We start from the raw sequence: 121251 nt of genomic DNA, 5'->3' as shown, positions 1-121251 counted from the left end.
TCCAGAAAATGTTAATAGTTAATTTTAGTTACATATTCTGCACTTTTTCTAAAAGCACCCTTCAATAAAGCCTCTTAAAAATTAGAACATGTTTTCCCACTAAGTTAGTCCAAGAGTGAAATTTTTTTATTGTTTATATAAAGTACATCACAAGAATTAATTAGTTAAAATTAATTTTAGGAAATACACTTGTAATTATGGAATAATGTTTAGATTCTTTAAAAACATTTGAATTGTAGTTTTAGGGTCTCCTTCAAATATGGAATTATGCTCTTTATTCCGCCGTGGCAAGCGACTTTTATGTAATCAATTGATTTCAGCATAGAAAGCAGTAAATTTAGTTTCAGACATTTGACTCAGTTTAATATAATGAAGTCAAGGTACACCAGTAAGACCTAGATAAAGTTTTATAATAGGAAGCCATTAATTGAAGAGGGTGATTTCAAAGTAAAAGAATATCTTATTTGCGGAATTGGATACCATCATGAAAACAGTCAGGTACAAGCCCTGTTGAAAATTAGAAGTTCAACTTACAAATGTAACAGCAAATGCATTAGTGTCTTATGTGATAATAAATAATGGTTATCCTCATGTTAAATAATTAGATACAGAATTATGTGATTTGCTTTCATATGTTGGGATGCTCTCAGATACTCATAGCAGGGGCTCTCCATTCTGCATACATTTTCAGATGCTAGAAAGATTTCTGAGAGGCTTATGTGTGCAGAGCAATGTTTAACATAGGCATTCTCTGCAGTGATCTGTGATAACAAATAGCCTAAAGAATGGATAACTGAACTTGCCTGCCACTCCACCAAATCCCCCAATCTCACTGTCCCCCTATGCTTTATGGTTTTTCCTTACACCATAAGAGGAGGTCTATTCACAGTTGTTGAAAGCTTAGCTTCTCGCTTTATGACTTGGGGCGAATTCTTTGACTACTGTAAACCCCGGTTTCCACATCTAAAAGATGAGCATATTACTAGTACTTTAATAGGGTTAAATAGTACTTTATAGGGTTGAGAGGATTAACCGAGATAGGGAATGTTCTCATTACATTGTCTGGCGAACTATAATAACCCAATGAATACTAAGTATTTTAATTGTACCCTATAGAGAAACAGGTAGCTTAAAGCATTGTTTAAATTTTCCTGTTTTATTCTTTTCTGTGTTCTACTTACCCTCTGGGAATAATAATTTAAATCATGCATTTGTGAAAAGTAAAATACAAAATCTTCAGATTACCTCAGACCATAATTTTTCATCAAGTAGTATTATGTCCAGAAGTGAGTAATCTACTGAATATACAGATTAAAGTTGAAGTATATAAGTATTCATTCATCAGGCATTGGAGTGTCCCTCTTATGAGTTCTCATAGAACCCTAACTATAGCACTTTTTTAAGACTTTCATTATGTGTTTACTTTTCTGAGTTCCCCATTAATCTTTAAATTCCTTAAAGAAAGGCCGGAGGATATCTTGTTTAACAATGTATCTGTATCTTCTTCTGTCAATCCTACAGAAACTTACAATACTTATAATTCTAAAAATATTATCATATAAATAATTTCTTTCAAGTCATACCATGATAATCTTTATGAAGAAGAATTTATAACCAAGTAGTTGACTCTAATATTCTTAAATATGAAAATATTTTACATACATTTATATTTATCTTTGTATTAGAATTTATAGAGTGAACAATGCTCAGATAAGCTGAAAAGTATTACTTATTTGAGTTTAGAATGCATTTTGTATCTAATATTTGAATGCATTTTGTATCTAATATTTGAATATGAATACGCCTGATATTTTGGAAAGTTGCAACACTTTGTATAAATAATGAAGGCGTGTACAAAAGGCTCCATGTAGAAGGAAAATTATTGAGTATGTAATTTAATTTAATAGTTTACTAAGGGTGTACACATTTTTATAAAGTTCAAGTCTATGGTATTTAATAGGCATTGCAGCAAATTATGCTAATGAAACATTGGTAGTTCTACACTGTGTGATTAAACGTTATGCTATTAAAATTATATTGTAATTCTCATTGCTTCTAATGGTTTTTGGTATTAAGACCCATGTAGCTTTTGTGTCCTTATAAAAAGTTATGAAGGGCTTCCTTGGTGGCGCAGTGGTTGAGAGTCTGCCTGCCAATGCAGGGGACGCGGGTTCGAGCCCTGGTCTGGGAAGATCCCACATGCCGTGGAGCAACTATGCCCGTGAGCCACAATTACTGAGCCTGCGCGTCTGGAGCCTGTGCTCCACAACAAGAGAGGCCGGGATGGTGAGAGGCCCGCGCACCACAATGAAGAGTGGCCCCCACTTGCTGCAACTAGAGAAGACCCTCGCACAGAAACGAAGACCCAACACAGCTATAAATAAATAAATAAATAAATAAATAAATAAATAAACCCAAAGTTTAAAAAAAAAAAAAGTTATGAAGTTAACTTTACATATAGATTAAAATTAAATGGATGGAGAAAAATATACCATGCTAACATTAATCAAAAGAAAGTAGAAGTACTTATATTCATTTCAGACAGACCAGACTTCAAAGTAAGGAAATTTTTCGAGGGTTAAGAAAGGCATCATTACATAATAATAAGAGTCAATTCTCCAAGGAGACATAATCCTTAATGTGTATACACCTACCAACAGAGCATCAAACCACATAAGGCAAAAACTGATAGAAATGTAGAGAAATAGATGAAACCACTATTATAGTTGGAAATTTCAACATCCCTCTCTCAGAAATGGACAGCTCCAGCAGTCAGAAAATCAGTAAAGACATAGTTGAACTCAATGACACTATCGATCAACTGGATGTAATTGACATCTACAGTCTACTTCATCTGACAAAAGCAGAATACGCATTCTTCTCAAGCTCACAAGGAACATTTACCAAAGTAAACCACATTCTGGGGCATAACAGAAACTAACAAATTTAAAAGAATAGAAATAATATAATGTCTGTTCCCATAATGGAATTAAATTAAAAATCAGTAACAGACAGATAATAGAAAAATCTCCAATTATGTGGATATTAAACGTTTCTAAATAACACATGGGTCAAAGAAGAAATCTCAAGAGAAGTTAAAATATATTTTAGAGTAAATAAGAATGAAAACAAAACATCAAAATGTGTAGAATGTAGCATAAGCAGTGCTTAGATGGAAACTTATAATATTGAATGCACATATGAGAAAAGAAAGATCTACAGTCAATAAATTAAGTTTCCACCTTGGGAAACTAGAAAAAGGAGAGCAAATGAAATGCCATGTAAGGGGAGGAAAAGAAATAATAAGAATTAGAGCAGAAATCGGTGAAATTGAAAACAGAAAATCAATAGAGAAATCAATAAAACTACAACCTGGCTCTTTGAAAAGATTGATAAAATTGTTATGCCTCTAGCCATGCAAACTAAGAAAAAAAGAGAAGACACAAATTAGCAACATCAGAAATTAAAGAGGGGACATCACTACAGATCTGACTGAAATTAAAAGGATAACAAAAGAATGCTCTGAACAATTCTATGTCCACAAATTAGATGACCTAGATAAAATGGATCAACTCCTTGAAAGAAGCAATCTGTGAAAACTCACACAGGAAGAAATAGATGATCTGAATAGGCCTATACCAATTAAAGAAATTGAATCAATAATTAATATCCTTCCAAAACAGAAAGCACCAGGTACAGCTGGGTTCACTGGTGAATTCTACTTAACTTTTAAGGAAGAAATTATACCAATTCTCTGCAATCTCTTTTAAGAGGACGGAAGAGGAAGGATATTTCCTAACTCATTCCACGCAGCCAGCATTATCCTAATACTAAAACCAGACAAAAATATTACAAGAAAACTACAGAACAATATCTCTCATGAACATTGAGGCAAAAATCCTCAATGAAATATTAGCAAATCAAATACAAAAAGATATAAAAAGAGGGAGGCGGAGTCAAGATGGCTGCATGGAAAGACGCAGAGTTCCTGTCTCCCCACAAGTAGGGCAACTGCCGGTTGCTGGTGGGGGACCTCAGCACCCAAGGAGATGGGAGGAACCCCCGAGAGACTGGGTAGGACATGGGGGGAAGTGAGCGAGGATGAGAAGTGGAGGCTGTACAGGACTGGTGCCCCGAGGGGTGGCTGGGAGAAGGAAGGGGTTCCCATGTCTGGAGGGACCCTGGGGGGGCTCGGAGGATAAGGGGGGAGTGTGCCTAGTATGTCCCCTGCCCAATCAGCTCTGGGAAGCCTGCTGGGCTCCTGGGCCAGGTCCTCCACCCTCTGAGGGCCCCCTCCGGGCTGCCTGGGTCCTTGGGGCCTAGGAGGGAGATGGGGGTGCGGGAGCAGAGGAGAGGCGGTTGGAGAGGGGCCCTCCAGGATCGGAGGATCAGGGGAGGTGCAGAGGGCGTCTCCCCTGCCCACTCGGGCCCAGGGAGCCTGCTGGGGTCCCGGACCTGGTCCTTCACCCTCCAAGGCCAGAGGCACTCCTGGGCCCTTCCTGCACGTTGAGACTAATCCCCACCCCCGCCCCCCGAGCCCCCAGGGCCTTTTCTGGCCCTGTGGGTCCTAAACATAGGCCCCGCCCACTGCCTAAACCTCGCCCCTGCCTAAGCCCCGCCCCCCACAGCCAAGGCCTTATTCGGCTTTTTTTTTTTTTCCTCTTTTTTCCTATTGTGATTCTGTTTTACCTTCCGGTTGTTGTTTAATCTATATTTTTATTTTTTCTAACATATCTGTTAGTTTTCTAATTTTGTTTTTTCCCCTTGTTATTGTTTTGCTCCTTTTTTTTTTTTTTTTTGCTGCCCTGTACTATTTGCAGATCTTGGTCCACAAGCAAGGGGTCGGACCTGAGCTCCTCTGGTGCAACCTCCAAGTCAGGACCACTGGACTAGCAGAGAACCTCAGACCCCAGGGAATATTCATTGGAGTGAGGTCTCATGGAGGTCCTCATCTCAGCACCAAGACCGAGCTCTACCCAACAGCCTACAAACTCCAGTGCTGGAAGCCTCAGGCCAAACAACCAGTAAGACAGGAACACAAACCCACCCATCAAAAAAAAAAAAAAAAAAAGAGAGACCACAAAAAAAAGGGTCACAGATGAAGGAACAAGGTAAAAACCTATAAGACCAAATAAATGAAGAGGAAATAAGCAATCTACCTGAAAAAGAATTTAGAGTAATGACAGTAAAGATGATCCAGAATCTCAGAAACAGAATAGGGGCACGGCTCGAGAAAGTACAAAAAATGTTTTTAAAAGGTCTAGAAGAACTAAAGAACAAACAAACAGAGATGAACAACACAATAACTGAAATGAAAAATACACTAGAAGGAATCAATAACAAAATACCTGAGGCAGAAGAACGAATAAGTGAACTGGAAGACAGAATGGTGGAAATAACTGCTGAGGAGCAGAAAAAGAAAAAAGAATGAAAAAAATTGAAGACAATCTCAGAGACCTCTGGGACAACCCTAAACGTACCAACATTCAAATTATAGGGGTCCCAGAAGAAGAAGAGAAAAAGAAAGGGTCTGAGAAATTTTTCAAAGAGTAGTAGAAAACTTCCCTAACATGGGAAAGGAAATAGTCACCCAAGTCCAGGAAGCACAGAGAGTCTCATACAGGATATACCCTAGGAGGAACATACCAAGACACATATTAATCAAACTAACAAATATTAAATTCAAAGAAAAAAAATTAAAAGTAGCAAGGGAAAAGCAAAAAATAACATACAATGGAATCCCTGTAAGGTTATCAGCTGATTTTTCAGCAGAAATTCTGCAGGCCAGAAGGGAGTGGCAGGACATACTTAAAGTGATGAAAAAGAAAAACCTACAACCAAGATTACTCTACCCAGCAAGGATCTCATTCAGATTCAATGGAGAAATCAGAAGCTTTACAGACAAGCAAAAGCTAAGAGAATGGAGCACCACCAAACCAGCTTTACAACAAATGCTAAAGGAACTTCTCTAGGTGGGAAACACAAGAGAAGAAAAAGACGCACAAAAACAAAGCCAAAACAATTAAGAAAATGGTAATAGGAACATACATATCAATAATAACCTTGAATGTAAATGGATTAAATGCTCCAACCAAAAGACACAGACTGGCTGAATGGATACATAAACAAGACCTGTATATATGCTGTCTACAAGAGACCCACTTCAGACCTAGAGACACATACAGACTGAAAGTGAGGGGATGGAAAAACATATTCCATGCAAATGGAAATCAAAAGAAGGCTGGAGTAGCAATTGTCATATCAGACAAAATAGACATTAAAATAAAGACTATTACAAGAGACAAAGGAGGACACTACATAATGATCAAGGGATCAATCCAAGAAGAAGATATAACAATTGTAAATATGCACCCAACATAGGAGCACCTCAATACATAAGGCAAATGCTAACAACCATGAAAGGGGAAATTGACAGTAACACAATTATAGTAGGGGACTTTAACACCCCACTTACACCAATGGACAGATCATCCAAACAGAAAATAAATAAGGACACATAAGCTTTAAATGACACAATAGACCAGATAGATTTAATTGATGTTTATAGAACATTCCACTCAAAAGTGGCAGAATACACTTTCTTCTCAAGTGCACATGGAACATTCTCTAGGATAGATAACATCTTGGGCCACAAATGAAGCATCAGAAAATTTAAGAAAATTAAAATCGTATCAAGCATCTTTTCTGACCACAACGCTATGAGATTAGAAATTGATTACAGGGAAAAAAATGTAAAAAACACAAATATATGGAGGCTAAACAGTGCACTACTAAATAACCAAGAGATCACTGAAGAAGTCAAAGAAGAAATTAAAAAATACCTAAAAAAAACAAATGGCAATGAAAACACAATGACCCAAAACCTATGGGATGCAGCAAAAGCAGTTCTAAGAGGGAAGTTTATAGCAATTCAATCCTACCTCAAGAAACAAGAAAAATCTCAAATAAACAATCTATCCTTACACCTAAAGCAACTAGAGAAAGAAGAACAAAGAAAACACAAAGTCAGTAGAAGGAAAGAAATCATAAAGATCAGAGCAGAAATAATGAAATAGAAACGAAGAAAACAATAGCAAAGATCAATAAAACTAAAAGTTGGTTCTTTGAGAAGATAAACAAAATTGATTGATAAACCTTTAGCCAGACTCATCAAGAAAAAAAGGGAGAGGACTCAATCAATAAAATTAGAAATGAAAAAGGAGAAATCACAACTGACACAGCAGAAATAGAAAGGATTTTAAGAGACTGTTACAAACAACTGTATGCCGATAAAATGGACAACCGGGAAGAAATGGACAAATTCTTGGAAAGGTACAATTTTCCAAGACTGAACCAGGAAGAATTAGAAAATATAAACTGACCTACCACAAGTAATGACATTGAAACTGTAATTAAAAATCTTCCAAGAAACAGATGTCCTCGAACAGATGGCTTCACAGGAGAATTCTATCAAACATTTAGAGAAGAGCTAACACCCATCCTTCTCAAACTCTTCCAAAAAATTGCAGAGGGAGGAACACTCCCAAATTTGTTCTATGAGGCTACCATCACTGTGATACCAAAACCAGACAAAGATATCACAAAAAAAGAAAATTATAGACTAGTATCACTGATGAACATAGATGCAAAAGTCCTCAACAAAATACTAGCAAACAGAATCCAACAACACATTAGAAGGATCATACACCATGATCAAGGGGGGTTTATCCCAGGAATGCAAGAATTCTTCAATATATTCAAATCAATCAGTGTGATAAACCATATTAACAAATTAAGGAATAAAAACCATATGATCATCTCAATAGATGCAGAAAAATCTTTTGACAAAATTCAACACCGATTTATGATAAAAACTTTCCAGAAAAAGGGCATAGAGGTAACCTACCTCAACATAGTAAAGGCCATATATGACAAACCCACAGCAAACATTAATCTCAATGGTGAAAAACTGAAAGCATATCAACTCAGATCAGGAACAAGACAAGGATGTCCACTCTCACCACTCTTATTCAACATAGTTTTGGAAGTCCTAGCCATGGCAATCAGAGAAGAAAAAGAAATAAAAGGAATACAAATTGGAAAAGAAGAAGTAAAACTGTCACTGTTTGCAGATGACATGATACTATACGTAGAAAATCCTAAAGATGCCACGAGAAAACTACTAGAACTAATCAATGAAATTGGTAAGGTTGCAGGTTACAAAATTAATGCACAGAAATCTCTTGCATTCCTATACACTAACAATGAAAAATCAGAAAGAGAAATTAAGGAAACAATACTATTTACCACTGCAACAAAAATAATAAAATACCTAGGAATAAACCTACCTAAGGAGGCAAAAGACTTGTACTCAGAAAACTATAAAACACTGATGAAAGAAATCAAAGATGACATAAACAGATGGAGAAATATACCATGTTCTTGGATTGCAAAATAAATATTGTGAAAATGACCATACTACCCAAAGCAATCTACAGATTCAATGCAATCCCTATCAAACTACCAATGGCATTCTTCACAGAATTAGAACAAAAAATTTTACAATTCGTATGGAAACACAAAAGACCACGAATAGTCAAAGAAATCTTGAGAATGAAAAACGGAGCTGGAGGAATCAGGCTCCCCAACTTCAAACTATACTACAAAGCTACAGTAATCAAGACAGTATGGTACTGGCACAAAAACAGAAATATAGATCAATGGAACAGGATAGAAAGCCCAGAGATAAACCCACGCACCTATGGTCAACTAATCTATGACAAAGGAGGCAAAGATATACAATGGAGAAAAGACAGTCTCTTCAATAAGTGGTGCTGGGAAAACTGGACAGCTACATGTAAAAGAATGAAATTAGAACACTCCCTAACACCATACACAAAAATAAACTCAAAGTGGATTAAAGACCTAAATGTAAGACCGGACACTATAAAACTCTTAGAGGAAAACATAGGACAAACACTCTTTGACATAAACCACAGCAAGATCTTTTTTGACCCACCTCCTAGAGTAATGGAAATAAAAACAAAAATAAACAAATGGGACCTAATGAAACTTAACAGCTTTTGCACAGCAAAGGAAACCATAAACAAGACAAAAGGACGACCCTCAGAATGAGAGAAAATATTTGCAAATGAAGCAACGAACAAAGGGTTAATCTCTAAAATATACAAAGAGCTCATGGAGCTCATTATCAAAAAAACAACCCAATCAAAAAATGGGCGGAAGACCTAAAAAGACATTTCACCAAAGAAGACATACAGATGGCCAAGAGGCACATGAAAAGATGCTCAACATCACTAATTATTAGAGAAATGCAAATCAAAACTACAGTGAGGTATTACCTCAAAGCGGTCAGAATGGCCATCATCAAAAAATCTACAAACAGTAAATGTTGGAGAGGGTGTGGATAAAAGGGAACCCTTTTGCACTGTTGGTGGCAATGTAAATTGATACAGCCACTATGGAGAGCAGTATGGAGGTTCCTTAAAAAACTAAAAATAGAACTACCATATGACCTAGCAATCCCACTACTGGACATATACCCTGAGAAAACCATAATTCAAAAGGACACATGTACCCCAATGTTCATTGCACCACTATTTACAATAGCCAGGATATGGAAAAAACCTAAATATCCAACGGCAGATGAATTGATACAGAAGATGTGATACATATATAGAATGGAATATTACTCAGCCATAAAAGGAACGAAATTGGGTAATTTGTAGAGATGTGGATAGACCTAGCATCTGTCATACAGAGTGAAGTAAGCCAGAAAGAGAAAAACTAATATCGTATATTAATGCATATATGTGGAATCTAGATAAATGGTACAGACGAACCTATTTGCAGGACAGGAATAGAGACGTAGCTGTAGAGAATGGACATGTGGACACGGGGGGGAAGGGGAGAGTGAGACCAACTGGGAGATTAAGTTTGACATAAATTCACTACCATGTGTGAAATAGATAGCTAGTGGGAACATGCTGTATAGCATGGGGAGCTCAGCTCAGTGCTCGGTGATGACCTAGATTGGTGGGATGGGAGTGGGTGGGAGGGAGGTCCAAGAGGGAGGGGATATAGTTATACATATAGCTGATTCACTTCATTGTACAGCAGAAACTAACACAACATTTTAAAGCAATTATACTCCAATAAAAAAAAAAGTTATAAAAAGAATTACACACCATAATTTAGTGGGATTTATCCCAGGTGTGCAAGCCTGGTGGAAAACACAAAACTATAGAACTTCTAGAAGAAAACATAGGAGAAAACCTAGTAACCTTGGGTATAGTGACGCCTTTTAAAATATAACACCAAAGATATGATCCATGAAAGGCATAATCGATAAGCTGGACTTCATTAATATTAAAAACCATCTGCTCAGTGAAAAACAATATCAAAAGAAGTAGAAAACAAACCACAGACTGGGAGAAAATATTTACAGAAGACAAATCAATAAAGACTGTTATCCAAAGTATACAAATAACACTTGAATTTCAACAATAAGAAAACAAGCAATCCAATTTAAAATGGAAAAAAGACCTGAACGGACACCTCATCAAAGAAGATATACAGATGGGAAATTAGCATATGAAAAGATGCTCCAAATCATATGTCATCAGGGAAATGCAAATTAAACCAACAATGAGATGCCACTACATACCAATTAGAATGGCCAAAATCAAAGTACTGACAACACCAAATGCCAGTAAGGATGTGGAGCAACAGGAACTTTCATTCATTGTTGGTGGGAATGCAAAATGGTGCAGCTACTTTGGAAGACAATTTGATGGTTTCTTACAAAACTAAACATACTGTTACCATCTGATCCAGCAGTCATGCTCCTTAAACATTTACCCAAAGCAGTTGGGAGCTTATGTCCATGCAAAAACCTGAACGTGGATGTTTTTAGCTGCTTTATTCTTCATTCTCCAAACTTAGAAACAACCAAGATGTCCTTTGGTAGGGGAATAGATAAATCAACTTTGGTACATCCAGACAATGGAATATCATTCAGTTCTAGAAAAGAATCAGCTATAAGGCCTTGAAAAAACATGGAGGAAGTTCAACTGTATACTAGTAAGTGAAAGAAGCCAATTGGAGAAGGCTACCTACTATATGGTTCAAAACTATGTGACATTCTGGAAAAGGTGAAACTGTAGAGACAATAAAAAAATCAGTAGTTGGGGTGGGGTGGGGAGGGAAAAGAGATGAATAGGAAGAGTACAGAGGATGTTGAAAATGAGGGAGGCTGTCATGTGTTGGAGCAGGGGAGGAGATGGGAAGTCTTGTAACTTCCTGTCAATTTTATTGTAAACCTAAAACTGCTCTAAAAAAATAGTCTTTTTTTAAAAAGTAGTCAAACGTAAAATAGATAGCTAGTGGGAAGCAGCCGCATAGCACAGGGAGATCAGCTCGGTGCCTTGTGACCACCTAGAGGGGTGGGATAGGGAGGGTGGGAGGGAGACGCAAGAGGGAGGGGATACGGGGATATATGTATATGTATAGCTGATTCACTTTGCTATACAGCAGAAACTAACACAACAATGTAAAGCGATTATACTTCAATAAAGTTTTTTTAAAAAGTAGTGTAGTCGTAAATATATAAAAAATGATTTTATATGTTTTAGGTATAATTACTAAAGTACTATTTGCTGTGAAAATTTGCATTTACACATTCACAAATCTTAATTTTCCAGAATGAGCCTATTAAAAATCTCATAATTTTCCTTGCATTGAAATTGGAATATTAATGGATTTTTCAGAAAAGCCTTCTTTCTCTACAACGCATTTCTTTATTTTTCTTTTTAAAGATGTAGATACCTGAGGGAATAGTTTTCCAGAATATTTTAATGAATAAATAAAAAATATTACCTTCTAAATAGCTAAAAATTATAGGTAGTGTTACATATTTGGTGAAATTCTGAAGAAGATGCCTACTATTATTGGTCTTGATTTCCATCTATAAAATTTGGGTCATTTTTAGATCATAAAAATACATTTTTTGTCTTATTCTTAAATTTTTTTCAAATATTAAATGGGTCACATAGTCTTATACTTAAATTTTTTTGTAATGTTAAATAAGTATTGGGTGGACCAAAATGTTCATTCGGTTTTTTCTGTAAGATGGCTCTGGTAGCACTTAGTTGTCTTTAACTTCATTGGAAACAATTTTGTTAGCGTGCATTTAAAAAGAGACTTATCAAAATTGGTGAATTTTTGTGTAGCCATTTTAATATTGAAGATGGAAGATAAAAAGCAACGTTTTTGGCATATTAGGCTTTATTATTTCAAGAAAGGTAAAAACGCAACTGAAACGCACAAAAAGATTTGTGCAGTGTGTGGAGAAGGTGCTGTGACTGATCGAACGTGTCAAAAGTGGTTTGCGAAGTTTCGTGCTGGAGATTTCTCGCTGGATGATGCTCCGCTGTCGGGTTGACCAGTTGAAGTTGATAGAGATCAATCGAAACAATAATTGCGGACAATCAACGTTATACCACGCGGGAGATAGCCGACATACTCAAAATATCCAAATCAAACGTTGAAGATCATTTGCACCAGCTTGGTTATGTGAATTGCTTTGATGTTTGGATTCCACAGAAGTTAAGTGAAAAAAACCTTCTTGACCATATTTCCACATGCGATTCTCTACTTAAATGTAATGAAAATGTTCTGTTTTTAAAACAAATTGTGACGGGCAATGGAAAGTGGATACTGTACAACAGTGTGGAACGGAAGTGATCGTGGGGCAAGCGAAATGAACCACCACCAACCACACCAAAGGCCGGTCTTCATCCAAAGAAGGTGATGTTGTGTATATGGTGGGATTGGAAGGGAGTTATCTATTATGAGCTCCTTCCAGAAAACCAAACATTAATTCCAACAAGTACGGCTCCCAATTAGACCAAATGAGAGTGGCACTCGACGAAAAGCATCCAGAATTAGTCAAGAGAAAACGCATAATCTTCCATCAGGATAACGCAAGACTGCATGTTTCTTTGATGACCAGGCAAAAACTGTTACACCTTGGCTGGGAAGTTATGATTCATCTGCTGTACTCACCAGACATTGTGCCTTCAGATTTCCATTTATTTCAGTCTTTACAAAATTCTCTTAGTGGAAAAAATTTCAATTCCCTGGAAGACTGTAAAAGGTAGCTGGAACAGTTCTTTGCTCAAAAAGATAAAAAGTTTTGGGAAGATGGAATTATGAAGTTGCCTGAAAAATGGCAGAAAGTAGTGGAACAAAAGGATGAATACGTTGTTCAATAAAGTTCGTGGTGAAAATGAAAAATGTGTCTTTTATTTTTATTTAAAAAACTGAAGGCTTTTTGGCCCACCCAATATATTATAAAGATGTATGCCATGCCAAACAATACAAAACCACACATTGATTGCAAAACTATAAAACTCACAGGCTCTTCAAATAGTCTGCATATACTGTAGATTACAGTGAATCTAAATATACCATCTGAAGAGAATTACAAATTAAAGTCAAATTTTAGATAAATAATCCAATACAAAGATTTTTTGATTGCTATAAGGTACTTATTTTCTATTAAATTGCAGATGCATTATTGGTGTTTTGATGTATTTTGATAGGATTGGAAAATCGAGGAATAAGAACATAAAAAACCAGTTTTCTGTCTTTACATTTTTAAAGTTTTTACTTAACTGCGTCATTGTATCTTCTTTTTTCCTTCTGAGTTGAAATTATCTTGTTATCATTTGAGCAAATTTGCCCATTAAAAGATAGAGATGGTTAAACAAAACAAACTTCTGCATCAATCACCAGTTTTAACTAGGAGAAATGGTAGAACAGGTTACCAAATAATTTGTGGAGCTAATTTTCTTGAAATTGTTTCAGAAGAAAGGAGTCACTAAGTCCATCTTATATGGAATTGAGTGGGTGTGAAGAGAAAGTCTAAGAGGAAATGAAATAGTTCAGCAATCGTCTTACCAATTAGAAAAAATGAGGATTTCCTTTATTTTATAGAAATCCTTCTTTAGCTCGAAGGAAGTACTAGTTGAAAACAACCACTGTCATCAATAGCAAACCAAAAACCAGAACCAAAACTTAGTAGAAGGGTATAAAGAGGATGGTAAGAGTTGGATTTCATTTTAATGTGGTAAAATATACATAACATAAAATTTATCATTTTTCATGTACAATTCAGTGGTTGCAAGTATATTCACAATGTTGTGCAACTATCACCACTATTTTCAGAACTTTTCATCATCCCAAAGAGAACCTCTGAACCCATTAAACAATAGCACTCATTCTCCCCTCCCACACCAGTCCCCAGTAACCTCTATTTTTCCTGTCTCTATGAATTTGCCTATTCTACGTTCATCATAGAAGTGGAATCATGCAATATCGGTCCTCTTGTGTCTGTATTACTTCAAGATTGTACATGCTGTAGCACGTATCAGAATTCCTTTTTATGGCTGAATAATATTCCATTGTATATATATACCACATTTTGTTTATTCATTCGTCTACTGATAGACACTTGTATTGCTTTCACCTTTTGGCTACTATGAATAATGCTGCAATAAACATTGGTGTACAAATATTTGTTTGAGTCTGTGGTTTTAATTCTTTTGTGTATATACCTAGAAGTGGAATTGCTGGATGATAGGGCAATTCCACATTTAACTTTTTAAGGACCTGCCAAACTGTTTTCCACAGTGGCTATACCATTTTACATTCCCACCAGCAATACACAAGGGTTCCAATTTCTCCACATCTTCATCAATGCTTGTTATTTTCTGTTTTTGTTTTTTGATAATAGCTATCCTAATGGATGCGAAGCGTTATACCATTGTGCTTTTGTTTGCACTTTTCTGATGACTAATGATATTGAGCATCTGTTCACACGCTTATTGGCTACTTGTATATTTTCTTTGGAGGAATGTCTATTCAAGTCCATTGCCCGTTTTAAGAATAAGTTGCTTTGCTGTTGCTGTTGAGTTGTATTTCTTTATATATTCTGGATCTTAATCCCTTATTAGGCGTATGATTTGCAAATATTTTCTCTCATTCTGTGAGTCGGCTTTTCACTCTTTTGATAGTATCCTTTGATACACAAGTTTTTAATTTTGATGAAGCCCAATTTATCTACTTTTTTCTTTTGTTGCTCTGCTTTTGGTGTCGTGTCCAAAAAGAAAAAATCATTTGCCAAATCTAATGTCATGAAGTTTTTTTCCTGATGTTTTCTTATAAAAATTTTATAGTTTAGCTCTTAACTTTAGGTTTTGATCCATTTTGAATCCTTTCTGCATTGAATTGTCTTGGTACCTTTGTAAAAAAATCAATTGAATGCATATATGAGGGTTTATTTCTGGCCTCTCTTTTCTATTCTATTAGTCGTTATGACTCATTTATGCCAGTACTACACTATTCGATTACTGTAGCTTTGTAGTAAGTTTTGAAATCAGGAAGTGTGAAATCTCCAATTTTGTTCTTTCTCAAAACTGTTTTGGCTAAATGGGATTTCTTATGAATTTTAAGATGGGTTTTTCTATTTCTGCAAAAAAATCATTGGGATTTTGATAGGGATTGCATTGAACCTGTAGATCTCTTAGGGTAGTATTCTAAGAGATAGTATTGTAAGAGATAGTATTCTAAGAGATAGGGTAGTATTGTCATCTTAACAGTACTTTGTTTACCATTCTATGAACATGGGATAGCTTTCCATTTATTTAGGTCTTCTTTAATTTCTTTCAGCAATGTTTTGTAGTTTTCATTGTATAAGTCTTTTGTCTCCTTGGTGAAATTTATTCCTGAGTACTTTATTCTTTTTGATGCTATTGTAAATAGCATTGTTTTCTTAATTTCCTTTTCAGATTTTTCATTAATAGTGTATAGAAACATAACTGATTTTTGTGTTTTGATTTTATATTCTTCAACTTTGTTGTATTTGATTATTAGCTTTAGCGGGTTTTTTTTGTTTTTGTTTTTTGTAGAAGCTTTAGGGTTTTCCACACATAAAATAATGCCATCTGTGAAGAGAGATACTTTTTCTCCTTTCTTTCCAATTTGGATGCTTTTATTTATTTTTTTTATTTTTAACATCTTTATTGGAGTATAATTGCTTTACAATGGTGTGTTAGTTTCTGCTGTATAACAAGGTGAATCAGTTATATGCATATGCATATCCCCATATCCCCTCTCTCTTGCTTTCCCTTCCACCCTCCCTATCCCACCAATCTAGGTGGTCACAAAGCACCGAGCTGATCTCCCTGTGCTATGTGGCTGCTTCCCACGGGCTATCTATTTTACATTTGGTAGTATATATATGTCCATGCCACTCTCTCACTTCATCCCAGCTTACCCTTCCCCCTCCCTGCATCCTTAAGTCCATTCCCTACATCTGCATCTTTATTCCTGTCCTGCCCCTAGGTTCTTTAGAACCATTTTCTTTTTTAGACTCCATATATATGTGTTAGCATACAGTATTTGTTTTTCTCTTTCTGACTTACTTCACTCTGTATGACAGACTCTAGGTCCATCCACCTCACTACAAATAACTCAATTCCGTTCCTTTTTATGGCTGAGTAATATTCCATTGTACATATGTGCCACATCTTCTTGGATGCTTTTATTTATTTATTTTTTCTTGCTTAATTGCTCTGGCTGGAACTTTCAGTACTATGTTGAACAGAAGTGGTGAAAGCAATGAAGAGCACAGTCAGCCTTCAGAACACACAAGTCTGATATTTGGAGGACAAGTTCCTGACAGTCTGTCCTGGTTCCAGCAAGCTGCACCAAACAGTCTGCCACCCTCACTGTCACCTGCCACAAAGATGGGGGAGTGGAGGATGGTGGCCACTACCACAGAGGAGAGGTTGAAACTCACTGATGTTTAGCAGCCTCTCCACCAAGCTCTCCACTGGATGCTCCCAGGTTTCCACTAGAGTCTAGAGTTCCAAGATAGTTCCTCCAGACACTTTCTGCCAATTCAGTAGCTGTCGAGGTAGAAGGATGGATTTCTAGAGCTTCCAATTCCACCTTCACTCCCCCAAGAGCTGGATTTCTTTTTCTTTTAGCCTGTTAAATCTTTGTTTCAGTAAGGTCAATGTCATGGGGTAAATTCTTTGTGGGACAATTGGCCTTCTTTTGTTTCAAAGTCACAGATTCTACCACTGATCCTGGTTGGCCATATGACACACTTGTGTAATTTAAAAAACCCTGAATGTGAGTGTAGAGAGAATTCAGTTAAGTTTTATTTGCTTCTAAAATTAATAGAAATCCAAATTAGGCCAAACATTTTTAATTTATAGAATTGATTTACATTTAAAAACCATGAATGCCTCATTTAAAATATTTGTTTTTCTCATGATAAATCAGTGAAGTACTGTTTTAGAAAACAACATTTTGTTTCATCTGCTCTGTTTTGTAACCAACTTTTTTGTCAGTGTAGCATTAGCTTAGCCAGAAAAGAAACATTTTTCTTGTGCCCTACATTTTTACCATCTTTTTCATCCTGTCAGAATAATCTTAAATTTAGAATGCTAAAAAAAAAATCAGTAAGAGGACGATGTCACATTTTTCATTAGGAAGCAAAGTTTATAACATTATCACAGAGGTGTGAATCTTGGAGCTTTCCACTTGAAGACAAACTATTCTTTTAAAATTTCAAAGAATACAATGTTTCCAGTAGCTTATTTCTGACTGGCTAACATTTCCCACACGCCAGTTGTGGGTTGGCTATCTAATTACTAATATCTGCTTCAAAATGTTCTTAATTCATATTTTACTTCTGAAAAAATAACAAAATAGATGTTTAGGGTTAATATGGTGCTTAATGAAATACCTGTTTCCATTTTTTTAAAAGAAAGTATTCTGCCTATCTTGTAATGAATATACATATTTTTGACCAAATGAGCAGGTTTTCTCCCAGCAAGAGGACCCTTGTGAACCTGAAGAAGATCACTATGGTCGAGGATGGGCAGCGAGGCTTTACTGCAAATCCTGTCACTGTTTTCTCTGGCTCTCTAGAGAAGTTTCTAGAAAAAGACTTCTAGAACTTTCTCCCTCCTGTTATGACTGAGATTCTTTCCTAGGCTTAGTCTCTATTTCACTTTTCTTCTAGCCAAAAGGAAGAAAGCTCCACGTGAAATTTCTTTTGAAGATTTCTAAGGAAAAAGGAGGCTCTAAGCACCGAATATGGAGAAAGAGGTGGGTCCGTTTCAGCTCTTAAGAGGATGTTTCCCCCAGAAAACTGTCCTTTTTAGTGCCTGCCCTCTCTACCATGTTCCGGTGGGACCTGTCTGCCGAGGGTCCCCTGATTCAGCGGCTTCCCAGAGGAAACCTGACTTTTCCAGGCCAGGTAGTGGCCTCCAGCTTGCCCTCCCCATGGCCCCATCCTCCAAGGAGGGCCAGGAGGTCCGGAGCTGTTTCACTTCCCACTTCCCTGCAGGCCGGCCCGGCTCCTCACTTCTCACCGGCCCCCTCTCGCCTCCCCCCTCTTCCTCATCCCTCTCCCCCCACGTGTCCCTCTCTCCCCTTCCCCTGTGTCTGCTCTTCTCAGAAGTTAGCTTACAAAGCAAAGCTGTAACTTTGAATTCCTGTTTTTCCAACCGCCCTCATGTGACAGGATATCTCCTTATTGGAGGTTTTCCCTAATTTCAGAAGCCCTTTAAAAGCGGGCCCTCCCTCCAAACGTCTTTTCAGCCGGGCGTTCAGAGCGGGGAGGAGGGGCAGGGCGAGCCGGCGCCCTCACTGTCTTGGTTCTCCCGGCTCTCTCCTCTCCATCCTTGCAAGAAGAGGATCAACTCTGGGCCATGAAGCTGTCCGCGCTCCTGGCTTTCCTCTCTCTCCTTCCGGTTGCCGTGCAGCTCCTGGGTAAGTCGGCTCTGACCTGGAAGCTTTCTGACTTGGGGCCTGGGGTACCCCCTCCCCTCTGGGTCAGGGTTGAGGGATTTCTTCCACACCTGCGGGGAAGAGAAAACAGGACCTCCGCATCACCAGCTCTGTGGCAAACCTCCGCCTGGTCCCTAGGCCTGGAAGCCGGGCACCCGGAGGAGGCGGCCGCCTGGCAGGTCAGGGGGCCGCCTGACCTGAGCGCCACAGAGCCCCATCTTCCTCTTACCTCTTCTCTCACCTGCCGTCGCCTCTTCCCTGCTTTATTCTTAGAGCGATTTCCTCTGTGGTTGGCCGATTCTAGTTTTCAGTTTCTACCTAACCCCCAACCAACAACTTCTGAGTGTTTTTGGCCAAAAGGAAGGCGGCACTGGTGTCTCTCTTCATGGTAGGTCTAAGGATGGATCGCAGATCGTTCCCCTGCCCAAAGATTCCATGGGAGTTTTATAACTCACCTTTTTTTCTGTGAATGAGCCATTAAATTTTTTTTAAATTGGATTATAGTTGATTTACAATGTTGTGTTAGTTTCAGGTGTACAGCAAAGTGAATCAGTTTTACATCTACATATATCCACTCTCCTTTAGATTCTTTTCCCATATAGGTCATTACAGAGTAGAGTTCCCTGTGCTATCCAGTAGGTCCTTATTAGTTATCTCTCCTATATACAGCAGTGCGCTTATGTCAGTCCCAGTATCCCAATTTATCCCTTCCCCCCCCTTTACCCCCTGGTAACCATACTTTTGTTTTCTACATCTGTAACTCTATTTCTGTTTTGTAGATAAGTTCATTTGTACCCTGTTTTTAGAGTCCATATATAAGCGAGGTCATTTGATATTTGTCTTTCTCTGACTTACTTCCCTCAGTAGTGAATGAACCTTTTGCTCTAGCTTTTACTGCTAGAGAGTTCATCCTTATCTATGTTCTACGTTGATCCTTATCTCTGTTCTAAGTTGTTCAAACTGATTTATTCCTCTCCACCCTCACCCTTTTTTTTTTTCCTGGAGATTGATGATTACTCATGAGGCATAGATTCAGAGCTTTTCAGAAGCCCAAAGACATTACGGAGTCTCTCTCTTCTATTTCTTCAGTCTCAACCTGCTTTACCCTTGGAATGAGAGTGCCTGTAGGAATTTTTATTTCCAGGTCTCTTTTGACATGAGATGAATGGGATTTCAACTTTGAAATGCTGGCTCCCCGATCCCCCGTCATTCCTCTCAAATCAGCAAACGCTGTCTGCGCCCAGCCTGTGCGAAAGGGCGCTCCATGCCTTGTTGAGTTGGAGGCGGGTGGGAGTAGGGGCCACGGAGGAGCCGGAAACTCCCCGCCCCCAGGAAGCCTCCCAGGGAGAGTGTTCCAGCACAGAAAGCATTAACTCACCATGAGCCTGAAGTAGTGGGGATTATAAACACACAAGCAAAGGCAGTATGGTTTGCACCTGGCCCCTGCCAGGAAGCTGCTTAATTTCTTGGTGCTTTAATTTTTCTGTGCGTAAAGTAAGGAGCATTGTATTACTTGCCTCATCAGTTGTTGCAATGATTCAATAAGTTGAACTGTGTAAAATATTTAGAACATAATATGACCCAGAGTAGTTGCGTCCTAAGTGTCAGCTATCCATAGCAGTGACTTTTTTTTTTTCCCATGATAGCAATCAGTTGTTCAATACAAGCAGTAGAGTTAGCATTTAAAGGAGAGGTTTCCCAAAAAACAATGCCGAGGAAAGAGTCCTGGAGTCCGAGGAGACATTGTACCTGAGTCCTGGCTACAGAGGGCATCCCTCAGAGAGTAAGGAGGGGTGTGACAGGATGGCAGGGTGAGCCCCACATCACCCCAGTCTTCATCTTGAAAAACTGTCTTGTGCAAGAGGATTAATATACTCTTTGTGATCCCAAAGGTTAAAACTAAGAGCAGTGAACATCTTCTAACGGTTACACTGTCTCAGAATGTTCTGCTTAGGGGTAAGTTCTGTGTCACTAAACGTCTTCAGACAGACACTGGATGGGACCTGGACCCTAACCCAGCACCATCCAATAGGTGCATCATCGGCCACATTATGCAGCCACCTTTAAAAAAGTAAAAAGAAACATTGATTTTATGAATATGTTTTATTTAACCCAATGTATCTAAAATATTATTAGTCAACATTCATCAATATAAAACTTACTGGGATATTTTTACGTTCATTTTTTAAAATTAAAATTTCAACATCCAATGTGCACCTTATACTTACAGGGCATCTCAATTCAGACTGGCTTCATTTCAAGTGTACAATAGACCCTTGGGGCTGATAGCTACCATACTGGGCAGCACAGATACCACAGATACAGCCCCTAAATTTATTTTTTTCTTCTTCTTCTTCTTCTTTTTTTTTTTGACCACACTGCGTGGGTTGTGGGATCTCAGTTCCCAGACCAGGGGTTGAACCAGGGCCCTCGGCAGTGAGAGTGCAGAGTCCTAACCACTGGACCGCCAGGGAATTCCCTAAGTTTCTTTAAACTTGCTCTTAATGTTTTGGGGGCAAAAATTCTTTCTCACTTTGCTTAGGAAGTTTTCCCTCCTGGAGACAGCAGGATGCCTTGCTCTGATGAATGTCTTCCTCTTCATAGACATAACTATGGGAGAAGCAGGAGGGTGCTGAAGAATCTTTACTTAAAGAATAAAAGCAAAACAAAAACAAAAACGTGTATAAGGGAGCTCTTTCCAGAAAATTTTTTATTAACTTGAGAGCCTTTAATTCTTATTTGACCTTTTCTTGGGCCAAGTGGCACATGAACAGAGGTGTCTGGATAAAGACAGAGCACCTACTTAGTTAGCAGTAGAATAAAGAACATGCGAACTCTCCGTACCCCCTCCTCTGGACTCCCTTCCCATTTATATAACCCACAAAAAAGATCTCCCTGCTTCCTGTGGTTTCTTTCCAACCCAGACCCCTTTCTCCCACTTCCCTGAGAACATCCCGCATCATCAACACCACGAGACCCCTCGTTGTACCTGGATGGGGCCGGGGTGGCCAAGCACAGCAGAGGGAGAGTGACTTCTTGCTCTTGCCCTGCTATCTCTTTAGCAGGAAGAACTGCATTCAGTGCCAACGTTCAGACCTCAATGGGCATATAACCGTGGTAGAGATACAGTGAGAGTCGCTCAGGCACAGAGGTTTAGCTTGAAATTGGGGCGGTTTGGCTCACAGGCAGTGCAGTGGCGGTAAACTTAACCGTTGGTTCTCAGAAGAGAAAAAGCACTGATTTGTGGCATGGAGTGATTTCCATGGTGGGAGACTCCCACCATGGTTGATTTCAAACTACCAGCGTGATGCCACTGGAAGCAGAGCTGGGAAGAGGTGTCAGTAAGAGGCTCTCACTGGCCCGTGAGGGTGAAAAAAAGCAAAACCAAACAGAGCGAATGTGACCTCTAGCACGCTGCTGTGCTGCGTCCAACCTCCTCGTTTGTGGGTAAGAAAACTGAGGTCCTGACAGGTTAAGTGATCTTTCCAGGGTCTCACTGGTTAGTGGCACAACCTGCTGAATGCTCAGGACGGCTGACTCCCAGGGCCGTGTTCTTTCTATTAAACAGAAGCAATGCGTTTTTGCTCAGCAAATGATTGGTTTAACACCAATCTTGGACGTCTTCAAGGAACAGTTGCCCACTGCCTGTTCCCTTACTAGTTTTTATTTTTCATAAAATTTTCCTTATAATATTTCTACTTTTCTTCTTGTCTTTCTCCCTTCCTTCCTTCCTTTTTTTTCTTTCTTTCTTTCTTTTTCTTTCTTTCTTTCTTTCCTTCTTTCTTTCCTTCTTTCTTTCTTTCTTTCTTTCTTTCTTTCTTTCTTTCTTTTTTCCTTCCTTCCTTCCTTCCTTCCTTCCTTTCTTTCTTTTCTTTCTTTTTAACTTTTCTTTATTTCTAGTCTCTCATTTCTTCCTTCATACATGTGACTTGTTTTGGATATCAGATTGAAGACATACTTTCTGACATTGTTGACCAAAACCAAGTTTTTGTCATCTTTCTTTTTTCAATTGCTCTTATAGTTGTCTGTTTTTCATGTTGTTGTCCCAAATGACCTCTGATTTTTCTATAATTCAGAGATGAAGATCTGTGGATGTAGGATATTCCAGATATAGGTAAAGAAGACAATTGCTTTGTTGAGTGACATTTCAGTGCCTTCTGAGGGTGTTGGACCTAATTTCTAGGTAGGAAGAGTCACCACTGGTTAAATGTGAGCTTTAAAGAATCAAATACGCTTGAAATAAGTCAGAAAGAGAAAGACAAATACCATATGATATCACTTATGTGTGGAATCTAAAACATGACACAAATGAACCTATCTACAAAACAGACTCACAGACATAGAGAACAGACTTGTGGTGGCCAAGGGGGAGGGGGGTGGGGGAGGGATGGAGTGGGAGTTTGGGATTAGCAGATGCAAACTAGTACATAGAATGGATAAACAACAAGGTCCTACTTAGGGAACTATATTCAATATCCTGTGATAAACCATAGTGGAAAAGAATATGAAAAAGAATATATATATATGTATATATATGTATAACTGAATCACTGTGTGCAGCAGAAATTAGCACAACATTGCAAATCAACTAGACTTCAATAAGTTTTAAAAAAAGAAAATACAGAAGGTAACCTGTCAAAAAAAAAAAAAAAAAAGAATCAGATATACTCAACCTCAGTTAAAGACAAAGACCCTTGTCTTCAAAGGGACCTGGAGATTACAGTGATGACACTGATCCTGAAACCTGGTCTGAGACTGAATCTTGAGCATCTAAGGGAGAACCAGGAGATCACAGATCACAAGGGGAGTTGCACAGGAAAGTAGCTTCTGAAGTGGTTTGTTATCTGCATGGCAGAGAGAGGGAAACTGATGTCGATGTGAGAACGGCAGTGTCCTCTTGCCTCTTGGCGACCATCAAGCATTGTTGAATGGAAATACCATATGGTTACATTGGTCCATAGAGGGAACTTGTGGAAATCAGGAAGAGTAAAAGTGAAAGTAGAAGGAGATAGGAAGGCAAGTGCCCTTTCAAAAAGAATTGAAAATGACAGAGAAGTAAGCACTGTTGGACAGATTCTTCTAATTACAGACCAAGTTAAGGTCACAGAGCCCTTTCAGATCTTTAATCACTTTAAGTAATTGCTTTCAGATCCTTAATCAGATCCTTAAAACAACCCAGTGAGATGGGTTGGGTGGGTGTTACAATCCACATTTTACTACAGGAGGAAACGGAGGCTTGGAAGTCAGCTAGCCATTAAGGACCAGAGCTAATTCTTGACCATGGTCTTCTGGCTCTGAGGCTAAGAAGTAGGTGTAATTTACCAGCTGGAGTGTGTCCATCAGGAAAGACAAAAATGTGCTTCAAGACAACAGTATGTCAAAGAAGGACTTAGTCCCTCTCTTTGTATCAATTGTTTAGACTTTTCACTTGGAGATGGGAAAGAGGACACTAACATTTGAAGGTTTACTCTCTGCAAAATGATATGTTGGGTGCTTTGCTTAAATTATCTCATTTAGAAAGTTCACAGCAGCTCTATCAGAGAGCATTATTATCCTCATTTTACAGATCAGGAGTTGAGACTAGAATGATTAACTAAGGCAACAGAGCTAGTGAATGGTGGAACCAGCATTTGCCTGCAAGTTTGCTGACCCGGAAGAATATACCTCTCTCCACCACATCACCTGGAAACTCCGGGGGTCTCCATTGTCTCTGTCCTTCTGTCCTTCTCTTTGGGCTGCTGCAACGGTTCTCTGTTTCTCCAGTTTCATCCTGTTCTGGACCGTTTCACATTGCCTTTAAGACTGATTTTCCCAAGTTAGTGATAAGAATACACTTACATGTATCAAGCAATTTCTGTGTCAGGAACTGTTCTCAGCGCTTTATTTAGATGATCTCATTTAATTCTCACAACAACTAGCCGGTCCTGTGCTTTCCTCCTTATTCTTTGGTGGGGGGGAAAGGCAGCACAGAGTAGTTTAGAAACTTGACCAAGGTCACACAGCCAGTGAGCAGTAGAGCTTTGATTATGTCACAATCAGGTGGACATGATACATAAAGATTAATTAGTGTGGTTATGCATGGAAGAAGAAAAAGTTGTGTAGTGTCAACGTCTTACCTACAGGTTTTGTTTGTTTGTCTTGAAATTGGGGGAGAGGCTGGCATTCTGAGGTAGAGGATATAGGGGAGAAAGGGAAGGACAGTGAGTAGAGCCTCAGGAGGGGATGGAATCCAGGACACAGGTAAAGGGATCAGCAGGTTGAGGGAGAGCTACTGAGATGGGAGTAAACGAACCCAGGGAGGGTGTAGATACTCCTGTCTTTAGGAGGGGAGGCAGGAAGTTGGCAGAGTTCCTTATCCCAGCCTCTATTCTTTCCTTGAGGTCACAACCCATATTGGATTCATACTTGGACCTCCCCAGATAGCCAAATGCAGTGACTTAAATTAGTAGGTTCTCTGGAGATTTGATGAATGAATGAAGGATTGAAGTGGTAAATAAAATCATTCTCAATTTTTCCTTTATCCTTTTGTTCAACATCGCTAAACCTAATAGTGTGATCCTTAGTTTTTTCCTCTGCCCCCAGCACTTGTTGTAGTTTTTTTTTTTTTTTGCATATACTAGGTGCATAATAAATATTTATTTTTAACTTATAAACATTATAACTTTATAAAAATAAATATTTATTTATTAACTTAATTTCAGTTCTTTGGAGACACATCTGTGGGTATACATTCACTTATAGGGGCTAATGGATAGATTCTTAGTTTGGATGGCTCAAGGTGGTGACCTCTGACAATGATTTGAGTGAAGTAGTTTATTTGGGAGCCAGTCCTGGGAAAGACTAGCTGAAGGGTGCAGACGTGAGACCAGAAGAAAGGCTGCTGGTCCATGGTGGGTCCAAGAGCCAGTGACCCCTGTGGACAGCTGTAGCTCAGCCTTGCTAGGTGCCCTGGGTGACAATGTAGGATGTGCGCCCCAGAATCATCCTGCCCACGGTGCAAAGATTGGGGCTGTTAATTCGTCTATAGCCATTGGTCACTGGTAAAGGGCTACTCCTAGGAGGCGTTCGTTCTCTGACCCTACTGGTCTTCGCAGTGTGTGAAGCGTTCTCTGATGGCCAGAAAATGCCCCCGGGCCCAGAGGTGTGGTGATGCCATTGGGGAGCGGGGCTGGTGCTCACTGAAATGGCAAAAGGCAGGAAGAAATGGTTCTGGTAGCATCTGCTACAGAATACCCACTTATTTTCCTCTTATCCAGCTTCTCTTTCTTCCAGAAGTTATTAGCTTTTATGCTTTCATGTCAGCATTTTATGTATTGATGGTGGGGAAAGCCTAAAAATATATAAGGAATTACAGCATATAATAGTTAATATCTCTAACTTGTCACCTTTAGTAACCTAACTTTCTTTGCCAGTAAGTTTGGAAATTTAATGACTTGCTCAGTGTTATCATTTTAAAATGGTTAAAATGTGCTTAAAAGAAAATTTGTACCTGTGATATTGGATATCTAGGTTTCAGCCATTTTTAACCTGAGGCATTGTGTGGAAACTTCTTGCTTCTTTCCTAAATGTATTTTGACCTTTGATATTTCTCCCTTTGAAGTGTGGGCTCCTTGTGGCAGGGAATTTGTGTCTGGTTTGTCTTTGCATTGTCGCTAGCATGGTGCCTGGCACCTATTTGTTGAAAAATAAATGTGAGGTTAGTAAGGTTGAGTTAAGATGGATGGCGGGTCTCTTCAATTCTGTAAATACATTTCTGATGTGTAAGTATCATCTGTTATCATTTGTTCAGCTTTGCAATATTTCTGTTACAAAAACATAATTAGTATAGAAAACAAAAATTGAATGTTTATCCAAATGAAACATTGGTCTGGTTAATAGTGACAAAAATGCCACAAGCTGTCTTTTTGGTCAAGGTCTTGAATCACTTTCAGAGGAAGAAGTATGACATTTTAACTCAGAGACATTGCACAGAGACAGTGATAAAAGCCAAACTTACATGTTGACTAGTTGAGGAGAAGAATAATGTATGAATGCAGGATCATAAAGCGATGATTTTACATTTCCTTGTATTCTCTGGCAAAGGCAATATCAAACTTGCACTGCTTCCTAATGTCAAAGATAAATAAAGGAAACAAGAAGAGATAAGTTTGTATTGAAATAGAAGCTTTTCATTTCCAAGTACTCCTTTTTTTTAAAAAAAAAAATTTTATTTATTTATTTATTTATTTGGTTGCACCGGGCTCCTTAGTTGCGGCTTGCGGGCTCCTTAGTTGTGCCTCTCCAGCTCCTTAGTTGCGGCACCAGGGAAGTCCCCAAGTACTCCTTTTATAAGTATAAACATTTATAAATCACTCTTTGGTAAAAATAAAATTTCAAGGGAAAAAGTCATATGAAATAGACCTATCATCATTAATCAACTATTAAATAAAAGAATGTAACTGGGTTAACAGTCAGGAGATGCTTCAGATTTAATAACTATTCTTTTATTCATTCAACTAATATTTGTTGAGGGACTCTTATGCTCCATAAAGAGAGAATACAGCACTGGATTGGAAAGGTAAGTCTTTCTACTCAGCGAATTTACATTCCAGTAGGGGCACAGACAAAACACAAGTAAACAAATTTTTAAAAATATATATTTTAAGATGGTTATGAATAGTATATAGAAAATAAAAGAGTAAAATTTGGATTGTTAGCTCACTAAGGATTTGGCACTTGAGTTGGAACCTTAATGAGTATTTCAAGAAGAGGGAACTTGAAATACAAAGTCTCTACAGTGAAACTGAGCTTAAAGTTCTTGAGGAGCAGAAAGGCTTTGTGGCTGAAAGGTGGTGAGTGAGAACAAGGGTGGGAGGAGGTGAGAGCAGAGGGTCAGCAGGGCTGGATCGAGCCCCATCTAGTAAGCTGTGACATGGAGACTGGACGGTTTTGTTCCCACGTGTGCAGTGGTCCTCTTGAAGGGTTTAAATTTGGGAAGAGGTATGGTAAAAAGCAAAATCTCTTCCAACCTAGAAAACCTCTCCCTGAAAGTAGAAGAAAAAGAAAATAATTTTATTATTGAATAACTATTCAAGCAGACTGTGATATGCACCATCGATCTGCTAAAGAGATGGCAAAACAGAGAGAAATCTGACTCTTTTATATGGCTAAGTAGAGACATTCCATGACATTAGGTAGGGTTTACAATTTGGAGTCAGGTGACATGTTAAGCCCATCTCAACCAGGAAACTGGGAGATCAGGCATTATCTCTGATGATTCCGTTTCAAAGCGAGGAAGATCAGAGGAAGAACATGGTGGCTTAGTCTGGGGTGTGGCAGTGGAGATGAAGAGAAAAGAATGGATTAGGGTATTTGTATTAGTCAGATTTCTCCAGAGAAACAGAACCAGTAGGGGGTGTGTGTGTGTGTGTGTGTGTGTGTGTATCTCTCTGTCTCTCTCTCTCTACCTATCATCTACCTATTATCTATCTATCTATCTATCATCTATCTATCTATCATCTATCTGTCTATCTGTCATCTATCATCTATCTGTCATCTATCTATCAATATCTTTTTGGAGAGATTTATTTTAAGGAATTGCCTCGTGCAGTGGTGGAGGCTGGCAGGCTGGTAACTCAAGAAAGAGTTGATACTGCACTTCAGGTCCAAAGACAATCTAGAGATAGAATTTCCTCTTCTTGAGGGGACCTCAGTCTGTTTCCTCTGAAGGCCTTCAACTGATTGGATAAGGCCCACCTACATTATGGACTGTAATCTGCTTTACTAAAAGTCTACTGCTTTAAATGTTAACCTTATCTAGAACAAGAACAAAAAACAAAAAACCTCCCAAAACAACCTCACAGCAACATCCAGACTGGTATTTGACCAAATGTTTGCATTCCATGTCCTAGCCAATTTGACACATAAAAGGAACCATCATAGTATGTGTTGGGGTAGAGCCAACAGATTTTACTTTTGTCCTAGAAAGTGAAGGAAAGCTGGAAATCTAGATGACTCCTAGGTTTTTGGCTTATGGATCTAGGTAGATGATGGTGCCATTAACGAAAAAGAGAATATTGGATGTTTGCTCATTAAATACCATCATATTTAGAGTGAAATTAAGATGGAACTACAGACAAAAATTAAGTACATGAAATAAAAGTCAGGTAAGTATAAAAATTCTGAAAGAGGAACACTATTCATGCAATAAGACTTCCAAGCACTTTACCTTAAATGGTTGGTTACCAACTGGTTGGTTGACTGAATTTAGACAGTTACTAAGTGTTGGCCACTCAACAGTAAAATCAAATGGCTGAAGTAGGAGGTGGAAGATAGATTTATTGTTGGGATGGTACTGAGAAAAACTGTGAAATGTGGAAGGTAAGTCTAGACAGGAAAATAACAGGTGGAATAGCCAACACAAATGAAATGTAAAGGGCAATATAGCTGAGTCTACAGATACCTATGGTAACATTTTCAGAGTTCAGTACCTTTTTAGATTAGCAGATTTACATTTGTGTATGGTAAATTATCCTATAACTGTTTCTAAAGAACATTTTATCTTCTTATTTCCTGGGTTTTACTGTGAACAAAACAAAATATTATTAACATTTTAATTTTATTACCAACGCACAGAGTTACTCATTTTGCCTCACAAAGATCAAACTGGGGAAGGCCTTCAGTTAGATGGGAGGAGATTGGGTCGACACTGCATGTTCTGTTGACAGGCATCAATTCCAAAGATGCCAGCAGAAGCAGATGTTCTGAATTCAGGCTCTAGTGAGTCCCGATTCCAAGAAATCAAACCAGCAGACATGAGGAACCCAGCCAAGGAATCTAGGCAGAGGTTCGAAGTAGCACTGAATTAGGAACCCAGGCAAGACAGAGGCAAGAGGTCTCTAACAAGTGTAGACAAGAGCAGATACAGCCGGAGAACATATTCTTTTGAGGCAAAGATCCATTATGACCTTGAAGTTGATAGTCCAAGACTGATCTCCGAGTGTAAGTGGAGCCAACCGCACTGGGTGCTGAGGACAGTAGATAGAATTTGGCTTGTGGAAGCAAAGGCCTCTCTTAGTGGCACTGTGATTACTTTGATAATTTCACTGGGATGACCTGACTGAAATGGGGATTAGCAGATGCAAACTATTCTATATAGGATGGATAAACAACAAGGTCCTACTGTATAGCACAGGGAACCATATTCAATATCCTGTGATAAACCATCATGGAAAAGAATATGAAAAAGAATGTATATATATGTATAACTGAGTCACTTTGCTGTACAACAGAAAGTAGCACAACATTGTAAATCAATTTATACTTCCATAAAATCAATTTAAAAAAAATAAATCGAAGTTGAAATCAAGTGTAAAAAAAATACCAAGCTCATTCAGCCAGACACTCAAACATCTGTAATACTATACCAGCTCATTTCGAAAGAACCTCTTAAGTAGAAAGAATTTAGTCAAACTTCACAAAAAGTGTTTAATTTATATTTGTGCCACAATAATAGTCAGTTCCTTTCATTTGTCTATTAAAAAATAGACAAAAAAGAAAAAAACTTTACATGATGAAACATGAATTCAATTTTGATTTAAAGGACAAAAATATGCTTACCAGATCTTTTTATTCCTTTTTTCTTTTTGTCAAGAGGAAGTTGAGTTTTGCCAGCTAGCAGCTATGTACCATAAGCATAAATTATCTATACATACTTAAAGTACCAGCCCCAAATTACAAGTATAAAAAAACTGTTATTTATAAAGTTACTCTCATAAATACTACCTTAAATGATATAAAACCTACATTTATTCAACCTTTACTGCAAACTTCACAAATTATAACACTATCAAATGCATTTTTGTATCTCTTTGTTATGCAGAGGTTAGGTTGAATATGCCAATGAAATGAAGGACACTAGATCCCCAAGTTACCTATTGTTGGATGGGAAAGAAAACAAAAAAACTTCTCTAGTTGTCCAGACCTCTGGGCTTCCCAGAAGACACTTAGCTCACAAATTTGCTGGACAATAAATGAATGTAAAATTTCCTAAAATAAAGTTGTTTTTTAAGTACAAAAAACCTTCCTAATGTTATAGTTAGAATCATTGTATATAGGTTTCATCTATCTCAAAAAGGGTAGGGATAGTCGGACTTCAAAATTCTATTCCAGGATACACAAGTATTTAATTTTATAGCTTATTGTATTCATCCCCAAATTTGCTTTTCTCAGATGAGTATTATTTCTTCCTCTGTTACCTACCTTTTATGTTTACTCCACTACAATTTGTGTGCATTTAAGGCATTTAAGTCTTTTCATAAGGTTCCTTGTCTGAACTAGGACATCTTAAAGATTTCTAGCCACATGCTCCCAAGAGGCCCCTCGATCCAGTCTCTCTCCAGCTTCAGGGACCCACGACGGAGGGAGCAGAGCTGGCCCAGGCTGAGTCAATTTCAACCCTTTTCCTGTGATCACAGGTCTTTTGGGAAATGGAAACATTGAGAAATTTTGACCTAAAATATTGTCTTTGTCCTATGTATCCACTTAAGCATCCTTTCTTTCTTTCTTTCTTTTTTTAACAGACACTAGGCAATTTTTAATATACAATGAAGATCACAAGCGCTGCGTGGAAGCATTAACTCCCAGTGCAATTCAAACTGCAGTTTGCAACCAAGACAATGAAGCTCAGAAATTCCGATGGGTGTCTGAATCACAGATCATGAGTGTTGCCTTTAAGTTATGCTTAGGGGTGCCATCAAAAACTGACTGGGTTTCTGTCACTCTGTATGCCTGTGACGCCAAGAGTGAATTTCAGAAATGGGAGTGCAAAAACGACACGCTTTTGGGAATCAAGGGAGAAGATTTATTTTTTAACTATGGCAACAGACAAGAAAAGAACATTATGCTTTACAAGGGATCAGGTTTATGGAGCAGATGGAAAGTTTATGGAACCACAGATGATTTATGCTCTAGAGGTTATGAAGGTAAGAAGCTTGGAATTTTTTTTTTTTCCTTTCTGTCAAGTCTTTCTCATCCTCTTAGTTGGAAACTAATTCAAGAAAATAAGCATATTCTTGTTTAGTCTGTACTAGAAGTATTAATTGATTACTTTTGTGTTTGGAACTATTCTGTGTTCTGTGAATGAGTAAATGTGGTACAAAGTCCTAAATGATACTTTAGCTATCTGTAATTAATGGGAAGACATTTCTTGTAACTTTTGCTAAGATTTTTTTTAACAGTGGGTTACCGTTTTTAGAAATTACTTTTCACTGTAGTCTTTGACCCAGTGTCTTCCATTTTACATTGTATGATTGTCGTGATAAAAGAATTTAACGAAATGTTTCTTTTCCTTTGGTTTACATTACCTCTGAACAAGTGACCTGTGGAACAATATTCTTTACCAATTCAGACTGTGTAAAATGAAATCTTGACAATTTTGGTGTCTAAATGTTTCTAATTTATTTGTTACCTTATGGGTATTTAGAGATATTATGTAATAATCAGCAAGTTAGAAAAGCTAAGGAATTAGCTCATAATCTAACCTTCAGCGTCTTTAGTCTGCTGTTTTAGAAAGTGGTAGCACCTGTGGGGCAGGAAATAATTGTATATGTAGTTGGTTCCTTCAGCTCTTGAAGGTTAAATAAAATCAGAGTATTTAGTCTTCTCTCATCTTGGTCAAATTTCATTCTCTAGTGGCTGCACAGAAAAAAGATAAAACAAAAAACAAAAAAAGAACTTGAAGTCCTTTACAAAGGCTTCTTGAGTCAGATGATGTTGTAACCACTTTCCAGGTTTGGACACTTGATTTCTGTGAAGCGTTATCTAGAACGACCTCAAGGTCAGAGAAAGAGCCTGCCTCTTGGGGCAAGAGATTAAGCTGTTTGCAAAATTACTATGTTACTGAGGCTGCAAAGGTTGGTTGAACTTAGCTAGCTGTTTGCAAAATTACTATGTTACTGAGGCTGCAAAGGTTGGTTGAACTTAGCTAGCTGTTTGCAAAATTACTATGTTACTGAGGCTGCAAAGGTTGGTTGAATTTAGCTTATGGCAGGTACGCAGATCATTGGAGTTCAGCTCTTTGCAAGGTGATGATTTGTCAGCTTTCCATTTTCCTTCTATGTTCTATAAACAGCAGAAGAGAGTAGGAACTGAAGAAGAGAAGGAGGGCTCAGAAAGAAGTTATCCCAAGGCTTTTATTGAACATAATGTAGGTTTAGAAATTACCTAAGAGGCAACCTAAGTAGCACAGCATTTCAGGAGAAACTTGTCGGAAAATTATAGGGCAGGACAAGGGTGAACCAAACTTGACTGAGTCAAATTCCACAGGTGGGACAATAGTTCTAATTGAGGAATCCAACACAGGGAAGTTTGGTGCTAAGAGATCAGAATTCTCATTTTATTTTAAAAGATATCGCTGACGTTCTGTAGTCCTCTCTCCACCCCCTGCCCCTACTTTCTGGTCTTCTGTTTGCTTTGAGAAAAATATGCATAGGATTTAGGATAGTGGTTCTCAAACTTTAATATGCTTAATAATCGTCTGGAGAGCTTGTTAAAAATACAGATCCCAAGGTCCCCCCTCACCTAGATTCTAAATTAGCATATTAGGGGAAGGGCCTAAGGATCTATTGAATTATTTTTATCAATACTGTGTGGTTGGATGCAGATGGTCCATTGACCACACTTTGCATAATCCCTAACTCTCTCCCAATACTTAAGATATTCCTGCTAGAAGATCTAGCCCTTCAGAGTGATCTTGGAATTGATTCATTGGAATATGCATTAGAAGTAAAGACAATGCAGAGAGGATGTATGCAGAGTCTTTGTCTCTCTAAAGAAAACTTGGGGAAGAAAACTGTCTGAGGCCAAGGATTTAATTTTGAGTGATCAACTCAGATTTTGTAGACTTGGACGGATCTGAGGATTGTCTGGAAGTGTGGCCCACAAGAGGAAGAATCAGTTGAGTGCAGTGACATGATTTGTTAGTCAAGTTGGCCTCATCAGTGCTTTGTTTAATAAATCAAGTTAGTCCTTAAAAAGCCATTTCTGATTGACATCTGTAAATCGAGCACTGAGAATTCCTTGGCTAGCTGAATGAACAGTACCACTAGCCCTAGGTGGTCTTATCACGTTTTCTTCATATGAAGGAACAATGGTGTAATTATTACAAATCCAGCATGTTCTTTATACAATCTGTGATTCGGAAAACTAGTCCTGTAACTTAGTGCAACAAAAACTAGAATCACATTTTAAAGTTACTAACAGCTAGGCAATTGGCAAAAGAGTCATTTTGAGGGAATTGAGAATAAACCTAGCTCTTAAGGTGGACAAAATAAGTACGAGCAAAGGAAAAGGAAAGGAGGTAAGTGTGCTCTTTACATACGTTAGATGCTGTGCTATGTGTATTACAAATGTTATATTATCTTAATGACTTTCAAGCTGTCTTTATAGAACTTTTTAAAGTCATAGAATCTATGAAACTTAATTAGGAAAAGAGTATTCCTACCTAGAAAAAATTCTGAATATAAACTTGTCACAAGAGACTGAATATTTCAATATAGAGGATTATTATCTCCCAAAAAGGCTCCCCTAAAAAGGTAGACTGAACATACTGGAGCATTTAGCTACTTGAGCGGTTTGGTTGTCAATGGAGAAATGAGCTTCCTTTTGACTTAAGCCAAACCGTGATCCATAACGATTCTCTCTCTTTCTTTTTAAATTAATTAATTAATTAATTTGGGCTGCGTTGGGTCTTCATTGCTGCGTGCGGGCTTTCTCCAGTTGCGGCGAGCAGGGGCTGCTCTTGCCTGTTGCTGTGCACAGGCTTCTCATTGTGAGGGCTTCCCTTGTTGCGGAGCACAGGCTCTAGGCGCGAGGGCTTCAGTAGTTGTGGCTCGCAGGCTCAGTAGTTGTGGCGCATGGGCTTAGTTGCTCCATGGCATGTGGGATCTTCCCGGACCAGTGCTCGAACCCATGTCTCCTGCATTGGCAGGTGGATTCTTAACCATTGCGCCACCAGGGAAGTCCACAATTCTATATTCGTCTCAACTTTCCTTTCTAGGTGAACCTAGAGCTTCACATTTTGATCTGTTTGGACTCATTTTTTAAAAAAAGACAAATACTGATTATAGATAGTATCTAAGGGTTTTAAGTGATTTCTTTCTATGATGTGAATGAGAGATTTATGCTAAAGTTCCTACCCTTTCTCGTAGCCATTGTTGAGGGACTCAAGTGGAGTCTGGCTTGACAGGAGTGGTTGGAGGGGATTGAAGTTTTGACTGTGTGTTTGGGTTACACAGCTATAAGGTTATTTTTCAATCTAGAGCTTCAGTAATTCTCTGATTCCAACCAAGGGGAAGGATGGCCTTTTCTCTATTTGGAGGAAATGCAGAAGTCAAAGTTGTTGTCAGTAGAGCTGACTGCTTTTGGCTCGTGAGAGCAAAGAGGAAAATCTATTGCAAAAGACAGCAGAACAGAAGTGGTGCTAGAGTTTTTCCCGAGGACACATGTATCCAGCAAAAGACAGGGGTTGCCAGAGAAGGGAAATACAAAGGAATTCCCTGTGTTAGTGTAAGAGGTGTGATCAGAAGCGTAAGACCGATCCTTGCAGTAACCTTCTGATTGGAAAGTAATCGTTCAGGAGATTCACATCCATTCTAAGCACAAGTCAATGTGTCTCTTCTAGCCATGTACACGCTCCTGGGCAATGCCAACGGGGCAACCTGTGCATTTCCATTCAAGTTTGAAAACAAGTGGTATGCGGATTGCACAACTGCTGGGCGATCAGACGGCTGGCTCTGGTGTGGAACCACTACAGATTATGACATGGATAGGCTATTTGGATATTGTCCATTGAAATGTAAGTAACTTTATCATCAAGACAATTTCGGCACGTTTAGTATGGCAACCTAGTGATAAGACTTTGTGTTTATCGAGAACATTTCTTCCTCCAAGTGATTTCTCATTTACTATCTCATCGTACTCCACCACAACCCTCTACAGATGTCATTGTCCCCATTTTATAATGGAGGGAGTGATCCATATTGGCTAAAGACAAGAACACAGATCTTCTTACTCTCAGCCCTAGGCTGCATCAAATGACCCCTTTATTTTCACTAACTACTACTTCTCCTCAAATTCCACTGTTACTGGCAGTTATTTTCTAAGACTTTAGGGCAAATTATACTGTATATGATGCAATATATACTTAATGCCACAGGTGGGCATCCCATTTTCCAACCCCCCCAATGATTTACCTTTATTAAACTATAGATCAAAAACAGAATTTAAGCAATGCCACAGCATTGGTTTTGATGGAGAGAGAGGGAGAGAGAGAGAGAGAGAGAGAGAGAGAGAGATGTGAGTGGCTCCTGAATTTTGTGTCAATGTAATGAAAAGGGTTCCTCACTGTGAAAATGATAGTAATGCTACTCTTCTTAAATTAAGTTTACGAAGAGTATTATTTAATTTAACATAGCTTCAATGGAAGTGAGTTATGTCTATGCTTGAAGGGGTTTTAAAATGAAAATGTAAGTCTTATTGCAATGATGCAAAATAAGTGGCATTGCATTGTATTGAAGTGAGGGGGGCCATAAAAATTCTTGGTGTCCTTTCCATGCTCAAGAATTTATAAAGAAGCAGGGCAGCAGGTTTTGGGTGGGGTGGAGGAGGGCATTCGTGTTGGAAGGCAGGGATGGGGCTGAAGAAAACAGAGAAGGAAGAGTTCTTTGCTTCCCCCTCCCCATCATCCCACATCCTCCTCTTGCTGCCAGCACCTGCCTTCCTTTTCTTCCCCTGAACTTCTTACCCCCAACCTCTTGCTACTTCAGACTCTGTGGATCAGGGCTCCTGTTTCCTGCTGTGCTGCCAAGGGGCGGGCACTGGGGCAGAGCCTCAGATACAGTCTGGGCTGATTGTGAGACCACCTGCATTGCAATAGTGCTGCTTACCCCACTAAACTTTCAGGATCACACATCCACATACCATCACGGTATTCCAAGCGTTATTGTAAAAAACAGTCCAATTTACAAACATATCTTAGTTTGTCAAGTTAAAGACAGAATTCCAAGAATTGTGCTTATTTATCTCTTTTGATTTTTAATCCCTAAACATCTTACTAAAAATTGATTTGATTTCTCAGCCCCATAGATTATTGTAAGTCCCCTCTGGGTCCAGTCCCTCAGTTCTGGGTGAATACCCACAAAAACTGAGTCTTCCTGTGTTCATGGTGGAACCGCTCTCCCATTCTTGGGTGAGGTAAATGCATTTCTGTTTAATAACAACTTATAAAGGTTTGATTCCCATGAAAGGTTGATTGATGTCTGATCTCTATATTAGAAGGCTTTTTGTCTGAAAACAAAACTGAACTTTTTCCTCATAAGATAAAGCAAGACTTGTTTTTCAGTGATTGAGAAGCATCTTCCTCTGGACTTTGTAGGAATGGTATTTTCTAAATCCGTTATCATGCAGTGTCTTGGGGCTACAGATCTTATGGGTCCAGCTATAACATCCTGCACTTACATGGTGTTGACAGGGACCTTGTTGGCTGCATGTATGATTTAATGAATCATTAAATGGAGGACAAATGGCCAGCCACTAATCATAAAAAAAAACAACACCTTGGCTAGACATGTGTTTTAGGGATAAACTGGGTAGGCTCTAGAATAAGCTTTCAGTCTCATTGGTTGCAATTTATGTCTTCCAAAACAAATTATATATTTTGCCCAGTTAATTGTAAAAGTAAAATAACTGGAAATTTAAAACACTTTTGATTTCAATATGCATTACAATTTTAAAGCACATTTTATACATTCCATGCCTTTCTTGAAGGACTTTGCAGTTTCCCAAACTCTTTCATTGTCTTTGCTTTGTGTTTTTTTCAAAAGAACATTTTACTTTATGTTAGCCTTAAACTAGCAGATTCAATACAGGAAGATGAGGTCCCAGCCATTGACCTAGTGACACTTAGTATATACTCCTCATTGTGCTTTGTATTGTTTATTGTAATGTTTTCCTTCTATTTAGACATTTATTTTCAAGTATTAGGAGAACAGGAAAAGGAAAAGACTCCTTTCTCTCAATTCCCCATAGCTTGCAATTTTAGCTTTCAGCGTCAGTTGTGCTGGTTTACTGTGGGAATTTGAACAATTTGGGGGAGATATAGAGTCAGCAAACCTATGCATGCATTGAGAAACAGGTCTTAATTCCTTGATTTAAAATGCAAAATATACTTTGTTTAAATGAAGAGAAGCATCAAATTGCATTTCTTTCTTTGGTCATTTGTAGCCCTTTCCTTCATTTCTGGATGAGAAAATCATCCCCCCCTTCTTTTTGTATCTCACACTTTCTACCACACTACAAGCAAAACCTCCAAATTTCTAAAACTATTTATTTAAAATAGCTCCGTCTTCAAATAAACCTCAAACCAGTCTCATTTGAGTGATCTCACTTACATGGTGAAGAATCCATTTGCACATTAAACTAGTAAGACCTCAGATTGTGGTAATTTAAATTTAACATTACTAATTCAAATATATTTTTTATGTGAATATATAATAATTTTATAGTTAAAACATCTTAGAAATGTCTATGCTGTTGCCCAGATGAAATGTTGACATATTTTTCTTCCTCTTTGGTGTTTCATGAACCACAAATTTCATATCATAGTGTGTGGTAAGTATATGAAAAAGGTCACTTCCTTGTCAGATACAAAGAATCACAATTACATGCATATATAAAGTGTGGGCTATCTGTGTATATATAATGTTGGCTGTATGCATATATATGGTGTAGGCTGTATACACACGGACAACTGTCCAATTTGGTAGCAAGTTGAATACTCCTCAGAAAATTTGAGAATTTACGTAATCTTTTCTCTTCCTTATAAATAAATGAAAGGATTATGACTTCACTATTAAAAAGACAAAAGAGAAGTTTTTATATCATGAAGCACACAAAAATATTTCATTTGTTGACTCATTTCTCAAACATCTTATGTGTAAAATGCAATCAATAATATTTATCCATCTATATTATTGGCCTTTCATAGACTATAGCCAAGTTTATAGAGTATATTGGGAATCATAAAATAGCAAAGGAAAAAATAAGGTAAAAATTTTAAAAATTAAAAAAAAAATTTAAATTAAAAAGTGTTTTACTCTGAGGGAAGAAAAACTAACAATCAGCTATTGCCAGGAGCTACCTATGTTTAATACATGCTAGAGATAAGAACATGAGACTCCAGAGGTGGTTAACAATTTAACTAAGGTTGAATCACCAGTGAGTGACAGAGTCTGGAGGCAGGTCCTGGTCAGTCTGTCTGTGGAATCTATGACCTTCCCCTCTAATGCCTGTGTCTTTGGTCTAAGAAGACCAAACTAGAATGTGCAGGTGAAATATCCATTGCTGAGAGAAGACATATTTATTTTCTCTTCTCCCTTTATTATTGGTTTTCTAGATTAAGGAAGTTGGGCTGGCATCTCTATTCTTAGTCTATGTATTTGCCTCACTTCCCAACTCATCTGATCTCAAATGTCCTAATGGAAAAATAGAGATGGTGAGTCCCTGTCTTTCTGGAGGCACATGAAGGAGATGGAATGCGGTCGATCTTTGAAAACTCCCCCTCTTCATTTCAGGAGTAAAGAAAATCTCATAGTCACTTTAAAACTGATTAAAAGAAAGAAAAAAAGGAAAAGATAATGCTTTAGGCAATAATGCTACCAAGATTGTTTAAAAAATATTGTTCACTGAAAATTCTTTCCATGCATAATGTAGTCAATTCCTTTTGACTTCTTTTACAGTTGAGGGCAGTGAAAGCTTATGGAATAAAGATCCGTTGACCAGCATTTCCTACCAGATAAATTCCAAATCTGCTTTAACTTGGCACCAGGCGAGGAAGAGCTGCCAACAACAGAATGCTGAACTCCTGAGCGTCACAGAGATACATGAGCAGACATACCTGACAGGTAAAGATGTGAAAAGAAAACAAAGCTGTGAAATCATGATTATTTTATTTCTGTATAGTTTAACTTAAAAGCATACAACACGAATAATTCTAGATAGAATTATCTATCTAGATAATCTATCTAACTCTATCTAACATCATGATAGAGTCAGTCCTAAACAAATGGTGCGGAGGGTTTGACAAATGTGCATCCTGAAAAAGACACCTGGGATGGCGAATAGGTTTCACCTCATGAGCCAACTTTCTTTTATCAGTTGTGTCAGTGTCTAGAACTAGTGCTGAGAATGATTCGGAGGATTTATTTGGACTCAGAGTAGAAGATGCTACAATCAATTAGCGATGCCGTTCTTGGACACAAGACACGGGTGCCATACTGGTCAAATATTCTAGGTCTAGCTTGAAGTCATTGGTTTTCCATTAGCATGGGAGAATTTAACGCGATAAACTGAAGAGCTGCCACCACAAACAGGGACAAGTGAAGGGCTGTCCTTTTGCCTCCTGTCTTTCAAATCCCCAGACTCTAATGGTTTTCAGGTCTTATTGATACTCTTTCTACAATGTTTGTTTTTTTAGCATTTGTTCTTATAAGGCTGTGACGATGAAAAGAGCTAATGTTTGCTTGAGATGAGAGGGTCTGTTTTAGCGTCTGCAGTCCACACTTGAGGAACAGAGAGATCAAGACCAGAAACGAGTGTGGGAGAAAGAGCATCCTCAGTTCCCTGCTCTAATCCCTCCCTGCAGTTCACCCCGACCCTGCTACTAGCTGAAAGTATCTCTGATCCAGCGACCACCATGTTTCAAGACTCTTAGTGGCTTCTCACTTCCTATCAAATAATTAACAGCACACCTTTGCCTGACATGCAAGGGCTCTCACCTGTCCACTGACTGCTCTTCCCCTTTGTGCATTTCGCAGTCTTGACAAAAGAAAACTTTTGGGTTCCTCATCTATGTCTCATACTTTCTCTCCTCCACATCTGTCCCCGTGGCATTTCTTGTACCTGGAATTCCCCACATTTTATACAGTTGAAATGCAGTCTTCTCTCTTTCCACCTGCCTTTCTCTTATTTGTTTACCACTTTTACAGTGGTTACTTACATATGTCCCACTTCCCCTACAAGACTGTAAATACATTCGTTTTTTATTCGTTCATTCTACAAGATGGGTGGTTTCTCTGTGTGAGGCATCGTGCTAGCTCCTGGGGACACAGCAGTGACCAAAGCCTGCCATGTCCTGTCCACGTGGAGCTTAAAGTCCAGTGGTGAAAACACATAGACAAGAAAACGAGCAAATAAATACAAATTATAGTTAAGTGCCATGAGAAAAGCAAATTGAAGGCTGTGTGGAGAATGGATTTGAGGGCAGATGGCTGAAAGTGAGGAATGTCTTGTGAATATGTATGTCCTCCCCACCCCTAACGAGATTCACACAGAACCTTCCAGGAAGACAGTCTCAAAGAATGTTTGCTGACTGACAAATGAGGATGCAACACAAGAAAAACCATTATTTAGAAATTCAGCCTCACGTTTGGACCAGTGGTCAGTTTATGGCGAGAAGACAGTGGTTCTTAAGTGTGAAGTTGCTTATCAATCACCAGGGAACTTTGTTAAAGTAAAGCTGCCTGGGTGCAAACCCCAGAGACTGTAGATCAGTAGGTATGATGTGGGGTCCTGGAATCTGCATGTTATCAAGTTTCCAGGTGATTCTAGGGCAAGTGGATGGGGACCACACTTGGCAAAGCACTGTGTACAGTACCTGCTGTATCAGCAATGCCTACAGATTGCATCTGCCTGGACAGCAGGCAGCATAGCTCAGGAGTAAGGAGCATAGACTCAGGAGCCTGACTGCCTAGGCCCCAGCTCTGTGAAGCCGGGGGACCTTGGGGGCGATTACCCGAGGCTGCTATGCTGCAGTGGGAGAGTGTGTGTGAACTGGTACAAGGGACAGAGCCGCCCCCAGCCTTGTCTCATCACCTGGGATTCCCTTTCTCCAGCTCTTTTCGGATGGTCCTCTCCATCAATTGGAACACACTTCTCCTATAAGTTATTATTTTTTCATTGAATTTGAAGATGTTGATTGCATTCTATTTTGGGCAGAAAAAAATGTAACATGAATTTTTTTTAGCACCACCTTGTGAAATACACAAAGCATTATTAGGTAAGAAAGATTTTTCTACTTCTAGGCCGTTTCTGAGGACTAAATCATGAATACTAGCTCCACTGTAATGAAATCTTTCTTGTACCAAGTATAACATTCAAAAATTTTCTGCTTTCAGTATAGGCTGCAAGCCACCATTTTCTTTCGGCCATCATTAAAGAGGTTGACAATAGAGAAGCAATGCGACCTCACTATGGGCATTCGTGAACTCAGAGATGGGATTATGCCCCCATCTGCGCAGTGATTCTGTTTTGTGTTGGTCCTTGGGGCCTTTGTATGCAGTACTGGGGCAAAGTACAGAGGGACCAATATTTGCAACCATGTGTAAAAATAAGGAGAAAAAGAGGAAAACAGAGACAGAGATAAGACAAAATTTATGTAGGTGATTAAGGAAGAGAGAGAATGAGTTGAGACAATCCTGGTGTGGTTTGTGCTGGCTTGCACGGGTTAGAGAAAACTCAGTTGAAATGGTTTCACTTGGCTTTTTTTTTTTTTTTTTAAGGAATCTGTTTGTGGGTTGTGTTGTCTTGACTCTTCTGAGTTTTGCTTGTTTTCTGGCTTTCTGGAAGCCAAGGGACAGATCACAGGTTACTTTTGAACTCTTCCCCAGTTGCTAGGGGAAAGGGGCTATGTGAGCAGGACAGCGTCTCTGGGCCCTCCACTCACTTCCTCATTCCAGGCTCCACTATCAGGCTTCTGGCTGCAGGAAATGCTTCTCTAATCAGCAAGGGCTATTACTGTGTCCTCAGGAGAGCAAACAAGCCCTAAGAGATTGGGAGGCTGAGTTCACCTCAGATACTTACTTGAATCTTATCCAAGCCTCCGGAATTTCAGTCAGCAAATTTTAACTGAAATCCGGGTAGGAATGACTTCTCGAATGAGATTTGTAATATTTCCTGCTTTTCTTTAAGTCAAAAATGCCATGCATTAGGGGACAAAAAAAGTCTGACGGGGAATTTAAAAAATAAACCAGACTTTTGTTTTCTAGAGGGAAGATATTCATGACATTTGGGATTTATCGGCGTATATTGGGGAAGACTAGAAAATCCTGGTGTGAGTGAGGGATTGTCATCTACTCCATTCTGGAAAACAGGGCGCTAACATTTTTTAAAAACCACACATAGTTACCCTTTTAAAATATGATTTCTTTTATGTGAGAATTTTGAGTAGTAAATTTCATTTTTCAAAAAGGTATAACCCTCTTATGACTCTGAGATCAAATTAGCTGTTATTTATTAAACAGCTGTTGTGTGTCAGACACTGAACTTTATTTCTAAAGCTGACACCAACCTTGTAAATGAGTAATATTGTCCCCACTTTATAGATAACAGATTAGGAGGGAGAAGTTAGGAATTTTGCCTAATGCCGCATGTTCAGAAAAGAACTGAATTGGAATTCAGCACTGTCTTTCCATTATACTCTGCCTGGGTCTCACTTAAAAATAAGCAAGGATCTGGTGGCCCCCAAAGCACTAAAGAGAACCTTTAATTTAGATGTCAGCAGCTCCTTGCTCCAGTAAATTTATTCTAAACTGGCAATCTGATTTCACATTATCTGCTGGGTTAATGGCTTCTGCCCAGCGGCCAATTCTTGTTTCACCCAGAGTCATTTCATCATCTCTTCTTCTACCCTCAAAAATGTTGCGACACCCTATTGAATCCTCAGTTCCTGAATCAGATTTATAACTATGTATGCGCAGGATTAGGATTCATAGAACTGAAATGAGATATAGGAAGTGAAATTGGCTAGTTAACTTTGATTGTTTTTGCCAGTTTCCGTATGGTGCTGGCTGGAGAACGAATTGGACCATAGTATAGAAAAGAACAATACAGTGTACTATTGGACAGTAATAGGTCTTCTATTACAACTAAGTTCAAAAGTAGGTATAAACTGTTTCAGACGATACGTGCAGGAAAATTCAACATTACAAAGTTTAGCATGTGGAATTGATGCTTTGTGTAATAATACTAAAAAAATTTGGTCATCTTCTTTATAAAATTACAAACACATTAGAGAAAAAGTTATGGATGACGCTCATCAGCTTTAAGTGATACATTTAACACAAAGCTTGAAATTTGTTTGTAAATCACACTTTTTGCCAACCCGAATTCAACATGGAGTAATAATAATAATAATATTAATAATAACAATAGCTTATATTTATTGGGCATATACTGTGTATTAGGCCCTGTTTTAAGAAGTATTACTTAATTTAATTCTTCAAAACAAGCCTAGGAGTACCTAGGGTAGATAAGGAGAGTCTCAAAGGATAATTTCCTTAAAGAGTGATCATCTTTTCTCATCATGCCAAACATAGTAATTTAATTAAGCAATCTCAGGCAAAATCTAATTTATTTATTCCTACAGTTCTGTTCAAAACTTCATAGTTTTGAAAACTTAGATATGCGTATTTTATTATAAGTTTTAAAACATACCAGAATATTTGATTTTGGGGAATAGCTATATCCAACATATACAAGGAACTCATAACAACCCAACATCAAAAATAGACCCCCAAAGCCTGAGAAAAACCAAAACAACTTGAAGAGACATTTTCTCAAAGAAAACATACACATGAAAAGATGCTCAACATCATTAATCATCAGGGAAATGCAAATCACAACCACTGTGAGATACCACTTCACACCGGTTAGAGTGGCTATTATCAAAAAGACAACAAATAACAAGTGTTGGCAAAGATGTGGAGAAAAGAGAACCCTCATGTGCTGTCAGTGGGGATGTGAACTGGTGCAGCCACTGTGGAGAACCGTATGGAGGGTCCTCAAAAAATTACAAATAGAGCTACCATGTGATCCAGCAATTTTACTTCTGATTATTTATCTGAAAAAAACCAAAAACACTAATTCAAAAAGACATATGCATTCCAGTGTTCATTGCAGCATTATTTACAATAGCCAAGATATGGATACAACGTAAGTGTCCATTGATAGACAAATGGATAAGGAAGATGTGGTATATATACATACACACAATGGAATATTACTCAACCATAAAAAAATGAAATTTTGCCATTTGTGACAACATGGGTGAATCTAGAAGGTATTATGCTAAGTGAAATAAGTCAGAGACAAATGAATACCTCTTGATCTCACTTATGTATGGAATCTAGAAAACAAAACAAAATGAAAACAGGTGCATAGATGCAGAGAACAAATGGGTGGCTGCCAGAAGGGAGGGCGGGTTGGGGAGTAGGTGAAATAGTTAAAGAGGATTAAGAGGTACAGCCTTCCAGTTATATAACAAAGTCATGGGGATATAATACACAGCATAAGGAATATGGTCAATTATATTGTAATAACTTTGTATGGGCACAGATGGTTACTAGACTTATTGTGGTGATCATTTCATAATGTATGCAATGTCAGATCGCTATGTAGTATACCTGAAACTAATGTAATATTGTATGTCAACTATATTTCAATAAGAAAAATAATTTATGAAAAAATCAATGTTCAGTGGTATTTAATAGAATAATTATTAACATAAAATATAGTATCAACATGACACTGATTCCAGAATGACATTTCTAAGGTACAGACTAGTAGACAGGCATCTCCTCCTGACACCTTACAAGTTATCTATTTACATGAATGAGGTGAGATGGCAGTTTTTGTTGGTTTCTTTAATTTACCCCAGAGAGACATAAGTAATAGTTTAGTACTCCAAAGAGTTTTAATAACTATGTAAAATAATTAATAAACTAAAGGGAAACCATCAATGAGATGAATAACTATAAAATTGATTTACTATGAATGAATTTCTATCACTTCATTATCAGTATTTTCTTTTTAATGAATGCAGTTGTAGTCGATGATGCTCATTGCAGAGATTTAAGACTAAAGAAAGACTAAGATTTTCCCTTTTGATAATGTCATTTCCTTGACATAGCTTGTAATAAGTATTTTATTTTTTGGTAAGATTCCAACTTTGGAGAACCAAATGCTGAGTCTTCACAGATAACCAGAGTGAGTTCTGCCATGGGCTATTGTTTGGGGAGGGATGACATTTATCAGAAATATCTTTTTAGTTCATGGTTCTTTACTTAAAGGTGCTCTAACATCTAAACTTATCTGGAAAGTGTATTATATCAATAATAGTAACTCACAGGCAAATTTAATTTAAACAAGGGTTGAATTCACTGGAAACACCAAAGTGAACCCTGGGTGCAAGTCCTAATTTACTAATCCTCTGTTTCACTCTCCACAGGTTTCTTAACTTCTCTGTCCTCAGTGTCTTCATCTGTAAAATGAAGGCACTGGACGAGATACCTCTCAAGGTGTAAAAAGTACCTAAGGGCAAGAGCTGTACTAACTCAGACTTTGTTTTCTAGAACACTTGATAAAGATAAGTGAATCTGAATTAATTTTCACTGACTTTTTACATGCTAGTAGTTAATTTCATCCAATTTGTATTACTTTATTTAAAGAAATTACACAGTAGGGTTTACTTTTCAGTCAATAACTCCAGTATTGGATTCAGTTCAGCTCATTAAGCATCAACCTACCTAATCAATATCAACCTAGTCAGTATCCTTAAGTGGGTTCTCCCTTTGTCAGTGCCTTTCTGCCAGATGCTGAAAAAACTAACAGCATTCAGGTCACATTTCTCCAAGAAGGTGATCTGTGCTTTTATGGGATTGGGGAGCAAAAAATGTGAGATATGATTCTGGGGCATCGAGTCACTGTAATCCCCTTTCATTTGAATTTGTGACATGAATGTGTGTCTATATCAGCTAATGAAAAATTGGGGAAAATTTCGGTGAATTTGGATAGCTTAGTTGGTTGCAGCAGAACTAAAGGGTCTGGGATTTGATGTCATGAGAACCCAGGTTTAGGGACTTCCCTGGCGGTCCAGTGGTTAAGACTCCGTGCTTCCAATGCAGGGGCGTGGGTTTGGTCCCTGGTCGGGGAATTAAATCCCCAAAAGAACCTAGGTTTAAATTTCAACTCTGCACATGACATCTAAACTCTTTGGGTGTCAAATTCCTAATCTGTACAATGGAGATGGTGGTACCAATTAGAGTTTGTGAGGATTGAAAACAAGCGAAAACAGTGCCCTGAATATAGTAAGTGGTTATTCTCACCACTGAAAAGATTTGACTGGGGAATATATCCTCTAGAGAACAGTAAACATAAAGTGGTCCATTTATGATTACCCTTTATGTTTATAGACACTTCAGGTTGGTATTTTATTTAAGACAAAGGATAGTTTTCCTTTTCATTAATTCTTTTAAATCAACTAAAAAGAATATAGAGAGAACAGCAAATCCATGGTTTTTAAAAAGTTATAGGTAATAACACATTAGAGTTGTTTAACCTGGGTGGGCTGAAGTCCATGTTGCTTCTGTTTTGTTTTTTATTGCATCTCAGGCCTAGCACAGACTTTGAAACATTGTAATTATGATTTATTAGCTGCCTAAGTAAAGTGTTATTCATAGTAGCACAAGCACTTAGTGTTTAGATTTTAATCATCATCTTAATGAGGAAAAAAATGGATTTTTTAAAATGTCATCGAATAAAATTCTGAGAGTAAGCTCTAAAATATGAGGTCAGGGTAATAACTTACGAGAGTGATATAGATTGAAATGTGTATTAAACTTTTTCATGATAGAAAATGGTGACTTTGATACAAAATAAATCTTAGTTTTACTCTAAAATGAAGTAAACATGTTTTTGTTTGAAGATAGTCAAAGAGAGTCTTCTCCAAATTAGAAGCATATTCACACGATCCTACAGAAGTCATCAAGATGCTGGGAGCTGAAGCCTGGTCACATCTGGGTTAGACCCTTAGCAAGACCATTCCTGGCTTATCTGTGTTCTCATCTCAGTTTCTTTACATGCCGATGGAGGTAATGGTTGTACTTGCTTCCCGCTGATGAGAGGATCAAAGGAGACATGCTCGGCATGATTTTCATTACTTCTCTCTAGTACATTTTGATTCAAGTACCTAATTCTGAATTTGATTTCACCATCTTTTCTGAATGTCAGTTTTGTTTTTGTTTTGCTTTTGTCATAAAGGGTTAACCAGTTCCTTGACTTCAGGACTCTGGATTGGACTGAACAGTCTGAGTTTCAACAGTGGATGGCAGTGGAGTGGGGGCAGTCCGTTCCGATATTTGAACTGGTTACCAGGTAGGGTTAAGCTCATCTGATTAACTTGGTGGGGTTAAGCGGGTTGAATTCATCTGCATTTAACTTAGCTAGGTACCATGGAGACCTTCATCAGCTCACATGTAGATCTCAAAGAGAAGAATTGGGAGATTTCATCAAGTACAGTTTATTTCTCACCTTGCTTTGAAACCTGCCAACTAGATTTGAATACTCTAACACCATAACGTTATTCCAGCTCTCTGGGAAAAGGACTTGTTTGGAAGGATAATCACACACGTCAATAGAGGACTCTGTTAAAGTATATATTCTCAGAGCATCCTTGATTTGCTAGGTATTATATTCAAAAATTTGATTTTATATTTATGATATATATATATAATATTATAATGCTACATAGTATATTCATAGATTTTATACATATTTATTTATATCTACACACACACTATGAATTTAAGAAATTTAAATTGTTTTGGGCTGGAGAATTTCTCATTATCTTGAGCCATGAGATATTTGCAATATTTCTGTCATCGTTATAATGATCTGAAGGTCTACGTTGACGCCATTTTCTCCTATTTTTAATCGACTAGAGTTGGATTAAAAATAATACCAGCCACAGATTGTAATATTCCATACTAGCATCATCATTCATGAGCAGTTTTGTTGACAGTTTGTAGTTTAGTTGTAGAAAAACACAGGGGATGATCAAGCCTTCAACGGCTTTCCCATTTTTTGGAGGACGGAAAATGCTCTGAGCTAATTATTTCTATATTGTTGTAACACAGAGGTAACAGAACATAAAAGGAGACTAGATGATAAAGATGTTTTACATATACAGAAATTATTCTGAGAAAACACAAGGACCAATGGTGACAAAAAGTCTTCATCTTATTCACCAATACCAACCATTGTTAGTGGCTGCTTAAGACACTCTGCTGAGTATGGTTCTTCACTCCCAACCCAGGCCCCATCCTGTACTAATCTTGATTTATTAGGAAAGCGTGCAGGCAAGGATTAGTGATGTCTGCCATAGGTGTGGGAAAGGACGGGTCACATTTTCATTTACCAGTTCTGCTATGGAAAATACTGGTGTGGTGTTTCTTCATATGGTCAGACTTCTTTTTTAAAGCCATCGAATGGTTTTTGCATTTGGCTTAGAAAATTAAACTCTCCATTTTCCATGTTACCGACTTATGGTATTAAAAAGAAAAAGAAAAGCTTTGAAATAAATAGATAATATTCGGAATATGCTAAAACATGCGAGGGAATTTTTAGAGGACATAGGTTGGTTTAAACTGATTAGATTTTACTATGAAATTTGACTTTCAATGTACTCCTTCAATGCATGATGTTTACAGGGCTGTCACTAAGAGTCAGCTCTGCTTTCCTCTGGAATATGGTAAGTAAACACTGCTGCAAGGGAATATAAGATGTGCTATTTATGAGTGAGAATTTGATTTGTCTGCTTACTGACTCAGTCACACTAAATTGGAGAATGCCAGTTGGCTTCGTCAGATCATTAGACAATAATAATCATTTGTTGGGGGATTAGAGTTTATTCTTTGCTGCTTAATTATTGTAAGCAGATCATTTTATTTATTACTCAATTTTAAGTGATGATTATTGTAATATTTAACCACTTGCATTCTGAGAGTTCAGTGAGAAAATTGAGGGGTCTAGATTCTGTGAAAGTGAGGAATAAAATTGGAATATTAATGAGAAAGGAAAAGAAATGTCCTTCCTTATTAAACCAATTCCTGAGAAGTAGGCGCAAAATTAAATCACCTTCTGAAATAATATGAGACTTTCTTCAAATGAAAATTAAAACCTTGTGGAACATTAGAAGTTGTTATTGTATAAATTGTTCAATCAGCCTTCAATTGAGTACTTACCAAGTAAAGCATCTATTAAAATACATCTACATTTGAAGTGAGGATATTTTACACAAATCGTATAGAAGTATGAGTTCAAATATATAACTATAGTAACCATTTAAAGACAAAGAGTTGATATATTAAAGTAGGTATTGGTGTTCTATTGATAAATAACTGTATTACTATGATTTACCAGCTCATATATTAAATAATAACCATTAGCTGTAAAATACATTATTGTTTCTGAAAGTTTCTTTCTAGTACTGGTACCTTATCTGTTAGTTCAGTTATACTGGAAGTTTGGTCATACTATCAACACATTTAAAAAACATCTTTATCCTTATCACTAACAATTTTTTCTTTGTGTGCTATTCAAGCAACTTCCAAAAATTTTTGACAAAGGCTTTATGGAGCAGGTGATGTGATTCCCATCTTTCGGGAAGGGAAAGTGTGGTCCAGGTCCAGGTCGTAAACATGTCAGAGGTCACAAAGCAGAATCATTGACAAAATGTGACTCATCACCCTGTCTTCTCTTGTGAGATGGAGCAAGTTTTTAGAGCACTGGTTTCAAAATCATTTATTAAAGTGGTGGAAAAGCATGAGAAATGTGGGTATCGATGCATGTATCGATTGCATTAAGAAAGTTGACTTGACCTGGTTCTTTAATCAGTTTCCAGTAAGCAATGAGATGAGAGGTTAGCTGCTAAAAATATTCTTCAATAGGCTGAGCTGAAAATCTTGAGAGAGAGTCTGAGCTCTGGGGGTACTTTATCAGCGTTTACTATGGCACATTGCTGCTTCTAGCATCTCTTTCCTTCTTTTTCTCCTCCCATTGCCTTCTTTCCTGCCTCTTCTTTCTAACTGGAGAAAGTTTTCCCATGTCCAGAAATTCTCTGGCTGGTCCTCACAGTTAGCTTGACTTAGGTTTTTGGGGAGGTATCGACAATGTTGAGTACGGCTGATTTGGAACATCGTGTATTCTTTTGTTATTTATCCCCCATCATACATAAAATAACCCACTGTGAAGATTGTTCAGGGTTTAAGGTTTAGCTTTATTGTTTGATATTGTGGGGAAAAATTTATTTCAAAGAAGTAAACTTATATAATCAACATTTCAGGTATTGGAATGATCCAACAATGAGAAAACAAATAGACACGCAACATGTCTTTTGCTCTGCAGGCAGTATATATTTATTTGTGAATGTGTAGCAGAAAGGGTGGGGATCCATTAAATGCCAAGGATAAACACACGAGGCTCTGGGGATCTATCTACTTGTAATTCCTATAATAGTCCCACTTTTATTTTTTCTTTTCCCCAAAGGAAGTCCATCAGCAGAACCAGGAAAAAGCTGTGTGTCACTAAATCCCGGGAAAAGTGCTAAATGGGAAAATCTGCAATGTGTTCAGAAACTAGGCTATATTTGTAAAAGGGGCAACACAACTTTGAATTCTTTTGTAATCCCCTCAGGTAAGTGATCTATTTGATCTGAAGTGTATAAAATATTATAATTTAAAGATCAAATTACAGTCTCGTCCTAACTGTAGGCAATGACAGGTTTTGTTGATCGTTTATGTTATCAACTTAATGATATTCCTACAGAATGTCTTTTTGTTGGTTGCTAACCTTTCCTGAGTGTTCTGGAGTGTTTGGGCATGAGCAAAGCCTTTGACACAGCATTAATAAAAATTTTATCTTCACAGCTGCCCTATGAGGTAGGTATTATTATTCACACATTTTAGATGAGGAAAAAGATATTCAGAGGATATAAAAAACTCGCACATGTGACAAAACTGGAATCCAAGCTAGGAAATCAGTATCTGAAAGGGATGTTTTTATTATGTCCTCACTATTTAATGGCCTATCTGGGCGCCAGTGTTATTTAGTTTAACATATACACTGAAGCCTTCACCAAAATGGAATAAAACATCCCAGAAGTAGTCACTGAATTTTATATATAGGCTAGACCAGCGGGAAAAAAATGCAATTATGCTCTCTATTATAATTTTATAGAAGAATTAAGCTACTAAGCCCAGAATGCAATTTTTTTCTTCAAATTGACAGAAAACAAACTAACTATTGATACATTTTTTTCACCATCAGCTGTTTTTGGAGAGACACTTAATACTTCAAGGTTATTTATGTATGTATATATATATTCTGCTTGGGAAATCTGACAGCGTGGCATTCTTTACTTTTTTTGCTCCTTGACTTTTAAAAGCAATTTCATTTATTTTAAAATATGATCGACATGGCTAGAAAGTCCAAGGTACAACATGATAAATATTAATAATTTCTTCCAGTTCTTACTTCAAATTTGCAGTTCCTCTCTGAATAACTGTGTCTGGGTGTATATTCTTACCTAGTTATTCTATGAATATATGAATAAATATGTTTGTAATTCTTTTTGTCTGTTTTATACAAATGGCAGCATATGATACACTTTGCTCTACTTTTTTCACTTAATAAAAATTTTGGGCATCATTCCATACAGTACATAGGTGGCTTCTGTGTTCATTTTTATGGCTGTACATTAGCCATTGCAGGGAGAGACCATATTTTTTTTTAACCAGTCCCCTATTAATGGAACTTCAGTTTACTTCCAATTTTTTATTATTACAAACAATGCCGCAGTGAGTAACTTTATACATATGTCATTTGATGTGTGTGATTATTCCTAGAAGTGGAATTGCCAGATCAAAGAGTGGGTGTGTTTGCCATTTTAATGGATACAAATATGGCGGAGCTCTCCAATGGATATAGATGAGGGTCCCATTATTGGGTTTGATTATACTTTACAGGGTCACCCTTATGGCTGTGGGCACGCCTCAGGGAGACCTCAGTCATTTTTTTTTTTTTTTTTAATTTTATTTATTTATTTATTTATTTATGGCTGTGTTGGGTCTTCGTTTCTGTGCGAGGGCTTTCTCCAGTTGTGGTGAGCCCCCCACTCTTCATCGCGGTGCGCGGGGCTCTCACTGTCGTGGGCTCTCTTGTTGCGGAGCACAGGCTCCAGACGCGCAGGCTCAGCATTTGTGGCTCACGGGCCTAGTCGCTCCGCGGCATGTGGGATCTTCCCAGACCAGGGCTCGAACCCGTGTCCCCTGCTTTGGCAGGCAGATTCTCAACCACTGCGCCACCAGGGAAGCCCCCTCAGTCATTTTTGTATTTCATCTCCTCTATTCCTCCCATACGAGAAATGGTACTGATATAATCCTTCCCTCTTGGAAGAGCTCATATAATTCTCCTTCAGAAGATTTGGAATTACCACTTAGGGGATGAGGAGAATGGTGGTTTTTATCATGTCTGAGGTAAGGAGACGGAATTCTGTAACTTGGCCTTGTTCCTTAACCCCCCAGTTTTAGTTTCCTATCTATTAAGTGGAGATACTAACACTTGTTCTTCCTGTGAATGTTTGTTCGTATTGTCAAGCACTCAGTCCATTATTCTTATTTCTCTGCTATGCCTGTTACTGAACCAAACGTGGGTCTGCTGGTCTGCGTGCAGTAAAGCCAATCTACTGACACCGGGTTGTGGTGGAGGAAATTGCAGGGTTTATTGCAGGTGCCAAGCAAGGAGTCCAGGGCAGCTAGTGCTCAAAACACTGAACTCCCCTATGGGTTTCAGGAAAGCATTTGTAAAGACCAGGTGAGGGAGGTGGGTTTCAGGGTATGTGATCAGCTTGTGCACAATTCTGTGATTGGTTGATGGTGAGGGAACAGGGCAGTGTCCCAGGGGTTAATGTTATCAATCCTTAGGTGCCAACACGCTCATGATCATCAAGTAGTTAATTTCTTCCATTTAGTGGTGGTTTTAACGTCTGTAAAACAACTCAGGAAATGTCCATCAGATACTATTATCTGGGTACTTCAGAGAGGAGCTACAGCAGAGGATATGGGGGAGGGGGTCTGTCCCAGGAAGGCCCCCTAGGGTCCTGCTCGGTTACATGCCTTACTTGCTTCACTTGCTAACTTTCACTTCCCATTGGTTTTTGAATTTCGCTATACTTCCTGGATTAATCATTCTATCTTTTCTATAAACTCAAATAAACCAGAGCTTGGAAAAGCATATCAGAGTTACGATTATGAAGCATACATTACTGGTGACTCTCTCGGGCAAGGGTTCCACCTCGTCCCCTGTTTGTCTTTGCAATGCCACCCTGTTCGTCCATGATCCCTAGGTTGCTAGAACTACACTGTCCAGTTCAGTAGCCACTAACCACATGTGACCACTGAGCACATGAAATGCGGCTAGTTCCAACAGAGATTTGCTGTGAGTGTAAAATACACGCTGGACTCACAAGACATAGCATGAAAAACAAAAGTAAACGATCTCATTATTTTTTAATTGATTACATATTGATATGATAATATTTTGGATATATTGGGTTAAATATGATGTATTATTATAATGAAAGTTACCTGTCTCTCTTGAGACTTGTATTTAACATGGCAACTGGCAAATGTATAATTCCATACGTGGCTCCCATTTATAATTCCATACGTGGCTCCCATTTATAATTCCATACGTGGCTCCCATTTGTGGATTATGTTATATGTCAGTCAGACAGTGTTGCTGTACAGCAATAAGCCATTTTTTGTGGCTGCCCCAGGGGACGCCTCTTCATTGGTTGTTTTCATGTTTTGAAATATCTTAAAAGTGCATCTGTTTAGTTTTTGAAGCCCTCAGCATGTGCTGGCTTCATTTTCAGCTTCTTGAGCAGCAAAATTAAAATATCCCACAAGAGGGCTCCAGAGTGATACTAACCTGTTTTTTTTTTTTTTTTTTTTTTTGGTAACCACTGGAACTGTATAGAAGGAATAGATTTTCTAAAAATATGCATTTTTCTGTTATAATAATACAGTGTTTGGATCTCAGGACTGCCTATTTACTTGAATGACTGTACACAGAATCTTGAGCTTATACAAAGGTGATGCAGACAGTCCCAGACTTTGAGAGACTATGGAACTGATACATGAAACGGATAACAAAGGTGCCCTATACTGAACCTTTACTAAGGCAGCACATTTGAGAACATTTAGTATCAAACTTAAATATAGAAATTGACATTCATTTGGCAATATAGTCCCTCTTTAAGCAAGATATATTGCTCAATTGCTGTTTGAAATAGTATCCATAAAATGGTCATAATAAGCTGTTGTATAGTAAATATAACTTCAATTCTTTTTCTTGACCAACAATTCATGACGCTTACTCTGTGCCAGGCCCTGTGCCATTTCAGGGCCTATATGAGGATGAATAAAGCGAGTCTCTTGCCTTCAAACGTTGTTACTGTCACTTCCCCTAGCTCATTACTGTCAGTGCATGTTTGTAATGTATAATCAAGGTCATGAAATTTGACCCTGACTACTAGTAGCAATAATTAGGACATTGGTCACTGTTACTCATTTGATTAAATAAACATTGTTGTCGTATTTGTAATTTACAGTCATATTATCTCAAGTGCAGAAGAACACAGTGAGGATGGGTAGTTTAATATTAGTACTAGTATTAATATTATTTACAATTTTTTACATACATGGATAGTTTGGTTCATGTGATGTGACTGACCGAACATCACACAGCTTGTGGCAGATTCAGATTTTGCCTGAAAGACTTTGGAATCGAAGTCCCTGTGATTTCTGCACTGTTATGTGTCATCTTTTGGGAGCAAGTCCACAGCAATGGGTTAGTTCAAAGGCACAGGTGGCCGGCTCACACTGCCATGGTTTCAGAAGCTCCTCGGTGACCCCCCCCTCCTGCCCCCCACCCATTCTAGGCCCTGTGTCAGCACGTCTTTCTCCTGCCTGCCTTGTGAGTCTTGCCCATCCTCTGAGGAATGGATGGCTTCCTAATGTCCGTAGAATAGAGGTAAATTGAAATCTTTTGAGGAATGAATACATTATATGACAAAGCTCTTGTGCTTCCAGTATTTATAGAACACGCTGAGGACAGGTATGCCGATGATAAAATGCAGACGAAGTGAGACAATCTATTGTATCTTACTGTGGCCTTGTAGGTACAGTTGAAAATAAGAACAGATTTCTCATTTGGCTTTATTTTAAAATGAAAGATGATGTCCATATCATCTTTAGTCTAAAAGCAAACACAATCTCGTCTATCTTTTGTGAATACCTATGCCAAAAAATGGAAAAATAAATATTAGCTATATTTGCCTATGACTATGAACTGTTTCCTATAGAGAATGATAGAAAATATTATTAAATTAAAAAATTTTGAAAACAATAAAAAAAGCTCCTTTTAAATGTTTTCCAAACTCTTTTTTTTTTTCTAGAAAGTGATGTGCCTACCAACTGTCCAAGTCAGTGGTGGCCGTATGCAGGTCACTGTTACAAGATTTACAGAGAAGAGAAGAAAATCCAAAGAGATGCCTTGATTGCATGTAGGAAGGAAGGTGGTGACCTAGCAAGTATCCACAGCATCGAGGAATTTGACTTCATTATCTCCCAGCTGGGCTATGGTAAGAACTTCATCTGTAATACACTTGATTCTCGTCTTCCTGACTTACCACCCATCTTTGGAAAATTTAATCATAAATGTTAAATCTAATAATCTAATAAATTCAAGTTAACAATTCAATGAATAATTTAGTAACAAATATTAATCATGCCTAAAATATTAAAATTATATAACAATTTAAAGAATTTTTACCACTAAGAGAACATTTGAGTTTTTTTAATATGGAATCAACTTATGCATAGTTTTAAAAATCCTGTGTTTCTATATATAATCTGGATTCAGAGCAGTCTACCTTAAATTTGTGAACAGTATTTCACTAGTTGGAATTAGTTGTGTGTATGGACGTATTTTCTCTTTTAAGGCCCATATTTTGTCTCACAGGAGAGGTCTCTAAATGAACCATCTCATCCTTTGAATTTTATTTTCTTTATTAATCTAGCTAAGGCTGCTAGAATGATGAGCAGAGAAAGAAAGAATTTATTTGACTGGAGTGGTTAGATGGTGGCCTAAACCTTTTAAAGAAATTTGCATCTCCATTTTAGGACTGTAAGAGACAAAGAGAAAATGTAGTAACTAAATATTGTAAAGTTTTAAAAGATTGGCCCTATCAAAAACATTTAAAAAGTGAGTAAAACGAGTTGGGAATGCTTATCCTGAAGAGGAGGAGGGCGAGGAAGGAAGTAATGATGACGGGCACTCAGTGGTACTTGCTGATTAAATGATGACCATTTTCTGCTTCCACTTACGAGACTGCAGAATAGCTGAACCTTTTCATTTCCAGAGAGCAAAACAAGAGGAAATGGATGGTGGTGATGGTGGGGACTGCTTCCTGACACTTCCTGCCTGAAAATTGATAGGAGCGGGGATAGGGGAGAAGAAAAAAACAATGAACAAATAGATGAGAAAAATAGAGTAGTCTCAGAGAAAGATGGAAAATATCCCCAACACTGCTGCTGTGAGTGCCAGCGCTGAATGGAATCCTTTCTCCTTCGCTCTCCTCACTGAGTTTGGTAGGGTGATGATGATATTCTGCTACAGCCCATAAATAATTTCTTGATTATTCTACATTTACCTATCCTGGAGCATCTGGACTACACGATAATAATGTAATCAGAAGCAATGTATCTGAATAATATCATGACATAGATGGCATGATACTTATAGTAGGGAATAAAGTTTGCAAGTGAATCAGTGGAAAACACATTAGTTAAGAGGCTGTAGGGCTAACGTACAAATTTTGCTCTACTTTATATATAATATGGTCTAGTAATAGGAGAACCTTATATATTTATTGCTATAGTTATTTTGGGAGTTTGGATGACGAAGGTTGCTTTTAAACTCAGCTGGAGAATTAGTAAGCTTTCACTATGGAAACCTTCTCTTTTTTATTATTGATAGAGATTTATTTATTTAAAACAATACAAATAATATTGATAAAGGTAAAGGAAAGTTATAAAATTAAAATCATTGTTTCTAAGTCAGAAGCCTAGAAAACCTTTTTTTAGCTAGTTGAGTTGATATCTTTCATGTTAATCATGGAAATACAGTGGATAAATTGGGACCTACACATATAAGTTATGACTCCATCAACAAAGACAGCTTCCCTAACAGATTGATAAGTCCGTCTAACAACTTTATGCTCACATCTTATATATTTTTGGGGGATCAAGGTTGTGCATACAAAAGCTAGAGGGGGAGAACAGTTTAGTGAGAAAAATGTTTATCAGAAACTCTTAATACTTTATTATAATTGTGGGACTTGGGAGTTTAGGTTTTCTTTGATCTTGAACCTAAAAACCTTGAGGGGTACATGAGGTCATTTTGGAGCCTGTATTTGCTGCCCAAAGAACATGATCTGCCAGATTAAGTGAAAGGAAAAGGGATCATCCTGGCAATGTCATTCACGTTTCATGGTGCTGGAAACATCTGGGACTGGCACCAGGCCAGTCAGGGACTTCTCCAAAAGCAAAGTTGAGTGACAACTTTTAGGAGGAAGAGACTAAACCATTTAGGGAAATTCCTATACGATGCGGCATATTTCTCATTTTCTACTACAACATCATCTTTACAAACTTTTGGCAAGTAATTTAGTTTAACTGTTTAAAGAACATATGAAACTTAAATAGATATCGAATTGTGTATTCCTTCAATTTTTAAAATATGGAAATGTGTATGATTTTAGCCATGAGACCTCAGGCCTATTTTGTCCCATTTTTACTTATGATATTTAGAATGCTTAGAATTAAAACTACTGATAAAATCAATAATGCTCTTCATAGAATTTTCAAAACAGAATGATCATCTTTTATATCTATACCTGGTTGTTTTTATTTTAACTTTTGTTTGTTATTTGGGTTTTTCTGGTGTTTCATAGTGAAAATGGTGGCAGATTCATTCATATACATAGACTGATAAATAAGTGCTAAATGCCAGAAGACAGCCCAACCCTTCAGTTTATATATCTTCTCGCTGTATGGTTCATTTTCACTCCGATTACAGTGATTAAACTTTAACAGAAACACCTAGAATGTTCTTGATGACATCGTCAGTAAAATAGGAGTGGTTTTTAATTTTTATTATTTTAAAACATTCATAAGATTTAATAGTAGTCAAATAGACTTATGTATAAATAAGCTACCATATTTCCAGCACCATGAGTGTGGTTGGTACGATAAATTATTTATAACAAAAAAGCAGCTTCACAAGATAGAGGGTAAGATAGATCTACTTCAGTTTCTGGTTAACAACTCCCAGGAGATGGAATTTGCAGTAGCACAACAAAAGAATATAGTCACATTCACAATGTGAAGAATACATTACACATTTTAAACTAAAATTGACAACATAAAATGTAGTTGACATCTCAGTCTACAGAGGTAGATCCCTTTACAGCTCAAGAGGATGGTCTTTCATGCTAGTGATAATATCAAGGGAGTTGTTGATAAAGAATGGGTCTTCCTTTCCTGATAACCTTCTGATGTTTAGAAAGAAAAGTTTGGGTAAATGACTTCTGTGTTTTTCTTCCTGTTTAGAGCCAAGTGATGAGTTATGGATTGGCTTAAATGACATCAAGATTCAAATGTACTTTGAATGGAGTGATGGAGCCCCTGTAACATTTACCAAATGGCTTCCTGGAGAACCAAGTCATGAAAACAATAGGCAGGAAGACTGTGTGGTGATGAAAGGCAAAGTAAGGCAACTTTAGTTACTGATATCTAGCAAAAGCCACGGGGAAATTTTCCTTCTGTCCCACTTATTACATACGATTGTTTCCATTGTTTCTATTCTACTTAACTGACATAGATCAAGGTTGAACGAGAATTCAGATTAAGTGTTTTGAGTCTCTCTCAATTGTCTGGCACACCCAAATTCTCAAGAGGACTAGAAAAGCAACAGACAGAAACTGTCATTTCAAAGATGAAATTAACCAATAACAAACGCTCATATCATTGCTATGCTTGGTTCTAAGTTTTGTTTTTTTTTAAATTTTTATTGGAGTATAGTTGATTTTCAGTGTTGTGTTAGTGTCTACTGTACAACAAAGTGAATCAGTTATCCGCTCTTTTTTAGATTCTATTCCCATATAGGTCATTGCAGAGTATTGAATAGAGTTCCCTGTGCTATACAACAGGTCCTTATTAGTTATCTATTTTATATATAGTAGTGTGTATATGTCAATCCCAATCTCCCAATTTATCTCTTCCCCCTTTCTCCCCGATAACCATACGTTTTCTACATCTGTGACTCTGCTTCTGTTTTGTAAATAAGTTTATTTGTACACTTTTTTTAGATTCCACGTATAAGTGATATATATTTGTCTTTCTGTGTCTGACTTACTTCACTCAGTATGACAATCTCTAGGTCCTTCCATGTTGCTGCAATTGGCATTATTTTGTTCTTTTTTATGGCTAATAGTCTGTTGTATATATGTACCACATCTTTTTTATCCATTCCTCTGTCGATGGACATTTAGGTTGGTTCCATGTCCTGGCCATTGTAAATAGTGCTGCAATGAACATTGGGGTGCATGTATCAAATTATGGTTTTCTCTGGGTATATGCCTAGGAGTGGGATTGCTGGGTCATATGGTAGTTTTATTTTTGGTTTTTGGAGGAACCTCCGTACTGTTCTCCATAGTGGCTGCACCAATTTACATTCCCACCAATGGTGTAGGAGGGTTGCCTTTTCTCCACAGGTGGTGGCACATGTTTTTACATGGCTTGATTAATCAATTCAGAGCTTTGGTCCTACTTTTAGCTGGTTGCTCTGAGTGGATGGAGACCTAGCTAGATCTACTCTGGGTCCAACAGCCTAGAGTCTGTGCTTGGAGAGCTATAGCTTTTTTTTTAGGTTACAAAGAGGTGCCAAATATGAAAAAATGGCTTCCATGTCTTAAATATCACTTTAGCGACTAAAGTGTATCTTCAAGTAATCTTTTTTTTTTTAATTTTTATTTATTTATTTATTTATTTATTTATTTATTTATGGCTGTGTTGGGTCTTCGTTTCTGTGCGAGGGCTTTCTCCAGTTGCGGCAAGCGGGGGCCACTCTTCATCGCGGTGCGCGGGCCTCTCATTATCGCAGCCTCTCTTGTTGCGAAGCACAGGCTCCAGACGCGCAGGCTCAGTAATTGTGGCTCACGGGCCTAGTTGCTCCGCGGCATGTGGGATCTTCCCAGACCAGGGCTCGAACCCGTGTCCCCTGCATCGGCAGGCAGATTCTCAACCACTGCGCCACCAGGGAAGCCCTTCAAGTAATCTTTTGTTAATAGAGAATGAAGATGGTGGTTAAGAGGCTTGGTTTTGATGCATGGCTTATTTCCTCATTTGTAAAATAATAATAATAATCGTACCCAGCTCATATGGTGGGTATAAGGATTAAATGGGTTAAGGTGTATAACGTGCACAGTGCCTGGCCCAAACTTCCTGTTCAATAAGTATTAGCTACTGTTTTTATCATTGTGGTTGTTATTATGGTGATAAATTGAAAGCTTAAGAGAAGAGTATGTGTTAATTATTGAAAGAATAGGCAGAAGTGTGTCCTGGGAAGGGGAAACCAGAGAGCATCCTACTTGTAGGGAACTCAAAAGACAGTATGGCTGAAAGCATGGAGTGAGAGGCAGAGGGGTGTGTAGGGAGAATACTGGCCATGACAAAACATGCATTAGCCTGGGAGTAGCCAAACCTAATCTGCAATTTGCAAATATTACACTGGCTGAAGGGTTGAGTACCAGGTTGTAGTGGGTACGGAAAACATTTTTCAAGGTGTTTAGCAGTTAAGGGAAGGAGAAGAGAAGTCACTTAACGTGAAATCTCTAAGGAAGGCAGAAAGGGTGGAATTTGAAGTAGAGTGAAATACGGTACCTTAGCTCCAGGGGGACCCTCATCAATAGAAATGGGAAGAATAGAGGGAAGAAAACTGGTTTCAGGTGTGTTTTCAGGTTGGGCATGTTGCTTGGGGCCTTCTTTCTGGGTGGCTTTAAACGTACTCAGTTAACTTGAAAACAGCTGCCCATAGGGATGGATGAGGAGGCAAACCTTCTGTTGGGACCATCTCTTAAGGGCTTATGAGCATTTTTCGTTTCTCTCTAGATCCCCCTCCAGAGTGGCTTGACAGCGAAGATATAAAAAACATACTGGGGCTACAATCTCTTTACATCTTTGTAGCCAAAGTCAAATTTGCAGTTTCCTGGTAAAATGTCCATTTACCTTTCCTTTTCATAGATGCCTTTTTCTCTTAATAACCTCGAATCTTTATTTCCCTTCTCAGAGGTGCAGTTATGAGGAAATAGCACCAAACAACTGATGATCATTGAGTTGTTTTTTTTTTCCTTTGCTTTCTGCAGGATGGGTACTGGGCAGATCGGGCCTGTGAACAGTCTCTTGGCTACATCTGTAAGATGAAATCACAAGCCCAAACTCCAGGAATAGTGGAAGTGGAAACAGGCTGCCGGAGAGTGAGTACAGAACGCACGCAGTGGTTTCATATCAGCAAATATGATGTGATAGCTTTATTTTTGTCTGTGAAGGTACTTAATAATAGGGGCCAACTGCTTCACCTTACAGGTAGTGGTAGTCTATGACGCTATGGGTCATCAAGGACATTTCCAGTGGATAACCTTAATTTGCAGATAGCAAACAATCCTTAGTCATTTTTTCCATTTATAATATTTCTGGTGAGCCTGTTTCTGGTGGGGAGTCTTCTCAGTAGATCCCTGAGGGTCTGGGAGGCAGGAGGTCTAGACTCTAGTTGGTAGTACCAGGTAGTAACTCAGTTAAACCAGGTCAAACCATGCAATCCTATCGTGCTTTATTCTCACCTGCACCACAGTTAGTAATATCTCCCCGCAGGTCTTATCTTTCTTTGACGTTAAAGTAAGTGATTTCTGTGGAGCTGTTTCTAAAAGCATAAAGAAGCTGCAAAATATGGGGCGTATGGTTATCATTTTCCTGTTTGATCACTGAGTTGCCCATCTTCCTCTTTTTTCCTTTCTCACTTCTCTTGGATAAAAATAAAGTAGAAACTGATTTTCTGTCCAAGAGTGTCAAGTTGTGATCAAATCATAACAAACACCGGAATTCATGAAACATAATTGAGTACTGAACAAATAAACCATAAAGAAAAATAGAGCAAACACAGAAACTCATACAATGTGAGAGATAGAAAGGATCTTAGTGATGCTTGAAAACCCCCTTTTAATTTTTGCATTCTGGAAATTTCAGCCCAGAGAAGTGGTAACTTTTTATGAGTCACACAGAGGTAAGGCTAGAACCCAAGTCTCCTGCCAAGTACACTTTCACTGCTGGTTTCACTACCAGTACCCTTACATATTCTTTGCCTAATCATATGCAGGTACAAGAGATTGTATATTATTGTAATTTTCTGTAAGTAATAAGCCAATCCTCAAATTTTATTACTTCTACACAATCAAAATTTTGTGTATAATTTTTCTGTGAACTGTCATGTCTACAGTGATAAAATCCAATTTAATCATTAGGCTAAATAAGAAAAAGAAGAAAATATCAGCCAACTGTTTGTTGAGTGTGGTTATTATGCTTTCAATGATCTTAAAAGATAAATATTACGTTTCTAACTAGACAGGAGAAGATACAAGAACTCAGAGATATTAATTTAGCCAGTTTAAAAACACATGCTCTAGGCACTGATTTCCTCAGATCGCTGGAAAGTCTAGAAAAAAAAATCCACTTGTCAACAAAGGAAGATAACAGTTTTTTTGTCTGGGCCTGGGTACTTGGTGGTATAGGGGTATTTCTGAGAATTCAAAACTACAGGCCTTCTGTCATAAAGATCTGGGATTCAGTTTTCAATTCATTGCTACCTGTATGGGAAACCTTGATCTAAGAAATTAACATGAAATGGTCCCAAGTTGCTAATATTCCTGGATGTCTGACAGACGCAAATGTAAATCCTCTTTATACAGAAGTCCTCCTTCCCAGGCTGATTGGGAATCCCACAGATGAGTTTGAAATCCAAAATTATAAAACATACCACCAGGAGCTTAGGTGGTGGAATTAATGGATATGACATTAAAGTGAATGTGTTTTAAAATGCTTGCAGAAATAAAAGGTGGAATTGAAACCATGGACCAGCCACCAAGTTTTGTTATGTGGTGTTTTCATATGATTAAATGTAAATATTTTTTATTTCCATTAAGATTTTTTTGACCCATGAATTATTTAGAAATGTGTGTGTGTGTGTTTTCATAGTGGTAGAATTTGCTGGTAGTGATGGGGTTTTGTTTGTGTTTTAGTTTCTAAATAATTGGGAGCTACTGTTGATTTAAATTTCACTGCATTGTGCTCATATAAAGTTTTTGTTGTTATTTGTTGAGATTTTCTTCATTATCTGGTTCATAGTCAGTTTTTATAAATATTCCATCTGTGCTTGAACAGAATGATCTTTGATCTGGGGGTTCAGGGGTCTATATATGGTGACTAGATAAAACTTAGCAATTATATCATCCAGATATTCTATATTTCTAATATTTTATCTGCTTGACAAAATATTCTCCTTGTAATTGTATCAAGTTTTGATTTATGTACTTTGATCTGTATTATATCTTCTTGGTGAATCAGTCCTTCAACTATGTAATTATTTTCTTCATTCATAATGCTTTTTTATCATAAAGTCAATTTTAAATAATATTAATATTGCCACAGAAACTATCTTTTGCTTGGTATTTCCCTGGAACCTCTTTCTCCAGCTGCTTGCTTTTAATCATTATGTGTCATTATATTTTAGGAATGGCTCTTATAAATAAATATCTGCATTTTCATTTTTAATCTAATTTGAGGAACTCTGGCTTTTAACTGGTAAACACCAGTTTTTGTGCATGACATTGGTTCTATTGAATATATTTATTCCATTTTCATCCTGTACAGGTTTGGAAGTTTTATATTCTTACTCTTTTTTTTAAAAAAATGGTTACCCTTATATTTTTAACATGCATTCCTGACTTGAAGTTAACCAATATCTCTCTCTGCCTCATGAACAAAATGAATGTTAATTATTCCACTCAAACATTCAAAATTTTTCAAATTTTGAAGTAATGTTAGACTCACAAGAAGTTGAAAAAAAGAGTACCGAGAATTCCCCTGTATCATCCACTCCACTTCAGCCAATGACAGCATCTTCTCTAACCAGAGTACATGATCACTACAGGTACTCGGCATGGATACAATATTATTGACTAAACTACAGATCTTATTACTATTCCATTCTTTAACTTCCCACCGCCAATTAGGTATCTTTGCTATTTGTCCAGGCAGTTAGACCTGGATTTACTGCCATTTATCGACTTCTTTGCTCAGCATAGACTTTTAGCCCACTTGCTCCTCTTGGCTTTCCTTTCTTGCCAAAGTAAATCTTTTAGAAGTTCTTTCCCTGGGATTTGGGAGTGGAAAACTCTCTGTCTGTTTTTGAAAATCTCTTGAATTCATCGTCACCCTGCATAGTAATTTAGGTAGGTCATTTTAGAATCCTAGATTGATAGCTGTTTTCTGACAGCACTTTACATATTACTTCATTTTCTCCTGGCCTTTATTTTTGCCATTGGAGTTGCTACTAGACTAAATCTTCTTTTTTTAAAAAGTGGATACTCTGTATTTTCTCTCTGATTGATTTTAAGATCTCATTTTCTCTGTCTGTAAGTACAATGTGTTCAGTTTTGGATTTATTTTATTGGTTCCATTTGGTATTGAGTGTGCCTCTTCATTTTGAGGATTTGTATCTTTCCATTCTTGAAAATTACCAGTCATTAATTTTATTCAGTGTTTCTGAAACTTCTCTCAGGTTGATTTTCAACCTTCTCATTCTATCATTTATATTTTCTATCAATATGATTTTTAAAACATCTTTTCATATTCTCATCTCTCGTCTACATTCAGTCAATTTACTAATCTTTCTGAAACCATATTTTCTATATTTAATCTGGCCATTGAGTTTTCTTTTCTAGAAATTCTTTTTTGTGTGTGTTTGAATCCTCTTGTTCTTTGTTCATAGTATTTTGATCTTTCATCATTGATTCTGTTTCTTCTTTTGTCACTTAAATCATCTCAACATGCTTCTTTTTATATTTTTTCCAGGTTGTTTTATTATGTTAAACTGTTGACTCTCCCTTAAAATGAGACATTTTTCTCACATGGTTTATAATTTTTGATTGTGAATTCATCCCCATCCCATCCCCACCCTGACCCTCAAATGTCATAGTCTTACATGACCTGGATTGTGGAAATATTTCTGTCATGTGGTTTTACATTTTACTTCTCAAAGTGCCTGCAAGATTCTCCTTCTGTAGACTACATTTTATTTTTTATTTTTTGGGCTGTAGATTCTCATACAATGTGGATAGTGTAAAGTTGGGACTGGCACCCATCTATGGCACAGACTTGGTATTTATTTTCAAACAGAAGAATTTTTTTCTTCCTTCACCCAGAACCCCAGGCAGGTGACAAGAATCTCTGTCATTTTCTCCTTCTGTGGGTGGAGTTTTCTCGCTCTCCTTTCAAAGAGGGGCTACCCTTAGAGGGTATCATCTTTACGCAAGGACTTCAGTTCTATCTCCCTGCCTCAGGTGGGCTGATGGCCAAATATCCTAATCTGTATGGACGTTAGTACCCCAGCCCCTAGACTCTAGGACCTTAATCTTGGTCTGATACATAACCGGGCAACTACAGTCTCAGCTTGTACATTTTCCATTCCAGCTTTTTAGTTTTCTAGTATTTATTTTTGATACCTGGAGATTTCCCCTTCTTTCTCCCAAACTCTAGTATGGATTTTCTGTTTATTGTTATGTTTTTATTTAGCATGCTTTTATTTCTGTGTGTTTGAAGGGTGGGAGAGGAAGCACATCAAATCATGTTGCCAAAAGTTTGATAAGTACTATCCTGTGACCAGATGGTACAGCTTTATACTCACCATCTACTACTGGCTTCAATAGGTGACTAGGCTTATTCTGCAAATTATTTCCTGTGGTTACCTATTCTAAAACTGAGATCTTAGCCATTTTGTTCAGTTTCTTGGGTAAACACGTCACAAATCATTTTTGTTGGAAGTTGCATCAGAAGTGGAAAGAATGACTCCCCTCACCCCCATTTTGTATCATAATTGCCATTTGAGGAACAATGCACTCGTTTTCCTTATTCACATAAATTTTCATTGCATGTCAAATTATTCATATTTGTGTTCTTTACACACTTCTATTGTTTATCAATTTGTGTTTCATCATAGAGGAATTATTAAAATAATGTTATATAATAAATATGCATGATAATCTTCATAACATCAATAGGGCTGGAAAAGACATGGCTTCTACTGCTATTTGATTGGACACACACTTTCAACATTTACAGAAGCAAACCAAACCTGTGTGAATGAGAAGGCTTACCTAACAACTATTGAAGACAGGTATGCAACTATTTTCGTGTTTTTAAAAAAATGTATCAAATAATGAACCATTTCCAAAAAAGCATATCAATGTGCTCTAAATTTCTGAGTAAATTACATTGAATCTTGAAGTATGGTTTGTAAATATAGGAGCATTAAAAATCATATTTTTATTTGGATTCTTCATTGAAAACACAATAAAATATTTTGCTACTTTTAGTACCATAAAACAATGTTCAGAACAGTTTGCTAATGCTCTGGTAAATGTCGTTTATAGATCTAACTTTATTTATTTATTTATTTATTGGAGTATAATTGCTTTACAATGTTGTGTTAGTTTCTGCTGTACAAGGAAGTGAATCAGCTATATGTATACCTATATCCCCTCCCTCTTGGACCTCTCTCCCACTGCCCCCCGTTCCACCCATCTAGGTGGTTATAGAGCACTGAGCTGAGCTCCCCGTGCTATACAGCAGGTTCCCACTAACTAGCTATTTTACACATGGTAGTGTATTTATGTCAAACCTAATCTCCCAATTTGTCCCACCCTCCCCTTCCCCCCCGTGTCCACATGTCCGTTCTCTACCTCTACATCTCTATTCCTTCCCTACAAATAGGTTCATCTGTACCATTTTTCTAGATTCCACATGTATGTGTTAATATATGATATTTGTTTTTCTCTTTCTGGCTTACTTCACTCTGTATGACAGACTCTAGGACCATCCACGTCTCTACAAATGACCAAATTTCGTTCCTTTTTATGGCTGAGTAATATTCCATTGTATATACGTACCACATCTTCTTTATCCATTTGTCTGTCGATGGCCATTTAGGTTGTTTCCATGTCCTGGCTATTGTAAATAGAGCTGCAATGAACATTGGGGTGCATGTGTCCTTTTGAATTATGGTTTTCTCAGGGTATATGCCCAGTAGTGGGATTGCTGGGTCATTTGATAGTTCTATGTTTAGTTTTATAAGGAACCTCCATACTGTTCTCCATAGTGGCTGTATCAATTTACATTCCCACCAACAGTGCAAAAGGGTTCCCTTTTCTCCACACCCTCTCCAGCATTTACTGTTTATAGATTTTTTGATAATGGCCGTTCTGACTGTTGTGAGGTGATACCTCATTGTAGTTTTGGTATGCATTTCTCTAATAATTAGTGATGTTGAGCATCTTTTCATGTGCTTGTTGGCCATCTGTATGTCTTCTTTGGGGAAATGTCTATTTAGGTCTTCTGCCCATTTTTTAATTGGGTTGTTTTTTTGATATTGAGCTCCATGAGAGATCTAACTTTTTTTAAAATGTAGCAGATCTCAAATTTTTTAAAGCAAAAAAGGTAAGTACAATTTGTCATCTCAAAAATCAAACTTTCTATCTTTACTACCACCTCCAACAAAAAAGAAGGCAGAGAGATATACTGAATATTTTATTCATTCTTTCCAGTCTTCCATTCTTTGTTTTGCTTTGCTTTGCTAGGTTTACTAGATTAACAGGTCCAGAAAATGATGTGGACACAGAGAATTTTATGTAACTTTTAACATCTAGAGTCCCATCCTTCTTTGAGGTTTTAGTATTTATTTTTCTCCTGCTTTTTGCAAAGTACTGCATCAGGCACAGAAGAAACTTAAAAGAAATTTTAAAAAATGTCCATTTGATTGGAAGTAAATAGATAAAAATTATTGAGTTTTAATACAGTAAGTTATATTTATTGACCTTTCAAGGCAGACCCAATAAAATGTAGAGGATGCTATTGATATTAAAATTCTTTGATAAAATGAAAGATGTCGTAGAATTCATATAGTCTTTATAAAAGAACTTGTTTTTCAACATTCTTTTTTCATGTATAATTAAATGTCTGATACATTGTAATACCCTGATACAATGCTAACCTCTGAAAATAAGAACATAGATAATTTTTATCTTATGACCTGGAAGTGAGCTATACATTTTTAGGTACTGTGGGAGCATGTTCTGATCTGTACTGTTGGTCTTTGGGTCTACTGGAACAGAGATTTCCCTAGATTTTCTATTTTAAGTTTGCTTTTCTTTATGTGTTTTCTGTGATACTTGTGTTCAGGAACTCACTAACTCTGTGGTTCAGTTTGGTTTTGGGGCTTTAAGAAAAATTGAGTTGTTACTTTTTAATTTTTTTGGTTTGTTCAGTTTAGGGAATGAAATTATTCAGACTAGGGTCAAACAAATGTTCTGTTATTGTGGCTTTCTCTCCATTTCCCTCTCTATTCTCGCTGGAGCTATCTACAGCTCCCTTTGTTCCTGGAAACTTTGGACATCACTTTTCTTTTGCTCCAAAGAGATATTTTTTTGCATATGTTGCTGTGTCCTTGTCTGTTTATCAATTAAGACAAATTTTGTTTGCCTTACCAACTACATTGTATTATTACCAGATTACGCCAAATATAAGGACGGGATCCAGAGGAGAGCAAACGCTGGAATTTGTGATTCTGCTCCCAGTTCTTTCTAGAGATTGAGTCTCTAGTTCTCTGTATTTCTTGATAATTTTCTCTTTTGTTTCAGAGCGGAGAAATGAGAATGAAATTGAGGGGAAAATCCACACAGATTTTCTAATTGTATTGTCCTCGATAATGTTACAACCTCTCCATTTACTTCACCAAGCATTGTGTAGAGCATTTGAAATATTTGAAAAGTGGACTGATTTTCAAACAATGTATTTTAAAAGGCGATAGTTTTCTCCTTTGCATTTTCGGAGTTCTCTTTCACTTTGAGGAGGAGCAGAGGGGCTGGTGAGCAATAGAGAAAAATAGTTTGGGTACATTTGAATGATTTTTTTCAATCAGCTGTATGATATTTTTCCTTCATAAGATCACATTTCCTTAGTGAAAATTTGCATTATTTAAATGACATGTAAATAGAACACAATAGGTTTGATTTGCCAACTGAAGCATAGCTCAGGCATACAATTGAGATACTTTTCATGTGGATAATTAGAAAAATTCACATTTTTCTAAAATTTAGTTAATTTTTTTTTTTTTAAGATACGAACAAGCCTTTCTGACTAGTTTGGTTGGATTGAGGCCTGAAAGATATTTTTGGACAGGACTTTCAGATGTACAAAACAAAGGAACTTTTCAGTGGACCATCGCGGAAGGGGTTCAGTTCACCCACTGGAATTCAGATATGCCAGGTATGTTCAGAGCTTCCGTCTAGTTTCAGGTGGTCTGGAGAGGGGACCAAGAATCTGTGTTCTTTTTTCTTCTTTTTTGGCCGCACCATGTGGCATGAGGGATCTTAGTTCCCTGAGCAGGGATGGAACCCCTGCTCTCTGCAGTGGAAGCGTGGATTCTTAACCACTGGACCACCAGGGAAGTCCCAGCACTTTGGTCTTGGGTTTCCATTTACCCTACACGTCCATCGGGCCAAGCCTGTAATTCCTTCACGGCACCTTTCCAAACAGACTTATGTAAATTAATTGTGCTTTTTAGATTTTATTATCTTATATTTCATTCTCTTTTTGCTTTTTCTTTTAAAAATGTTCCCATTAGTTTGCAGTGGTCTTAAAAAAAAAAAAAAAAAGGAAGAGAAAACTGCTGGGTTATCTGGTACCGCTCTATTTGAAGTATTTATGAAATAGTGATGAAATCCTAAATGGTCATAAAGATTCCAAATGGTTAACTTACTTCTGAGAACTTAAAATTGTCCTCAAGGGATATAAAACTTTTCAATGTAACTATGAATAGAATTATGACTGCGCTAAATCTGGAACAAGATTTAGTGCTTATGTGGAACTCATTATTTCAATATCTTGAATGGGCTACCCCGTTTAGCCCTTTATATGCCTTGGATTTAATTTTATCCTTATAGGAAACCTGCAAGGTAAGTTTAAGTATCCTCATTGTAAAGAGGTGGAAACTGGAACTTGAAAAATTTATAAGCACGGATTTAGACTAATCTTTGTAATTTCCAAATCCAGGCTCTTTGCACTAAGATCACCCTCCCTCCCTATAAATTTTGATTTGCCTTCTTTAATAAGAAGTTTCTGAAGTAGACTCTGAGAGATTCTTTGCTTTCTTTATGCACTGGTGGTGTAGCCTGTGACCTAATTCAGTATGACTGCACTTAGGAAATTCAACATCCTTATAGCAAGTGTTTCATTGTGCCTGGATAAAAAGCTAAAGAAGGGATAATATAGCTTAAGGGCACAAATTAACTACTTGGCCTAATAAGTCCTAATCTTCAGAAGTTTTGAAAATTTGTATCCTCAGCTGTCAATAAGGAAAAGAGATCAGTAATTTGGATAGTGTGGTTTTTTGTTTAATTATTGAACATTCTGAAAAATAGTAAGACTTCAGTTTATTTTGAAAGAACAGGGCAGTAGATTAAGAGCTGTGTGCAGGCTTTTGTTGTTTTGAAGGGTGGTAATTCTTACTCTTCAGGCAAAACTCCTTAATTTCACTGGTGTTGATCATTTAGCAGTAGGATTCTGAGAGATTAATCCTGGAACATCCTTAGGGAATAAAAATGGATCAAACCAGAGTCATAGGGAATTAGCAATCTTACAGAAAATATTTTGGGGAAAATATACCTCCCCAGAACTTTGAGAGTTACTTCTAAACATTTACTGCCTTTAAAGGGACAGCAATCAAAGACTATCTCATCTTAGCAGCAAGGAATCCTAATGTTTGCAAAGCTCTGTCTTAATTACTATTTCGAAATAATCATGACGGTAAAACAGAAAGCTTCAAACCATGAAGCTTAGTATAGTCCACACTGCCTTTTATGTACTTTTTTATCCATTAAAGCTGGCATGCATCACAACTCTGTAAGGTAGGTAGCAGTATTTGCATTTTAAGGCGAGGAAATGGGTTCATAGTAGCTGAGTAATTGATCTAAAATCTCTAGCTCAGGCGTGTCTCATTTTGAAGTCCAAAGAACTTCTGTTCTCGGATATCTACATGGACCCCAGGGGGAAAAATAACAGATCTTAAATAATTTTTTTTTTTTTTAAAAAGAAAGAAACATCAAAAACCCATTATTTTTGGGTATATGTACGTGTATAACTGAATCACTTTGCTGTACATCTGAAACTAACACAACATTGTAAATCAACTAGACTCCGATATAAAATAAAAATTAAATTTAAAAAAATCATCTTCCTTGGTAAAAGAAAAACAAAACATTATTTTTGTCATTATGGTAAGTTTTATCATACTAAAACTACTGTACTGTTAAATGTCTGTGTTGAGGGGGGCACCCTGCCAGATATTAGAAATACAAAATGTTACCAAAACCCTGACATTTGAGATTATAATTCAGTTGGGGATACAGGCCACACAAATAAAAGGTAAATAATGGTTCAAAAATAGCACAGATCAATTGCCAAATGCTGCAAGATCTCTCATCTACATTTTCTCATCACATGCAGATTTGATCCCACAGCTTGTGGCTCAGGTTTGAACTGTCTTCTGTGAACATAGCTGGCTTTCACAATCACTTGTTGAGTGAATTCTGCTTTGTTACCTGCAGGACGGAAAGCTGGGTGTGTTGCCATGAGAACTGGGGTTGCAGGGGGCTTGTGGGATGTCTTGAGATGTGAAGAAAAGGCAAAATTTGTGTGCAAACACTGGGCAGAGGGAGTAACTCGCCCCCCAGAGCCTACAACCACCCCGGAACCCAAATGTCCAGAGGACTGGGGCACCTCCAGTAAAACAAGCTTGTGTTTCAAGGTAAGTCTCAACTGCTAAGCTCTTAAAGAATTTGGGATATGCTTCAGCCTAAAGAATCACCTAAGGAATTAAAACAAAACCAATGCCCAGGCTCCACCTGTAGAAATTCTGATTTTATTGATCTGGCAGGGGGCTTAGGCATCCACTGTTTTTAAAGAGCTCTCCTTGGGTGGATTGCTAAGGACCAGTTGCTTTTAGACCAGCAAACACAACCCATACCACAAACACAACTCGTGGCAGCCTTTCTTCACCTGCTTTGCCTTCCTCACCTCCCACTCTTGGCGTCTTTCCTCTCTCCCATGCTTGCTTGCCCTAGTATGAGCTCGCACTTCTTTTTATCTTAATGAAAATTTCTGCTCCCCCTCATGCTAGCCTGTTGCATCCCATTTTGGCTGTGTTCTTGGAGCCCAAGCTTTAGGCTAAGTGAACTGATAAACGAATCTGCGATCATGTCACACAGGGATTCTAGAGAGAATACTCCCTTGTTCTGATTTAACCCCTGATTATTATGCCTGATGGGAGATGAAAGACTTCCCGTAGGGACACATGGCCGTTCAGTGACCTATAAATGATAATTTGATATCCTGCTATCAATCAATACATTCCTAGACTGGACCATCCATTTTCTCCTTATGCAATCAAGTTCACCCAAACAAAAAACATACCCCATACCCCAATGAATTAAGCATTTGGAGTTTTTTTCTCTCTTGTAAATCATATTCTTTCTAGAGAAGGTTGGGTTTAGCCAAATATAACAATGTACTTATCTACCACTTAATGACATTATTCTCTAAAGGCCAGTTCTCTGGACTTCTTTTGTTCAGTCCTTTGAGGCATATGGCCCTGGCATGTTTTGTAAGACGGTCAGGCAAAGCTGATGAAGAACTTGAGTTACTAACATGTGTCAGAATGAGGTTGTTTAGTCTCCTCTAACTCAAGGGCTAGTTGAGTTGGTAACTTCCACTTAGCAGCAACAGAGACTCATTAGCTGTTCAATCCAGATTAGCCAGTCAAAGCTAAAAGCATAATTTACATAGAAGGGGACATACTGAGCCAAGACAGGAGAGGATTTTACAAATGGATTGAGGACTAATACAAAGCCAATCAGGTATTTGATTGCTGCCTCTGGAAACTTTTGAGTTATTGCACAAAGGCCAGGTTCGGCCTATGCACAGCCATTCGCCTGAGGGTGGCAGGCTATGGAGATTAGCTGCAGAATTTTTGAGAGAAGGAGCAGAATTCTCCAGAGCTGGGAAGTGACCCAGGGGTTCCAGAAGATGTTGTCCAGGTGGATGTTCAACGAATCCAAATATGTGCTTCCCTAGAAATTATGGTTTTAGAGGTGCTTGGGGTAGGGTTTGTTTGAAAGCATATAGACCATCTTTGTACATATTAAGATGTGAGAATTAGTAATAAAATTCAGCTGTTAGTAAATTGATTTAAGAAAATAAAATCTTATATCACCATCTAACAACTTGAGATATTCACAGGAGTCTTGAGAATTACTGCAGTGGAAAGTTGCTCAAGTTACCTGTATCCAGATAACTCAAGTAAGGTCAAGGTGAAGATTGCCTTGGGTTGCTCGATGACAACTGGGCAACCATAGTCCACTGGAAGCAAATCCCTTTTTCTACAAGCCTGCAATGGTGGGGGCCACGTCTCATGAGAAACAATGAATGAAAATTATGAAAGTTTGTGGATACAATTAACTCCTTTACTGTTTGCATACTGATGGATATTTCCCATACTATCACTGTGGATAATATGACATATTCTCTAAATTCTATAAATCTTAGCTTTAGTTTAGCTTATATCCCATCTTTTTAGATGCTCTCCCCAGTAAGTGTCTGTCATGACATGTTCTCCAATCGTTGTTAAAATATACATCCATAAGGAAAAAGGAAAAGGCAGTTTTAAGAACATAACAACAAAGTGTTGGAAGGCTGCCGGGTTATTCATTGTTTAAGCTAAACAGGATAACAAACTGTGGTGCAATCTTAGGGAGGTTGTTACCCTTAAATTTTTTAAAATTCATGTTTACTTTCTCTATATCAAGTTTCTTTCATTCTCTTCCATCTCAATGCCACTTTTTACACTTAACCAAATTAATCCTATCTTCTACAAGAAGCTGTATGCCAAACCCATGTGCCTAAAGCTTTTAATCTAACTTCTCCAGTGCTATAAAATAATTTCATTTTCTAAAGGTTTTCTCAACAAAATCATCCCCCAAATTTTGTTACCCAAATATTCACTCACAAATTGATTTTCAGCCAAGAGAATTACATTGTTTGGGGCCATTGTAATGTCTTGCTTTTCTATAAATGAAATCTCATCAAAAGTAGATTATTTCTCTTGGTTTGATAAGCTATGAACTGTAAAATAAATTCTGAATCTGTATCACCTTTAGCTGTTTACAAAAGGAAAACATGAGAAGAAAACATGGTTTGAATCTCGAGATTTTTGTAGAGCTCTGGGTGGAGATCTAGCTAGTATCAATAATAAGGAGGAACAGCAAACAATATGGCGATTAATAACGTAAGTAGCTTTTCTATACAATTCTCCTTTCTTTGACCTGTTGGGTGTTAATGATGTTGAGAAAATTCTCATATTTCCAAAATTGTTGACTCCTTATGCTGCTTTGGATACATATATCATATCCTGAATCTGTGGGCACTTTTTGATCTAGTTTCACTTCTAAATGTTTTAATTTTATAGATATAAATCCTGTGATGAATTGCTCTATAAACGTATAAGACACTCAGTACATATTGTTAAATGAATAAATGAATGAGTACCTTCCAATGCTTTACAATTCTTTCAAACAGCAGCTTGTTTTCAGGATATTTACAGGTTGTACCAAAATGCACAACTGTTGCATAAAGCTTACATTTAGTCATTGAATCCCTTTACCTGTGTACTAATTTATGTTTTGGGGGTCATTTTCAAATTTGATTAGGACTCATAGGTAACCGAACTTGGTTCATAAGCTACCTTTATATCTTGTATGTTGCAGAGCTAGTGGAAGCTACCACGAACTGTTTTGGTTGGGACTGACATATGGAAGTCCTTCTGAGGGCTTTACTTGGAGTGATGGATCTCCTGTGAGTAATTTGACTTAACAGATCATTTTCTTACTTTATCATGTATTTATTTTGATATTAACCTTTTGGCTTACTCCAAATTTTTGGTAAGATGGGTTATTATGAGAGCTAGAGACCTTTTTCTATGCAAAATGAATGCTATTTTAGGACCATTATTCTGCCCCTGTCCCAGTAGAGTTCTCCTGTTCACCCAAGGTGGAATATGGTGGAATGGATGAAAAACAATTAGGAAACTCATTCCTCTAATTGATATAAAATAATGTCTTCATTCTCTCATGCCAAATTGGTATGCAAGTAGCTAAACTTCTTAAAAATTGAGTGTTTTATGACCTCTTATAGACTAGGAGGTATGGAAACAACTTTTGATATTCCATTAGAAACCATTAGGCTTTGTCAGACTTCTCCATTCTCAGGAACGGGGAAGTGAGAGGCTGTGGCACGTGCTGGCCGTCATCACAGGAAGTGATTTTGTGTACTTTCAGTTCTACCTCCTGTCCCAACCCATCAGCAACTTTTCAAGGTGCTCGGTAGGGTGGATTACTTGATGGCTCCATTGATAACATGGATTTTATATTTAGATCTCTGGAAAATAGATCATGATGCTTATTCTAAAACCTTGTGGGCTATGATTGCACTCTGAGAACTCCATAGAGGACCTAATCCCAGCCCTCCATTTATTTCCACTGTTCACTTTGGCAACGTTTGGTAGCTTCCTTAGTAACATTTCGTAAGTCTTTTCTTTTGTAAGGAGAACTAATTATATTCCTCTCTCATTCCTACCCCTCTAGTAAAAAGAAAGTTTCCATTATCACAACGAAATATTATCCCTTAAGAATGAGTTTTAAATTGAGGAATTCCCAATACTGAGAAGTGGAACTTTTTGCCAGGTTTTTCCTGTATACAAATCCCATTTTCACGGCCCTGGATCCATTCTATTTAATAAGGGGGAAAGAAAATTCTATAATACTTAATAGCATACTCTATTTGACTTCAAAAGTTTCCATATGATGAAAGCTATTTCTTTCCCAGCTGTGTTCATAAAACTTGTTTGCAAAGCAAACCTATTGTGGAAAAAAACTGAAGCAATTAAAAAATGTAAACATCTTTCCTTTTGTGTTTGGATGGTTGATTGGCATTGGCCTGATGAAAATGGCTAATGGTTGTAATGTAATGTTTCTAACATAGGTTTCATATGGAAATTGGGCTTTTGGAGAACCTAATAATTATCAAAGTGTTGAGTATTGTGGTGAGTTGAAAGGTGACCCTGGTATGTCCTGGAACGATATTAACTGTGAACATCTTAACAACTGGATTTGCCAGATACGAAAAGGTATGATGATCTGTCCTCTCCTTTATCTCAGATTGGAGAACTAACCTCCAGTGATCCCAATATCTTCCCTTTATCTGCGGAACCAAACAAACAAAATAACAAAATAAGGGAATTGGCAGGGGCCATCATTTCACAGGATAAGAATGAAGTCGCTGAGCACAGATAAATGTTCCAAAGGAACAGAAGATCAAAAGGCCACCCGGGAATCCTGGACCAGAGTCACGTCCTCCAAAATAACTCCCACGAGCTGCGGTTCCTGCTCAGGTCCTATAGGCGTGGCACTGGGTGGGTGTTCTACTCTGTAAGCAGAGTAACGAGGGTGCAGTTTCTGTTTGGGCATTTTCATCCTCTGACCCACGTTAGGCATCCAGTAGGTGAAAGTCTCCTTCAGTCTGAATATGCTGCTTATGGATTTCTCAAGGAAATGTTCAATCAAAGAACTGGCACCATTTTGAGGCCCCTGATGCTGTAAGACCCACCATGTTATTGATGGCCCCAAATGATCAATGCATACTTATCCGTCATGATTCGTGACTCAGAAAGTTCCACGTGTCCAAGTCAGATTCTTTTCAGAAAAGCAAACAGGTCCACCCTTGAACCAAAATATGTATCACTTCCTCCTCTGTGGGCAGATAAATGGGACCACGTCGCCCCCTGCTGTCGGGGATCCTTGGCTACTGTTCCAGCTCCATCGCTAAAGATACTGTGTTGCTCTCCTGCTGTCCGTCTGCTTATTTTCCTTACTCTTGCTTAGAGGAGTGTTTACAATGTTTTCAGAATGGAGGAATAAATAGTCGCCAGTTTTTCTTTAAAAGTCTCTTAGCTACCAAAGAGTAATTTCCTTTTGTATTATTAGTAGCTCTGTTCTTACAGATGTTAAATTCATTAAACCAAAAGCTACATAACGAGTCCTTTTATCAGATTCCAGCAAAGTCCAAGTATTAGTAACTGCTTGGAAAGAAAAATATTTTATGTAATGTTTCATAAAACAAACATTTAGTAAGAATAAGTGTTTTTTTCTTTTTAATTTATTTTTGGCTGCGTTGGGTCTTTGTTGCTGCAGGCGGGCTTTCTCTAGTTGCCGCGAGCAGGGGCTACTCTTCGTTGCGGTGCGCGGGCTTCTCATTGCGGTGGCTTCTCTTGTTGCGAAGCACGGGCTCTAGGTGCACGGGCTTCAGTAGTTGTCGTGTGTGGGCTCAGTAGTTGTGGCTCGCGGGCTCTAGAGCACAGGCTCAGTAGTTGTGGCACGCAGGCTCTAGAGCGTAGGCTCAGTAGTTGTGGCGCACGGGCTTAGTTGCTCCGCGGCATGTGGGATCTTCCCGGACCAGGGCTCGAACCCGTGTCCCCTGCATCGGCAGGTGGATTCTTAATCACTGTGCCACCAGGGAAGCCCCAACAATAAGTTTTTTGAGGAAACTATATTTTCTAAATAAATAATTCGTATTTAATGGTTTCAAATAATGAAAATTTAAGTACTTTCACAGCTCATTATAAGATGTACCACTGTAAAACTAACATCTATTGAGCACTTTCTAAATACAAGTAACTCTCATATTACCCCATCTCTTTACGTATGTGACTAACTCCTTTTTGCAGTTGAGAAAGTTAAGGGTAAGACATTTAAACCCCAAACTGGGATTTGAACTTAGACTTTCTGATTCCAAAACTCATGTTCTTTTCTTTCTTTTTTATGATGTTACTTTTTGGGCCTAAAAAACTGTCTTCCAATTTCTGGTGGTATTGTTGGACCTGATCTGTTTTAACTCTTAACTCCTAATTCTGTTTCTCTTTATTCTTCTTGCCCACAACTGATAGGAGAATTGAGGATTGGGAGGGAGGAAGAGAAAGAGAGAACAGTTAAGTTTTTAGCTGTATTGACCCGTGAAAATAGTGAAACAAGAAGGATATGTAATAGCACAAGTTCAAGCACTGTGTGTATCTAATTTTCTTTTGTTTTCCAGGACAAACACCAAAGCCTGAGCCAACCCCAGCTCCTCAAGACAGTAGGTGTTTCCTTTTTTCCTGATTTCTATATTGATAGGAATAGAAAATAGATTCCTTCTTTTCCTCTTTCCTTTCTCAATGGAAAAACAAACAAACAAACAAAACCAAAAACAAACAAAAAAACCTTACCCTAAGAAGGTGGAGAGAAGAGGTTCTTAATATCTTCGAGACTCTCATGAAAGTTTGGATCTACTCCTCCAGACAGATACTTCCATGCACAAACATAAGGCATGTTAATATCACTTCTCAGCTTTCATGAATCAAATCCAAGGCCCTCATGTATTCGTTTCCTATGGCTGCTGGAACAAATTACCACAAACTTGGTGGCTTAAAGCTACACACATTTATTCCCTTACAGTTCTGGAGGTCAGAAATGTGAGCTCAGTTTCCCTGGGCTGAAGTCAAGGGATAGGCAGGACCATGCTCCCTCCAGAGCCTCTAAGGGTGAATCTACTTCCTTGTCACAAGCTTCTAGAGCTGCATTCCTTGCATTTGTTGGTTCATGGCCCCTCCCTTTATCTTCAAAACCAGCAGTGTAGCATCTTCCTTCGTTGTTCACATCACCACCTTCTTCTGTACTCACATGTCCCTCTGTAAGGATACTTATGATTTACATTTAGGGCCCACCCAGATAATTTAGGGTAATCTCTCCATCTGAAGGTTCTTAACTTAATCATGTCTACAAGGTACGTTTTTCTGTATACCAGTCACAGATTCCAGAGATTAAGTCCTGGGCATCTTTGGGGCTTTTACTCAGCCTACTATAGCACAGCACCATAGAATTCCATAGTTGGGACAAAGCCTTCGGAGCCCTCCTGGTACCTGAATTCCTTGGTTCTTCAATTACACATTGAAGCACCCAAGTCCATCTTTTACAAGTTCTTTGTTAGATTAAGATGAAAGCTGCTTTCTCGCAGTTTCCACTCTTTGGACCTAAAGCATCATGGGTGCGTGTATGTCAATCATTCCAGCTCCTACCGATGCATGTAACATTGGGAGTTCTTTTACCCAATAATGATACAAGGAACTTAGCTGAGAAGAAAGGTAACTAGTTTTTACAGAGTTGGTGGAAAGTAGATATTTGGATTTAGGTAATTCAGTCTGTATTGACATCAACATCCTGCACCTTCTGAGCTCCCAGAGTTGCAGGTACCTCTGACAGGGCTACTCTGCTCTTTTCACTTTTGTGTAGCACACATACCAGATTCTTGAATTTGTCTAAATAAAATGCATCACCTTTTTTTCACTAATTTTTCAGATCCACCAGTCACTGACGATGGGTGGGCTATTTACAAAGACTACCAGTATTATTTTAGCAAAGAGAAGGAAACCATGGACAAGGCACGAGAATTTTGCAAGAGGAATTTTGGTGATCTTGTTTCTATCCGAAGTGAAAGCGAAAAGAAGTTTCTATGGAAATATGTAAGAATATGATTAATTTAAGAATGGAACAGTGACATGTGCTAAGCAAAGACAATGTCTACGATTGCTACCCCATGGTGCAATTTCCAATTATGTGCTGAATTTGAACCTCCTAAGGTCAGGGGTAAAGATGTGTGTGTCAGGGCAGGGGTGCTGGGTATTGGCCATTGCAGAAGTGAATGACCTGATTGCTGGAGTATTCAGTGGAGAATCAGAGAACCCAGAAACAGTGTTTAGCCTGGGCTTTGGGAGAATCCAGACTTGATGGCTCTGAGTTCACTAATTTGATTTTCAAAGATTCTCATTCTTAACTAGTTGTTATATATCAATCCTGGACCCTTTGCGTTTAGTGCAAGTTGCTTATGATTTATGTCTTAATCGTAACCAGATTCTTGGTTAATAGATAGTACAGCTTGATTATTCATATAAAACTCTTTTTTGGTTGTACCAAAATTGTCAGCTAACAGTGAAGGTATAATTGGTTTTTTTCCAAGCGTCCTTGGCTTGATCTTTCTCTTTAAAAATCTTCATGGCATCTTTATTGTTTTCCAGAAAGGAGGTAAGATGGAGAGAAGGAAAAAAATAAGTTCAACAGTAACGAAAGAATAAAAATTCATTTGATCACAAAGGTATTGGAGTGTAGCATGACTTATCTCCATCTTTGTAGATATACCATGGTTTGAAATTCTCAAGATATTTCCTAATATTGCACCAGTGTATATGTGGGTGGAGAAGTCTTTCCTTAGACACATAATCCCAAATGGCTACTTTGTTTTAAAGAACATCTTTAATAGTGTCTAATTACTAATGGCATCTGATGTTACAGAGAATGTCTTAAGGTATTTGCTATATAAATGCATGTTGTTATATAATGTGCATATTTTTCCTTTTATTTCTATGAAAACCATTGAATATACAACAAAGTTTCTGTCTGACTGCCTCCTTAGAAAAGTCCCCAAATAGCCTGCCTCATTAATCTATAGGTTTTATTTAAGAATTTGCTTATCATGTAAGTTCAGATTGAACTATATGTAAACTTCCATGTTCTAGGTAAACAGGAATGATGCACAGCCAGCATATTTTATTGGTTTATTGATCAGCTTGGATAAAAAATTTACGTGAGTAAATCAAAATAAAACAACTTTGCTTAGGGCAGTGCTCTGATGGGCAACAAAAAGTGATTTTCAGATTTTGGTTCTGCTGAACGAATGTAAAAAAAATCCTGCTGGGCTCTCAGTCTACAAAGCATCTTAAAAACAAAAACCAATTTTTTAAAATCCTGTTAAATATTTTGACATTATAAATCTCAAACAACTCAGACTCTGATTGAATCTTGCAAAATGTCACCTCCCTTTGTTTCAGGAGGTCATCAACTGTTAGTAAATCGTCTGCTAGGAAGATGTATTATACAGATATGAATATTGAATTTATTTGAAAAATTATTCCCATTTGGACTGTCCTTGGTGCCTAGAACCAAAGGGGCCTTTCATGTTGCCCCACTTGCTGCTTTCGGAGCACTGCTTTGAAGTATTCTTTCAACTGCCTGAAATGCTTTCCCTTCAAAGGAATGACTGTACTGTTTTTCATTAGGTTCAGAGGCCAGCAAAAGCTGCAAGAGGGAGGAAATTAGTACATTTTGGGGGGTTTCTTTCCTTGTTCATTAGTACCCACGTTCTTCTAAGTTTGAAGAGCAAGTATGTCTTCCTGGCTCCTGCGTAGATGTATTAACCACATATGTTCCATGTGACCACTATTGCCATTTTTGGCAAGAAAGACCCAAACTCACACTCATTATTTTTAAAGATCAGAAATGTTTGATGCTCCTTTGGACAAGCATCCATTTTAACCATCCCCCAAATGAGAGGGTCGAATTCGATGATCTGGTCTCCTTCCAGCTAACGAATGGCCCCCGAATTTCCGTAATTTATGAAAATGAGTATTGGCTCACCTACCTTAGGAGAAACCAGAGTAAACATGAAAATCAGAGAACAGGCCCAATGAGAAACTCTGTATTCTCCGTCTCTCTGTGGGTGGTTTTGTTTTGTGGGACTCATGCCTAAGAAGTCCTATGGGAGGATGTTTACTTCTGGTCCACTTCCAGGGTAACTGGGATCTCCATTTCTTCTCTCACATCAAGACTAAAAGTACTTCTTCCAGGGAGGGAAAAGAAGGCAGACTAGCCAGGCATCCAGTTACTACAGGAGATCTCAGTGCCCCGGGGAGCACCGATGACCTTTGGGGGTTTCCTGCTGCTCTATCTAGAAGCCTCTCTTCTCTTTGCTTCGGATGCTGTGCTGTCTTCATCTTGATTGACTTGCCTGTTCTCACCACTAGGCTGTAGCCAACTCTTCTGATTGGATTTTTGCTAAATGGCTGAATTTTCTTTTCCAGTTGGATGGACGGAAGCAAAGTGGATTATGTGGCTTGGGCCACAGGTGAACCCAATTTTGCAAATGATGATGAAAACTGTGTAACCATGTATTCAAATTCAGGTAGACAAGATCACAATCTCCTTGAATCTGCCTTGTGGTGTGATGTGTCATTTGCTACATCCTTAGGCTAAAAGTAGCAAGTTGTGTGCTTAAATCAGACAAGAAAAGGAGAGAGAATGAAGGAGAATTCTAATTTTAGCAACATAACTGTTCAATTTGTAAGGAGAATGGATGCTTAACATTTACTCTAATTAAATGACACAATCTTCTCACTTCTTCTCATTTTATGAAACATTTTTTCATGTTCTGAATGAAGAAAATATCCAGAATGTTTATCTATCTCCTTTATCTCTATGTCTTTATCTGTAAAATGGGAATAATAACAGAATGTATCAGTTGTCGAGAAGATTAAGGAGATAATACATAGACAACACTAAGCAAATGCTTCGTATATAAAGTTTATTAGATGATTATTATTAGCAATTACTGGCTATTTAGATAATAACTTGCAACATCTAGTATGTGCTTTGCTCATAGTAAACTCTCTATAAAGTTGAACTATTATTTGTTTAAGTGAAAGCGCAAAAGGGTATCACATAGATCTTTCTTGTCTCTTGTGTAAAAATGATGTTTGTAGTATAAACCATTTTTGAGAATCCTTATAAAATATAAACACATTTTTATTCTTTCTTTATTTTTTTGGGGGGTAAGCTTTTTATTATCTTTTTTTCCCTTGTTGGTTATTTATTTTAAATACAGCAGTGTGTACATATCAATACCAAACTCCCTAACTATTCCCCTTCCCCCCTGGTAACCATAAGTTCATTTTCTAAGTCTGTGAGTCTGTTTCTGTTTTGTAAATAAGTTCATTTGTATCATTTTTTTTTTTTTTTAGATTCTGCATATAAGCAGTATATGAAAGAAAGTATCTCTTTCTCTGCCTGACTTATTTTACTCAGTATGACAGTCTCTAGGTCCATCCAGGTTGCTGCAAATGACATTATTTTATTCTTTTTCGTGGCTGAGCAATATTCCATTGTATATATGTACCACAACTCCTTTATCCATTCCTCTGTTGATGGACATTTAGGTTGCTTCCATGTCTTGGCTATTATAAACTAAACACATTTTAAAAAGTGTTTTTAACTCCTATATATAAAATAGATAAACCACAAGGACCTACTGTATGGCACAGAAAACTATTCAATATCTTGTAATAACCTATAATGGAAAAGAATCTGATATATAGAACTGAGTCACTGTGCTTTACACCCAAAACTAACACAACATTGTAAATCAACTGTACTTCAATACAAAGGTGTTTTTTTTTTTAAAAAAAGTGTTTTTAAAAAAGTTTTTTTAAAAAACAGTGTTTTTAAGCGTGTAAATCTAATTTAACTATTCTGTTCTTTGTCAGGGTTCTGGAATGACATTAACTGTGGTTCTCCAAATGCCTTCATTTGTCAACGCCATAACAGTAGTATCAATGCCACGGCTCTCCCTACCACACCCTCGGTCCCAGGAGGTTGTAAGGAAGGTTGGAATTTTTATAATTACAAGGTACTAAGAAAACTTAGTTGTAGTCGTGTTACTGACTAGTGTGGAGAGTGGCAGTGCAAATCTTTCAGCTTCAAGTTAATGTTTGCTTGCCTCATCACTTTAAAAAATTTTAGGCAAGAATACGTGGAAATTCCATGTTAAATTCTCTGTGGGAATTGATAGTAGACTTGACGGTATTACCCAAATAGTTGTGCCCTTTGTCCCAAGGGAGAAAAAACTTTGCAAAGAAAGCTGATGGGTAATAAAACTAACAATTTTTTGCATTTCTATTTGGCTGTGAGCGAATGTATACTTAGCTTTAATCTTCATGGATCATTTTGATTTCTTTAGAGCAAATACTGTTATCGTTACGTAATCCCTATGATTTTTTTCTCCTTCCATCCGAGTGTTTCAAAATCTTTGGATTTGTTGAAGAAGAAAGAAAAAATTGGCAAGAGGCACGAAAAGCTTGCATAGGATTTGGAGGAAATCTGGCGTCCATACACAATGAAAAAGAGCAAGGTGTGTGGGCCGTTTTACAGTCAGTGATGCACAGAAATATGTAACTTTTTTCCCTAAAATGGTAGAATGTTGCTTATAGTAAATGACTTTTTGGTGTTCCAGAGTAAAGACTAGGAAGGGAAAACAAGCACATATTGGGAGCTATTTTACTAGTTGTAGGCCTTATGCTGAGTGTTTTACATGTAAATTGCCTTTCCATTTTCATAACACGTCTATGAAGCAGGAATCATTAGTCCCTTGTGAATGAGGAAATGTGTTCAGGGAGACTTAGATCAGGGAGCTTAGAGGGTAAGGGGTAGGACTGGGAATCAAACTGGGTCTTCCAGCTTCAATTCCATCTGTTTCTGCCAAACCAGTCTTTTCACCAAAGAGTCAAAGAAGAAGAGTAGTTCCAGGAATAAAATTAAAAATTGCTCATTTTTCATTTACTGCTCTTCTTGTCACTTGATATAAAATTTATAATGCAATAAAACTAATTTTTCAATATGAACTTTGAACAAATTGAGAAAAAAAATTTGATAAAACATAAGGATAAGCTAGAGCTTTGAAGAACAGGATGAAGAAACACACCATTTCCATATAGCAGATTGTAAAATTCATTATATTGTGGTCAAGAGAAAGGTACTTGACCCCTTTCACATGGTCTTTTTGGGGCCACCTTACTTGAAGTAGATATTAGGTTAAATTAGTTACTTTAAAAATGATGTTGACCACCTGCGGGCCTTTCAGATGACAGCAGCTAAACTGATGAAGGTTTGGAAACCACAGCCAGCAGCGAGTGAGGACGGTTTGAAAGACCCTAGGTTTCACAGCCTGGAAAAGAGGATGTGAACCTTGAAGGATTGTCCCACTCAAGAAGGAAGACTTAGAACCCATGAGTGGCAGTTACAGGGAAACAAATTTAGGCTCAAAATTAGGAGGTTATTCTAACAATTAGAACTAATTGGATGGGATGCTTTGTGAGTTTTTTTAAAGGGCTGTGAAAAAGATTTTGTTGGAAGGTACTGAAATGGGTGCTACAGAGTCACATATGTTGATTGGTATGTAGCATGGGAGATGCTCAATACATATGTGTTGTGTGTAGGAATTTACGTGATGTCGTTGGAGAAAGATGTAGACTGGATGATTTCTAAGTTCCCTTTTGGTTCTGAGGTTCTTTGACTTCCAAAATCATTTACTGGAAAAAAATGATATACCTCAAAAAAGATAAGAAAGAAGAGAGACCTTGGAACGCTGTGTGGCACTCTCCTAAATGTTAATTTCACTCCATAAATGCTACCATGTGCTTTCTTGGAACACATTCTACAGTAAATCAACCAAGCTTTCACTGAGAACCTTTGACAAGTTCAGCAGCTTGCCAGACACTGGAAGAAAAGTGTCAAACCATAGCACACAATAAAAAAAATTCAGGAATATAATACTCACATTTCTCTGACTGGTCTACCACATTCTGGGCTTAGCTACCCAGCAGAGAAACACAATAATTGATTCCCTCTCTTAACCACAAAGAGCTGATTCTTACCATAACAAAATTAGAACCTGGGTCATAGAGATGTGCAGAAGGGAACAATTTTCAGATAAACTAACATTATTCCTGGCAACACAGGCACACGCTGTTGAATTCTTTTTGTGGTTCTTGGCAGAAAACAAGTCAGTGTTGAAATATTGGCAGGTAGAGCTTTTCCACATTTCATTTCAAGTTGGGGATATGGCAAGAGTTATGATCTTATTTAAGAAATAAATAAGAAAACAAAGTAAATATCTACCCATGCTCTTTTCTTTCTGAAAAATATTATAAGAAATTTCTTTTCTTTTTTTTTTTTTACTGTGAGTTAATTGAGAAATAAGCAAGTCTCTGAGCAGTGTAGTGGCGTCTATTACTCTGCCAAAGAGTAAGCACGTGGCAATGACCCTTCTGTGGAACTGTTTGTTCATGAATAAACAGATAATCTCTGTGGCCTTCTTTCTATTTTACATTTTCTATTAGTAACCCAAGTGCTTAGTCATTTGGTTTCCTATTTGCATTCAGGAGTCGTGTTTAAGCAGAGTTTGGAAATTGTCCTGTAGAGTCCGTGCTCATTCACTCCGTGTCCATCTAGTGTCCTTGGTGTCCACAGCTCCTGGCAGGTGAGGTTGCTGGCCTCAGAAGGCAGCTGCCGTGGTGTGGCAGGCATGGGGATGGGCTGCTGGAGAACGGATGGGGAACGTGTACAGTTAATTAAGCCTTTTGCAGTTTCTGGATATTTGCCACCATCCTCTCTGCCACAGAATTGATAAAGAAGCAAGAGGCCATATTTGTCCTGCTTTCTCTGAATTTCTCTCCCAGTGATGTGAGCACTTAGCACCAGGATGCCCCCTGGGTCCAAGCATGCACAGTGGACGTGGGTGGCTGCTGACCCCTAGGAACTGGCTGCCCTGGAGGAGTTCCAGTTGGGTAGCTCTTTTGGTTTGGCAGTCCAAGGTGGTGATCATTTGACAGCCTGATGCTTTTTCGTTTTGACAAATAGTTTTTATTTTCAGAACTTTTTTTAGATTAAGAGCTCTCTTTGGCCCCTAGTTATTATTATGTTGGCCAAAAGGTTCGTTCGGGTTTTTCCATAACATCTTATGGAAGAACCCGAACGAACCTTTTGGCCAACCCAGTATAATCAGGTTATCTTATTTATAGAAACAGGACACCTGCTAACTCACAGGATGACCGGGCATGAATTAGAAAAATGTACCTCTTCCTGCAGGATGGTAGGCAGCCACAACCCAGATCTGGGTGTACAGAATGGAGAGTGGGGCATAGGGTGGACTTCAGCCTCCCCAGCGCCCCAGTGTCCTTGGGTAGGGCACAACCTGTACAACTATCTGCAGTGACCCAGGTAAAACCTAGACTTTTATTATGAGAAACTTTTCAAAGTCCAAAGCTGAAGTGATAACATGCTGCTCAGGTTAGAATGTGTTGGTTTTCCTGGTAAGTGCTTTTAAATGATAATAAAGACATTGACCACAGGCTCGGTATTTGTAAATTAATGTATTCTGAGTACCTTTGATATTGGATTCTTTCCCCTCAAAGTTCACAATTATCTTGTGAAACCTTCTTTCAGCATTCCTTACATATCATATGAAAAACTCCACTTTTAACACCTGGACCGGGCTGAATGATGTCAATTCAGAGCACACCTTCCTCTGGACGGATGGACGAGGAGTTCATTACACAAACTGGGGGAAAGGTTACCCTGGTGGGAGAAGGAGCAGTCTTTCTTATGAAGATGTAAGTATCACTTTCAGGTCACCTCTCCCTCCACTCTCGGTTTGCTTCAGGTCAACATATTAGTGATTAACCTTCTGTGAAAAATTCTGCCAGAGTACTCCTTGATCTGATTCATTCTTGCACATTTTAACCGTTTCAGACTGAGCCAGCCTTGAAGGAAGGGGTATACGTTCAGTTAAGAACTCTTCGTCTTTGGGTTGGGGGTGGGAGGACCTAGATGGTGGTAGTAGTGAGGAATAGGGAAAGCCAGCTCCAGTATGGGCGCATGTTGTAGTCAGCATGTGCACTTGAACCCACAGTTAGCAATGTTCTTTGCGTCAGCTGCCCCTAAACTCTTGAAGCTGTTGTAGTATTGGGGGTGTAGTTCTGCAAGCTCCTACTGCTTCTAAAGTTATCATCGTCATCGTCATCATCATGGTTGAGCTACTGTTTGCAGAGTGCTGGCTATGTGTCAAACACTCTGCTAAGTGCTAAGTGCATTAACCTAAGAGACAGACAATTGCTTCTTTTTTTTTTAAATTAAAAAAAAAATTTTTTTAATTATTTATTTATTTATTTTTTAACATCTTTATTGGAGTATAATTGCTTTACAATGGTGTGTTAGTTTCTGCTGTATAACAAAGCGACTCAGCTATACATATACATATATCCCCATATCTCCTCTCTCTTGCGTCTCCCTCCCACCCTCCCTATCCCACCCCTCTAGGGGGTCACAAAGCACCGAGCTGATCTCCCTGTGCTATGCGGCTGCTTCCCACTAGCTATCTATTTTACATTTGGTGGTGTATACATGTCAATGCCACTCTCTCACTTCGTCCCAGCTTACCCTTCCCCCTCCCCGTGTCCTCAAGTCCATTCTCTAGTAGGTCTGTGTCTTTATTCCCGTCCTGCCCCTAGGTTCTTCATGACTTTTTATTTTTTTTTTTTAGATTCCATATATATGTGTTAGCATACGGTATTTGTTTTTCTCTTTCTGACTTACTTCACTCTGTATGACAGACTCTAGGTCCATCCACCTCACTATAAATAACTCAATTTCATTTCTTTTTTTGGCTGAGTAATATTCCATTGTATATATGTGCCACATCTTCTTTATCCATTCATCTGTCAGTGGACACTTAGGTTGCTTCCGTGTCCTGGCTGTTGTAAATAGAGCTGCAGTGAACATTGTGGTACATGACAATTGCTTCCTTATTTCACTATTTTTAATCTTATATCATTGAAGCCAACTAATCAGTGTTAAACACCATACTAGCCATTGTGGAATACATGAAGGCACATAAGATTTTATTCTTACCTTGAAGAAGCTTATACCTAAGCTAGACCCCAAGTCTTCTACAAGAAAGACGACAGGAACAAAATGAAAGTGTGTAATGAGAAGATCAGCTATAAAGCATGATAGTAGTTAGGAGGAAAGAAACTTACTATGGGATGTAGTGATCTAATCAGGCAGCACGTATCTGTGGCGCTCTTCATTTGATGGAAAGAAGGCGTGTGAAGAAGAATCAGCTGTGGGTCTTCTTCCCAAGAAGTTTAAAACATCATGATTAGGGGATCATGGCAAGAGGATGGGGAAGGTCGCGTTAAGTGGGAAAGGTGAATAAAGTCTTTAAGAAAAAGGCACAAGATGGGTTTGGGCGGAAGTAAAGAGCTTTAGCTATAGTGGGAGTTTCATGCAGAAAAGTAGTAGGCGTCAACTTTAGAACGTGGAAAGCAGAATTCAGAGAAATTTAGATGCCCTAAGAAAGAGTTTGGACTTTGTCAGATAGGCAAAAAAAAAAAAAAAAGGTTTGAGCAGAAAAACAATCTCATCAAGGTGGCATCTTTATGATAATTAATTTGGTAGCTATGTGTAGGGTAGATATATTCTGATTGTGGGTAAGTGACTTTCTGGGGAGAAATTCTTTCAATCCTTATTACATAAATGAGGGCTGAAAAGTAGACTGGAGTGAGATAGGGTTTGCTTAGAAAGATTTTGTGGATGAGTGGTAAATTTCATTTAAAACAAAAAAATTCATTGTTGCGCAAGTTTTTTGTTTTTAGAACGTAATGAAAAGGAGAAACAACAGAAACAAACAAAATCTGTAAACTCACCTTCCAGGAAAAAAAAAAAACACCGTTAAGTTTTGTTGGTTTTATTCCTAAATTTTTTTCTTAGTGTGTGTAAAAATATAAAGTTTGTATTCCACAAAACTGGAATCAAAACACATATATTGTGTTGTTACAATTTCCGGACTTGTAAAATGAAGAGGGTTAAATATAGTTTGATGAAGAGAGTGGGAGAGAAATGTTCACGTGCCTTGTGTAGTGGAAACATGCTTGTTCTCTGTAGGTTTCCTGGTTTAGAGCAGAGATGCTGAGCCAGGATAATGAAAGATAAGAATAGCTAAGAAGGGAGATGGGGATGAGCAGAGAATCTTTGAAATGTACGGTTAGGGGTTCCTGATAGTTGAGGTTCATGGGATACCGAGGCTGGAGGCTGTGAAGATGGCTCTGGCCCTGGTGAAAGCTGTGGTAGCTTTCAGGGAATTAATGAGATTTCTGACAGCAGCATTTCTCAGAACCAGCTCCAAAATTTATCCAACTCTGCTTAATTTTCAATTAAAATGGCAAGGGTTCAGTGAGGGATCTGCATGGAAGTTGGCCAGTTGCGTGGAAAGTAGGGATGAATGGAACATGCTGTAAATGAATTAGGACTATCCTAAAAGTTGGAGGTTAGGGATAAAGGATTTTTTTTTTTTGCTTATTAATGAATTGGTTTAAATAATTATTGATCCACGTTTGGCTTTTTTTTTTCTTCTCCATGAATATATAGGCTGACTGTGTTCTTATTATCGGAGGGAAGTCAAGGGAGGCAGGAAAATGGATGGATGACACCTGTGACAGTAAGCGAGGTTATATATGCCAGACACTTCCCGGTAAGTCCTACCGGACCTCGCTGGGCTGTAAGAGGTGGGGTTTTTCCATACTTTTTAAAAAGTGACATTCTTCTCAATTTTGCTGTGAGCCTTAAACTGCTCTAAAAAAATTAAGTTTTGTTTTAAAAAAGTGACCCTTCCCTTGCACATAACACGTTGTTTTGTAAAAATTTTTTTAATTAAATAATTAATTTTTTTTTTTGGCATTGCCGTGTGGCATGTGGGATATTAGTTCCCCGACGAAGGATCGAACCTGCGCCCCCTGCAGTGGAAGCACGGAGTCTTAATCACTGGACCGCCAGGGAAGTCCCCATCAACATGTTTATTTGATTCTCTCTTTCATCCATGGATGCCTGTGACAGACAAAAAGGATATTTTCTGTAATTTATTCATGAATGTGCCCCCTCATCCATTACCAGAAAGTTTGCACAGATTAAACTAGAGGTTGAAACTTTTTCTAATTTTGTTAGAAATTTGGGATGTTTGCTTACCTCTACCTTAAAAAAAAAAATGTCAGAGTAGGGATACCTCACTTCAATTTGTGTAATTTGAGAACCATTGCCCCAAAACACCCTATATGCCTCATTACTTGTTATGTATTCTGTGTCTCTAAAAATGTAGATGTCTTATCTGTGGTCCTTTTTTCATCTTAGGAAGCCTAACTATGGTGCAAGGAAAATAAAACAGATATGTGGATATCGACCAAGAATCAAGATTATGGTCGTGTGCATTTTAGTTTCGAGTGAAATTAGAATAGAAACGTTTGGCTACATAAGAAGAGGTTCAGAAAATAAAAGATAGATTAGAGATGAGGGTTGAAGATGAGGTGGGTTGCGGTCACCCTGAGCAGAGCTCTCAGGGGAGCTTGAATTAGAAGCTACTTGATCTCCCGGATCTAACAAATTTTTCTATACTTTCTGGGGAATCAGGGAACTGATATCAATTCATGACAATGACTGAAAATCACTGAAGATATTTTCAGATGATTGCAAAGTCCTGCAGGAATTCTAACCTCCTATTGATCCAAAAGAAGGTCCAGGCCATGCCGCTTTTCTCTCTCTGCTACACCCTTCGAGCACCAGAATCTTAGGCCACTGGTAATGCATCTGTGCTTCCAATCTTTGGGGAAAGAAGGGAGTCCCCTTCCAGGAGGGAATGATGATTCCTAAACTTGTTTAAAATTCTTTTTCTTCTTCCTGTAAACACAAGGGATAGAATATTTGCTGCTGACAAAAGATATTTTGACAATTTTTAATGACTTAGGTTTCGGGGAAGGTTGACAGTGTTAACGTGAAAAAAGCAGAATATGAAATTTTATAGACTACTGATGATGCAAAAAACACTTTGAACCCCCTTAAAAAAAAAGAACAAGAAGGCGATGGAGATGCATCAAAATAGGAATAGTGGATATGTTTGCATCGTGTAATTAAGACCTTTAGTTCCTTCATTGTACTATTGTATTTTTCTTCATTTATCAGAAACTGTCTCTTTCTAACGCTCTCTCTCTATGTATATATATTTGCATTTATATTATATATAATATGTCTATACATCTATATATATCTCTCTATATATAACAATTATGAGGAAACACTAAAATATTGAGGTGGTTAGGTTCTAAGTAATTTTTTTCTCATTTTTATGCTTTTCTGTATTTTCTAAAATTTCAACAAAGAATGTGTGTTCAGTATTTTTTTAAAACAGTGTTGTTTTCAGGAAGTCCCTGGTGGTCCAGTGGTTAGGACTCAGGGCTTTCACTGCCGGGGCCTGGGTTTGATCCCTGGTTGGGGAACTAAGATCCCGCAATCTGTGCAGCGTGGCCAAAAGAATAAAATTAAATAAATAAAAAATAAAACTGTTGTTTTTATTCATACATATGAGTATGTATGAATGAATATATATGAATTCATGTAAATATATAAAGATACATAAATAAAAACATGAATGAATACATATGAACATAAAACACTTAAAAACAATCCCTTGATGAAACACGTCCCTTGATGAAATTTTAGAAAATACAGAAAAGCATAAAGAGAAAAAATTACCCATAATCTAACCACCTGAAAATAACCTCTCAGTAATTCAGTTTTTCCTTGTAGTTTTTTCTATGAGTGTTTTAATAAACAAGCTAATTGGATAAATGAGCTAATTTCCTGGCTGCATATAGCCTTTGGTGAAGCTTCTTAAAGCTTTATCTCAGGCTTCATTGGCCACTTTCAGCAGTCCAAAACTTCTCCCGTGTTGTTAAGACAAACCCAGCTCTCTCCAAGCTGGGAAATGATGAGACTCTTTACTTCCTACCGGCTGTAACGTGTAAGGATCCGGGGCTGGGTCTCTTGGTTTAATGCTATTCTATCAACACACGGTGGCAGCAACAGCAGAAGAAAGGGAAGGTTGCCCTCCTTGCTGAATTAAAATTGTTGCCTTGCCAGAGTCTTCAAAAGAAAGTTTGGCATTCTTGGAGTGACAGAACAAGACACATGGTGGGTTGGGTTGGTGTACAGTGGAACAGGTTGGAGAATTGGCCAAGACAACATCGGTAGGCAGGGACATCTAGGACCCTAGACCAGGGGTTGGCAACCTTTTTCTGTAAGAGACAGATTATAAATATTGCAGGCTTTGTAGACCATAAAGTTTTTGTTGCAATGACTCAACTCTGCTGTGATCGCAGACAATCATAGACAGTACGTAAACAAATGAGCATGGCCGAGTTCCACTGAAACTTTATTTATGGACACAAATTTGAATTTCATGTATTGTTTACATGTCACAAAATATTTTTCATTGTTTGTTTTTCCCCAACCATTTAAAAACTCATGGGCTACAAAAACAGACAACAGGCCAGATTTCACCCTCTGGCTGTCATCCGCTGACCTCTGTTCTGCCCTAAGGCATCAGCTAAGGTGCCCAGAAACAAGATTTTTTTGGGTCTTGACAGTAAGTGGCCCAAAGTATGGGTAGGTCTAGAGTAGTTATTAGAAACGCATGCTGAGAGATTGAGGAGGAAAGATCAGAAAGCCAGAGTGACGCCAGCTTGTAAAGGCTTCAGTTTGGATAAGATATGGGGTTCACGTGGGAAATCATCATAAGATTAAAGCTTGATCCTGAGATCAAGGTTAAATGAAGTGGGAACTGTTATATGGCTTCATTCCAGAGCATAAACCAATTTCTTGAAGGTACGTGATTCACAGGTGAAGTCAAATAGATACAAATAGATGCAAATTCATGGGTGCAATGGAACAGAGTCGGGGGGCAGGGGGAAGGGAAGGAGAGGAAGACTGTTCTTGACCTTAAAATTTGACCAAGATGGAAAAAAAAAAAAGATTCGTGTTGACAGGATGATAGATGTTCTTTAATTTATGGGATTAAACTGTGGCGTGACTTTCATCCAGATACTAGATCTCATAGTATTTGCAAGTCTTTTTGGTTTTATAGTTTAGAAACTTGATCCTGTATTTACCTTAATATTCTAAATAGAGTTTGGAAATGACTTAATTCAATCAGGCATACTGATTAAAAAATAGAACTTTGTGTTCTGGTGTGAAATGGCTCATGAAAATATGTTTAACACCTGACGGTTTGAATTGTGCTGTTCAGATTCTTTTTAGGATGTATGAGATATAGAAGTCATGTACTGATGGCACTCAGGTAATGTTTAATATTAATGGAAATAATTTTTTATCCCAGACCCTTCCTTGCCTAGTTCTCCAACAACAATTCCAACAGATGGCTTTATTAAATATGGCGAAAGTAGCTATTCACTCGTGAAATTAAAGCTGCAGTGGCATGAAGCAGATGATTATTGCAAGCTTCACACTTCGCTGATTGCTAGCATTCTACATCCCTATAGTAATGCATTTGCATGGATGCAGATGCAAACACTGAATGAACCTGTGTGGATCGCCCTGAACAGTAACTTGGTAAGATGCTGGAAACATGTGCGACTTGACATGATTGATAAATTGTGATTGAATATGATTCTCTTCTGTTCCTTCTGTTGAATACTTGTTGTGTGTAAAAAGCTGCTGGGCTTTGGAAATGATACTGACATGTACAAGACCCAATCTCTCTAGGACCCAGTGGAAGGATCTAGCAAGTTAGTGATGTTATGTCAGAAATCAAACTAAGACTTACCTAACTGATATTATTATTGTTACTTTCCTTAGGTTTTTAATATACAGTGTTACTGTATATTTTCAATATGAAAATTAAGTTCTGCATCTAAACAGTTTTATTTATTAACTTATTTCTTTCTAGTGTCATGATTACAACTATGCCATAGGAATTAAGAAAGCGTCAGGGGCATAGTTCCTGGGCGATGAGGATATTCCTTATTTTTTGTGAAAAGTCATTCTAGAGTTGCTATCTGTTCTGAACCTGTGCAGCTTCCATCCGTGTGTGACAGATTTCATTGCGGTCAATTCCCTGTATTACATAACAGAGAAGGAAGGTTGGCAAAAGATGGTGTAGAGTGAGGGTTGAGGCACAGAACTAAGAGCGGTGTGGGAGTTGCTAAAATTTTCCTAAATTGAGTCTTCTCTGATGCCAGGGGATCCATCTATCCTCCATCCATCCATCCATCCATCTAACTAGTCAATCAGCAAACTTCCTAGTACAATAAATAGAGATGTCAACAAGTAATTAAGAGATAATACAGTGTCAAAGAGAGGTATATACAAAGTGCTGGGAGAGGAGAGAAAAGCGATCATTTGTGCAAGGGGAGAGGACCAACAGGGCTTCTCGGAGAAAGCCAAACTTTATAGATGTGGTCTAGGATGGTGGCTCATAAGGAAGGAGTACCAAGAAGAAATAAAAGGAGATAAGGGGATATAGCTGGAAAGTAGACTGGTGGCAGACTTCGTAGAACTTCTTCTACCATGATGCAGAGATCAACATTTACACTTCTTGCAATGAGTATTTCCTAAGTAGGTTAGTGAACATTTAGAAGTAAGTAGTTACACAATGACTTCTGTGTTTAAACTTAAGCACGGCATTTTTACTTCTATGTTGAATCTATTTTTAGTAACTAATTCTCTTGATAATTCATATATTTTCTTCTCACAAATATGGTCCCAATTCTCTTACGAGTTTAAAATAGGCTTTTATTTGTTGTTAGAGAGATTAAATAGCTTTCCATTATCCCAACATTTATAACTAAAACAATAGTGTTATATTTATTACATCTATGGAGTTAATGATTATGCCAGCATTATTTGATTAAATATGGTAGAATACTACAAAATTCTAACTTGAGATAATGCATGCTTTTGATTTTGTCATTAAATCTTTGGTAATTGCTTTGGTAAATTAAATAATGCAGTTAAAAAGGGGACAGCTGTTTGAATGGTTTAAAAATTCACTTATCTCTGACTAAAGTTATACAGCATCTATCGTGAGGCTTTACCTGTAAAATTTCTTTTAGACTGTCAAAAGAACATTATTGATAAGTAATCTTTTTGATGTTGTCAATTAATTTGTATGTGACCATAAATTTGCCCAAATAAATTTAATAAGAAGTATGCAAATTGAATAAAACAATTATATTTAAAAGATGCCATCAGATTCATTTTGGTTGAAAGACCACCTAACTGGAAGGTAAGAGACCTAGGCTCCTCTCTTATCCACCCATGTCACCTTGCATAAGTCATTTGTCATTGGCCCTGTTTCAACAGCCAAACAGTAAGAAGATTAGAAGAGATAAGTGTTTCTCTCAGGGGTCCATGAGTTCAATGAAAATGACTTAGTTTTTATTATCATTTCAATGATAATATAATACGTGTTTTATTTGTTCCGAAGGTAAAACCCCTCTTTTGCACTGAGGGCCTGCAAATAAAGAGAGTTTTCTAGAATAAGACATAGGTTTTTAAGTCTGTGTTTTTCAGAATAGCTTCCAACGATGTCTTCATGGGGAGCTTTAAGAAGTAGTTTTTTCTTTAAAAAGGCTGCATTTCCTGAATTTGAGTTGGTAGAAATAATTTATAATGTTCTTTTTATTCCCAAATGTTGAAGATTCTTTGTCAAATCACAGTCTTAAATATACTTTTTACTCCTTGCTGGGTTCTTTTGGTATTTTCTAAACGAAGCCAGGCTCCATGTTAATGGTTGTTTTTGTTCTTGCAGACCAATAATGAATATGTTTGGACCGATAAATGGAGGGTGAGGTACACTAATTGGGCCTCTGATGAGCCCAGACTGAAGTCAGCATGTGTTTACATGGATCTTGACGGCTATTGGAAGACAGCACATTGCAATGAAAGTTTTTATTTTCTCTGCAAAAGATCAGATGGTAATTGAATCCACAAAAACAATCAAGGGATTTGAAATTTTCTCAATAAGCTAATACAAGCCACCGTTGATATTCTTAAACAGTCACATGTTTTGGGGTAGCTTAAGGATAAGATAAAACATATTCCTTCACCTAACCAAAGACTGACCTGGCAATAAACAAATATACATAGATCAAAATAACAGAGAGAGAAAATTTTCTTCATTGCTAGTGTTTATTTCCTCTTTATACATTTCTGAATTTTTATTATTGGGATAGGCCTCTGAATCTATGATGTCAGAGTCCTCAGGAAATGATGATTACTTCTGATGTTGACAGCACAGCTATATCAAAATAATTTTGTCAGAATATGTGTAGGTTCATCAGAGTCAGTGATATTTCAGTGATACAGTCCTAGAATACAGTTATGGAGTCCAACAGTGGTAAAGTCCTAGAATTCTACCTATACCATTTAGTTATAACATCAATGTCAGTCATAGCTAAGAAGCTTTTATAGGGGCTAGGATCCTAGAAAAGGAAAAGTGTCTAGAAGGAAGACTGCCTTTGCAAATTATTTCTGGTTGACCTTTTAGGGGAACTTATTAACGTCTTCGTAGGTATCTATAGATCTACATGCTTAATTATGAATGTGATTGACTGCTGTTATACCATAGTACCTTTTATGGAAATACATTTTAAATGAAAAAAAAAATGATAAAGTAAAAAGAATACTCAATAATAGAAATGGCATATCCAAATGATTACCATTAGAGCTTAAAAAAAATAATGATAGGCGATGAAAATTTCCTTAATGGCTGATATATTATTCTATTTACTAAGGAAACTTCAGGTCTTACTTTATTTGAAATGTCTTCTTATTAACAGAAATCCCTGCCACTGAACCTCCACAGCTGCCTGGTAGATGCCCCGAGTCAGAGCACACAGCGTGGATTCCTTTCCATGGTCACTGCTACTATATTGAGTCTTCATATACAAGGAACTGGGGCCAAGCTTCTCTGGAATGTCTTCGAATGGGTAAGTGCCACATTTACCGTCAGAAAATCCCACAATCATCTATTTAGATTACCGGGATACTAGTAACACTGTATATTAAAAACCTAAGGAAAGTAAAAATACCTGTTTCTTTGTCTTAATAATTTATATTGTAACAGAAAGGTCAACATCATGCCCCCCAAATGTAATTTCTAACATTGTAGCCTCAAAAGGTGAAAGAATTCTGGCAGAAAACAGTGACTCGCTGAACAAGTCTTTCTGCCCTAATATTCTAAATTGTTAGGATTATTATTCAGAGTGTTGTGTTCATCTTTTATCACTGATCGCCTCAGGCTTCACAAGTGCCCAGGAACCATTTTGCTTTCCCATGAATAGAAAAGCATTTAGATCTGGTTATCTTTGTGAATAAATACAAAACAAAACTCAAGTGACATGATATAGGTGAACAATTTCCCTCCTGAAATAAAAATGTCAAATAAAGTGAACTTTTCGGGGTGCATTAAAAAATCTACTTAATTAAATCCCACTGAATACTTCACTGAATTACTTTGTGACTAAATTTTGATTATGCCCTAAGTCAGGGCTCTTCATTCAACAGTGGCGAGCAAGGGTTACATGCTCATTTCCTTCAGGTTCATTCAAAAGTCAGTCTGGAGTTTTCACTTCTTTTTACTTTTATGTTTAGTTTTTTTCTTCAGTTTTATTGAGATATAGTTGACATAAAATTGTAATACATTTAAAGTGTAAGAGATGATGATTTGATACACATATTTGTTGGGAAAGGATTCCTAACTGTCAAGTTAACATGACCATCATGTCACGTATTTACCTTTTTTTTTTCTTATGGTGGGAACACTTAAGTTCTAATCTCTTAGCAAATTTCAGTGATACCATACAGTATTATTACCTGTAGTCACTATATTATACATTAGATCCTAAGACCTTATTTATCATATAACTGAAAGTTTGTACCCTTTTACCAGCATCTCTCTATTTCTCCCACCCCCCAACCCCCTGACAACCACCATTCTACCCTCTGTTTCTGTGAGTTTGACTTTTAAATTCCACCTATAAGTAATATCATGTAGTACTTGTCTGTCTCTGTCTGGCTTATTTCCTTAGAATAATGCCCTCCAGGTTAATCAATGCTGTTGCAAATGGCAGAATTTCCCTCTTTTTAAAGGCTGAATAATATTCCATTGTATATACATACTACATTTTCTTAATCATTCATCTGTTGAGGGACACTTAGGTTGTTTCCATGTCTTGGCTATAATAAATAATGCTGCAATGAACATGGAGTGCAGCTATCTTTTCGAGATAGTGATTTCATTTCCTTTGGATATATACCAAGAAGTGGGATTGCTGGATCATATGGTAGTTCTATTTTTAATTTTTTGAGGAACCTCCACACTGTTTTCCAAAAGGACTGTACCAATTTACATTCACACTAGCAGGGTTCCCTTTTCTCTTCATCCTCTGCATCATTTGTTATCTCTTATCTTTTTAATAATAGCCTAAACAAGTGTGAGGTGATATCTCATTGCGGTTTTGATTTGCATTTCCCTGATGATTAGTGATGTTGAGCACCTTTTCATGTACTTCTTAGCCATTTGTAAGTCTTCTTTGGAAAAAAAAATCTATTCAGGTCCTTTGCTCATTTTTTGAATTGGGTTATTTTTTTACTATTGAGTTGTATAAGTTCCTTGTATATTTTAGATATTAAACCTCTGTTAAGACATGTGGTTTGCAGAAATTTTCTCCCATTCAGGAGGTTGCATTTTCATTTTGCTGATGGTTTCCTTTGCTATGCAGAACCTTTTTAGGTTGATGTAGTCCCATTTGTTTATTTTTGCTTTTTTTCCCTTTGCTGTTAGTGTCAAATACAAAAAGATTAATGTTGAGGAGTTTATTGCCTGTGTTTTCTTCTAGGATTTTTATGATTTCAGGTTTTACATTCAAGTCTTTAATCATTTTGAGTTGATTTTTCTGTATAGTGTTAGATAGTGGACCAGTTGTATTCTATTGCATGTGGCTGTCTAGTTTTCTCAACACCATTTGCATGGAATAATTTTTTTTAATCCCTTCACTTTAAGCCTATGTATGTCCTAAAGTTGGAATGAATCTCTTGTAGACAGCATATAGTTGTCTTGTTTTTTTTTTTGCTTTTTCTTTTTCTTTTTTAATCTATTAAGCCACTCTATGTTTTTTGATTGGAGAATTTAGTCAGTTTATATTTATAGAAATTTTGGGTAGGTATGCACTTAATATTGCCATTTTGTTCATTGTTTTCTGTCTGTCCTGACCTTCCTTTGTTCCTTTCTTCCTCTCTGCTCATTTCCTTTGTGATTTGATGGTTTCTCAGTAGTATTACTTAGATTCTTTTCCTTTTATTTTGTGTATCTACTATAGGTTTTGTTGTGTGCTTATTATGAAGATTACATGAAACATCTTATAGTTATAACAGTGTATTTAAAGCTGGTAACAACTTAACTTTGAATGTATGCAAACGGTCTGTATTTTTACATTCCTCCGACCTTTTATATTTTTGATGTCACAATTTACATCTTTTTATATTGTGTATACATTAACAAATTACTGTATTTATAGTTATTTTTAATACTTTTGTCTTTTAACCTTTATACAACAGTTATAGGTGATTTACTTACTACCATTATAATATCAGAATATTCTGGATTTTCCTATACATTTACCATTGAGTTTTATATTTTCAAATATTTTCATATTACTAATTAGTGTCCTTTCATTTTAGCTTGAAGAATTCCCCTTGACATTTCTTATAAGGCTGGTCTATTGGTGATGAACTCTTTCAGCTTTTGTTTGTCTGGAAAACTCTTTATCTCTCATTTAATTCTGAATGACAATTTTGCTAGGTAGAGTATTCGTGGTTGGAAGCTTTTATCTCTAAGCACTTTAAATATATCTTCTCACTCCCTTCCAGCCTGCAAAGTTTCTCCTGAAAAATTTGTTTTGTCTTACAAGGGTTCCCTTTTATGTAACAAGTTGCTTTTCTTTTGCTGTTTTTAAGAATCTCTCTTTGTCTTTAATTTTTGACAATTTAATATAATGTGTCTCAGTGTTTGTCTCTTTATATTCATTGTATTTGGTACTCCTTATGCTTCCTGGATCTAGATGTCTGTTTCTTTCCCCAAGGTTGGGGAAATTATCAGCCATTAGTTCTTTGAATAAGCTTTCTGCCCCCATCTCTCTCTTCTCCTTGAATTCCTGTAATGTGTAGATTGATCCTCTTGCTGTTGTCTCATAAGTCCTTTAAGCTAGCTTGACTCTTTTTGCTTCTCAGGATATATTTGACTGCCCTTTCTTTGAGTTTACTGTTTCTTTCTTCCAGTTTTCTAGTCTGCTGTCGAACACCTCTATTGAACTTTTCATTTAAGTTATTGTGTTCTTCAGCTTTGTGATTTCTCTTTGGTACTTTTTAGTATTTTCTCTCTCTTTGTTGAAATTCTTATTTTGTTCATGCGTTACTTTCCTGACCTCATTGAGTATCTTTATAGCTGTTATTCTGAACTCTCTATTGGGTAAATTACTTGTTTCTGTTTTATTAATATCAGTTTAGAGATGTATCTTGTTCTTTTGCTTGGAAAATATTTTGCTTTTTCTTTATTTTCCTTGACTCTCTGTGTTGGTTTCTGCACATTAGATAAAAGAGACACCTCTCCCAGTCTCGAGAGTGGTCTTGTGTGGGAGATGAACCTCATCAGTCAATCCAGCCTAAGTTCCTGTTTGTCACTCAAAACTTTGTGGTTATACAAGCTTCCGTCTTTGTTTTTAGTGGCTCCCAGTGGTTGAGGGTGTGCCAATACCTGATGACATCCCAAAGGAGAGGATCACAGTTAGCACATAAAAGCAGACTGATGAGAAGCTGGCCCCTCAGGCAGCACCTGGGAAAGTATATAAGCCAGGTGTGTGTCTAAGCTCCTTCCAGAGACCTGTTGGTGACCTGATTTTATCATTGCAGCAAGTCGGAGGAAGAAGGTGGCAGAAGGGCCCACCAGCTCCCCAAGGAGGATCACAGCTAGCCCCTTGCTGCATGCAAATTAGGAGCTGGACCCCCCAAGGCAGCAGGTTGTAAAGTATGCAGTCAGTCCCCTTCTAGGGAAAGACTGAGAGATGGGCATTTTTATCTGTTCCCTCTTAGCTGAGCCCTGGGAGAATAGCCATGGCAAGTGTTTGGTGCCCATTAAGAACTGCTGCTTTGTTTTCTGTGGTCCTATGGGTCTCGTGCCTGCAAACCCCATTAGCTTTCAGAGTTAGGCATTTGGGGCGCCTATTCCTTCAAATAGAGGAACAGGAGCCTAAAAATTTGGGGTGCTAGATGTATGGTTGAAACCCTTCTCTATTCAGGGAGAAGCTGGCAATTAGGGGCTCCCTCCTGATTATACGGCACTGTGCCATGGGTGGGGTTTATGAAGAGAGTGTGTCTCAGCCTTTCCTACTCATTTAGATGTTTGTGTTTTCTCAGTTGGCCTATATGTAGGAGTCACTGAGTTTCTGGATTTTACTGAGAGAATTGCTCCATGTGTAGGTGTTCACTGGTGTGTATGTGGGAGAAGGGAAATTCAGGAGGCTTCTGTGTTGCCACAGGGAGTTTAAAAACTCCCTATGAGTTTTTACTTTAAATTCTGAGTCAGGAGAAGTCTACTTTGTCAGTTTTTGCTTCATGTATTTCGAGGCTTTATTGCTTGGTGCATATATGTCTATATTTGTCATATCTTCTTGATGAATTAAAACTTTAATCATAAAACATCCTTATTTGTCCAGCCAAGCAACATCCAAGCAACTGAAAGGGAGCATGGAGGACACAGAATTTAAGATGTATCTTAAATTCTGTGTCCTCCATGCTCCCTTTCAGTTGCTTCCCCTAAAACAAATATTCTCCTAATACATTTCTTTATACTCTCAACTCATTACTACCCACTGAACCATAACCTTCTTAAACATTCTGTGTCCTACTCATCTTTGTATATCCTGCAGTGAGTCGTTAAGTGCTTGTACACAAATGATGCTTAAAAAATAATATTTTCAGAATGGAAACGAATTCTTAGAAGCCAAATGGCCACTCTTTGAAATTCTTCTCCTTAAGTGGAGATAGTGGGATGATTTTTATTGCTCTTAATATCAATACTATCATTATAAAAATATTTTCAACTACTTAAATATACTGCCATCATATTTATTCTTTTGTACTCTGCAGGTTCCTCTCTGGTTACCATTGAAAGTGCTGCTGAATCGAGTTTCCTGTCATATCGAGTTGAGCCACTTCAAAGCAAAGCCAACTTTTGGATAGGATTGTATAGAAATGTTGAAGGTAATTTTTGCAGCATGATTATTGAATCACAAACATTTCAAAATGTTGTAGGTAAAACGAGTTTTCAGTCCTAGAAAGTCTTGCCTTAAGTAATGATTAATTTGTGAAGAGTTTGAAAATTCAGACTCATATTTTCATTTGAGGTAAGAAGTGAAAATTTAAATGACTCACATATTAGGCTATCTTGAAAGCTGCTAATTAAAGAATATCTACTGTAGCTAAGTTAAAGAAGTTTTAAAAAATATTTTCTATCCTTTGCCAGGAAAAAAACAATTGGGAGGAAAAGTTTACATATTTATACTAATTAGGAATAAATTTTCAACTAAAACTACATGAGAAACACATTCTCAGTTTCCCTGTAACAACTAGTTACTATTATCTTGCCTGTGAAAAGTTTGGTTGTAAACAACTGTTGATTGCGGTGTAAAATAACATGCTTAGAAATTTTACATGAATAAGTTGAATTTATTTTAAGGCAAGTTATTTTTAACTTCTATTTTTATTGACTTTCTCTGATAATAAGGAATGTGGCTATGGATAAACAACAACCCACTCTCCTTTGTCAACTGGAAAACAGGAGATCCCTCTGGTGAAAGAAATGATTGTGTCGCTTTATATGCATCTTCTGGATTTTGGAGTAATATTCACTGTTCTTCCTACAAAGGATACATTTGTAAAAGACCAAAATGTAAGTTAGAATTTGTCCTATGGTATGTGTGTTTCCAGGCTCCCATCTCTTTCAAATATTAAGATATCAGGTGTGTAATTATCAATATAATGCGATTACAGGTTCCTTGCAACCTCTCCCTCCTTATAAGTGAGAAATCCAATCTGCCGTGGTGATCAGTTGCTGTCTGCAGTTTTGAGTGAGCACAAAGCACTCTCTTTCTGCTTAACTGACATAATGATTTTGGTATATCAATACATTTATAATGGGATATCCATGCATATGGATTTGCGAAGTTGTGAGCAGTTTGGAGAGCCAGGCCTATGGCGTGAGAGAAAAAGGGGTGAAATACTTACCCTGGCCAAACCAAAGTGGACGGTGGGGAGGAATGAGAATTTATTAAGGAATAAATCATGTAAGACCAATTAAGTTTCGTTCTGAGATTGAATGACAGACCATGTCAGGACAGGGGCTGGGGGAATTAATAATATTACATGCCCATGCTGTGATACTCTCTGGACTTCCATAATGTTTTATGCCATTCTACTTCATGTAATATCTTTCCCAAGAGACAAAATTATAAATTAGGTAAGAGATTTAAATAAATGAGTTGGATAAATTCACACTCCATCCCCAGTAGATTTTATTTTATTTTAGAATTGCGTAGTTCTTCATTTTTTGAAAGCTCTGTTCTAAGATACCACACCCTTTGGTGCAATGTTGGAATCTTATTTTATTTTTCATTCAAATGGCTTGTAATACCTTATGCTTCAGTGAGCCATTTTCAAAACTGCTAGCCTAGGATACATTATTTATGGGTAGATTGGGTAGATTTTGAGGGTATCAGTGGCTCAAATGCAACTGGGGAGATCATATTTTCAGATCTTCCAATGTATTCAAACTCATCATGCAGCTATAGGATGCTGTTATAGGACAGATAGATAGATCAATCTGTATAAATATGCAGATTTTATCTATCAATCAATCATCCATCATCTATCTATCTATCTATCTATCTATCATCTATTTATTGTCTATCTATATCATATATCACCATAAATCCAACATGGATGATTTGATGTATTTGTAAACCAAATAATGCTCACTATCTACATGCAATTATTATGGGTTTTTAATAAGTATTTAATTATTTTCTTATTTTACAAACAGTATTTAATTATTTTCTTATTTTACAAACAGTTGTTGATGCTGAACCTACTCATGCATTAATTACAACAAAAGGTAAGACCATTTTGAAATTTTAATTTCCATATTAGTAATATATCAATCAAATTTGTTTGTTTTAAAAACCACAATAATCCCTTCCTACCCGCCCTGCACTCTCAGTCGAATTTCTTGAGCTATACTAGCCTTTGTCATTATGACATTGACCTTCCTTAAATGATGCCCTAGAAAAGCAGGCCTTGGGGTCAGGTGGGTGTTTTTATCATAGATCTTACTGAGGACATTGATTGCTCTGTTACAAAGGGTTGCCCTATGAGAACGCATGGAGGAAATTTCTCTTAGGAATCCCTGTGGTTTTTTTCTTTTCTTTTTTTTTTTAAACAATGTTTTAAATTTTAATTTTATGGGCAGCTTGAATAAGGAACTGATCCTCTTTCACTCATGTTGTTTGCTCCCAAAAAAACTCAAAGTGAGATTTATAGCTTGCCTAAAGCCCCCTTATTAACTTCATAAGTGCTGTTTGTGAACTAATACTCAAGTGTTCAAATTTCCACCACTCACTCTCTTTTTTCCCGAATTATTTTGAAACAGGTGTAAATATTTTAAAATTTTAAAATATTGCACCGTGGTTGTAACTTTGGCAGTTTGAGGCGCAACTGTAAAAGTAGCACAACTTTCTTACTGTTTCACAATTTCGTAGATGGAAGATTCATTCCCACTGTAGATCTCAGCAACCTCAGCAAACTTTTTTTTCTTTCCTTATTAAGTTGAGAACTTTTACCTTTTCACTTAAAGGAAGCGCTTCATTGCTTCTCTTCGGCATATTGGAGTTGCCAGCATCACTACTCTTGGGCTTTGGGGCCATTATTAAATAAAATAAGGGTCACATGAACACACACACACAAAATAAATAAAATAAAATATTATACTAGTTCAGGGCTACATAGATACATGAAATATTCTTGCAATTGCATAATCATCTTAACATGTAGAATAATCTTCTGTGTCACGTGGACTTCTGTTTTCATGTCTTGCATTCTGTTTGGCAAATGTCACTGGAAAGAAAATTTATGAATTTTAGTTTTCCTAAGAAGAAAGTTGTATTGTTGTATTGTTTCCATAGCATTCTACTCTCGTTTCCTAATATGTTTATTTATTTATAGCTGACCCAAGGAAGATGGGCCCTTCCAAACCATCTTCCAACGTGGCAGGAGTGGTAGTCATCGTGGTCCTCCTGATTATAACGGGTGCTGGCTTTGCTGCGTATTTCTTTTATAAGAAAAGACGTGTGCATTTCCCTCGAGAGGACACTTTTGAGAACACTCTCTATTTTAACAGTGGATCGAGTCCAGGAACTAGTGATACAAAAGATCTCATGGGCAACATTGAACAGAATGAACATGCAGTCATCTAGAATCATGGTGTGATTTAGGTATATTTGAATTTCATAAGATTATAACTAAAATGGTAAAGTCTTTCATTCAATGTGATTATTTCCTTTCAAATTAGTACTGTATTACACTGGTCTGTCCTTTTCCTTTGCCTCATGGAAAAAATAATTGTTCATTTTCTAGCCTGGCAAGATATTTTCACAAAAGAGGGATAGTAACATTGACTACTATGTTTAAAAAGATCTTAGGTGAATATACAGCATTGGTGTGTAGCTAGTGTCAACTGCATACAGATTACAAGAACCCCAGAAACAACCAGCTAAGCTTCTTGAAATCATTTAAGGAGCTCCCAAAGAATTGTTACCCATTGAATAGTTATTCAGTAATTAGACGACCATCTTAAAAGCCAAGTACAAATAACCACAGGTGACACAAAAATTTAGTCACTTTTTTTCTTATACCCATCTTGATTTTTACTCCAATGATTTAGAATTATATTTTTACATGTGCGGAAAGAATAAGGCAGCTGAGAATCTTGTTTGCCCCAAGCAAGATTTTCCAGGCTGAATATTGCATATGTGTTCTTTGTCCTGTTTTATGTATATCAAGAATGCAAAGATGTGAAATAAAAATGTAAATTTGCGTAACTGGATGTATTTAGATAATGTGAAATAGACATCAAAAACAAGGTCTATTTTTAATGGATTTGTATTTTGGTGATCTTGGTAAGTGTAAATTTTCTTTTAACTGAGATTTATTTATCCATTTACTTTATACTTCACTGTACTCTGAAAATAAATGATATTATTAGTAGAGGAATTCTTTAAACTCGTCATCTGTTTGGAAAAAAAAGATTGTTAAAACACTGTGCATGAAATGAATTTTTTGCCATAATGACTTGGCCAATTTCCCTGGATCTTTCCCCTGTAACACTGACTTATTTCAGAATTCAACAATCAAAGGCACTGTTATTGGGAATTAGGTCTCTAATATCATTTTCTCACTTTAACAATTCCTTTTTGCTTAAAAAGTTTTGCCTTGGATAAAGCTTTATGTACATTGTGAAATACATTGGAGGTGTCAAATCTTACACAGGTACCATGCTCCCAGCTCATTCTTGCCTTTCCCAAGGGGTTGCTCACGGGCAGAAATTCCTTACCTGAGGTCCCTAAACAGGACTCCTTAGATGGCATTAAGGGGTCTATGAAGGCCCCCCAAATTGTATGCGAAATGTCTCTATTTGTGTTTATGCTTTTGTTTTTCTTTCTGGGAAGAAAATAGCTAGATTTTCAAGAGAGTCTGTAATTCAAAAAGGACTAAGAAGTAGTGTACTGTGTAGGAGGTAAGGTGAGGTTTGCAATACCCCACCTTAGCTAGGTGACAGGTAGAAAGAAACAGGATGAGAGAGGTGGGCCATTGTGGGAAAGCTTGCTGAGAACAAACAACTCTCATGCTTCAGACAATAGAAAACCAATTGCTTTTATTTTCCTGGTAAGAACACAACATATTCCATTAGAGGAAGTTCCAGTGGAAACAATGGCTATGGTGTCAAAGGAGAATGTGGTTAATTATACTGAAAAAAAATCTTCATATATACATATTTTTTTCTTTTAAGATACAAGAGAAAGATACAGAAGAGAATTAGAACTGTGAAAGAGGAGTGTATGAGTGGGCACGATTTACAGATTCTTTACACAAGTCATTTTCATCATAACTCAGAGCTGCGTTTTTGCAGAAGATATTTTGGACTTCAAGCAACATATATCTCAGACTTAAATGTCTTATCCTTTCAAGAAACTGTATTCGGCAGGGTGCTGAGTTTTATGCTTCACACCCTCACATTATCCACTCAAACATACAATCAGATAGATAAGTCATCTGTATCTATATATGTACCCAAATTCAGTAGTAACATATTAATAAGCATTTTTTTTTGGAGGGGGGAAGTTTTATAAAGCAGAGAAGAGCAGTTTTTGTTTTGTTTGCTTTTTTGCATTTCTTTTTGGTTTTGGTTGTTGTAGTTGATTTGTTTTTGTTTCTGTTTAAATAAACTTATTTATTTTATTTATTTATTTTTGGCTGCGTTGGGTCTTCATTGCTGCACGCAGGCTTTCTCTAGTTGAGGCGAGCGGGAGCTACTCTTTGTTGGGGTGCGCGGGCTTCTCCTTGCAGTGGCTTCTCTTGTTGTGGAGCCTGGCTGTGCTGTGAGGGCTTTAAAATATTAAAGTTATTCATGGCAGGTCTGCAGGATTAGGTTTTGGCAAAAACTACTGATCTCATTCAACTTGCTCTGCGGGTTGAGAAAACCTTTCTCCTATGGGTCTGGTTACAGCTCATGTACATACAGTTCTCTCATTTTCAAGAAACCTACGAAGCTACCATGTTCTCTTTTCTGTTGACTTAATTTGTTTTCTTTAAGGGCAAGAAAGTTCAAGACTGCCTGGACTTGGTCCTGATTTGGGGTTTTGGCAGGGTTCTCAAACTTTCATGGGGATAAGAGTCACACGGAGAGCTTATTCAAAATACCAGTTCCTCTGGGCCCATGCTTGCAATTCTGATTAAGTAGACCTGGGTCCAATCCTGGAATCTGCAGTTCAGCATGCATCCCAAGGGATTCTGATGCCCTCAGGCTGTGATTTTGATGAGCCCTCTATTCTGGAATCACTTTACATTGAGGTTTCGTTTTCCCCAAAGCTATTAGAAATCTCCCATAATCCGTGAGGTCAAAGCCTTATAGCCAAACAGCATGGGAGTTAACGAAAGCTGCAGTTTTTTTATTCTTTCTGTTACTTAATCAGGAACTGTAGGTGCTGAAATCCACTTCTTCACTTCTTTTCTGAACTCCCTTATATCCTCTGCTATTGTCTGAATGTTTGTGTCCCCCAAAATCCATATGTGAGACCTAACCCCCAAGGTGATGGTATGGGTGAGGTCTTTGGGAGGCGATTAGGTCATGAGAGTGGAACCCCCATGAATGGGATTAGTGCCCCTGTAAAAGAGACCCCACAGGGACTTCCCTGGTAGCGCAGTGGTTAAGAATCCGCCTGCCAATGCAGGGGACACAGGTTTGATCCCTGGTGCAGGAAGATCCCACATGCCATGGAGCAACTAAGCCCACGAGCCACAACTACTGAAGCTCGTGTGCTCTAGGGCCTGCGTGCCGCAACTACTGAGCCTGTGTGCTGCAACTACTGAAGCCTGTGCACCTAGAGCCCGTGCTCCGCAACAAGAGAAGCCACAGCAATGAGAAGCCTGCACACCGCAAGGAAGAGTAGCCCCTGCTCGCCTCAACTAGAGAAAGCCTGTGTGCAGCAACAAAGACCCAAAGCAGCCAAAATAAATAAATAAGTAAATAAATAAATAAATATTAAAAAATAAAATAAAATAAAAGAGACCCCACAGAGCTTCCTGCCCCTTCCATCATGTGAGGACACAGAGAGAAGATGGCCATCTATGAACCAGGAAGCAGGTTGTCAGCAGACACTGAATCTGCTGGTGCCTTGATCTTGGACTTCCCAGCCTCCAGAATGGTGAGAAATAAATTTCTGTTGTTTATAAACCACCATATATCTTGTTATAGAAGCCCAAATGGGTTAAGACATTCTCCCAATGCTGTAGTGTTTATACATTCCCTTCACAATCACCATGAATGAATATGTGTGAGTTGACAATTTGTCCCTCTTATCCAGTCTTAGCACATAAACTCAAGGAGGGGAAAGGCCAGACATTATGTTGTCCTGGGCAGAACCCTAGATCTTTGTGGAAAGAACCATTTCTCTACACTGTTGGCGATAACAGAAAACTCTTTATCACCATAGAGACTCTCACCTCATGGAGATGTCAGTTTCCTTGGGTCAGAGTTTGCTCAACTTCTAAAAGGAAGTAAATGGGAACCTTCTCATGCTCATGACCATCTTAACTCTGTAATCCAGCTTTGTTCTCTTGAGAAGTGAAAGAGCGAAAGAGACTTCATCTGCTTCTTTGAGAAAAATTGCCATAAATCTTTCAAAGAGGATTTTGTCTCTTATTTTGCCCAAGTTTTCTGGAAATCAGAGTAACACTTGGCTCTAAAGGAAATAATAATAATAATAATAATAAGGCTCTAATAGGGAAACTGATTAAGTACCTATCAAATGCCAGGCACAGAGACAGGTAATCAAATGAATTCCAGCTTGTCCTGGAATGTGTTCTGCTGACTGCCATGTGCCACCCTGGGGCTTAATTCCAAAACTCAGAGGCCCTGGCTCTTGAACTGGTGGGGACACAGGAGGAGAATTTGAAGTATCCAATGAAGAAGAAAGGAGGGTGTGGGATTGATAGTCTCCAGGGACCTACTTCTCTGCATATAACTGTTCCCTTTACCTGGCAAGGTTTGACTCCATCCAGGAAACACCAGCTTGGAAGATGGGCTAAACCTCTACAGTCTCTCTGTGTTTGTGTTATTGATCTTGGGTCTTATAATAAAAAGTTGCAATTTTCTCTGGGCATGTCCAGGCTTCTGTCTGGGCCTTTGCTGCCATGTGTCGGTAGGCTGTAACTAGAGATGGATTACGTAAGAATTGTTTTTGTCGGGAGTCTTTTTCCATATCCTAGGTACCCCGCCAGCCCCCTACCTGTGCTGTGAGCCACCTCCCCATATGGACTGCAGCCCGGCCAGATACACCTGTGCTGGTCTCAAGCACCTACGGTGGATGTATCACAAAGCAGGAACTGGGACTCCTGCTTTGACTATCCACAGGGCCACTCCCCACCCAATGAGGACACCCAAGCCAGACTTGCAGAGCATGAAGGAAGCAGACCCAGTTTGGGACCTCAGCGTGAGCAGCTGATGCAGACTCCACTGCCAAGCGACAGAGAATCTGGGACAGCCTCCGAGAGGCCTTGGCCAACTGGAACCTGTGAAGCTGCTGTTTGCCTCGGAGCTCATCTTCAAGATGTGTAGAGTCACTGGGCTTGTTTCGCTTCCTCCTGGCTCATGTTTCAAAGCCACGTCTCTTCCTTGACAAGCAGCAAAATCTCGATCCTCTGGGGTTTCCATGAGGGCAGAGAGGAGCAAGGAATACAAGTCTGGGGAGGCCAGACAGTATCAGGTAGCCTTTCCTGAAGCTGATCTTCAGAGAATCCAAGCCACTGTGTTCTTTTGGACTGTCTTCAACCAAGCGTATTCCACGGTGCCAAGCCTCAGGATATCAAAGAACCAATGGCCCAGCTCAGAGATTGTCACATAGAGAGAGCAAATTCTCCCTTCCTTTGCCTTTTTGTTTTATTCAGGCCCTCAATAGATTGAGATTTACACTCTCTTAAACTCTAAAGTATAAAGAAGTTCACATGGGAAATGCTACATAGCCCCCAAGAGAAGCTGAGTTTCCAGAAGTTCTAACGTAATAGGAAGCTGGGTTTCAATAATAAACTATCAGATGTCGATATGGTAGTTACTATTATATTATGCCTCAACTTGACAGGGCCGCCAGGTACCCAGATAATCGGTTCAGCGTTATTCTGGGTGTGTCTGTGAAGATGTTTCTGGATGAGATCAGCATTTGAATCAGTAGGCTGAGTTAAGCAGGTTGCCCTCCTTAATGTGGGTAGGGATCATCATTCAATCTGTTGACAAAAAGGCAAAGGAACGGAGAATTTGCTCTCTTGGGGTGACAAGACATCAGAGGAGTGCCTCAAACTGAGACAGAGGGGCTTCAGTCTCAGCAAAGATTCTGAGCCCCAGATGCAGAATGGAAACAGGAGAGGCAGTAAACAAAAGCAGACCACAGGAATTAGGATGAGAAAATTCTTAACTTAATTACCAGCGTGTACCACTGATTAGAGGGTTTCCCGGGTGTTTGACCTGGGACTTTTGCCCCAGCTTAGGATAGAATTTCTCTGCAGCCAGTCGACGTGGAGGCTCAGAGTCAGACTGAAGTTGACATAAGAAGATAAAGAAAAGCCATATTTCTCACACACATGTATGCTACTCGGACTTTCAATAGCTTTGTGAGTAATTAGCGACTGAACAATTTAAACCATTTGGAAAAGTAATGGTTTTCCTCAATATTGGATAGGTAAGCTTAACAAATTAACTGGACAGTATGTTCTCATTCCTCGATGACTTACATTGTAACACCCTGTGGGGAAAATTGCTCGCTGGATTGATTTGAGGTGTATTTCCAAAGGCTGGGACTTTTGCCCACCTTCAGGACGCAAGTGCACTTCTGTACTTTTGTATCTTGCCTATGCTGGCATCTTCCACTGCCAGTTCCTGCCCTGTCCCTAACAGTAGGAAGTCCGTTCAATCATAGACATACTCTGATACTACATTGATCAGTAGATTCCTCTCTTTGTTTTCAACTGCTAATAATCTTATATCTAGTGGAGTAAAATGGCTGTATTACTGTTCACTGCTTGTGGCCACTATTTTCTATTGATGGGTCCTCACTACTTATCAAATACGGTGTGTAATGCTAGCAATATAAAAATGACGAAGACCCGTGCCCCATTAATGGGTGAGCTAAGGCATAAACAAGATATAGACATGTGAATTAACACGCCATTGGACAAGTAGGATAACAGAGTATCCCAAGGCACAGATGATGGGGATTCTACCACACATGGGACTCATGCAAGGCTTTTCAAAAGCAGTGGTATTTGAGTTGGGTCTTAAAACAAAACTAACTATAGATTCATCAGCTGAGGGGGGAAAGGACCATTTCAGCCTGAGAGAATATCATGAATACTAGAACCTGGGGAAATTCAGTGGCCTGGAGAAGGAGCCAAAGAGACAGGGACCGGAGAGTGACTTTTCATGGAATTACACCAGAGGGCTTATATAATGATTGCAGTGTGATGATAGTCTATTTACTGAGCTCATAAATGTGCCATGTACCCAATGCCCTGAGGGCAGATGATACATCCATCTTAAAAATGAAGAGAAAAAGGCTCAGAGATCCCATAAGAAGTCCTACGTGGGGCCAGTATCCTTTCCCCCAGGTCTGTCAGCCTCCTATTACCACTGCAGCCCGCTCTAAGGAATTCTAGAAACTGTCTGGTCTAGTGGTTTTAAAAATGTGTTCTGAAGAACCCTTGGATGTTGTGGAGTTCCAGAAACAAGAAAGAACACCTCCAAAACACAATCATCACTCTTCTCAGATTTACATATGTGGTTACTTCTAAGAATTTCTTCTAAAAGAAGAGTTTTGCTGCTAAAACAAATAATTTAAAAAGGAAAACCATGGATTTAGTCAAATTCTTTTAAAAATGACTCTTTTTTTCCCTGTTGCGCAAAATTATACATGTTTATTATAGAAACTTTAGAAAATATTGAAAATGGAAAGAAAAATCACCTATATTCCTACCACCAGTGGGGAACTACTATTAATACTTTATAGTCAATATTTTTGCCATGAATATATATGACATAGTTGTGATCTATATAATATTGTACATAAATGCTTAAATAATAACTTTAAAAATTATATCATGTGCCTAAAGATTGCACAAATATTAGAAATATGAGATATTTTCCATGCTGAGACTAAAATCCATTGAATAATAAGCACTGAACAATTTAGTTTACAAAATGCTCTTGAATGGCATTAGTTTAATCAACATAAATGTTGAATCATTTTTTCTTGGCAATATTTGAGTTGAAATTTTTTTAAAAAGTCATCATGTTAAAGGATATTCAAAAGATAGAAATTTCAGCCCGTCACATAATTTGACATATTTAATAATGAATGCCAAAGTCTCAATCTTAAAAGCAGAATAACGTGTTCAATAAGGATTCTGCTGTTTTCCTAAAAATATTCTAGAAACTGCAATGTTTTTAGTGTGTGGAGTAAAAAAATATGTTTGATGGTTATATACTTTATCGAATATCCTTTCTCAAATGACAAAGGATAAGTTCTCAATTTTAGGATCAAACAAACGTGAAGTTAAATTTAAAATAAAACCACCACAATTCCCAGTGATTTAGACTGGTACTCAAGATTCTGAGTAAATATGAAATGTTAAATACAGGCTTTGATTGGTAATATCTGTAGCTAACTCCAGGAGGACTTTGAAACCAGTTGGAGAGTGATTAGGAGATGAAGAAAGATGTCAGAAGTTCCATCTTCCCTACCTCCTCAGAAAAGAATACGGATGCAAACCACAGCCTCTGGAATGTTAATTATCATATTCACCCACATCATTTCCCACGCTTCTCCCTTTGTAAATGGTAGTAGAGTTGATTTACAATGTTGTGTTAGTTTCAGGTGTACGGCAAAGTGATTCTATTCTGCTCCCTTTAATACCTCATGGCCCCCAGTCATCCCCACCTCTTGGTATTCACACCCTTAGGGTATCCCCTCCCCTCGAGTGTGGGCTGAACCTGTAATTTACTTCTGACCAGTTCAATGGGGGGTGTCACCCTGTGATTAGAATTCATTAGATTGCCAAGGACCACGTGAGCTTGAAAGGGGATCCTCTGCAGTCCGGTGTTCAAAAGAAACCCCAGCCCTGGCTGCCACCTGGATTGCAGCCTGATGAAACCAGGCTGGGAGTGGACGACCCACGTGAACCACGCCTGGACTCCTGACCCACAGAAACTGTGGGATAATAGACGTGTCCTGTTCATAGCCCAAGGATACTGGCCCCAAGTAGGACTTCTTATGGGATCTCTGAGCCTTTTTCTCTTCATTTTTAAGATGGATGTATCATCTGCCCTCAGGGCATTGGGTACATGGCACATTTATGAGCTTAGTAAATAGACTATCATCACACTGCAATCATTATATAAGCCCTCTGGTGTAATTCCATGAAAAGTCACTTGTGGTAACCTGCGGTACAGAAATCGATGACTCATATACCTGTTCACACACTGATTCACCCAGAGTGACTCAGGAAGTAGCTGGGAAATTAATTGGCCACCAGGCCCCCTCATTCCAGCTCTCCATTTCCATGAGCTTTCTCCATGTCTGCAAATGTCATTTCAAGAAGCAGAAAAAGATGGCAAGACATATCATTGTTGTCTCAAGGGGTACCAGTGTTTGCATTTGTTGCAAATCAACAGAGAATTGGACAAAAAGGATTTCACAGATAGGGGCTTATGGATTTCACTCAACCAACACTCCAAGGATAGGCAACCAGGGCTCCTGGGGTGACCTGGCTGATACTTCTAGGGCCCAGGCTCCCCTTCTTCTGTCTTCCTGCTTCAACTTGAAGGGGGAGGCTCTTGTTCTCTTGCTCCTTACCTCACCCGGGGCCACATGTGATGTCACTTCTGCATCTCAGGCAGGAGGGCCTCTCTGACTCCCCCAGCAGCCTGCCACTCACATCATCTCCAAGCTGTGTCATGTGTCTTCTTCTAAAGAGTCTGGAGAAGCGAGAGTTTTTAGCTGGGCACCTTGCTGCCCAAAAAATGAAAGCAGGAGGAATGGATATTGCGTAGACCTCTAGCAACGTCTGCACTCAAAGCTCCTTTCCCACAGAAAGAACTATGGAAAGACAGGAAAAAAAGAAGAGAGGAAGTAAAAAGAGTGGAAATTAATGATGTGGAAAGCCAGCTATAATGAGGATCATCGAAACCAAACTGAAAGGTGAATTTTTGAAATGACTAATAAAATAAATCCATTTCTAGCAGGACCGACACTGTATAATGAGTACAAACAATGAGCTTTAAAATCAGTCATATAACATAATCCATCTGTTATCTCTGGTGGAGAGGCCACCCTCTTTTTTTTTATGCTCTTAGGTATTTTATACAGTTTTTTTTTTATTAGTAATCATACATGGTTTTCATAAGGAGAAAAAAATGTTGTTTGAGAGTTGCACATAAAATGTGTGTTTTTTAAAAAATCATGTTTACTATCAGTTTCCAAATCAAAGATAATCTAAATGTCTACATTTAAAACAATTGACATTTTCTAATTGTTGGAAATACAGTGATGTCGTAGAATCAGGACATGAACAAAACTAGTATTTACCCTGTAGATGCTGCCTTGTTAATTGAATATTCTGTTTTTCCTCTGAGAAAACAGTTTAAGAAGGAGTAGCATTTGTTTCAAATGCCTAGTGGGTAGTCCTGTTAAGAAGTATTACAGAAAAGGAGAGCCTGAGGATCTATTTATTTTAAAGTTCTACTTTTTTTCTGAAAAATTTTTTTCCTGAGAACTTTTGGGCTGAAGGGGGTTTGGGGAGAATGCAAAAATCACAATGTAGCAGATTATTATTATTTTTTCTAATCTATCTGTAGCACATGAATTTTTTGTTTAAAAATTTTTTAATTTAAAAAATTTTTTAAACTCTACTCAATACTATGTAATGACGTATATTGAAAAGGATTCTTTTCTTTATGATGAACTCTTGCCTGCTTCTTTTGTGTATCCCAGGTTTCATTGTAAAAAGAAGCTTGGACTTATAAATAAAAACATGGGATCACATCGCAACAGACAGTTACCTGGTGGTATAAGCACCAAGTTTGATGTGGACAGGCCTGGATTTCTGGTGGCATCTACTAGCTGTGTGACCCCGGGGATTTCTGAAATGTACAGTGAGAAGTTCATTAGGTTCAGTTGAAATTACATGAGAAAATACATGTAAGGTTACTTAGCCCAGTGCCTAGGCATTAAAGACACTCCAAAAATGTTAATAAACATTATTATAATTATGATTTAGAGAGGTTAGAGTCTTGGAAAAGAGGGAAGAAGACAGCATAAAGGGAGGACATGCGGAGAAGCGACGCCCAGAGGTAGCTCAGATTGTAGGACCTCATCTTACAGCCAGAGATGGCCCCACCAGCGGTAGGCTGGATGCTGAGGAAGAGGAACACATGCAGTCCTACCACAAGCTCAGAGCCTCCTTTCCTCAGAACATTTGCTGGAAAAGTGTTGTAATAAATCTATAAATCTGTGGCGACTACAGAAGTGAATGATGAGCCCTAGAGTTGTACAGTACGCAACCTGCAAAACTGTACATGGTGGCCCTGAACGATACACGATGGTTCTATTCTTGTTTCAGTCTCTTCTTAAGCAGTTGCCATCTTGTATTTCTTTTTACCCGGTGGGCCCCTTTAAATTCTTTCCAGGTCAAGGCAGAGTACACATGTAAATACATTATATTGACATGAGGCAGAAGTTTGAAATTCAGGCCACCCCAAAAGGCAAAGAATCGGAGCTGAAGGAAGGATGGATTAATCAGTCTTCCTGCTTCCCTCCCACCTCCCATCCACTACATCTTCCTGCGTTAGCACAAAAAAACGGTCTGTATATCAGGAGATACTGCATCAGATGAGACTGGTCCCAAATGCGGGTTAAATCCTTGTAAATGTCAATCAGGAGTCAATGAGCTCCTTCTTCGTACAGTGGGTTAGTTCACGCATGAAACTCATTACCCCTAGAGGTCGGTTTGGATTGCAAGTATAACGGTGTTTAAGGAAGGTTGATTTCAGGCTTGCTGGGGAAGCTGGCAGGCTGGGGATGTAGAGTTACGGCTACCACCCACACCAGGCTAAGGAAGCCACACCCCCGTGTTCAGCCAAGTGCTTCCTCCTTCTTCCCTGGGATCTGCCTGCCTTCCAGCCTGCCTTCCAGGCTTCTCCTTACCACCTCCTAATGGCTGTCTCACCCTGGGACAGGACGAGGAACCTGACTGTTAGCTGACTTAGGTATGACTGTGAGGGGAGAGCAAGCCTTGGGGGGCAAATGATACAGGCTGTGACCTGGGGGAGAAGTTCGCGTAGTTGGGAGCCTCCTGGCTTGTGGCTGGGCTGGTGGAGGTGCTGGGATCAGCTGAGACTAGTTATGGGTGTTTAAGAATTTCTGCAGGAGATAACTTGCTGGGGCCCTATGAGGAGGGGCTCTCTAGGCACAGGGCATCTCAGACTAGGAAATACGGGACTTCCAGCCTGGACGTCCATCAGGGAATCAGGAAAAGGATACCAAAGTCCCAGCAGAGGGCGCTGTCCTGGGACCACTGGTCACAGCCAATCAAGATCCAGTTCTGCCGAAACCGAGAAGGTTATGCAGTGGGACTTGGGCAGGGAGGGCCCATTTGGGGACCTGCTAATTGGAGGTGGGCCAGGAAGCAAGGGCTCAGTTCCAGAAATAAGGCAAAGCTGAGGTTCTTAATAGTAGCAGGTGATGGCAGGACTGGATAATTTGCGCAATGGGTTTTGGGCTACGTTCCCTTAGTTACCTCCTAACCAAGTGCCCGAGACTGAGCTAGGGTGGAGCCTGGAATGATGCTCAGGTGGTCCCCGCTGGGGGGATGGCAACAGGCCAGGAGCAGGAGCCTGCAGGGAGCTTCGCCAGTGTCCCCCTCTGGTCCTGAGTCCACTTGCTTCTCTGCGTCCACTGGATCCACGGCTGGAAGGGCTTGACCGCCTCCTCGCTCTCCTGTTGGGCTGCTGGTTCTGGACTCGAACTCCAGGTAATCTCCCCGCAGAGCTCGTGAGAAACAGGCCAAGGCCCTTCCCTTGACAGTTTAGGTAAACCCGAGTGCTCCGTGCTGTGTAATTCAGAGCAGCTGGGCATTTTCTGGGAGTGTTATCCTTCCGTATTTCTGACCGGGTTATCAGCGTGGTCCTAGGATTATCACACCCTGTTGTTCCCAATTTTCATAACCAATGAGCAACCGAGGAAACTCATGATGCCGCCTTCCTTCTCTCTGTATTTCCTTTCCCTCCTTACCCAGCTACCACCTTAGCAGCAGACTCAAGCCTCTCCCCATTTCCTACACTCTTCAGATTCACTTGGTGTGTCTATAGCCTGTGTGCTGTTTCCACGTACACTGTCCACTTTGAAATCTGGGGTCTTGACGTCTGTTACCTCCTATAAAATTCACCACTTCATTTGTTCTTTCAGTCATTTATTCCCCAATAACTTAGTGAGAGCTCTTTTCACAGGACCCGAGGGCCTTATGCAATGACCTCTACCACAGGCTCTGGGATCAGAATATATACAGCTACTTAAAGTTTCCCACTTACGTCCCAGGTAAGAACTTTATTCCTCCAGCAAACACTTTTTGTTTGAAAAATCTATTTATGAATTTACGAATGCCTGAAATCATTTAAACCTCTGCACCTTATAAAATAAAATTCTAATGAGCCTATCTTTTCAACAAATCGTTGGTTTGAGATGTGGATAAAACAATTATCACAGAATCCTCTGGGGGAAAAAAAAGTCTTGATCTAACACGAAAGCCTTTCCATTCTACAAGGGGAACTCGTTTGACCTAGCTCTGTCCTTTAAAGGGCAAGTGGCTGTAAGAAATTCTAAGGTTTTTCTCAGAATTCTAAGACAATTGGTCAATATTGATATAAAAAGTCAGGTTCATTAGCGACACTAATTTGGTTTTCCTGAAAATCGGCCAGACAGAAAGTTCTCACTTTTATCCACCTTCATTGTTACTCTCCATAGCAACTGAAGACTGTTCTGGGCTGAAATAATCCTCTCTAGCTCCCAGCGCACAGTCAAGGAATTTTAAAAACAGAGGACTTTGTAACCATGAAATACTCTCTGAGATTTAAAAGGCCACAGAGCTCCAGATAAATAATCATTTGTCTTTCGTCTGAAGGTAAGCACTGGGTTTAGAAATGTTTGTATCATCGTCTGTCATTTTTTAAATGCTAACATAAGAATCTTAAACTCTCTCTCTTTCTTTTTTTTTTAAAACCGTGAAAGTAATCCTAGTATTTTTCTCACTACCCCACAGTCATTATTAGCTCATCTCTGGGCCAAGATCTGCCATGAGATGCTGTTAACATTTTGCATTCCTTAAGCAATCGGTTGAAGATATTAATTTTT

The 121251-nt window shown here is 38.0% G+C and overlaps 1 protein-coding gene across 1 annotated transcript; it reads left to right on the top strand.

Moving 5' to 3' along the window:
• The first annotated feature begins 18677 nt into the window (after positions 1-18677).
• Positions 18678-109280, top strand: MRC1 (mannose receptor C-type 1). Its single transcript, XM_061181540.1, has 31 exons — positions 18678-18873; positions 31452-31853; positions 35552-35725; positions 39666-39830; positions 48022-48135; positions 51307-51453; positions 56279-56464; positions 59496-59653; positions 62309-62419; positions 67274-67389; positions 70387-70535; positions 72875-73074; positions 75482-75609; positions 76088-76175; positions 77361-77505; positions 79467-79508; positions 80768-80931; positions 81982-82049; positions 83323-83423; positions 84781-84923; positions 85310-85424; positions 88517-88683; positions 91499-91601; positions 95292-95524; positions 97725-97890; positions 98755-98904; positions 104120-104233; positions 104757-104921; positions 106101-106142; positions 107249-107517; positions 109092-109280. The coding sequence occupies exons 1-30, from the start codon at positions 18813-18815 to the stop codon at positions 107497-107499; spliced, it is 4368 nt and encodes a 1455-aa protein (XP_061037523.1). The 5' UTR covers positions 18678-18812; the 3' UTR covers positions 107500-107517; positions 109092-109280.
• Positions 109281-121251: the final 11971 nt, after the last annotated feature.

Source organism: Eubalaena glacialis, chromosome 2, assembly GCF_028564815.1.
Source record: "Eubalaena glacialis isolate mEubGla1 chromosome 2, mEubGla1.1.hap2.+ XY, whole genome shotgun sequence".
Lineage (NCBI taxonomy): Eukaryota > Metazoa > Chordata > Mammalia > Artiodactyla > Balaenidae > Eubalaena > Eubalaena glacialis.
Note: the sequence above shows the minus strand (reverse complement) of the source record. Positions and strands in the feature narration are given on the sequence as shown.

Excerpts from the sequence above, each read along its gene's own strand:
- MRC1 (XM_061181540.1), top strand. The coding sequence starts at position 18,813 with ATGAAGCTGTCCGCGCTCCTGGCTTTCCTCTCTCTCCTTCCGGTTGCC. Across the intron at positions 59,654-62,308 it reads GTGTGGTGATGAAAGGCAAA|GATGGGTACTGGGCAGATCG; the intron begins GTAAGGCAACTT and ends TGCTTTCTGCAG. Across the intron at positions 77,506-79,466 it reads GATTTGCCAGATACGAAAAG|GACAAACACCAAAGCCTGAG; the intron begins GTATGATGATCT and ends TTTGTTTTCCAG.